The sequence below is a fragment of the Salmo salar genome, chromosome ssa12 (assembly GCF_905237065.1).
Source record: "Salmo salar chromosome ssa12, Ssal_v3.1, whole genome shotgun sequence".
NCBI classification, from domain to species: domain Eukaryota; kingdom Metazoa; phylum Chordata; class Actinopteri; order Salmoniformes; family Salmonidae; genus Salmo; species Salmo salar.
The window spans coordinates 61,486,157-61,630,335 of NC_059453.1; the positions used below are offsets into that span (position 1 = coordinate 61,486,157).

A 144,179-nucleotide genomic window follows, 5' to 3' on the forward strand; every position below is an offset into this window, starting at 1 on the left:
TACTGAAGAGATGAGTCTTCAGTAAAGACTTAAAGGTTGAGACCGAGTTGGCGTCTCTCACATGGATCGGCAGACCATTCCATAAATATGTTCCTCTATAGGAGAAAGCCCTGACTCCAGCTGTTTGCTTCGAAATTTTAGGGGCAGAATCAGAGGAGGCCACCCACGATGATCTGCTTCCCAAAGACGTGCGCTGGCTGAGTGAAGGAAAAGCGGTGGAGGGATTCTGTGAGCTGGATGATCACCTTCACATACTGGAAATTGAGGAATTTCTCTCCAATGTTGCTTTTCTGGCTGACATATTCTGTCACTTAAACAGGTTAAATCTGCAGTTACAAGGAAGAGGGAAAACAGTCGTGGACATTGTGGAAAAATGTGGAGGCCTTTACTTTTCGATTTGGACTTGTGATCTGGAAGGCTACTGCACTTCAGCGCGCTGAAGAAATGACAGGCAGAGGGACCAGGCTGCAGCATTGTCCCAGGAGTGATGGAAGATTTTATCAATCAGCTAAGGGACAACTTTTCCACCAGATTTGAAGACTACAGCAGGCCCAAGGATATCATTGCGTTTCTACGTGATCCTCTCAGTCGCCCAAGTGGAGAATTCTCCTCCCTTGCTAAGAAAACAATACCCTTGCTGGATGAGGCCACAATTCAAACTGAGCTGATTGAATTTTAGACATCGAGCCAAATCAGCTATGCGCTCAGGAGTGCCGAGTCCCTGTGTGCGTTTTGGGTGGCATGCTCAGTGGAATACAGCACAATAAAGAAACTAACAATGTTTGGATCGACTTACACCTGCGACTACACCTTTCTTAACACAATCAAGACTTACGACAGGAACTGGCTTTCACATAAGTCATCCATCTCATTTGACATCCACCAGAACGTGTCTGAGCAGAAATGCAACTTTTCCCATTGAAGTAACTTAGTAGCCTATATGACTTTATTTAATAAATACTAACAGTATTGTGAGTGCTTGTCCTATGGCTATTTAGGTCTCCTGCTGACAGTATTTTCTGTTTGTTCTGTTGTTACAGGAGCAGGCCGTCCCGAGACTCCCGGTACAGACGCAGACATTTACAGACGTTGATGTTTTTTCTTTCAATTATTGTTTTATGTAGAATGCTCCATTTTTGGCCAGTTGCCATTGTAGGTAAGCCTAATAATAATTAAAAAAAAACACTTCTATTAGGCCACATTTTCTTCCCTTGTGAAAGATACTGTTAAGCCACATAAAAACCGGCTGAGGTAGGCTGTTTTATATAGGCCTAGGCTCGGACGAAATAGGCTCCAATTATTACGTTTTGTTATTTGAAAATTAAAATGAAGATTGTTGCAAGCACTGTTCACCTATTGATTTCGCAGCGTTTGCAGCTTTACGTTTCAGCACCACAAAATGGTCCGCTGCCAGCTTTATTAGTTGACTGTCTCATGCATTCTCCCTCCTCATGAATTAAGTTAAAAAGTAACTTTTGCATTATTTAGGTGGGGTAACTTCCTTCTTGGGACATTGTGTTTGCGGCTTTTTGCATCATGTGTCGTCCGAGAATGTTAGTTACATTTTGTAAAAAATAATAATATTATTGCTGGCCAGATTTGGCCCGCGGGCCACCAGTTGGGGAACCCAATGCAGCCACACAACTGCTCTCCCACCCTCTTACACATATTCACCCTCCCTCACACATCCATTCACACACACAGAGAACAGTTGACATACATGCTATATTTCCCCCTTTGAATTGTCTTTTCAGTGTCCATGTAGCCCATTGTCATCGGCTACTTCTATCGATACTTCATAGAGAAGAACAGTTACTTGGGCAAAGTAGAGTATAGATTGCATTGGGAGAGGGGGAAATAATATTGTCTCAATTTACCATAAACGGGTCTTAGGCCTCACTATGTTCATCGCTTTTTCTCACTTCATCATCTTCCCGGTGCAGGGTACTCTCCTCTGCCCGTGAAGGTCTCCATTACACTCAGTGTTTGTAGGCCTTTGACTGGAAATGTTTCTTGCAGCTTGATTAGGGTTTCATCCGGCTCCTGTGAATTCCATGCTTTGCATTCCCTTCCATACCCTCAGCACTGCCGGGAAGTGGAGCTGATATTTAATCCCTTCTTTGTCCAGTGACTGTCTGATTGGAAGGTATTCCTTGTGTCTTTTTCTCAGCTTAGCAGATAGGGCCTGGACAAATGGAATGGTCTGTCCTTGGATTTTGATCTCCTTTCCCCTTTGTGCCTTCAGAACGTTGACTTTGGTCTGATAGTTCCATAGTTTGAAGATTACCATGCATGGCTGTTTAGCGTTCTTCTGCTTCACGCCGATCCTATGTCATCGTTCCAGATCTTCTGGTGATATACCCACGCCAAGTTCCTCTGATATCAGTTTGACCAAGTAGCTGGAAAGGTCTCTTTTTTTCCTAGTCTTCTGGTAACAACAACGTTCTCATGTTGTTACGTCTCAATCTTTTTTTTTGCTGGTCCGGTTCATCGCTATTTTTGTTGACTTGTTCGTTCATGCGCACTCCTTGATGGCACACCTTGATTGTGCATGTCTGACACGATAGCCTCTACATTCTTTTTGAGCGCATCTACTTTAACAGAATGTAGCAGTTCATTTGTTTTTGGTGTGCATTGAGAGTATTTTATCTATGTTTCCCTGGATAGCATTGAACTGTTTATTACTCTCGTTTGTGTCTCCAAGTTGCTCTTTACTTGTTGTAATTCGTGCCGCTGCGTAGTTTTACAAACTGATTGGTTTGCTTTTCCAGTTGCTTGGGGATATGTTGATTTATTAGGTATAGAGGCTTGATTTAACCTTTGCTGTCTGGTTTGTACATGTAACCACAGTTTTGTCGGTACAAAACGCAGCTACTTACACCCCTTGCCTTCGATTGGTACACGCATGCTCCTCTAAAAAGTTTCTATCAGCTGAATCAGCGACACCGGTTGAGCATGCCAACAGCATTTCTTTCTAGAAGCCATGAGAAAATTGTCCGGCTGTGGGGACTGTGTGGGGGTTAACACTACTACCTGTACTTACTGGTGGCACAGACTCTGTTTCATCCTTTCCTACAGTTAAATTGCCCTTGCCTAATGATTGCAACTCGGTTATCCTCACCATAAGGCAATAGTTCTCCTGCATGTTATGAGTACAACGAGAAGGCATAGTGTTACTTACCGGGGACAAAGCTAAGAAGTTGGTATACTTATTAAATAGAGTTTGATAAAAAAAACATCTTAAAAGTAAAATGTGAAAAGTTTGGCAGTTAGCCGCGTAGAAACAAACAGCATATTGACTGATCAAGAACCTCTACCTTGTTTGGGGAGCACGATGGCCGCTGCACACATTCGGCAGTGGGCCATCATCTTGTCAACGTATGACTACCGCATTGGTTATTGCAAATCGGAACACCATAGCAACACTGATTCATCGCTCTTTCCTTTACCTGAGACCAGTGACGCCGGAACCGAGGCAGTCAGCTCACATCCACACACTGCTAACAGAGCACTTCCAGGAAGCACCACTGAACACTACACAAGTAGCCAGAGCAACACGCACGGTCAGCAAGCACTCAAAAGTCTACAAATATATCATGAAGTTTGGCCTGAACAGGTTGAAGACAACTTGAAATCATTCTACATACAGAGGAATGAGCTGTTAGTGGAACAAAGGTGTGGGGCACAAGAGTTATAGTTCCAACTAAACTGAGAAGGGCAGTGCTAAAAGAAATTCACACAAGACCTCAGGACATCGTGAAAAGGAAAGCATTGGCTGAGCAAATCGTAACGGACATTAATTTCAAACGTATTCCAGACTTTCATGAGGCAGAACATGAACCTGCACTCAAACAGCGCACCTGGCCACCCAGCTTCAAACGGGCTGGCAGACGGGTATGTTCAGACATAACAAAATGGAACGAAAAGCTTGCCGATACCACTCTGGACATCGAGGGCAAGATCTCCTTGTTCTTACTGCAGTACCGCACCACACCGAACTGCACAACAGGACAAAACACCTGCTGACCTGTTCGTACCAGACAGAATTTCATCAAACCAGCACAGCCAAAACTGTCTGCAGGATACAGTACCAACAAAAGTTCTGCCATGACCAACGTGCAGTGGAACGTTCATTCGTGGATGATGCCGAGTACCTGCAAAATACAACGGGAGGAGGACCGAGATGGATACCTGGGTTTGTCACACAGACGGGTCCAGTATATTACATAGTGATATGCAGAAACGCAGACAGTCTACAGACGACACTGGGATCAGCTGAGAGCACGAGTTGCTACTGACAACGGACATAACTGATGATCAGGGGTAAATGTGTGAGAACGAACAGGGGCACGACACTGTACAGGTAAAAGTCCACGTCAGTCTCACAGGGTCATCAGACCACACCAACGTTACAGTCTGAAACACACACGGTTAAAGACTTTTACACACTGATAAGAGACTGAAAAAAATTACTTGTGATGAAAACAAATCTGTGAAAAAGACAGTTGTAAAAAAGAAACATGTTGTCAAACTGTTCATTTTTGATGACACATTGAAATGTTACAGGTTTAAAACAAATGCTATTTTAGTTGTTTACAGTACAGTAGAAGCATTTGCCGGGAATTATTTGTTATCAAGACTAAAATGGGGATGTAGTGTATTAGCCTATAATAACTACATGGTTTAATTATGGTATTACATTATAGGGTTAATAGTAATATTGGTATGAGCAGGATGCCGTACCTTAGTCAGGTCAAAGTACATTATGGGAATGCACGCAAATTCATTCTGTTATTAAACTTGACGCTAAACAGCATGGCTGTGTCTTGGCTTGTTAATATACCACAGTATCTTTGAAAAACACTGAGTGGGGTCCATTTGTTGTTGCTGGCTATGGTTGCGATTTCACTTCGCAAGAATGTGAGAGCCACAATAAACTCTGCTTCCACTGGTTTAGTTTTGTTTAGATCCAACAATGGCCTGACCTAGTTCACATCCAAAATGTCTGGGCTCTCGGGATCCATGGCACATAGAGCCTCCACCCGTTGACTATTTCCCTAGCTAAAATCATGATGACATTTCCCCCAGCACGGCATCCAAAGTGCTGAAAAACTGTCATTTACACTCAACTACATAATCATGCTGACCCACTGTGCTTTCAACTACATACTTTTGCAGAGTTCTACTGATGAGTCTCCGTTGTTTGCTTAGAGCTGGTGTGCTCATGCACTCCTGGCATTCACCCCTCGTGCCCGACTTTGCCCCCAACGAATATACACAATGAACAGATTGTCAAACAGACAATGGTTCCTTTTGAGTTTCGGGGGATTTTTTAAAACTCGGTATGTGTGTGTGTGTAAGAGAGATCCTGAGGTTTCAGACTGTATCCATCCCTGGTTTCCTGACTGTGGGGTTCCACTATCGAGGCGAGTGCTGTCCTGTTTCTAGCCAACACTGCCTGCAGCTGTAGAAAAGGGAACATTTCAAACCTGCACCATCCCGTTTCTGGATTTCTACAGACATGAATCAAACCATATGGTCCACATTGTGCTGAATGAACACATTTGATCACGATTCGGGAATAATATGCCAGTGTGGATTGAAAGGACCAAAGGTCAACTTAAGTTTAAATGGACCCACTAGTTGTGTCCCAGATGACACCCAATTTCCTATATAGTGCAATACTTTTGTCAAAAGTAGAGCACTATGTAGGAAATAAGGTGCCATTTGGAACAAAGCCACTATTCCAGGCAGATGCCTCCATTCTCCTCTCTCCCTGCTCAGGACAGAGCCAACCGATTTGTGTAGGTCTCAGACAGCAAGTGCAGTCCTAAGTACACACATTTACAGACAATACACATCATTCAATGTACTTCTTGCTGTCAGAGTGCAGTTGCAAAAACTTTGGACTACCATTAGCTGTATCATCCATTGTGATATGCAGATGCTTTCAGATTCTTGGGGTGGCAGGTAGCCTAGTGGTTAGAGAGTCATTGAAATAAGAATTTGTTCTTAACTGACTCGCCTAGTTAAATAAAAAGGTTCAAAAAAATCTTCAATAAGAAATGAAGAAGCCTTTAAGTTTTAGCTGAAGCCCTCCTAGTCAACCTCCTCAAACTGTACCATCTATGACCATTATTCTTCAATTGCTCTCCTCTTTTTTGGGGGTGGGGGGATTCTCCAACACTACGTCTCTAAGCCAAAACCAACACTTCCCCTATCAAGCTGGAACAAAGAAAGCCTTGGAGGCTCAACCAGAAACCAAAAGCAGCAGTTAAGGTTTGGCAGAGGGTTGGAACAGGTGATTGCATCCCACAACAAAGATCCAAATAAAAAATGCATGACAAAACAAATATTTATTAAGGCTTTCATGAAAGTATAATGAATCAATACAGCTTCATTGCAGATGTATCACCAACTCAGGACGCCGTAGAGAGCAGTCAAATTAGCTAACGGTGAATCATGATCATTCCAAATCAGGCACCTGTTCACAAAAGATCATGGTGGGATGCTTCAGTCTGGCCATTTAAACCCATGACCAATGAAGACCCATTCATATTCCTGTCCACCATTCAGGGAGAAACTACGTTTAAGACGGACAGGCCAAGCTCCACCCCTGGAGCAAACCTAGCAGTCATTTTGGTCGTCCATTTTGTTGTCCTTGCAAGGAGAGAGCTGGTGCTCCTATCAGCAAGGCAAAGAGAGTTCCAGTTCATCTCACATACAACTGATATTTGCAATACTGGGAGTTTAGTATGCCACCCTGTGGAAAACTACCAGGTAGTTCTTCCCTCCGTTCCTCTGCACCTTCTTCCCCTCCTCTGATGATGACATCATCAACCTGCAAAACAAAGGGAAACTTTTGAAGGATCTGAAGAGCGCTACCCTACTCCTGCTATTTGCTGACTGCCTCTTACCAGGTTTCCTACTCATCATATTTGGGTTACAAACTGTATGGATACTGGCAAGTATGTTAACAATGTTTTCCAAATTGGAAGGTAGGAAGATTTGTGAATCATATCCAGCAAAGCTCTGACATAAGTTTAACTTTTTTGTTACGATCAATTTCTCTATGGCTTACTTATATGGGGTTCAAGGTTGGTTGCTATATGACAAATATTATTACATACAGTATCACATCAGTCAAAACTGAATCTCTATGAATTGTGGAGAAGGACTGTTTAAAGTGTGCGTCATCATGCCAGTTCTGTGTCAGGGACCCACGTGAACAGTGGATGCTCACTGAAGTGTTTCACCATCCAATGATGCAGCTCCTCCATGTCTGTGTTGGTGTACACCAAACCCTGGTAGGATCCCATAAAACGAGTTAAACACAATGTCCTCATAAGTATAAACAGTAAACAGAAAGCCTTTGTCAAAACCTTTCAGATCCCAAAAGTAGACTAATGTTGAGATGAGTCCACGTCCCACATAATCTGTTGTAGATACAGATATATTACTCAATTCCACAGGAATGGGGAAAACAAGCACCATATGGTGCTCAGTCTGTGCCAAATGTTTTCCATTTTGGGGTTTTAGGTCCACTTTTAGACCTAAACATCTGACAAACTTTGATTTTAGAGTGAACGGTCACTTAACGCTCCTATATAGTGCAGCAGGTGACTGACACACACAAACATCATACCAACTGTGGTCTGTACTTTAAGTATCAATCTAGTTTGAGACAGGGGACAAATACTGGGGTCTACTTTAATAAACCTAATGCAAAAGGTAAATCTTAGCGCTGGCACTAAGTCCAGAGGTGGGTCGGAAATATTTTTTTGCTATTTTCACAGCAGGAATTATTGGGGCAATAGCTGGCGGAGGTGTGAAAGGGCTGGGTTTTGATTCATAAAAAAGTTGTAGGTGTGACAAGGGCTTGACCCTTCACTGGCCAATCAACGTGTTCCATGGCTTAATACTGGTGTGGCAGTTGTGTACGTTATTGTCTTTGTGTTGTCATCAACTCCAATTCGGCTGGAGGGCACGGAATATTCTCGCCCTAGTCCATTGTATATTGATACTGTTTATTACAGTGTTGTAACTTTGTCTATGAATGTTCAAGATAATTTACTGATTAATTAGTGGAATAATTAATGGCTTCAATGTGTAATTAATTTGGTAATCCTATCCAACTTAATTGAATTAATCATTATGGGTTTTGTTAAAGAGAGACCCCTTGAAGTAACTCTATCAGAAGTTATCATTAACCATCAACAATAGTCTTAATCAACACTCAATTTACTATATTCTAATTGGTCATCGAGATCTCAGACTTCAAGAATCCAATCGCTCACTAAGGCCTTCAATGCAACAACGGATTTACTTCAAAGTTTTATTACTAGACTAAGATTGAAAATGAGTTAGGTACAGTTAAGCATATGGCATGCCAATATTGGAATAAAACCTGAGATTGGCTTGTGAATGTACACAATAAGTCCCTACTATATAGAAAAACAGTTATTAGTTCCTGAAAGGTGATAAGGAGCCCATAGATTCTAAACATGACTGGAATAAGATACATACATTTTATGTTATAGTGAAATACACTTTTACACTTTTAATAATATAGGAACAACAGTGTGGTGAGTCATTCATTTTGAGACATTTTTTTGAAAACTGGTGAAATGGCCCACGTTGTGTTTGGTGCCATTTCCCTCCTTAGAACAAAAGAGGCATCAGGCTAAATATTCCTCTCTTCTCCCCCTTCCTTAAAATCTGCACATTTGGTGCCAGGATGTCTGGTTGACTAATTCTGTGTAACACATGCTAATCATAAAAAAGTGTCTAGTTTGACCCCCCTCGATCCCCGTTTGTTAATTAAGGGCCGAAAGAGGAGGGGATAGGACTATGGCCCTTGTGGTAGAACTGGTTTGTAAGATAACCAAGGACATTTGTTTTCCCTCGTAGGGTCAGAGAGGTACAACAACAGTTGTACCATGTACAACATATGCCAAGATTTAGGTGATGGGATTATCTAATTGTTGTGATTTTTTTGAATATTGAATATTTTTGAATACTACCTTTCTGTTTTGTCTGCTTGGACTCAAGTGATAAGTATGGTTGTGTTAATCTTTTTGCAGGCAGTCGTGTTCTTTAAATGAATGTATTTGCAATTTTGACGGTATAATATATTTTTCATTAATGTATTAATGTTTTGAGAAGGCAACTACACAAAAATGCATTTACTAATTTGCTAAAGGCCACCGAGTTACTGTGTGTCTTGTGAACTCTTGTAAATCGACAACATTGTTCCAAAAAAAATGCTTTTACGCGATTGAGGAAAAACTATAAAACAGCATAGGTTACAGTAACAAATAATAGCAACAGTAAAATACATCCCGTTTTGCTAAATATGTTTGGAGTGTTGGCAGTCAACATTGTTGTAATTGTTTCAACGAGTATAGGCCATACATGTCTTTACGCATACAAAAATAAGTCACATAAAAAATACTAGGCTCCCCTTAAAATGTAATGTATTGTGTATGTGTGAGGCACATTCGCAGTAAACAAGATATAGGCCTATCCACCGTTGATATGGCATTATAGGACTGAATAATTTGAATATGTTAGGAGGAGTGCATCCTTCGTAACTGGACAAGTCGCTCTTTAGAAATGGGAATGGATACAAGCAAAATGAAGTAGGTAGGTAGGCCTATGTGAATTGTCAATCACGCAAAAGCATGATGACAAAAGCCTCCAAAGTTGACCATTTAGAAATCTTCTATGGATAGGCTACTTGGCTAATTCATGGCCAGGTTTGTAATTGTGGTGGCAGGTAGCCTAGCGCATAAGCGCGTTGGGCCAGTAATTAAAAGGTTGCTGGTTCGAATACCCAAGGTGAATTTTATTTTTTTAATCGGTCGATATGCCCTTGAGCAAGGCACTTAACCCCAATTTGCTCCAGGAGCGGGGTACTACAATGGTTGACCCTGAAAAACAACACACCTATCCGGTGTATGTGACAATAAAATATATATTTTTATCCAATGAAACAATTGTTACAGAAAAATATCTGAAATATTTCAAAATACGAGTCACCAGCAACATCTCGTCTCTGGTTCAATGATGGGCATATGGACACGTAGCCTACATGGAGTGGGTTTTAAGCACATCCAAAATAGCCGGCTAAAATAATGTACAATATACAGATAAAAAAGGTGATGTCCGCTCACTGTTTTGCTGCTCCCAAACGTTATCTTTTAATAAAGCGTTGGTGATTAAGATGTATTTCAAAGCAGTCTCACAAGCCAAACCCTTTATTGATAGTCTTGGCGAATGCACTGGGAAGGACCAAAAACTGCCTTCAGTAACCCGGTTTCCATCAAACAGTTGTATGCGAGTAAAGTACGTCGGATAAAAAAAAAAGTCACTTACAGGCCTGATGGAAACAGCAAATTTGTCGGTAAACTTTCCAAATGTTGACTAAATAAAATACGCTAGACAAGGTGGGATCTTTGAGTCTGTAAAATGAATTATGCGAGAAATGGTGGAGGAAACACCTTTACGCACATATATGGATATAATAACCATCATATCAAAGTAAACTTCGAGTCACGCGATGATATGTTGTGTGGTCCTCCCACTACGACTTGGGAAAGTATGCAGTTTATTAGGCTACAGATTAAATAATTTATGATGAACTTCACAGGAAGATGAATGTGCACAGTGATGAGCTTGATGCTCCTTTCAAATAAATAATGAGGGTTTTATTTTGGTGACATGATGAGTGATGCTTGGCTGCCGTTTGACAAATGAAAAGAATCTCATCATGTACAGTACCAGTGTCACGTGTGTCGTATGAAAGAGACCAAGGCGCAGTGTGCATATCGTTCCACATCTTTATTTCTATGTGAAACTATGCAAGACAGACAATAAACTATAAACAAAACAACAAACCGTGACGAAGAAGTGCTACATGCATAAACTCAAAATAATCTCCCACAAACACTAGTGGGAAAAACAACAACTTAAATATGATCCCCAATTAGAGACAACGATGACCAGCTGCCTCTAATTGGGAATCATACGAAAACCCCAACCTAGAAAAAAGAACCTAGAACACAACATAGAAAATGTAAACTAGACAAAAAACCCAACATAGAAAAAAGAAACTAGAACCAAACATAGAAATAAATAAAGTAGACAAAGCCCCCCAGTCACGCCCTATCCTACTTTACCATAGAAAAATACGAGCACTCTATGGTCAGGATGTGATAACCAGTGAAAAGTTTGGACATGCCTACTCATTGACTTTTTCTTTATTTTTACTATTTTCTACATTGTAGAATAATAGTGAAGACATCAAAACTATGAAATCATGTAGTAACCAAAAAGGTATATTTTATATTTGAGACTCTTCAAAGTAGCCACCCTTTATCTTGATGACAGATTTGCCTACCCTTGGCATTCTCTCAACCAGCTTCATGAGGTAGTCACCTGGAATGCATTTCAATTAACAATTGCCTTGTTAAAAGTACATTTGTGGAATTTCTTTACTTCTTAATGCGTTTGAGCCAATCAGTCGTGTTGTGACAAGGTAGGGGTGCTATACAGAAGATAGCCCTATTTGGTAAAAGACCAAGTCCATATTATGGCAAGAGCAGCTCAAAAAGGCAAAGAGAAGCGATAGTCCATCATTACTTTAAGACATGAAGGTCAGTCAATCCAGAACATTTCAAGAACTTTGTGTAGTTGCAAAAACCATCAAGCGCTATGATGAAACTGGCTCTCATGAGGACCGCCACAGCAAAGGAAGACCCAGCGTTACCTCTGCTGCAGAGGATAAGTTAATTAGAGATAACTGCACCTCAGATTGCAGTCCACATAAATGCGTCAGAGTTCAAGAAAGAGACAACTCAACATCAACTGTTCAGAGGAGACTTTATGGTCAAATTGCTGCAAAGAAACCACTACTAAAGAACACCAATAAGAAGGAGAGACTTGCTTGGGCCAAGAAACACGAGCAATGGACATTAGACCGGTGGAAGCCTGTCCTTTTGTCTGGAGTCTAAATTTGAGATTTTTAGTTCCAACCACCATGTCTTTGTGAGACGCAGAGTAGGTGAACGGATGATCTCCGTATGTGTGGTTCCCATGAAGCATGGAGGAGGTGTGATGGTGTGTGTGCTTTGCTGGTGACATTTGGAATTCAAGGCACTCTTAACCAGCATGGCTACCACAGCATTCTGCAGCGATATGCCATCCCATCTGGTTTGCGCTTAATGGGACTATCATTTGTTTTTCAACAGGACAATGACCCAAAACACATCTCCAGGCAAGAAGAAGAGTGATGGAGTGCTGCATCAGATGACCTGGCCTCCACAATCACCCAACCTCAACCCAATTGAGATGGTTTGGGATGAGTTGTCCGCAGAGTGAAGGAAAAGCAGCCAACAAGTGCTCAGCATATGCGGGAACTCCTTCAAGACTGTTGGAAAAGCATTCCTCATGAAGCTGGATTCAGAGAATGCCAAGAGTGTGCAAAGCTGTCAAAGCAAAGGGTGGCTACCTTGAATAATGTAAAATATATTTTTGATTTGTTTAACACTTTCTTGGTTACTACATAATTCCATGTCTGTTATTTTATAGTATTGATGTCTTCATGATTATTCTATAATGTAGAAAATAGTAAAAATAAAGAAAAACCCTTGAATGAGTCGGTGTGTCCAAACCTTTGACTGGTACCGTATATAAATATATTATACATTTAATGATGTGTATGGACAGTATATGAATAGAAAAGTCTATTGTGCAGAGTAGAGTGCTGGGTGGTAACCAGCTAGAACAGTGACTAAGGCTAGTGGTGACTGTTTAACAGTCTGATGGCCTGGAGATAGAAGCTGTTTCTCAGTCTCTCGGTCCCAGCTTTGATGCACCTGTACTGTCTCCGCCTTGTAGATGGTAGCGGGGTGAACAGGCTGTGGCTCGGGTGGCTGAGGTCGTTGATCTTCTTGGACTTCCTGTGACACCGGGTGCTGTAGATGTCCTTGAGGGCAAGCAGTGTGCCCCCGGTGATGCTTTGGGCTGACCGCACCACCCTCTGGAGAGCCCTGTGGTTGCGGACGGTGCAATTGTCGTACCAGGCCGTGATACAGCCCAACAGGATGCTTTCAATGGTGCATCTGTAGAAGTTTAAGAGAGTCCAAATTTCTTCAGCCTCCTTAGGTTGAAGAGGCGCTGGTGCGCCGCCTTCACAATGCTGTTTGTGTGAAGGTACCATTTCAGGTTGTCAGTGATGTAGAAACGTGAAACTTTTGACCCTCTCCACTGCAGCCCCATAGATGTGGATGGGGGCGTTCTCTCTCTGCTGTCTCCTGTAGTCCACGGTCAGCTCCTTCATTTTGTGGAGGGAGAGGTTATTTTCCTGACACCAGACTGATATGTGTACTTGGTAATTAGTTGCTCTTCAGTAGCTAACTATAAATAAGTTTGAATGTACAATCAGGGCTTTACCTAGGAATTTCTGACAAGGTGGTAGTGATGTAGGCCTAAGGCTGGGTAAGGGGTAGCATTTTTATTTATTTTTTACCTGTAACTGGCATTTCCTGAAACCTAGAGTCTTACATTATATAAAACTATGTAGCCAGCACATTAGTCTATGTTTGATCCTAAATTAAATTGAGCTGGTCTAAATTCCACTTTCAGATTTTTATATGTTAAATTTAGGGGTAATTTCTCTGCCATGTTCATACCTGTGTACTTTGACCTCAAATTGTGTGTATGGCACGCAGAATGCATGCAGGTTGTGTGCAAAATGCATATAGATTTGGTCATGGCTGGATAGGCTAAGCTTCTGCTGTCAAAATCCATGCCATAACCAACCTCGTTACTGCTAAGACATACCTCAAATATTGCCACCCCTCCCACCTCAGCGCAAGTGAGCTGATGTTAGCCAGGTAAATTGCCAAACCTGGCACAAAGGATGCAAAATGCCATAGCACCAGTTTACATGCCGAGATAGTGAACCAAAACAGGGAGGGACTACCTGGACCTGTCCAATAAGAAGTTGCACTAATGAATCCGTGTGCACTAATACATTTGACCCTGATCTCCCATTTTCCTATGATCTTTCAACATTTTTCACAAAACATGCCTTGGTGTGGTGGCTTTAAATGCTTTGAAGAGCAAAGGTTTCTCTCCCCCCCAAATGGACAGATATAGCCCAAAACCAACATAGAGGTTTATCACCTGTGTCATTGTAGTTTACATTGGATTGCGGAGAGATAGTGTCATTTGAACAGGGCTTTCTTGGAAAACACAGCGATGGCACAGATTAGCATAGCAGCTGTGTGTTAGCTCAGTAATGTTGTGTTCACATTGAGGCCAGGAAATGGGGAGGTGTGGAGGCGGGGGGAGGGTGTGTGTGACGGAGGTGTGTGCATGTGTGTTCTGGGCAGATCGATTTTGCAGTCTAAACTGCCATAGTGGAAAATTCTCTAGACCGCTCTCCTCTCCTCCCCCCCAGAGGAGATCAGGGTCTGGCATGGGTCCTGTGTCAGTGCTGCTGAGTGTGCAGGTAGCGCCTACAGACACACCCACGCACATGTGAGCAGATTAAGATCCCACATGCACAAGCCTCCCATTGTTCTCTCAATCCGCAGTCTCTCCTTGTTTCTCTCCATGTACGCAATGTAGCCAGTACTGTTCTCTCATATGTATCATATGTCTTGCTGTCCCACAACTGCTGTCTTTGGGTTCCCTTGATGAACCCCCCCCCATACGCTGTGCTCCATCCTTACCTCTTCTCTCAGTGTGTAGGCGTACCCCGCCAACAGAGTGGGACTGACGATCCGCTACTGCCGCTTGGTCTTCTTGAAGTGCGGCTCAGGAAAAACATCTTCCTGAGCTGAGGAGAGAAATCAACAAAACAAATAGATCACAACGCAGACACGACTAGACAGACTGAGGCCACAGATCTATGAAACAAATTCCTCCTGCTGTTGCTTCCTCTGGTACTTCTTTTACTGTGAAAGCAAGAAAACTATGCCGCTAAATATTCTCTTGTATCAATGTGGTTATTATTCAAACCAGTCTATCAAGGATTATTATATTTGTGAAATGAGTTAGCGCTATGTAGTTCTCATAATATGTTGGTGTCAGTTGTCAGGCAGCCCGGGATGTAAAGGTGGAAATTCTCTAAGGGATTTTTATTAAAATAAAGTCCTTCTCGTTGACAAGGTGTACACAACTTACTACTATTAGTAAAACTGTTCCAGTTCACTCTTTTTTTATTAGTTGAAATAACTAAAGACAGAAAAACAGGGGGATAATCATGGGGGACTGCCGTTGCCCCAGGGGGGTTTCGACTGGGCCACACTTCACAAGGTGGAAAAAACTTCACACTTTAATTAGTGCTCTGGCACAGAGGAAAAAAAGAACGACGACATATTGGGGAGTATAGCGCCGTTTATACCCACACTTACATCATGCGTGTGGGTGCACAAATATCACTCAGGGGCTCCCGTTAATGTGTGTCCGTATGACTGAAAGTGTATTTAAGTGTGTTAGTCGGTCTGTGTGTTTTTCCAAAACACCTAATCCTCGGCACAAAATGGGCAGGTCTTAATGACATCATTGTCTGGATATTTGTGGTGCTCCGAAACTTTATTAACACTTGTAAGCGAGTCAAGTCGACAGACACTTTTTGCATCGCTTTCAGTTGTCAGCCCCAGGAGCCCACACTCAGAATGACTCCCTCTTAGGACAGCAATACACTATAGCATGTCATGAGTGAAATTTCCACTGCCTACTCTGTCTCTTTTCATATGTCATCATGTCAATGCATCTGTTCAAATTCAGCCTAGGAGCTTTGCTCCAATGCAAGAAGTTGAAAGAAAATGAGACGTTTTATAATTTCTTGTTTGCTTTTACTTTTTCCATTTGATTGGTTTTCCCTGTAAAGTGTGTTGCGATTTTAAATGCATAAAGTTTGATTCAATCTAATTTAGGTTACTCGCCCTATGTTGTTGATGTAAAAAATATTTGATTGTGTGTAAAGAGGAGCAAACAGACACTGCACCTGACACATTTATGAAATTGCTTATTCCAGTTACTAATAAGCATGCACCTATTAAGAAAATACTGTAAAAACAGTTCAATCCATGTGGATTGATGAGGAATTGAAAAATTGTATGGGTGAGAGGGATGAGGCAAAAGCAATGGCAAAAAAGTCTGGCTACACAACCGATTGGCTAACGTATTGCAAATTAGGAAATCATGTGACTAAACTGAATAAAAAGAAGAAGAAACTACACTATGAAACAAAGAATGACAAGAATTGTAATTTTGCATTCTGTAAAGTGAGTGTGGAAGAGGTGAGAAAGTTATTGGTGTCTATCAACAATGACAAGCCACTGTGTTCTGACAACTTGGATGGAAAATTACTGAGGATAATAGCGGACGATATTGCCACTCCTATTTGCCGTATTTTCAATTTAAGCCTACTAGAATGTGTGTGCACCCAGGCTTGGAAGGAAGCAAATGTCAATTCCGCTAAGCAAGAATAGTAAAGTCCTCTTTAGTGGCTCAAATAGCCGACCAAACAGCCTGTTACCAACCCTTAGTAAACTTTTGTGTGTTTGACCAGATACAATGCTATTTTATAGGAAACAAATTGACAAACTTTCAGCATGCTTATAGGGAAGGACATTCAACAAGCACACCACTTACACAAATGACTGACTAGAGAAATTGATGATAAAACGATTGTGGGGGCTGTTTTGTTAGACTTCAGTGTGGCTTTTGACATTATTGATCATAATTTGCTGCTGGAAAAACTTGTTATGGCATTACACCCCCTGCTATATTGTGGATAAAGAGTTACCTGTCTAACAGAACACAGAGAGTGTTCTTTAATGGAAGCCTTTCCAACATAATCCAGGTAGAATCACGAATTCCAGTGGGTGGAAAGGAATAAGTTAGTCCTAAATATTTCAAAAACTAAAAGCATTGTATTTGGGACAAATCATTCACAAAACCCTAAACCTCAACTAAATCTTGTAATAAATAATGTGGAAATTGAGCAAGTTGAGGTGACTAAACTGCTTGGAGTAACCCCTGGATTGTAAACTGTCATGGTCAAAACATATTGATACGACAGTAGCTAAGATGGGGGAGAAGTATATCAATAATAAAGAGCTGCTCTGCCTTCTTAACAACAATGTCAACAAGGCAGGTCCAACATGCCCTAGTTTTGTCGTACCTGGACTATTGTTCAGTCGTGTGGTCAGGTGCCACAAAAAAAGACTTAGAAAAATTGCAATTGGCTCAGAACAGGGCATCACAGCTGGCCCTTGGATGTACACAGAGAGCTAATATTAATAATATGCATGTCAATCTCTCCTGGCTCAAAGTGGAGGAGAGATTGACTTCATCACTACCAGTTTTTATGAGGTATTGACATGTTGAATGCACCGAGCTGTCTGTTTTAACTGCTGGCGCACAGCTCGGACACCCATGCATACCCCACAGGACATGCCACAAGAGGTCTCTTCACATTCCCCAAGTCCAGAACAGACTATGGGAGGTGCACAGTACTACATAGAGCAATGACTACATGGAACTCTATTCCACATCAAGTAACTCATGCCAGCAGTAAAATTGTATTTAAAGAAACTGATGAAAATACACCTTACGGAACAGCGGGGACTGTGAAGCAACACAAACATAGGCACAGACACATGCATACACACACACGATAACATGTGCACTATACACACACGTACACATGGATTTTGTACTGTGGATATGTGCTAGTGGTGGAGTAGGGGCCTGAGGGCACACAGTGTGTTGTGAAAGTGTGCCTTCATTTTGCTGGACCCCAGGAAGAGTAGCTGCTGCATTGGCAGCAGCTAGTGAGGATCCATAATAAATACAAATACAAAATTGAAAGGATAAACCCTCCACTAGTCGGCTGTAAAATACTGATTAGTGTATGGTCCTATACTCAGCTGATGTAACGCCTGATGTGGTCACTGGCACGGTGTCTCCTTTGTTGAAAAATCCTGGATTTACCCAAAATACAAATGATTCATTTGAGGCTAAAATCTCTGTGTTGTGACATAAGGGTTGGAAATCATTATCTATTGTTACTCTCCGGTTATAGAGATAAGAACCAAGCTGCTGTACTGGTCACGTTGGTCCCTGTTGGTGCTGATCAAACACTTCCTATTGTTGCCACTAGAGGGTTGTAAACTACCTGATATAGACAGGGTGATTTTACTCACTGTAAGGTTATGAACATATTTTATATCACAGATGTTCCATTATATTGACCAGATACGCCATTGGCCACTCTAACAATGAAAATAAATGTCTTCAAAATGGAAAGCAGTCCGGGGGAGGCAAGATCAGGTGGGACCATTCTAGTGAATGAGAGGGCAGCTAAGCGTGTGCTATCCGGCATCCTTTGGACGTCCGTACCCCATTGAAGTTGGAAATGGTTAAGGTACCGGTTGGAGTTACGGTTTAGGGTAGGGACATCCCAAGGATACCAGATAGCGCAACTCCGGAATTAAGTGTTTTTTTTCCGGGATATCATGTATCCTACTTGTATCAGTACAACCTAAGCATTACAAAACTTCTATCCGACCAAATAATAATCACGTAGCAAATAAGTCATTACATTTTTTTGGACCAAATTCAACACTCTCATTGACCTCCATGGTAAGCTTGGTAAACGAAAAAAAAGAAAGAACGCCACCTATTGGAGAAGACACATTTTGGGCCGAGTTATCCGTCTCAGTTCGCCTCTTTCACTCTGTTTGTATCCACTATCTTGTGATTTACAGAAATATTTATATTGTGGTTGATAGGAAGGAACGACACGTTATTTAATCATTACTAAGGTGGATAACTTCACATACCCTCAATGCCCAATGGTCAGAAAGCTGTACAAAATTGTAGCAAACACCATTTGAATTTGAGCCTCATCACCAGGAATCAAAACATTTAGAAAACTTGCTGAAGGGATCAAGTGCTGTATTATTTAGAGGTGAGATGTTTGACAGACGTGTCTACAAATAAATATAAACACAATAAATACAAAGCAGAACTGTTATGTGGGTGACAACCTTAGACTGTCTTTGGCTACCTCATCATCAACATTGAAGTGTATAAAAAAAACTATTTTGTTACAATACACTTCACACAAAAAAGAAAGAGGGGAAAAAGGAGACAAAAAAGTGGAACAGTGGAGGGGAAAACAGTTAAATACCTGTCCCTTGGAGAAGAAGTTGGGCAGGTACCTCATGGCGTTGCTCCGTAGGCAGGAAATGTTCCGGTAGCTGCAGCATGCAGGGAGCGGATACGTTCTTGGACCTAATCTGACACAGATCTCCAGGCCCAGGATCAGTTGGTTTGGGAAGAGCAGGGATAACTCCACTGAGAGATAGAGAGGAGTAAGGTTATTAATCACACCTGGGAACAGGTGGCTAATACAGAGTGGGAAGAACCACTAAAATAAAGTCTATTATGATTCTGATGGCTGTGGAAAAGGAGAGGATACTGAATGTTGAAAAGCCCTATTCTGATTCTGAATGCTTTTCCTGCATTAATCGCTATACAAGACTCATTCAATACAGCGAAAATACTGTACAAGATCATCCTTTTGGTTAATCCAGGAATATAGACAGAAACATATCACTTGTTGGCCTGTCCCTATGTACTGGTACAGATCTACTACTCACACCACGACTCTCAGGATCCCTCCCCCTTAACCCATCTTCCACTACTTTCTTCACTGCCTCAGCACATGACAACTTCTGCACTACTCTAACCCTGGAAACCTCAATCTGCCTCTCTCGCACGGGACATTTTTGATCCCCAGCTCCATGGGCACCCTTACAATTAACACATACAACTACTATCCCCAATGCTACACATTCCTTTGTCTCATGCCCTTCTGCACACTTCTCACACCTAGGAACCTCCCTCCTACACACTGCTGCCACATGCCCATAAGCTTGACACCTGTAGCGAGACAGAGGGCTAGGGTAGGGGGCAGTATTTTCACGGCCGGATGAAAAACGTACCCAAATTAAACGGCCTACTACTCGGGCCCAGGAACTAGAATATGCATATTATTAGTATATTTGGATAGAAAACACTCTGAAGTTTCTAAAACTGTTTGAATGGTGTCTGTGAGTATAACAGAACTCATATGGCAGGCAAAAACCTGAGAAAAATCTAACCAGGAAGTGGGAAGTCTTGTGCTTGTAGTCCTTTCAAGTCATTGCCTATCGAACACACAGTGACTTAGGGTTCATTTTGCACTTCCTAAGGCTTCCAATAGATGTCAACAGTCTTTAGAAAGTTGTTTGAGGCGTCTATGATGAACAGAGAGCAAACAGAGGAAGTTAGAAGTTGCTGACTCAGGAAAGCAAATGAGTTCATTGGCGCGCGTTCACGTGAGAGTTAGCTGTGTTCCAGAACGTTTTTCAAGACACTGGAATCGTCCGGTTGGAATATTATTGAAGTTCTAAGTTAAAGTTCTAAGTTAAAGGCCCTGAAGATTGATGCTATACAACGTTTGACATGCTTGAACTAACGTAAATAGAACTTCTTTTGACTTTTCGCCGTGAAATTTTCGGCGCGCTTCCTACAGTTGGAGTAGCTTACTGAACGTGGAAACAACAAGGAGTTATTTGGACATAAATCATGGACTTTATTATTGCAAAGTGTGCTTTCTCCGTGAAGCTTTTTTAAAATCTGTCACAGCGGTTGCATAAAGGAGATGTTCATCTATAATTCTTTGAATAACAGTTTATTATTTTATCAACGTTTATGATGAGTATTTTTGTAAATTGTTGTGCTGATTCCCCAGGCAGTATTGGAGGCAAAATATTTTCTGAACATCACGCGCCAATGTAAAAGGCTGTTTTTGGATATAAATATCAACTTGATCGAACAAAAAATGCATGTATTGTGTAACATGATGTCCTAGGAGTGTCATCTGATGAAGATCGTCAAAGGTTAGTGCATAATTTTAGCTGAATTTCTGGTATTTGTGACGCTTGTCTTTGCTAGGAAAATGGCTGTGTAGTTTTTCTTGTGTTGGAACTGTCCTAACATAATCTAACTTTATGCTTTCGCCGTAAAGCCTTTTTGAAATCGGACAACGTGGTTACATTAACGAGACGTGTATCTTTAAAATGGTGGAAAATAGTCATATGTTTGAGAACTTTGAATTATGACATTTTGTGGTTTTGAATTTGGCGCTCTGATTTTTCACTGGCTGTTGAATACTGTGAACCGTGGGTGGGACGCTAGCGTTCGCGTAATTCTTATTTTCAATGACAATGGGTTAACTGCCTTGTTCAGGGGCAGAACGGCATATTTTTACCTTGTCAGCTCGGGGATTCGATCTTGAAACCTTTCAGTTACTAGTCCAACACTCTAACCACTAGGCTACCTGCCACCCCATTTTCTTAAGTGTCATTCCACCCCAAAATCTTAAGTGTTATTACATACATCCGGGAAGAACTAATGGACATGAGAGCGGCGTCAACTTACCAGCACTACCATCAGGAATACGACTTTCCCGAAGCGTATCCTTTGTCCTCACCACCCAAGGCATTTGAACTGGTTCCAGACGCCAACCCAAAACAATGCCACCTGAGGGAGAGGGAGTTGGAGCGTTCTTCTAGTCAGACTTCGGAGGCACGCACACCACCCACCGCTTCAGAGTATATTACTCGCTAATGTCCAGTCCCTAGATAACAAAGTTGACGAAATCAGGGCAAGGGTTGCTTTCCGGAGAGACATCAGGGATTGTAACATACTCTGTTTTATGGAAACATGGCTCTCTCGGGATATGCTGTCGGGATATACCTGGATTCTCAGTGCATCGCGCCGGCAGGAATAAACATCTCTCCCAGAAGAAGGGCGGGGGTGTATGTTTCATGATTAACGACTCATGGTGTAATTGTAATAACATACAGGAACTCAAGTCCTTTTGTTGACCTGACCTAGAATTCCTCACAATCAAATGCCGTCCGTATTATCTCCCATGAGAATTCTCTTCGGTTACTGTCACAGCCGTGTATATCCCCCCTCAAGCTGAAACCATGACGGCCCTCAAGGAACTGGATGCAAACTGGAAACCATATATCCTGAGGGTGCGTTTATTGTAGCTGGGGATTTTATTAAAGCAAATTTCAGGAAAAGGCTACCTAAATTCTATCAGCATATCGACTAACACTCGCGCTGGAAAAACACTGGACCATTGTTACTCTAACTTCCACGATGCATACAAGGCCCTCCACCGTCCTCCTTTTGGCAAATCTGACCACGACACCATTTTGCTCCTCCCTTCCTATAGGCAGAAATTCAAACAGGAAGAGCCTGTGCTAAGGACTATTCAATGCTGGTCTGACCAATCGGAATCCACGCTTCAAGATTGTTTTGATCAGGTGGACTGGGATAATTTCCGGGTAGCCTCAGAGAATAATATTGACATATATGCTGATGGGGTGAGTGAGTTCATAAGGAAGTGTATAGGAGATGTTGTAACCACTGACAGATGGCAGCATTCGCGCAAAACTGAAAGGGCATACCCCCGCATTTAACCTTGGCAAGGCGACTAGGAATATGGCAGAATACAAACAGAGTAGTCATTCACTCCGCAAGGCAATCAAACAAGCAAAATGTCAGTATAGAGACAAAGTGGAGTCGCAATTCAACGGCTCAGACACGAGACGTATGTGGCAGGGTCTACAGACAATCACGGACTACAAAAAGAAAACCAGCCACGTCGCGGACACCGACATCTTGCTTCCAGACAAACTAAACACCTTTGCCTGCTTTGAGGATAATACAGTGCCACCAATGCGGCCCACTACCAAGGACTGTGGGCTCTCCTTCTCCGTGGCCGACGTGAGTAAGACATTTAAACATTTTAACCCTCGCAAGTCTGCAGGCATCCCTAGCCGCATCCTCAGAGCATGCGCAGACCAGCTGGCTGGTGTGTTTACGGACATATTCAATCTTTCCTCACATGCTTCAAGATGGCCACCATTGTTCCTGTACCCAGGAATGCAAAGGTAACTGAACTAAATGACTATCACCCTGTAGCACTCCCTTCTGTCATCATGAAGTGCTTTGAGAGACTAGTCAAGGATCATATCACCTCCACCTACCTGTCACCCAAGACCCACTTCAATTTGCTTACCGTCCCAATAGGTCCACAGGCGATGCAATCGCCTGCACACTGCCCTGTCCCGTCTGGACAAGAGGAATACCTACATAAGAATGCTGTTCATTGACTATAGCTCAGCATTCAACATCATAGTACCCTCCAAGCTCATCATTAAGCTTGAGGCCCTGGGTCTTAACCCAGCCCTGTGCAATTGGGTCCTGAAGGTAGGAAATAACATTTTCACATCGCTGATCCTCAACACTGGGGCCGCAAAGGGTGTGTGCTAGCCTCCTCCTGTACTCCCTGTTTACCCATGACTGCGTGGCCATGCACGCCTCTAACTCAATCATCAAGTTTACAGACGGCACAACAACAACGACGAGAGAGCCTACAGGGAGGAGGTGTTGGTGTCAGGAAAATAACCTCTCACTTAACGTCAACAAAACAAAGGAGATGATTGTGGACTTCAGGAAAAAGCAGAGGGAGCACCCCCCTATCCACATCGACGGGACAGCAGTGGAGAAGGTGGAAAGTTAAGTTCCTCGGTGTACATATCACTGACAAACTGAAATGGTCCACCCACACAGACAGTGTAGTGAAGAAGGTGCAACAGCGCCTCTTCAACCTCAGGAGGCTGAAGAAATTTGGCTTGTCACCTAAAACCCTCACAAAATATTACAGATGCATAACTGAGAGCATCCTGTTGGGCTGTATCACTGCCTGGTACGGCAACTGCACCGCCCACAACCGCAGGGCTCTCCAGAGGGTGGTGCGGTCTGCACAATGCATCACCGGGGGCAAACTACCTGCCCTCCAGGACACCTACAGCACCCGATGTTACAGGAAGGCCAAAAAGATAATCAAGGACAAGGACTACCTGTTCACCCCACTACCATCCAGAAGGCAAGGTCAGTACAGGTGCATCAAAGCTGGGACTGAGAGACTGAAAAACAGCTTCTATCTCAAGGCCATCAAACTGTTCAACAGCCATCACTAGCACAGAGAGGCTGCTGCCTACATAGAGACTTGAAATCATTAGCCACTTTAATAAATGGAACACTACTCACTTTAATAATATTTACATGTCTTGCTTTACTCATCTCATATGTATATACTGTATTCTACACATCTATTGCACCTTAGCCTATGCCGCTCTGACATTGCTCATCCATATATTTATATATTCTTATTCCATTCCTTTACTTAGATTTGTGTGTTTTAGGCATTTGTTATGGAATTGTTAGATATTACTTCTTAGATATTGCTGCAGTGTCAGAACTAGAAGCACAAGCATTTGCTACACTCGCAATAACATCTGCTAACTATGTGTTTGTAACCAATACAATTTGATTTGATTTGTAACTTAATGTATTCGGCACGAAAGTTCGTACAGGATAACTTATATATCCTAACATCACTTTGTCAGCCAAAGACTTAACATCAAAACTCAAAAGAACAAACAATGACTCTGTTTCACCACAATGACTCTGTTTCACACCTTCACCCTGTCTGCGTCGCACCAAACGACGAGCATCACAAACACCGGGAATCTTCCCCTTCAGTTGGTCAACTTTTACTGCTACCCCAGTAATCAGTCCTTTCAATGGAGCCCTTTTCTTGAGAGCAAAACAATTCACATTTCTTGCCCCCATTCGTTTAATGCGGAGAGCCTCTGACCAGCAGAAACACAAACAATTATCACAAGACCACTTCTGGTTACCCTCACCGATTCCACAGCACCCAACTCTGACTTCACCCACCCTGAAACCACAAATGGATCAGCCAAAAGGCAAGGGTCCACTTTTTCTAAAAACTTCCTTCCTACTGTCACAGACTCATCTTTATCCTGATCCCCGGTGCAAGCCTCGGGCTCCGAGAACTTCACCACACCTACCACCTATGATACTAAGAAATCATTTACTTCCATTTATCCTTCATTTCTCTTCCTCTCTCTCTCTCTCTCTCTTAGACCTCCTCTGCCTCTCTTTTTCCCTCCATTCCTCCGACATATTCCAAGTATACGTCTCCTTATGATAATACTGCATGTCTCCTGACGTACATCTTGTTCTTACCTTCTCAAGGGACGCCATTTAATCGGCTGTCACAATCTTCGTACAATCAGCAAGAACCCCTCCGGATGTCCCCCACGTTTGTTGTCAGTCGCTTCCCTTTCACGTCACCAAAATTTGGATAACAGATTCTGATTGGATGTGGTGTTGCAACGTATCAAATGTGTTGATTCTTCTTCTTCGTTGGGGTTTTAAGGCGGGCTACATCCCAAAAGTTATATTGCCACCCACTACTGGAAAGAAATGGGGGGAACTCCAATTTGGATAAAGGGTACAACTTTTAACTTAGATGGCGCCGGAGAAGAAGGCTGACGTTTTACGTGTTCCTATACAATTATGTTTTTTTGTTCGTTTTTTTGCGTTGTTTGTAACTTATTTTTTTACTTATTTTATACATAATGTTGCTGCTACCGACTCTTATGACCGAAAATATTTTCTGGACATCAGAACAGTGATTACTCACCACAAACTGGCAGAATCCTTTGTGTCCTTTAACGAGTCCGACGAGCCTGACGTGAATGACATACTGCTTTCCCGGGAACAGGCCCAGATCCCTGTCATTTGTGTGAAGAGAAGGTGGATAAAAAGGGGCTGGAGGGGGGGCTGCCTACTGAGAATTCGTAGGCGATTGAATAAACCCAGACTACCTTCCATTCTGCTAGCAAACGTGCAATCTTTGGAAAGTAGAATCGATGACCTACGCGGAAGATTAATCTATCAAAGGGACATTCAAAACTGTAATATCTTATGCTTCACAGAGTCGTGGCTGAACGAAAACATTATCAACATACAGCTGGCTGGTTATACACTGTATCGGCAGGATAGAACAGCGGCGTCTGGTACGACAAGGGGGGGCAGACTATGTATTTTGTAAGTAACAGCTGGTGCACGATATCTAAGGAAGTCTCAAGGTTTTGCTCACCTGAGGTAGAGTATCTCATGATAAGCTGTAGACAACACTATCTACCTAGAGAGTTTTCATCTGTATTTTTCGTAGCTGTCTACATACCACCACAGACTGATGCTGGCACTAAGACCGAACTAAATGAGCTGTATTCCGCCATAAGCAAACAGGAAAACGCTCACCCAGAGTCGGCGCTCCTAGTGGCCGGGGACTTTAATGCAGGGAAACTTAAATCAGTCTTAACATGCTGATAGAAATCTGGTAAATGTGGAAGCGGAGGGGAAAAAAAACTCTGGACCACCTTTACTCCACACACAGAGACGCATACAAAGCTCTCCCTCGCCCTCCATTTGGCAAATCTGACCATAATTCTATCCTCCTGATTCCTACTTACAAGCTAAAATTAAATCAGGAAGCACCAATGACTCGATCAATAAAAAAGTGGTCAGATGAAGCAGATGCTAAGCTACAGGACAGTTTTGTTAGCACAGACTGGAATATGTTCCGGGATTCCTCCGATGGCATTGAGGAGTACACCACATCAGTCATTGGCTTCATCAATAAGTGCATCGATGACGTCGTCCCCACAGTGACCATACGTCTATACCACAACCAGAAGCCATGGATTACAGGCAACATCTGCACTGAGCTAAAGGCTAGAGCTGCCACTTTCAAGGAGCGGGACCGGAAGCTTATAAGAAATCCTGCTATGCCCTCCGACGAACCATAAAACTGGCAAAGCGTCAATACAGAACTAAGATCAAATCGTACTACACCGGCTCTGATGCTCGTTGGATGTGGCAGGGCTTGTAAACCATTATAGACTAAAAAGGGAAGCACAGCCGAGAGCTGCCCAGTGACACAAGCCTACCAGACGAGCTAAACTACTTCTATGCTCGCGTCGAGGCAAATAACACTGAAACATGCATGAGAGCACCAGCTGCTCCGGAAGACTCTATGATCATGCTCTTCGCAGTCGATGTCAGTAAGACCTTTAAACAGGTAAACATTCACCTGGCCGCAGGTCCAGACGGATTTCCAGGACTTGTACTGCGAGCATGCGCTGACCAACTGGTAAGTGTCTTCACTAACATTTTCAACCTCTCCCTGTCTGAGTTTGTAATACCAACATGTTTTAAGCAGACCACCATAATCCCTGTGCCCATAAACACTAAAGTAACCTGCCTAAATGACTACCGACCCGTAGCACTCAGGTCTGTAGCCATGAAGTGCTTTGAAAGGCTGGTCATGGCTCTCATCAACACCATTATCCCAGAAACCCTAGACCCACTCAAATTTGCATACCAGCCTAACAGATCCACAGATGATGCAATCTCTGTTGCACTCCACACTGCCCTTTCCCACCTGGACAAAAGGAACACCTATGTGAGAATGCTATTCATTGACAACAGCTCAGCATTCAACACCATAGTGCCCTGGGACACAGGGCCCCTCAGGGGTGCGTGCTCAGTCCTCTCCTGTACTCCCTGTTCACTCATGACCGCACGGCCAGGCACGACTCCAACACTATCATTAAGTTTGCCGATGACACAACAGTGGTATGCCTGATCACAGACAATGACGAGACAGCATATAGGGAGGAGGTCAGAGACCTGGCCATGTGGTGCCAGGACAACAGCCTCTCCCTCAATGTGATCAAGACAAAGGAGATGATTGTGGACTACAGGAAAAGGAGGACCGAGCACATGCCCATTCTCATCGATGGGGCTGTAGTGGAGCAGGTTGAGAGCTTGAAGTTCCTTGGTGTCCACATCACCAACAAACTAACATGGTCCAAGCACACCAAGACAGTCATGAAGAGGGCACAACAAAACCTATTCCCTCTCAGGAGACTGAAAAGATTTGGCATGGGTCCTCAGATCCTCAAAAGGTTCTACAGCTGCACAATCAAGAGCATCCTGACTGGTTGCATCACTGCCTGTAATGGCAACTGCTCGGCCTCCAACTTCAGGGCACTACAGAGGGTAGTGCGTATGGCCCAGTACATCACTGGTGCAAAGCTTCTTGCCATCCAGGACCTCTACACCAGGCGGTGTCAGAGAAAGGCCCTAAAAATTGTCAAAGACATCTAATCAATCGGCTACCCAGGCTATTTGCATTGCCACCCCACCCCCCTCTTTTACACCGCTGCTACTCTGTTGTTATCATCTATGCATGGTCACTTTAATAACTACCTACATGTACATATTACTCAATTATCTCGACTAACTGGTGCCCCCGCACACTGACTCGGTACCGGTATCCCCCTGTATATAGTCTCGCTATTGTTATTTTACTGCTGCACTTTAATTACTTGTTACTTTTGTTTCTTATACTGCATTGTTGGTTAGGGGCTCGTAAGTAAGCATTTCACTGTAAGGTCTACACCTGTTGTATTCTGCGCATGTGACTAATAAAATATGATTTGATTTGAGTTTTGATTTGATTTAAAACCAAATTACAGAACAAAAGTAATCTTCATTCATTCACAATTCAATCAGAGCTACACAGGTCTGGGAAACTGAGAGGACGGAACTGCTCCAGCCATTACTTCATGTAGCTCCTTGCTTGTGACATCCCGCAATACGAAGAATATCTCAGCTGCAACAATCCTTCCTGAGTTCTTGTCCCTAATGCATTGATACAATCCCAAACCTTTATGGTACAATGTACCCTGTAGTGGAGCCAATCTACTACAGTTTAAGTCAGAAGTTTACATACACTTAGGTTGGAGTCATTAAAACTCGTTTTTCAACCACTCCATACATTTCTTGTTAACAAACTACAGTTTTGGCAAATTGGTTAGGACATCTACTTTATGTATGACACAAGACATTTTTCCAACAACTGTTTACAGACAGATTACTTCACTTATAATTCACTGTATCACAATTCCAGTGGGTCAGAAGTTTATATACACTAAGCTGATGTCATGGTTGTCGTAGGAAGGAGCGGACCAAAGTGCAGCGTGTGTGTCATTCCACATTTTATTTTCACTGTGAAACTAAAGAAAAAAAATGAAAAAAAACGTGACGCAGAGGTGAAACATACACTAACTCAGAAACAATCTCCCACAAACCCAGGTGGGAAAAACACCTACTTAGGTATGATCTCCAATTAGAGACAATGATGACCAGATGCCTCTAATTGGAGATCATCCCAAACAAAACCCAACATAGAAATACAAAACTAGAACATGACAACATAGAAAAACTAAACTAAACCTGTCACGCCCTGACCTACTCTACCATAGAAAATAACAGCTTTCTATGGTCAGGACGTGACAGCTGACTTTGCCTTTAAACAGCTTAGAAAATTCCAGAAAACAATATAATTTCTTTAGAAGCTTCTGATAGGCTAATTGACATAATTTGAGTCAACTGGAGGTGTACCAGTGGATGTATTTCAAGGCCTACCTTCAAACTCAGTGCCTCTTTGCTTGACATCATGGGAAAATCAAAAGAAATCAGCCAAGACCTCAGAAAAATATTGTAGACCTCCATAAGTCTGGTTTATCCTTGGGAGCAATTTCCAAACGCCTGAAGGTACCATGTTCATCTGTACAAACAATAGTACGCAAGTATAAACACCATGGGATCACGCAGCCGTCATACCGCTTAGGAAGGAGACGCGTTCTGTCTCCTAGAAATGAACGTACTTTGGTGTGAAAAGTGCAAATCAATTCCAGAACAACAGGAAAGGACCCTGTGAAGATGCCGGAGGAAACAGGTACAAAAGTATCCAAATCCACAGTAAAACGAGTCCTATATCGACATAACCTGAAAGGCCACTCAGCAAGGAAGAAGCCACTGCTCCAAAACCGCCATAAAAAAGCCAGACTACGGTTTGCAACTGCATAATGGGGACAAAGATCGTACTTTTTGGAGAAATGTCCTCTGGTCTGATGAAACAAAAATAGAACTGTTTGGCCATAATGACCATCATTATGTTTGGAGGAAAAAGGGGGACGCTTGCAAGCCGAAGAACACCAGCATCATGTTCTGGAGTGCTTTGCTGCAGGAGGGACTGGTGCACTTCACAAAATAGATGGCATCATGAGGGAGGACAATTATGTGGATATATTGAAGCAACATCTCAAGACATCAGTCAGGAAGTTACAGCTTGGTCGCAAATGGGTCTTCCAAATGGACGTTGACCCCAAGCATACTTCCAAAGTTGTGGCAAAATGGCTTAAGGACAACAAAGTCAAGGTATTGGAGTGGCCATCACAAAGCCCTGACCTCAATCCTATAGAACATTTGTGGGCTGAACTGAAAAAGTGTGTGGGAGCAAGGAGGCCTACAAACCTGACTCAGTTACACCAGCTCTGTCAGGAGGAATGGGCCAAAATTCACCCAACTTATTGTGGGAAGGTTGTGGAAGGCTCCCTGAAACGTTTGACCCAAGTTAAACAATTTAAAGGCAATGCTGCCAAATACTAATTGAGTGTATGTAAACTTCTGACCCACTGGGAATGTGATGAAGGAAATAACATCTGTAATAAATCATTCTCTACTATTATTCTGACATTTCACATTCTTAAAATAAAGTGGTGATTCTAACTGACCTAAGACAGGGAATTGTTACTAGGATTACATTTCAGGAATTGTGAAAAACTGAGTTTAAATGTATTTGGCTAAGGTGTATGTAAACTTCCGACTTCAACTGTATATATGGATTTACTGCTGTATTGTATCAAATCAAATGCAGTTGTGTAAAGTACTTAGGTAAAAATATGTTAAAGTACTACTTAAGTAGTTTTTGGGGGTATCTGTACTTTATTATTCATATTTTTGATGACTTAAAATTTTACTCCACTACAGTCCTGAAGAAAATATGTACTTTTTACTCCCATACATTTTCCCTGACACCAAAAAGTACTCGTTACATTTAGAATGCTCAGGCAGGACAGAATTATGGTGCAATTCATGCACCTATCAATATATCGCAGTGTCATCCCTACTGCCTCTGATCTGGCGGACTCACTAAACTCAAATACTGCATTTGTCAATGATGTCTGAGTGTCGGAGTGTTTAAAAAAACATGAAAATCGTGCTCTCTGGTTTAAGGAATTTGATGTATAGCATTTTCTATTACTCAAGTATGACAATTGAGTACTTTTTCCACCACTGTACTTAAATACATTTAAAATCAGATACTTTTAGACGTTTACTCAAGTAGTATTTTACTGGTTAACTTTTACTGTTACTTGAGTCATTTTCTATTAAGTTATCTTTACTTTTGTCGAGTATGACAATTTAGTACTTTTTTCACCACTGTGAAAATGTTTGCATGATGTGTCTCACTTCAATGAAAGACAAATTATGCCTACCAGTTTATTTGCAACGGGACACATCTATTTGGACATTATTCTATTTCACCTGTTCTATATTATGGATACGGTAGCCCTTTCCTGCAGTCAATGACCAAAAGCGCCCTTTTTGGCCTCATGTGTGGAATGTTATTAATATTTAATAAATAATCATATTTAATACATATTATTTCAGAAAACCTGACGAAAATCCGGTGTTTCTATGTTAAACAATTTTGTTATATTTCAGTCTTCTGTGATGTATATAATGTGTAATATTGGGATGCAAACAATTTTTTTATATATATTTCCACCCTATATCTGACATGGTACAGGTGTTTTCTTTTTTTAAGCCCAGAACCAAGTGTGAGGTGTTATAAAGTAGATTTGCTTAAGACTACCAATAATCACTCTGTGTGACCCTGATTCAGCCCACTGCAGTAAAAGGTTCAACTTAAAGAGCATGTTCTTTTTATTGTGGCTGTTTTAATCTGTTTTAAAGATATCAAAATGCTTATTGCTGCCCATAGACCATCAAAGACCATCAATCTTTAATATTGGTCATTTGTCGCCATCTGTTGGCCTACTCCGCATTTACTGAATTATAAATAATTACTTTTCACAAACAATGAGGGTATAAGTAGTCCACTCGAATGCATAAGCATTGTACTTTCCTGCATTCTGTAAACTACAGTCAGAATCCAGAAAATGGTAATAGTGGGTTCACAAAGCTTCACAATTTATTTTGTGAAAGGCCAAAATTATTATGCACACCGTTCTGCAATTGAATCCTTACCCTACCCATTGGCAGATGGGGCTGATTCCATGTCAATTTAATTCGATTGAGGTCAGCTTATATTATATTCAAACCATTAAAGAAAAAATGAAATCTGTTCCTGTTGATCAACTCTAATTATTGATGCTGACCTACCTTGTATTGTTAACTTTAACATATTCAAATATTCCAAGGTACAAATCTCAAAACTTCACACAGTAACTAAACAATACAACATACAATATTGATAAAACTATGACATCACACAGGGTTTCACCATGACATGTACAGGTTTCTTTATTGCAGAAGATGAATTGTAATGTTGGAATCTCATTCAGTTGTGTCAGTCATATCTCTTTAAATAGTTTTATTGCACCTTTTTGCTCGTATTCTTTAGAGGGTTCCATGTCTGCTTTGCGCCAAAGGGACAGTGTAGGTGTTACAGGTGGACAGAGAATGTCTTTCACAGACACCGTGAAGAAAAATAAAGAGAAAGAGCGGGGGGTTTATGGGTTATGGGGATACAGGGATGAGTTGAGTTGAGGAGGAGAAGGAGATGTGGGTCATAATTGGTGGCATGGGTTTGGGGGGCAGATGTAAGAAAATGTCCCTTGCCATTTTTCCTCAACATGTTCTCGATTATAAAATCTAAATCAGGAACAATACTTTGAGTTTTTCTTCAGAAAATAGAAGAACAGGAATAATGACAATACTTTGTGTATTTCACCTGGCGAAAGAAAGACCTCCATCTTTTTTTTTTTAATCGAAGCCATTTCCTTTTTGTCTTTTTTTATTAATGGTTTTGTCCTACAGTCTGTGTCTGTAACTTCAACAACACTCTAACTGTGCTGCTCTCCCTCCCCTCGTGTCTCATAGGAGGGTTATCAGAAGCAGGATCTCTGCGTCTATGCCGTTGTGTTTTTGTTCACTCTCACTGCGCCACACTTTGGGCTTAGGGAGATACTCAGTGCGGGGGGGGGGTTAAGGAGCTGGATCTGGGTGGTTGTTGGCTGTTGTCCAAATCCCTCCCACCTGCAGAGTCCGGTCTCATACGGTGGTGACCCTCATGACCACCTCACGGTTGGTCGTGGCGCTGATGCGTGCATCATTGGGCCTCAGCTGGCTGAGGATGTGCAGGATGGTGTAGCCGCAGTGGTGGTTGAGAATAGTCCTAACACGCTGGCCTGCCCGGCCTCCCCTGTCTGCCCCGGCTGAACTGTGGGGAGGGTTTCGACCCCCACGCCCCCCACCCTTGCCGCTGGAGCTGACGGGGTCGCCCAGGTCCTTGTCTTTCTCATAGTTCAGTACTTTCCACTGCTGGTTCACCGCCTGCCAGCGCTTAAAGATCCGGTATACAGACGATCCCTCATGAATTATAAGACCTGGACAGAGAAAACCAGACAAACATGGACAGACAGACATGGACAGACAGACATGGACAGACAGACATGGACAGACAGACATGGGCAAGTAAGAGAGAGAAAGGGAGAAAGAGAGAGGACAGGTATGAACGTGAGGGATGCAGGAGCGATACAAGAGGTAGGAGATAGAGAGACAGTGAATAGAAAATAGACGGAGGGAGGAGGAAGGCAAGTAGATGGAGAGAAGTGAAAGATTGCAGAGTGTGAATAGCCAGACAAAGAGGGAAACAGATGAAAGGACACAGAGAAAGAGAAGGACAGGAGAGAAAGTAAGAACGCACTCTGGGGGGAAAAAAACTTTAAAGCAGAAATGACTGTCGGCTACCTTTGCACAAGTATGCTGTAAATATTTAAACAGTCTGGATGCACAAGGCTCTTGAGAAGTGGCTGTACATTTTCAGCATTACATGTCACACAGACTACGACCTAAGTGAGATGAAAGCCCAAACAGAAACGAGCAAAACAAACAAATTGCTCTCACTAACTAAATTATACACACACACACAGCTGACAACTACAAGGAGAACTGACCATGAATGCTAAAATGATCAATAGTTAATACCGTTTTTTTATTGCTTTGGTACTATTTTCAGAAGAATGTGGTGAATTTTCAAAACTCTTACTACAAAACACCAAACTGGTAACACTTGTAATGCAGCCAGTCTTACATTCAAAACCTTTCGTTGTGCAAGATTGCTAGGCAATCAGATATGTCCTGTTTTTTATTTATTTTTCAGATGTTAAATTAATAACTAAAGTTAATTTTTAAGCCCACATTTGATAACATTTATTTATAAAAAGATCTGTCAGCAGTAGTTTGCGGAGGGGGCACACTGACTGGACCAGGAAAAGAGTACCCCCCCTATTCTCCATAATAAGTGGTTCCTTCCAAGGTGCACCAAGGAGCAGATACATTACTTCAGTGGAGGAGGAGAGAGAGTGTTGGGTGACACACACATCGTTTGATTTGATTTTAGCTGCCGGTGATGGGCAGGATTCGCAGGAAATATTTTGTTCCAACTAGATCCCACACTTGACAAACTGAGCTCATTAATCAGTTCAGTGATTGCCTAAATTCAACACACCTGGTCTTCCAGGTCAGTTAAATAAAAAAACATGCAGTGCCTGCAGCACTCCAGGACCACTGTTGACTACCCCTGGTATTGGCCGTAGGGATGCATTTCTTTCTTGTTTTGGACTTTCTGGATTATTTGCATATTGGTACTGTATTGAAATTGAGTTACAGCACTGTAGGAGCTAGAAACACAAGCATTTCGCTGCACCTGCTGTAACATCTAATCTGTTTATGCAACCAATAAAATTAGATTTGTTGCACATATCTGGTCTTGTCAATATCTGATTTTTTTAAAACTTACTGTGAAGTAAAATCATAACAGTGATCATAGTAGTAGTGCATTTGAGTATATATATCATACTTTTATGTTTCTACATTACAGACATACATTTTCATTATGTAGTTCTCAAAATCTGTAGTAGACAAACCAGTTTACATGTACAATCTTTAGGTTTACCAAACGTTTAAGCGATCAGATTATGTAACAGTACAATGTTGTTTAACAAAACATGTATTTCTACAGTAGATGAAACACTGATTAAGTCTGGGGAAAAAGTGACTGTATGATTTTGTGTGTTGTACTTAGTCAATTGAAAGTGTGCTTTGAGTTTTGAAACAACTGCCTTTATGATGAACTGTTCTTTAGTTTTGTGCTAAGAGTTATGAAAATGTACCACATACTTGTGAAAATTGCACCACTGAAATTTTTAAAACTGTAAGATGCTTCACTATGTCAAAGTATGGAAGCATGTAGGTATTCTCCTTTGTTGTTATATGCAACTCTACACATACCTGCAATTGCAATCACAAAAGCTTATGATTATCTTTGATAGTATATCAGTGAGGTCTACATTATAGAACCTTCTAGCTTACCTATGCACACAATGTCCATGAAGCCGTACATGCCATAGCAGATCTGGAAGAGCAGGTCCTGGCGCTGCCACTTGGCCGAAGGGCTGAGGGACGACCACACCAGCCAGGAGATGCTGGCGATAAGGAACAGAGAACCCAGGATGATGGCTGCTATCTGCACCTTCTCTATCACCGTCAGAGAGATGGCTTGCCACTGGAGAGAGAGGGGGATATACAGAGAGAGAGAGAGGGAAAGAGAGGGAGGGGGAGAGAGAGGGGGCGGTGGAGAGAGAAAGAGGGAGGTAGAAGGAGAGAGGGGAGGGAGAGGTGGATCAATGTGTGTGTCTTTTTGGTGGAGATAATTATCTGTGCACTGATGTTACGCAGTTGCAGGCAGGAAGACGTGAAAAGGTGTTTTGTTACATTTGTATGTATTTTTGGAGCATTGGAGTGCGATGCTTCAGCATTCACAGAATACCTTGGATTTGGTATGGAAACCCTGAGGTATAGGGCAGCACTTGTAGTCACTTACATCCACATGCACAAACAAACAGATCCTGTACCTGCAGTGGGTTCTTGGTGCTGATGGCCAGGACCTGGTACTTGAAGTAGCAGAGCTCACAACTCCAGGAGCCTCTCTCGCTGATCCAGCGGATGAGGCAGGGCTGGTGAGTACAGCGCACAGAGCCGTCACAGCGACACGGGCTCAGCAACTCCCCCTGCAGGACACAGAGAAGGAAACAGAGAGATATGCTTCAGTTACATCTCTCTAAATATCTACTGAAGGCATGGGCAACTACTCCGGTCTTTTGATCCTAGACCTTTGGTCCAGACCAGCACTAAAATACCTGATTCAGCTAAGCATGATGTGGATGATTCATAGATTTGTTGAATCAAGTGTATTAGTGATGGGTTGCTACAAAAGCCTGCAAACCCCTGAGACCAGGCACCAAGCACTGAATCATTGGTGAAGCTGACACGGATGTTCAAACCCTGAGACCAGGCACTAAGCACTGAATCGTCGGTGAAGCTGACACGGATGCTCAAACCCTGAGACCAGGCACTAAGCACTGAATCGTCGGTGAAGCTGACACGGATGCTCAAACCCTGAGACCAGGCACTAAGCACTGAATCGTCGGTGAAGCTGACACGGATGTTCAAAAACAAGTGTTCACCTGGATCTCTAGAGGCACTTCTGGGTACAGGGTTTTCTTAAGGGTGTTGTTTGAATAGTCATTTGAGACAAACATGAGTACACCTACACCTTGGTATCTAGCAATATCACTGGATTGCCATCTAAAATAGGACTTCCGACATATTTTTGATTCCCTTCAACATGAGATCAACATGAATATCAATGTCATTTCATATAGCCACTGGCTGAGGTTAGAGGTCAGGGTCAGGTGGCTTATCAGCATCATCTTGTGGTTTATTCCCTTCCATCAAGTCCTGCCATCTAGTCCAGGACATTACTCACTGTGGTAGAGTCTGGATGGAGGATGGAAGAGGACAAGCATTTCCATGGTAATAAGATGGTATACATTTTCCAGGATAGTCCAGTACAACACATTACAAAATGGATTTTAATATAACTATAACCAGGATTGTCCAGTACAACACATTACAAAATTGATTTTTATATAACTATAACCAGGATTGTCCAGTACAACACATTACAAAATTGATTTTTATATAACTATAACCAGGATTGTCCAGTACAACACATTACAAAATGGATTTTTATATAACTATAACCAGGATTGTCCAGTACAACACATTACAAAATGGATTTTTATATAACTATAACCAGGATTGTCCAGTACAACACATTACAAAATGGATTTTTATATAACTATAACCAGGATTGTCCAGTACAACACATTACAAAATGGATTTTTATATAACTATAACCAGGATTGTCCAGTACAACACATTACAATTTCTTTTTTATATAACTATAACCATTCCAGAAAACCTAAAAAAACACACACACACACACCAGAGGATATGTTTCCAAAATATGTAATCAGTATTTGTTCATAGCAGTGAAAGTCTAGAGTGGTTTGGAGTACAATTCTGGTGATTATGCTGTACACTATCGTTGTTGTTGTTGTCGTTGTCGTTGTTTGGCTGGATTTGAGAAAGAGGACTTAGGGCAGGTGAGGTACAAAGAAGAAGAGATATGGAGTGGAATGGTAAGGGCTGGCTGTGACGATTACAGGTAAATGTAACAGAGATAATGAGTGAAAAGACGGTCCCTCTTTAAATGACGTTCAGCTTATAAAGGCTTCATAAAGCCTTCATAATGCCTTCCTAAGCACTACATACATGTGTTACAAAGCATCTATAACCATATGTCATGCTTTATAAAGGGTTCATAAATGTGGCATAACTGTCTGACATAATCACCAATGTCAAATGTGACATAACCCACTATGTCGAATATGACAAACATGTGCTTTATAAAGGGTGACATGTTGTGCTGCAGGTTGACACACACTCTAAAGAGATATAATGTTACTCACATTACACCAGGCAACAACTACTTTCATGAAAGCCCCCAACATAATGAAATTGAAAGTGGCTTTCTTGTTCCTCAGTATGTTCCTCAGTACACAAACATGCATACAACAATATAACAAGGCATACCATGGGGTGCTGGGCCCAGTCAGGTCTTTGACAACAATACACTACATGACCAAAAGTATGTGGACACCTGCCTGTTGAACATCTCATTCCAGAATCATGAGCATTAATATAGAGTTGGTCCCCCCTTTGCTGCTCTAACAGCCTCCACTCTTCTGGGAAGGCTTTCCACTAGATGTTGGAACATTGCTGTGGGGCACTGATGTTGGGCGATTAGGCCTGGGTTGCAGTCAGCATTCCAATTCATCCCAAAGGTGTTCGATGGAGTTGAGGTCAGGGCTCTGTGCAGGCCAGTCAAATTCTTCCACACTGATCTCAACATACAATTCGCTTTGTGCACAGGCGGCATTGTCATGCTGAAACAGGAAAGGGCCTTCCCCCAAATTGTTACCACAAAGTTGGGAGCACAGAATTGTCTAGAATGTCATTGTATGCTGTAACTTTAAGATTTCCCTTCACTGGAACTAAGGGTCCTAGCCCGAACCATGAAAAACAGCCCCAGACCATTATTCCTCCTCCACCAAACTTTACGGTTGACACTATGCATTGGGGCAGGTAACGTTCTCCTGGCATCCGCCGAACCCAGATTCGTCCATAGGACTGCCAGATGGTGAAGAATGATTAATCACTCCAGAGAATGCATTTCCACTGCTCCAGAATCCAATGGCTGATGCTTGGCATTGCGCATGGTGATCTTAGGCTTGTGTGTGGCTGCTCGGTCATGGAAACCTATTTCATGAAGCTCCCCACGAACATTTCTTGTGCTGATATTGCTTCCAGAGGCAGTTTGGAACTCGGTAGTGAGTGTTGCAACTGAGGACAGACAATGTAAACTTGTGTGGGCTACCACGTCGCGGCTGAGCCGTTGTTGCTCCTAGACGTTTCCACTTCACAGTAACAGCACTTACAGTTGACTGGGGCAGCTCTAGCAGGGCATCCTATGACGGTGCCACGTTGAAAGTCACTGTGCTCTTCAGTAAGGCCATTCTACTGCCAATTTTTGTCTATGGAGATTGCATGGCTGTGTGCTCGATTGTATACACCTGTAAGCAATAGGTGTGGCTGAATCCACTAATTTGAAATGGTGTCCACATACTTTTGTATATACATGTATAGTGTATAACAAGCCATACCGTGCGGTGCTGGACCCAGTTAGGTCTTTGACACATTCAAATCAAATAAAAATCGAACTTTATTTGTCACATGTGCCGAATACAACAGGTGTAGACCTTACCATGAAATGTTTACTTACAAGCCCTTAACCAACAATGCAGTTCAAGAAAGAGTTAAGAAAATATTTACCAAATAAACTTAAGTAAAAAAAGAATAAAAAGTAACACAATAAAATAACAATAACGAGGCTATATACAGGGGGTATCCCAATACCGCGTCAATGTGTGAGGTTACAGGTTAGTCGAGGTAATTTGTTAATGTAGGCATGGGTAAAGTGACTATGCATAGATAATAAACAGCGTGTAGCAGTAGTGTAAAAACAATTGGGAGGGGGGTCAATGTAAATAGTCCAGGGGGGCCATTTGATTAATTATTCAGCAGCCTTATGGCTTGTGGGTAAAAGCTGTTAAGGAGCCTTTTGGTCCTAGACTTGGCGCTCCGGTACCGCTTGCTGTGCGGTAGCAGAGAGAACCGTCTATGACTTGGGTGACTGGAGTCTTTGACAATTTTTGGGATTTCCTCTGACACCGCCTAGTATATAGGTCCTGGATGGCAGGAAGCTTGGCCCCAGTGATGTACTGGGCCGTACGCACTACCCTCTGTAGCGTCTTACAGTCAGATGCCGAGCAGTTGCCATACCAAGCGGTGATGCAGCTGGTCAGGATGCTCTCGATGGTGCAGCTGTAGAACTTTTTGAGGATCTGTGGACCCATGCCAAATCTTTTCAGTCTCCTGAGGGGGAAAAGGTGTTGTTGTGCCCTCTTCACGACTGTCTTGGTGTGTTTGGACCATGATAGTTCGTTGGTGATGTGAAAGATCAGCCACAAAATGTTGGCACCATTGTTAACAGGTTGTAATCAACCCACTGGCTCCAGGTCATCTATAAGTCTTTGCTAGGTAAAGCTCCGCCTTATATCAGCTCACTGGTCACCATAGCAACACCCACCCATAGCACGCGCTCCAGCAGGTATATTTCACTGGTCATCCCCAAAGCCAACACCTCCTTTGGCCATCTTTCCTTCCAGTCCTCTGCTGCCAATGACTGGAACGAACTGCAAAAATCACTGAAGTTGGAGACTTATATCTCCCTCACTAACTTTAAGCGTCAGCTGTCAGAGCAGCTTACCGATCGCTGCAGCTGTACACAGCCCATCTGTAAATAGCCCATCCAACCAACTACCTACCTCATCCCCATATTTGTTTTTGTTTTTCTGCTCTTTTGCACACCAGTATTTCTACTTGCACATCCTCATCTGCACATATATCACTCCAGTGTTTAATTGCTAAATTGTAATTACTTTGCCACTATTGGCCTATTTATTGCCTTACCTCCTTACTTCATTTGCACACACTGTATACAGAGTTTTCTATTGTGTTATTGACTGTACGTTTGTTTATCCCATGTGGAACTGTAGTGAGGTGCGTACTGGCGGCAGAGAAGTCAGGCGCAGGAGAGCGAAAACTGATTTACAACGGTGTTGTTTAATATCCATAAACCACTGTAAACAGAACAATACAATAACTGGGTCAAACAAAACCTGGTAAACACCAGCATACCATGCATAAGCACTACAATAAACAATTACCGACAAGGACATGAAGGGGAACAGAGGGTTAAATACACAACATGTAATTGATGGAATTGGAACCAGGTGTGATGGAAGACAAGACAAAACCAATGGAAAATTAAAAGTGGATCAGCGATGGCTAGAAGGTCGGTGACTTCGACCGCCAAATGCCGCCCGAACAAGGAGAGGGACCAACTTCAGCGGAAGTCGTGACAGTAACTCTGTGTTGTTGTTTTTGTCACACTGCTCACACACAAACACAAGCTTTTCAGTTCCATCAAGCCATCTAAATACCTCTCACATCTTACAGTAACCTGTGGATCATGAGAACCTTAATAAATTGGCAGAATGTTTATAACCTATTTATTGACACTTCATGTAGTGCCGTATAATACTTTGTTTGAAGTGAGACACCTTCGGTCATTCATAAAACATCCATAAAGACTCTATATCACCTGACAATGTACTTACTTTAAAGTCAGACACCTTCAGTCATTCATAACACATGCATAAATGCCTTATATCACATGATGCTGTACCAGTGGAGGCTCCTCAGACGAGGAAGGGGAGGACCATCCTCCTCAGTAAATTTCATAAAAATTCAAATAGTGAAACACTTAAAAAGCTCTCATTTTTAGGTAAAACTACTTCACGTTACCAAATAATTGATTAAAACACACTGTTTTGCAATGAAGGTCTACAGTAGCCTCAACAACACTCTGTAGGGTAGCACCATGGTGTAGCCGGAAGACAGACAGTTTCCGTCCTCCTCTGGGTACATTGACTTCAATACCAAACCTAGGAGGCTCATGGATCTCACCCCCTTCCATAGACTTCCATAGACACAGTAATTATGACAACTTCCGGAGTACATCCTCCAACCTATCAGAGCTCTTGCAGCATGAACTGACAATTTGTCCACACTATCAAAGGATCAGAGAATGAATCTAGTACTGAAAGCATAAGCTACAGCTTGCTAGCACTGCAGTGCATAACATGTGGTGAGTAGTTGACTCAAAGAGAGAGAAATGTGCTTTTCTTTCAAAAACAAGGCCATTTCTAAGTGACCCCAAACTTTTGAACGGTTGTGTATATATTTCCTTTATATATTTTTTAAACAATACAAATACATTAAGTTTAAAAAAGTCCAGCAATGCAGTTATATTGAACATTACACAGGGCTGTGAGTAGTGTAGCTTGTCCATGATCTGGCTGACGAATGGTTCTTGCCTCTCTGCCAGCTGGAGATACATCATGTTGGTTCCAACCTTAAAAGTAACAACAAAGAAAGTTAGCAGGTCTGTTAGCTAACTAGCAATTGCAGTAAAGTCACTAAAATCATTTGAAATAATGATTGAGGTAGCTATATAATCTAACTCAACACTTATATAACTACTGCAAACTAATTTAAATGACAATAAATAAAGGTTCACTTACTCATTTTTCACTGTCCAGTGGCACCACAAGTGGGCATTTGATTTGCAAACTCCATCACATATGAGCTTACTGCGCTACAGAAACACTGCTAACCAGAAACACCACTCTTCCCGGACCCCAGCCCTGGCAGCAGCTAATGGGGATCCATAATAAATACACATACAAACAGCGCATGCACAATGAAATAAAGGTAACTACACAAAAAAAATCTAAGTTTCTTATATTTTTTCCAGACCTCAAAGGTGGTCCTCTGATGTGGTTTAAGCCTTATTGTGAACACTGAAAATCCCAAAAGATCCAAATGTGTTGTTTTTATATAAAAAAGTTAGAAAAAACTGTGGGAAAACCAGGAAAAAACTTTGGGAAATCTGAAACCTGGAAAAACCAAACCAAGAAAATTGAATATAAAAGAAGAAAAAAAAGAATTAGCCCAAAAATAAATACAGATTTTAAAAGAGCCCTACCAAAGTTTTTTGCTCTGCTTGACTGCACTGTAGAGTGTGTGTCATCCTGCTATATGATAGCAATATGATCACACTGGTAATACATAATTTGTTGTATGAAGCCTGCATCTGAGGGGAGGGAGCGGCTGGATCTCACCCGACTCACCGTCCCTCTGCTCACCCGACTCACCGTCCCTCCGCTCACCCTCCCTCCGCTGAGAAAAAGGGGACACAGTCTTCGCTGAGTCTCTCTCTAATCATGGCTTTAAAAGTTCTGAAATCTCACAGTATCAACATTGCTGTGGGTTCGAAGTTTCTTTTTACAGTCTATGGCTCGAGGAAACTGCACAGACACGGTGATCTGAGCTATCTAATTGGCCAGCGGTAGGCTTACAGGTGGATTTGATTTGCTCTCTGGGCCTGCCAGAGAGGGCGGAGTTCTACAGTAAGGGAAAAAGTATTTGATCCCCTGCTAATTTTGTACGTTTGCCCACTGACAAAGAAATGATCAGTCTATAATTTTAATAGTAGGTTTATTTGAACAGTGAGAGACAGAATAACAACAAAAAAATCCAGAAAAACGCATGCCAAAAATGTTATAAATTGATTTGCATTTTAATGAGGGAAATAAGTATTTGACCCCCTCTCAATCAGAAAGATTTCTGGCTCCCAGGTGTTTTTTATACAGGTAATGAGCTGAGATTAGGAGCACACTCTTAAAGGGAGTGCTCCTAATCTCAGCTTGTTACCTGTATAAAAGACACCTGTCCACAGAAGCAATCAATCAATCAGATTCCAAACTCTCCACCATGGCCAAGACCAAAGAGCTCTCCAAGGATGTCAGGGACAAGATTGTAGACCTACACAAGGCTGGAATGGGCTACAAGACCATCGCCAAGCAGCTTGGTGAGAAGGTGACAACAGTTGGCGCGATTATTCGCAAATGGAAGAAACACAAAATAACTGTCAATCTCCCTCGGCCTGGGGCTCCATGCAAGATCTCACCTCGTGGAGTTGCAATGATCATGAGAACGGTAAAGAATCAGCCCAGAACTACACGGGAGGATCTTGTCAATGATCTCAAGGCAGCTGGGACCATAGTCACCAAGAAAACAATTGGTAACACACTACGCCGTGAAGGACTGAAATCCTGCAGCGCCCGCAAGGTCCCCCTGCTCAAGAAAGCACATATACATGCCTGTCTGAAGTTTTCCAATGAACATCTGAATGATTCAGAGGACAACTGGGTGAAAGTGTTGTGGTCAGATGAGACCAAAATGGAGCTCTTTGGCGTCAACTCAACTCGCTGAGTTTGGAGGAGGAGGAATGCTGCCAATGACCCCAAGAACACCATCCCCACCATCAAACATGGAGGTGGAAACATTATGCTTTGGGGGTGTTTTTCTGCTAAGGGGACAGGACAACTTCACCGCATCAAAGGGACGATGGACGGGGCCTTGTACCGTCAAATCTTGGGTGAGAATCTCCTTCCCTCAGCCAGGGCATTGAAAATGGGTCGTGGATGGGTATTCCATCATGACAATGACCCAAAACACATGGCCAAGGCAACAAAGGAGTGGCTCAAGAAGAAGCACATTAAGGTCCTGGAGTGGCCTAGCCAGTCTCCAGACCTTAATCCCATAGAATATCTGTGGAGGGAGCTGAAAGTTCGAGTTGCCAAACGTCAGCCTCAAAACCTTAATGACTTGGAGAAGATCTGCAAAGAGGAGTGGGACAAAATCCCTCCTGAGATGTGTGCAAACCTGGTGGCCAACTACAAGAAACGTCTGACCTCTGTGATTTCCAACAAGGGTTTTGCCACCAAGTACTAAGTCATGTTTTGCAGAGGGGTCAAATACTTATTTCCCTCATTAAGATGCAAATCAATTTATAACATTTTTTACATGCGTTTTTCTGGATTTTTTGTTGTTATTCTGTCTCTCACTGTTCAAATAAATCTACCAATAAAATTATAGACTGATCATTTCTTTGTCAGTGGGCAAACATACAAAATCAGCAGGGGATCAAATACTTTTTTCCCTCACTGTACCTTCAGACACATGAAATGGTTCAAAATGGGAACGCTTTGCCTTCCCGGTCGATCGCGATCGACAGGTTGGTGACCACTGTTATAGATGATGTCCCACACTCCGTAGCGCGTGCTCAGTGTTGCATTTTTGTCTTCTACCAAACCAATCAGGTGGTTGCTTCGGACTTAACTGATCACATGCTTCTGATAAAGTGATGCAGGCATGGACACACTGCTTCGAAGTATACTGTTTAGCATGCCTCGGAACTCTGGTATCAAAGATAACATCACAAAAAATTGGCAGACAACAGGTAAAGTTAAAATTAAGTTATCATTTGAAACTTAACTTCATGTTGTAAGTTAATCTTGAAAAGGCCTCATTTATAACCGTTGCGTAAATTTTACACTAAATATCGGTGTACGCAAACATTTTTGAGATTTATCAACTTGGCGCATGCTATACATACCCATGTTTCCCAATATAAAATCAGACCTGTCATGAAACTGCGCACGCGAATGAGCATTATAACTCTGCCTCAATAACGCCCATCACCTTTTATGGTGACAATAATGCCATTATTTGCTGTATACTTTGGAAGTATTGGAATTAGGCCAAGACAGTATATCTAAATGTAACGCCCTGGCCATAGAGAGGGGTTTTTGTTCTTTATTTTGGTTAGGCCAGGGTGTTACATTGGGTGGGCGTTCTATGTTCCTTTTTCTATGTTTTTGTATTTCTTTGTTTTGGGCCGTGTGTGGCTCCCAATCAGGCACAGCTGAAGTTCGTTGTTGCTGATTGGGAGTCACACATAAGGAGCATGTTTTTCCTTTGGATTTTGTGAGTAATTGTTTCTGTCTAGTGTTTTCTGTCTTGTGTAGAGTTAATCCTGACAGGACTGTTTTGCTGTCGTCTTTTGTTTATTTTTGTAGTGTTCTCTTTTTCATTAAAACTAATGATGAACACATCCTCCGCTGCACCTTGGTCTAATTCTGACGACGGCTGTTACAGAATTACCAAGACCAAGCAGCGGAGGAAGGAGAGGCACCAGGAGAAGAATAATGTGGACTCATGGACTTTGGAGAGGATCGTTCAGGATTCCTGGAGATGGGAGGAATTACTGGATGAAGGTGGACCATGGGCTCAAACTGGGGATTATCGCCGCCCGCAGTGGGAGATCGAGGCAGCGATAGCTGAGAGGCGCTGGTATGAGGAAAGGGAGCACAGCAGACACGAGAGGCTGCCCCAAAACATTTTTTGGGGGGGCACACGGGGAGATTGGTGGAGTCAGGCGGTAGACCTGAGCCAACTCCCCGTGCTTACCGGAAGCAGCGTGGTACTGGTAAGGCACCGTGTTATGCTGTGGAGCGCACGGTGTCTCCAGTGCGCGTGCATAGCCCGGTGCGCTACATTCCAGCCCCCCGCAAGTGCCATGCAAGAGTGGGCATCGAGCCAGGGCGAATGGTGCCAGCTCAGCGCGTCTGGTCTCCAGTGCGCCTCCTCGGTCCAGGTTATCCTGCGCCGGCGCTGCACACTGTGTCTCCAGAGCGCTGGGAGGGCCCAGTTCGCCCAATGCCTGCGCTCCGCCCGTGCCGGGCCAAAGTGGGCATTCAGCCTGGAGTATGGGTAAAGAGTGTAAAGTCTAGAACTCCAGTGCTCCCCCACAGCCCAGTTTATCCTGTGCCTCCTCCTCGGACCAGGCCTCCAGTGGATCTCTCCAGCCTCGTCCGTCCTGTACCACCTCCCAGGACTAGGCCTCCAGTGGGTCTCCCCATCCTGGTCCGTCCTGTGCCGCCTCCACGGACCAGGCCTCCAGTGGGTCTCCCCATCCTGGTCTCTCCTGTGCCGCTTCCACGGACCAGGCCTCCAGTGGGTCTCCCCATCCTGGTCAGTCCTGTGCCTGCTCCACGGACCAGGCCTCCAGTGGGTCTCCCCATCCTGGGCTCTCCTGTGTCGCCTCCACGGACCAGGCCTCCAGTGGGTCTCCCCATCCTGGTTAAGCCTGTGCCTCCTCCTCGGACCAGGCCTTCAGTGGGTCTCCCCACTGTGCATTACATAGTGAGTGTGCCCACTCTGGTATTGGCACATGCGCTCTAGCTAACAGCTCGCAGATACAGGTGGGTATGGTCTACATGATGAGATTATTATGGACAAAAGAGTGAGATTCTTTTTATTTGTCAAACGGCAGCCAAGCATCGATGATCATGTCACCAGAATAAGACCCTCAATATTTATTAGAAAGGAGCATCAAGCTCATCACCTTGCACTTTTTCTTTTTTTTACCCTTTTTTCTCCCCAATTTCGTGGCATCCAGTCTTGTCTCATCGCTGCAACTCCTGTACGGACTCGGGAGAGGCGAAGGTCGAGAGCCGTGCGTCCTCCGAAACACAACCCAACCGTCGTGGCCGGCTGCAACAGAGCCTGGACTCGAAACCAGAATCTCTATTGGCACAGCTAGCACTTCGATGCAGTGACTTAGACCACCGCGCCATTCAGGAGGCCACCTTGCACTTTCACCACCCTGTGAAGTTCATCATCATTTATTTAATCTGACGCCTAATGAACGTTATGCTTTCCTGATGAGTTGACTCCAAGTTTACTTCGATATGATGGTTATTATATCAATATTTGCGCATAAAACTTCCCACCTACATTTCTTGCATAATTTATTTTACAGACACAAAAAAGATCCCACCTTGTCTAGCGTATTTAGTTTTGTCGACATTTGGAAAGTTTCCAGACAAATTTTCTGTTTCCATCAGACCTGTCAAAACATTTTTAATCCGACATGTACTTTACTAGCATAAAAAGGTTGGATGGAAACCTGGTTACTGAGAATTTGGTCAACAAAAAATATACTGGCTTATTAGATTGAATAAAAGTTTCGTACTGCTTAGGTTGCTACGAGTGTACTGATATAAGTATGACACAAGACATCCAGGCAACCGTGAAAAATAAAAACCGTTATATTTCAGTTGTGCCTGTTGTTCACACGCATATCTGCCCTCTCATTTAATTTTTTACATTTTATTTCACCTTTATTTAACCTAGTTGAGAACAAGTTCTCATTTGCAACTGCGACCTGGCCAAGATAAATCATAGCAGTTCGACACATACAACACAGAGTTACACATGGGATAAACAAACATACAGTCAATAATACAGTAGAAAAAAAGAAAACAAAAAGTCTATATACACTGAGTGCAAATGAGGTAAGATAAGGGAGTTAAGGCAATAAATAGGCCATGGTGGCTAAGTAATTACAATATAGCAATTAAACACTGGAATGGTAGATGTGCAGAAGATGAACGTGCAAGTAGAGATACTGGGGTGCAAAGGAGCAAGATAAATAAATAAATACAGTATGGGGATGAGGTAGTTGGATGGGCTGTTTACAGATTGGCTATGTACAGGTGCAGTGATCTCATTGGCTAGAATGGTCTCCTCCCAACTGACTTAAACAAATATATACATTTCTTTCCATTGTTAGAGCGGCCACTTGAGTATCTGGTCAATATAATGGATAATATGTGGTAGTGACGTGTCTCTAGGCCTTCGAGATGGCATCCGTTTCCAATTATTACATTTTTTTAGTCTCAACTATTGCAAGTCAAAATGTGATTGGTTGATTCCACTTTGACTTCCGAATTCTGCTCTAATACAGTTGAATTGCAGAGGCCTTCTGTCTAGCTTCTGAAGGCCTAGCCAACAGCTAAGCTAGATAGCTAGATTTATATCCCCAGAGACCACCAAATAAAAATCCTGACTGGATCTTTTTTTCTCTTCAATATGAACCCTTTTCTTTCCAAAACAAACTGAAGACATTAAATCAGAATTTTATTTAAATATTATTGAAAAGATAGGAATTAAATAAAAATTGGAACTAAATGTACTTTTAAAAAATACAACAATTATAACCCTAACCCTTCTCTGACGGCCCTTACGGTTCCCCACTGCCCATTTCCTTCTCCTCTTTGTTTCTCTCTCTTTCGCTTGCTGTGTTCCCCCCTCACATTGTTTACCTTTCTCACACTCTCTCTCTCTCCTCTATATCTCCTCTCCTCTCTGGCAAGCCTATGTTGTTGTGAGTTTAGTTAAAGCTCTGTCTTTGCAGTGTGTGTGTGTGTGTGTGTGTGTGTGTGTGTGTGTGTGTGTGTGTGTGTGTGTGTGTGTGTGTGTGTGTGTGTGTGTGTGTGTGTGTGTGTGTGTGTGTGTGTGAGAGAGAGAGAGAGTATACGTATGTGTTTTTGTGTGCTCAGATTCCAGATAGCCACAGGGCTGCTGTAGAGACGGAGAGGAAAGAGGAGTGGAGGGGAGGACGGTGATGGGAAGGAGGGGTGGACGGTGAGTCAGCGGATGTCTCACTGCCTGTTTGCCGGCATGGCATCGCCATCCAGAAAGCCAATGGCCTCCCACTGGGCACAAACTGGTTAAATCAACGTTGTTTCAATGTATTGTGATTTAGAATCTGCATGGAAAATGCATTGGATTTGAAAAAAGTAGTCAACTCTTGTTTTGAGGGTGAAATTTCAACGACAGGATTTGATCTGCACACATGGGCGGCAGGTAACCTGGCAATTAAGAGCGTTGGGCCAGTTACAGAAAGGTCACTGTTTGAATCTCTGAGCTGGTAGGGTGGAAAAATCTGCCATTCTGCCCTTGAGCAAGGCAGTTAACCCTCGAAGAACTGCTCCCTGGGCGCTGATGACGTCAATTAAGGCAGCCCCCTGCGCCTCTCTGATCCAGAGGGGTTGGGTTAAATGAGGAAGATACATTTTGGTTGAACGCATTCAGTTGTGCAACAGACTAGGTATCCCCTTTCCCTCATGGTAACCAAATTTCAACATAGACAGACCTTGTATAAAATATTTTGAATTTGTACCTTTAAAACAATGATAGTTTTTCAAGGTTATACCCACTATGTTCATTTAAAAAAACAATAGGCTGGGCAGCACCTCCTACTGGAGAATTTACCAAACTACAGCTACCCCATGTTCTCCCATCCAAGGTTTTAACCAAGCCCAGCTTAGGTATTTGTCACTGACTATTACCAATAAGCTATCGTTAGAATGATTGTTGAGAGATCTCCACTTAAAAACAAAATAGATTCTTTGTTGTTATCAAAGTAATTCCAAAGGGTAGGTTTAACAGATCAAATGAAATGTGACCAATGATCAATGATGCTATACAGTCCACAACACAATTCAATATCACTAAATATCATGACATTTTAAATCAACCAGAGCTTGAAACCCTAGGCATATTGTATAAGTCATCAACACCAATTGTTTGAATTCAACCCAGAATTCAACAAACAATATACCATACAGTAGGCCTAGGGTTTCAAGCTCCGGTTGATTTAAAATGTCATGATATTTATGGATAATGAATTGTGTTTGGTTGTCAACGCAACCAAATATCAACATTTGAAGGAGATGTACAGTTGAAGTTGGAAGTTTACATACACCTTAGACAAATACATTTAAACTCAGTTTTTCACAATTCCTGACATTTAATCCTGGTAAAAATTCCCTGTCTTAGGTCAGTAAGTATCACCACTTTATTTTAAGAATGTGAAATGTCAGAATAATAGTGGAGAGAATTATTTATTTCAGCTTTTATTTCTTTCATCACATTCCCAGTGGGTCAGAAGTTTACATATACTCAATTAGTATTTGGTAGCATTGCCTTAAAATTGTTTAACTTGGGTCAAACGTTTTGGGTAGCCTTCCACAAGCTTCCCACAATAAGTTGAGTGAATTCTGGCCCATTCCTCCTGGCAGAGCTGGTGTAACTGAGTCAGGTTTGTAGGCCTCCTTGCTCGCATTCACTTTTTCAGTTCAGCCCATAAATGTTCTATAGGATTGAGGTCTCCAATACCTTGACTTTGTTGTCCTTAAGCCATTTTGCCACAACTTTGGAAGTATGCTTGGGGTCATTGTCCATTTGGAAGACCCATTTGCAACCAAGCTTTAACTTCCTGACTGATGTCTTGAAATGTTGCTTCAATATATCCACATCATTTTCCATCCTCATGATGCCATCTATTTTGTGAAGTGCACCAGTCCCTCCTGCAGCAAAGCACCCCCACAACATGATGCTGCCACCCCCGTGCTTCACGGTTGGGATGGTGTTCTTCGGCTTGCAAGCGTCCCCCTTTTTCCTCCAAACATAATGATGTTCATTATGGCCAAACAGTTCTATTTTTGTTTCATCTCCAAAAAGTACGATCTGTGCAGTTGCAAACCGTAGTCTGTTTTTTTTATGGCGGTTTTGGAGCAGTGGCTTCTTCCTTGCTGAGCGGCCTTTCAGGTTATGTTGATATAGGACTCGTTTTACTGTGGATATAGATACTTTTGTACCAGTTTCTTCCAGCATCTTCACAAGGTCCTTTGCTGTTGTCCTGGGATTGATTTGCACTTTTCGCACCAAAGTGCGTTCATTTCTAGGAGACAGAACGCGTCTCCTTCCTGAGCGGTATGATGGTCCCATGGTGTTTATACTTGCTTTACTATTGTTTGTACAGATGAACGTGGTACCTTCAGGCGTTTGGAAATTGCTCCCAAGGATGAACCAGAGGTCTTGGCTGATTTATTTTGATTTTCCCATGATGTCAAATAAAGAGGTACTGAGATTGAAGGTAGGCCTTGAAATACATCCACAGGTACACCTCCAATTGACTCAAATGTTGTCAATTAGCCTATCAGAAGCTTCTAAAGCTATGACATCATTTTCTGGAATTTTCTAAGCTGTTTAAAGGCACAGTCAACTTAGTGCATGTAAACTTCTGACCCACTGGAATTGTGATACAGTGACTTAGAAGTGAAATAATCTGTCTGTAAACAATTGTTGGAAAAATTACTTGTGTCATGCACAAAGTAGTTGTCCTAACCGACTTGCCAAAACTATAGTTTGTTAAAAAGAAATTTGTGGAGTGGTTGAAAAACGAGTTTTAATGACTCGAACCTAAGTGTATGTAAACTTCCGACTTCAACTGTATCTTCTGCTTGGATAGTTCCATCTGTGCCACTGACTTAGTCTGGCTTTAATTCCAGTTTGTCTACAAATAAAACAGTTATATGTTGGATTCTCATCTCCATCTCAACCAAATATCTAAATTAAAGAATTGGAAGAAATCAAATCAAACTTGATTTAAAGTGTATTTAAAGTCTGATTTGATGTATTCCTATTCTATAACTTAAATGTTTGTTTGAGATGGAGACATGAATCCAACATATCAAAGTTAAAGAATAGGACTAAATCAAATCAAACTTTATTTGAAGTGATTTAAAGTTTGATTTGATTTAGGTTGAGATGGAGACGTGAATCCAACATGTCAATTATTAATTTGTTGACAAACTAGAATTAAAGCCAGACTAAGTTAGTGGCACAGACGGAACAATCCAAGCAGAAGATGCATCTCCTTCAAATGTTGTTATTTGCTGCATTGACAAGCAAGCACAATTCAATTTAAATTTTGTAATACAGTAAATAGCCTAAAGTTGTCACACCCTGATCTGTTTCACCTGTCCTTGTGCTTATCTCCACCCCCCTCCAGGTGTCGCTTATTATCAGCGGTGTATTTATCCCTGTGTTTCCTGTCTCTCTGTGCCAGTTTGTCTTGTTTTGCCAAGTCAACCAGTGTTTGTCCTAGCTCCTATTTTTCCCTAGTCCTCCTGGTTTTGACCCTTTCCTGTCCTGACGCCGAACCCGCCTGCCTGACCACTCTGCCTGTTCTGACCTCGAGCCTCCCTATCCCCTTGTACTGTTTGGACTCGGACCTGATCACTGAACACCTGCCTGTCCTGACCTCGAGCCTGCCTATCGCCTGGTACTGTTTGGACTCTGACCTGGTTTATGAACTCTCGCCTGTCCCCGACCTGCCTTTTGCCGACCCCTTTTGGTGTAATAAATATCGGAGCTCAACCGTCTGCCTCCTGTGTCTGCATTTGGGTCTCGCCTTGTGCCCTTATAAAAGTTAAGGCTATCTTGCAAACTAATGTAACATTTGACCTTAAAATGAGTAACACATCCATGGGCAAATTTTGAGGTTACTGTGACTATACATTTCTTCTTAAGTGATCATATAAAGCATGCATGTTCAAAATAGCATACATAGGTCATCGCAGGTCTGTGGAGATCTTCAAAATCGCTGTAATAATCTACGCAGAATCTTGAACGGCATTGATCACTTGCACCATGTACTTTTAATGTAATCTCAACTGCAATACAGGTTATTTGTTTTTCATATTAGTTGAAGCACAGTGATATCCCATTCCTCTTTTGTACCGTATAAATTAACAAAATATATGACATTTTGTTCCCATTTGAACTTTGCTGTGCTTTTAATTGGTTGAAAGTGAAGTGATAAGATGTTTGTGTGACAACTTAACCAAAAAATATCAGACATTGTTTTTCCATTGGAATTTGGTTGTGCTTTTAGGTGGTTATAAGCATTGGAAATTCAAATGTCTTTTTAAGTGGGTGAATATAGGTTGTAATCTCATTGATCAATGTCTCAACCAAATGTTACCCAATTTTCCATGTTGAAATTATGTAGTGCCAGTGTCCACTTAGGATAAAAACACTTTACAATTACGCACACTTACAAAACACTCTTGAGCTTTTATGCGGTCCATTTCATGGACATACTTTCAATTTTTACTCCTGAACTTATTAGGCTTGCCATAACAAAGGGGTTGAATACTTATTGACTCAAGACATTTCAGATTTTATTTGTTTTATTACATTTACATTTTAGTAATTTAGCAGACACTCTTATCCAGAGCGACTTAAAGTTAGTGAGTGCATTAATTTTCATACTTTTTACTACTGGTCCCCTCGTGGGAATCGAACCCACAACCCTGGCCTTGCAAGCACCATGCTCTACCAGCTGAGACCAAAAAAATTCTACAAACAAAATTCCACTTTGACATTATGGGGTATTGTGTACAGATCAGTGCCACAAAATCTCAATTTAATCAATTTTAAATTCCGGTTGTAACAGAACAAAATGTGGAAAAAGTAAAGGGGTGTGAATACTTTCTGATGGCACTGTATGTGGAGTAATCACAGTCAGTCAGTGCTGGTGCTCTGATTTGGTATTTTCCTTCATTCAATCACAGTGATTCTTTCCACTGTGATACATCCTAATTCATCCAAAATAGTAGGACTAATTTCTCTCACCCCTATTGCCTAGATTTTGTTCTATACATTGAGTAGTGTTATTGGTCTCTGTAGTTCATTCTATGAACATTATATTGTGTTTGAATCCTGCAACCAAGTGTATCTGTCACGTCCTGACCAGTAAAAGGGGTTATTTGTTATTGTAGTTTGGTCAGGGCGTGGCAGGGGGTGTTTGTCTGTGTGTTTTGGGGTTATGTTCTATGTTCTTCTATTTCTATGTTTATTATAGGGTATCTATTTCTATTTTGGAATTGTTTGGGGTTGGTCTCCAATTGGAGGCAGCTGAATCTCGTTGCCTCTGATTAGAGACCATATTTAAGTAGGTTTTTTATTTTCATTGTGTTTGTGGGTGGTTATTTTCTCTTTAGTTCATGTTAACCTGACAGAACTGCTGGCTGTCATTTTCTTGTTTTGTTTATAGTGTTTCAGTATAATAAATACAAGTATGAGCACTCAACACGCTGCGCCTTGGTCTACCTTTAACGATGGCCGTTACAGTATCTCAGTCTTGATGTTCAGTAAGAATAAAGTAAGACATCTGGATGCAATAACTGAGCAGCAGTGAATTCCTCGTCAAGCAATACTTATTCTCAGCTAACAGCTAATGATCACAGACATGGACAAAACATTTTCATATACAAATTGAATGTTGAAAGAATGTCTCCACAGAGTACTGAAAACGTTCCTGAACAATTCATGGAATGTGTCTGTCATGAACATTATTGGAATACCCTAGGAATATTCTGGGAGCCAACAATTGTTAGCTGGATTGTATCTTTGCCTCTCTGTCACTATGATGTTTTGGCGGATGAAGTATGGAGTATTGAGCATGGGTGGGACCAAACTTGATTCCCATCCCAAAACACGCACAGAGTGCCCATCACAACAACTTAATATAAATAAGATTTGTTTCGGGGCATATAAATATCCACACCAGTTGATGGTTCAATTGGCAAGGACCAAAGTAGCTGGGTCCGAAAAGAACCAACAACATTAAATGGGCTAATTCAAGGGTAAGTGAATCTACTCCTTGCACATAACACCTTATGAATCAAATAATGTAGACAGCTAAGTAACCAATGATTTATTTGTTAATGGGATGTTAAAGAGAGACAGGTGAACCAATGATGACATAGAGTACCACAGTATCAGTCATAATACTCATAAAACCTAGCAGTCAAACAGGGAAATGGTTCCAATCATTTTTCCACCATTAATTTTCCCATAGGAGATTTTAGAAACACTTAAAATAAGGGCTGTGTTTCATGTAGGCTTACCCTGGCGTGACGTTTTGATAACCGTGTAAATCTCTCTAGGACAAGGTGACCATATCAATATATTCGCAAGTATTTACCCCCCCAAAATGAAATGCTAATTAACTGCTAATGTGGCTATCATAAAGAACTACAAATGCCATGATGACCTACACAAGACTGCCAATAGAGGCAAAGGTCAGAATCTCTGGATTAACTATCTAATATTAGCTAAATTTAGTAATTAATAAATTGGCTACATTTCTTAAAATTGACAATTCTGCGATCTGTCTTGTGCAAGTTTTCAATTGACACAATACTTGTTAGCAAAGGTTTCAGTTAGTGATGACATGCAGGAGCTGGCCTTGCAGGGATTTGTAGTTTTGCATGATGTCTACTTTGACGCTAATGAACATTTTCGAATCTGAGAGTAAATAAACATGAATATATTGGTAATATTCAACTTGTTCGAGAGAGATTTACATGGTTATCAAAATGTCATGCCAGGGTAAGCCTACACGAAACACAGCCCTTATTTTAAGTGTTTCTAAAGTCCCCTATGGGAAAAATGAATGGCGGAAAAACGATTGGAAGGCAGGTAATTAAATCATCAAAAGAAAAACGTATTTATTATAGCCTACCCACTTGGCAAAAACTGCTTAAAACTTCTATGGGCTAGGTGGGACGCGGGACACAGCCAGTGAAATATCAGGGCGGAAAATTCAAAAACAACAAAATGTCATAATTCAACTTTCTCAAACATACAACTATTTTACATCATTTTAAAGATAAACTTATCGTTAATCTAACCACATTGTCCGATTTCAAAAAGGCTTTACAGCGAAAACAAAACATTAGATTATGTTAGGAGAGTACATAGACAAAAATAATCACACAGCCATTTTCCAAGCAAGGACATGTGTCAATAAAACCCAAAACACAGCTAAATGAAGCACTAACCTTTGACGATCTTCATCAGATGACACTCCAAGGACATTATGTTACACAATACATGTATGTTTTGTTCGATAAAGTTCATATTTATATCCAAAAACAGCATTTTACATTGGCGCGTGATGTTCAGAAAATGTATTCCCACCAAAACGTCCGGTGAATGTGCACATCAATTTACAAAAATACTCATCATAAACGTTGACAAAATATATAACAATTATTAAAATAATTATAGATAGACTACCCCTGGATGCAACCGCTGTGTCAGATTTTAAAATAGCTTTACGGAGAAAGCACATTTTTCAATATTCTGAGTACATAGCTCAGCCATCACAGTGAGCTATTCAGACACCCGCCAAGTTCGGGGCAACCTAAACTCAGAATTAGTATTAGAAATATTCTCTTACATTTGCTGATCTTCGTCAGAATGCACTCCCAGGTCTGCTACTTCAACAACAAATGTTGTTTTTGTTCGAAATAATCCATATTTATATACAAATACCTCCGTTTTGTTCGTGCGTACAGATCATTTATCCAAATGCATAACACGCGAGCGCGGAACGAGAGACGAAAAGTCAAAATGTTCCATTACCGTACTTAGAAGCATGTCAAACGCTGTTTAAAATCAATCTTTATGGTATTTTTAACGTAAAATTGCAATAATATTCCAACCAGACAATAGCATATTCATTCAAGAAGAAAAAGAAGGAACAGTGTGACTGCGCATATCCAATCCCTTTGTTGCCAGGCAGACCACTCAGTAACTGAGCTCCTATTATCTGCCCAGTGACAGGAAAATGCTCAAACCACTTTCTGAAGGCTTTAGACAGCCAATGGAAGCCTTAGGAAGTGCAACGTCCCCCACAGACACTGTAGCTTCGATAGAGAATCAAAAGAAGAACTACAATTCTCAGACTTTCACTTCCTGCTTGGATTTTTCTCAGGTTTTTGCCTGCCATATGAGATCTGTTATACTCACAGACACCATTCAAACAGTTTTAGAAACTTCAGAGTGTTTTCTATCCAAATCGACTAATAATATGCATATTCTAGTTTCTGGGCCAGAGTAGTAACCTGTTTAAATTGGGTACGTTTTTCATCCGGCCGTGAAAATACTGCCCCCTATCCCAGACAGGTTAAATCAACGTTGTTTCCATGTGATTGATTTCAACAAAACAATATATTGTTATGATGTTTAATCAACCAGGAAAACTGATTGAATTTGAAAAAAGTAATTAACGTAGGGTCATTTCATATTTTTTACCCAACGTTTAACCTAAATCCAATGACAAGGTGATGTTTTTATTCAATTCACATTAGTTGACAACTCCAAAACTAGATGTTGAACTGACTTCTGTGCCCAGTGGGTAGGGGTTATAGGTACATGTAGGCATATGATGTGAAATAGGCCTTGTGTGAAATCATTGTCAAAGCGAAAATGATACCATTGCATGTAGGTCTAGATTATTTATGGTTCTCATAGAAATATCAAAACATTATTTTAACAACTCCAATTCAATTGCATGTGGTGCAGGAATCACTGACTCGCTGCATGTTCCTAATCAAGACACCTGCTGGTAACTCTTAACTGGTTACGACAGCTCATGAGGTCTCCTAAATATATTTAGACTAGGTATGACTCTAATGACTAAAGAAGCTTCATGCATAGCTTTTATTTTTACCCATAACAGTAGGAGTAAAATGTCTCTATTCTCACCACTTACAACCAATTTTCTACTCTGAGACAGTTTGTGAATACAGGCCCAGGCCGGTTGACCCACAGTGACACAGCATGTTCATCTCTCCATCTCAGGTTGACAATGTCAACAGGGAGTCACCCCCATCACCGAGCCCCTGGAGGACGGCCTGCTAATGATCATGAATATTTGATACCTCCTGACGAGGTGGCTAATTGTGTTTGTCGAAGATAAATGGCAAGCGCCACGGAGGCCGGGCCATCACCTGTTGAGACACTTAACCTGAAGAATCGATGAGGAGACGGAAGAGAGAAACTGTGATAGACGTGTGATATAGGTGTAGTGCTATTGTACTGTATGTGATTAATGTTGTGCTCCTCAAAATCCTCAGCTTTTTCCTGAAGAGGTTTCAAGGCCAACAGTTACCTCTCACTACATTTGGGTAAACGGCTGACCATAACTATGGTTGGGATCAATTCCATTTCAATTGCCCCCATTAACTGAAATGTACACTACCGTTCAAAAGTTTTTGTCCATTAAAATAACATCAAATTGATCAGAAATACAGTGTAGACATTATTAATGTTGTAAATGACTATTGTAGCTGGAAACGGCAGACTTGTAATGGAATATCTACATAGGCATACAGAGGCACATTATCAGCAACCATCGCTCCTGTGTTCCAATGTCACGGTGTGTTAGCTAATCCAAGTTTATCATTTTAAAAGGCTAATTGATCATTACAAAATCCTTTTGAAATGATATTAGCACAGCTGAAAACTGTTGTCCTGATTAAAGAAGCAATAAAACTCACGTCAACAGTGAAGAGGCGACTGGGATGCTGGCCTTCTAGGCAGAGTTGCAAAGAAAAAGACATATGGCGGAGACTGGCCAATAAATAGAAAAGATTAAGATGGGCAAAAGAACACAGACACTGGACAGAGGAACTCTGCCTAGAAGGCCAGCATCCCGGAGTCGCCTCTTCACTGTTGACGTTGAGACTGGTGTTTTGCGGGTACTATTTAATGATGCTGCCAGTTGAGGACTTGTGAGGTGTCTGTTTCTCAAACTAGACACCCTAATGTACTTGTCCTCTTGCTCAGTTGTGCACCTGGGCCTCCCACTCCTCTTTCTATTCTGGTTAGAGCCAGTTTGCGCTGTTCTGTGAAGGGTGTAGTACACAGCGTTGTACGAGATCTTCAGTTTCTTGGCAATTTCTCACATGGAATAGCCTTCATTTCTCAGAACAAGAATAGACTGACGAGTTTCAGAAGATAATTCTTTGTTTCTGGCCATTTTAAGCCTGTAATCGAACCCACAAATGCTGATGCTCCAGATACTCAACTAGTCTGAAGAAGGCCAGTTTTATTGCTTCTTTAATCAGGACAACAGTTTTCAGCTGTGCTAATATCATTTCAAAAGGATTTTGTAATGATCAATTAGCCTTTTAAAATGATAAACTTGGATTAGCTAACACAACGTGCCATTGGAACACAGGAGTGATGATTGCTGATAATGGGCCTCTGTACGCCTATGTAGATATTCCATAAATAAAAAAATCTGCCGTTTCCAGCTACAATAGTCATTTACAACATTAACAATGTCTACACTGTATTTCTGATCAATTTGATGTTATTTTAATGGACAAAAAATGTGCTTTTCTTTCAAAAACAAGGACATTTATAAGTGACTCCAAACTTTTGAACGGTAGTGTATATTTTCCTCAATGGCATTCAATTAGAAACATTTGGATATGGATAATTGGAATTCCAGTTTACCTTCTGAATTGACTGAATTGAAAACACAACTGGCATTCAAGTGTTTATCAAGTTGAATATAATCTGGCTATAGAAAGGGCTGATGTATGAAAATTGAAAATGTCATACTGTACCAATATCAAAGCCAAAGAATAGCCTTTTTGTGAATAGCTTACATAGAATCATCATAATAAAACCTCAAAAGCTAGAAAGGTACATGTAAAAATGAACGTTCTCAATTAACCATGTGGTTTTAAGAGATAACAGAATCCCTCAAAGCTGCATTTTATTTTCATCACCTATTTCCCACTCTATTGTTCTTTTCCCACCATACTACACTTTACCTAACTGTCCATCTCAATTCCCCCTCTCTCTATCCCTCGCTCTCCTTTGTCTCTTTCCCCTCCCCCACTGTCTTTCTCCATCTCTTATCATCGCTCCTTTATGATCTTGCTCTCTGCTTGGTTTATATCATTTAGGATGTACTACATAATGAGACACACACACATACACGCACACGCACACACACGGACTCACGCATGCGTGCACAGACACAACCGCACATACACATATGTTGACATGTGCACAATTGCACAGTTAGTGCTCCAGAAACACCTGACGGTGACAGATAGGTTGTTATCGTCTCTGGTCTCAGACATGATTTACAACATTCCTCTCTGACTAGACCAGTGTGAAAAAACAGCGTATATGAATTCATGCACAAGGTGATCAGATTCTTTCACCCATATGGTAATGACCACTGTCTGTATAGTTTCTATTCAGAGAACAAATACACAGGTAGATGGAAGAATGCGATTCAACTGACTCAAGTTGTATCTTTAATGTAATGGAGTGGAATACAGTGTTCATGGTGTGTTTCAGCTAAAACCCTGGGATTGCATGTGGGAGTTGTCCATCTAGACAATCCACTGTGGGCACTCTTGGTTCCATGAGCATGTCTCTCCAGTGATGTTGGATGAATGTCAGAATCTGCCTGCAGTCCAATGCCTTACACATCAGCACTTTCCAACCAGCAGAGCCTGGGTCCATACACGTGCACCACCACCATTACCTCACTGCAAATAACATAGAGCTATAGCCTGCCGTTTCAAGGATATTCTTAGAACCATACTTGCTACACTTTGAAAATGAATTGTCATCTAGGATAAAAGACTCCTCGACCTCCCATTCGAAACCCATTTCCTAAGCTATTCTTTATCTGCAGTCTTTCGGCTAAATGAGAAAATGTGACCCGTTTAATATACATGTACAGTTACAGGTTTGGAAGGAATATCATTCCCCAGTGCAAAGGTGGAATAATACACTTGACTGTAGATGTGTGATAAGGTTAGGGCACTATACCCCTAGCTACATGGTTTTTGTCTTGCAGACTCCACAGTCCTCTCTTCATCTCTTATTTTCCTGCACAGTAAGTCCCCATCACGACACTCCTATAAATCAACTCCATGCAATGTTGTCATCTCCACTCTATTAATGGACCCACGTGCCTCCTTTCAAAGGATACCACCAAGCCTAATTAAAAGTGTTCAAGGGTCCTGTCTCATTTGATTCCCTCAGTGGATCCCTATATCACGGGACATGGTGCTGCAACAGAGACTGTTCCTATCTATAAAACTACAGCCCAAAGCTAGACTTAGCTTGGGCCTTTTTTTTTTTTTTGAGCTCTTTAACAAATAGCCCAATTCAAACAAAATATATTTTCATTTACTCAAGAATACAGGAAGTTGATTTGCTAGAGTAACAGACATTTTCTACCATCACTAATAGATTGAATTAGACTTGTTTTTATACGTACAGTATTTCTTAACAATGTTTAAAATATTTTGCGCAAACAATAATCCTTGTTGATTAATTGTGATTGGATGTCATTATAAAAGGGCAAAGGTCATTAAATGCATTACCCAGGATGCACTTTACAACTGTATTTCACTTTATCTACTGGTAGCTTAGTGGTTAAGAGTGTTGTGCCAGTAACCGAAAGGTCGCTGGTTTGAATCCCCGAGCTGGCAAGGTTGAAAAATTGTCTGTTCTGCCCTTGAGCAAGGCAGTTAACCCCCAAACAACAACTGATCCCTGGGCGCCTATGACGTTGAGTAAGGCAGCCCCCCATACCTCTCTGATCCAGAGGGGTTGGGTTAAATGCGGAAGCACATTTCGGTTGAATGCATTCAGTTGTGCAACGGACTAGGTATGTCCTACTGTGTTAAAACTACTGTATGTCATTGTTGCTCCCTAACATGTTGTACACCTCTTCACATTATTTGTGTTTTCCTTTTTGCCTGTGATGAAATCCTGAAAAGGTTTGCGATGGATGAAAAACCTTTGATGTCATACAGTAGTGTCAGGTTCAGACTGACATTGAATCAAATCACAACAATCAGATTAATATTGAAAGCACTTCTGTTAAAATCATGGTATGTACCTACAGTATTCATTTGTATCTGGTTCTTGGTGGTAAAACCACTGCCTGTTTTACCCTGAAATTGTGTATGGAACAATGTCTTGAACAAAATGTACGTATGGAAAAATTTATGGAACAACATGTACGTATGGAACAATGTATGGAACAACATGTGTATGGTCTAGTAAAAGACAAACTGACGCACACCCACCAAAAACGTTATAGAGGTGCTGACTAATGAGGAGTAAATTATAAAAATAAAGAACGTAAGTCGCATACCCTAATTATGCTCCCAAACATTTAATGTAACCAACGTTTCGGCATGCAGTGCATTCCTTCCTTTATTTTTACAACATGTGTATGGAAAAATGTATTGGAACAAGATGTATGTATGGAACAATGTATGGAACAATATGTGTATGGAACAATGTACACAACAAAACAACAATGTTTTACCCATTGGAGACATTTCCATATTCTATGTGTTGCTTTCTGAAATTAGACTTTTGGCACCCTAATAGCGTCACAATGGCAAAGTTTGAATTCAACCAAAATCCTGTTTAAACTCCTCAATAGAAGGAACCTGTTTCACTGTCTGATTTGGCTGCATGTGGAGCATGATGATGCAGAAACGTGTCAACAAAGTTAAGTTAAAAGGTTTGTATCCGCTTTAGTAATTGGGTTCCAGGAAAATGTAACAGTTATATTGTTATTATTATTATTTATTATTATTTAAAAATATACTTTACCCCCCAATTTCAATCTTGTCTAATCGCTGCAACTCCCCTACGGGTTCGGAAGAGGCAAAGGTGGAGTCATGTGTCCTCCGAAACATGACCCGACTAACTGCGCTCCTTAATACCCGGCAGCTTAACCCGGAAGTCAGCCGCACCGATGTGTCGAAGGAAACACCGCTCAACTGGCAACCGGGGTCAGCCTGCAGGCACCCGGCCCACCACTAGAAGTTGCTAGAGCGTGATGAGTCAAGTAAAGCCCCCCCCCGGCCAAACCCTCGCATAACATGGGCGACGCTAGGCCAATTGTGCGCTGTCCTATGGGACTCCTGGCCACGGCCAGTTGTGGCACAGCCCAGGAATGTCCCCAGATCTGTAGTAATGCCTCTAGCACTGAGAGGCAGTGCCTTAGACCGCTGCGCCACTCGGGAGGCCCTGCCAATATGGGGTCTTTGGAGACAAAGGTTGGCTTGATCCAAACAATTTGATCTTTGAACTGATAAAAGACATGCTTGTTTGCCATAGCCTAGTAGAGGGATACCTGAGCTTCCCTGCAGTGAGTGCTTATGTATAGACCTGAAATACAGTACATGCAAAGAACCAACTTATAAGCCTTGAAGAAACTTATAGAAATAACCCTGGAAACAATGGGTAAATCACAACGAGCAGGGGGAAGGGTAGCCTAGACTTGGATAGATAGATGAAGTGCAGGGCTACGGATCAGGACAGGGGAGCCTACCTGTTCGGGGCCCTGGAAACAGATCCGGCACTGCGGCGAGCGCATGCCACTGTCCAAGCTGCTTGTGAGCGACACAGCGTCCAGGCCTGCTTGGAGCTTCGGATCCTTCTCCTCGAATGCCAGGCTGCGCGGCCGGGGATCGGTGCCATAGTACTCCTCCTCATCGTCCCGCGTAGAGCAGTCGAAGCGTGGCCACCCGCAGCCTCCTACCCCGAGCCCTCGCATGCTGCTCGTCTGTCCGTCTGTGTCTGAATCGGTCCCCCGTCTTGAGTCAGACCGCATGAAAACCAGCACTTTCAGTTCATTGAAAAACATACGGATCCGGTACTTAAACATCATGAACTAGCCCACATAGGCACAATGCAGCTGTAGGGTTAAATAGAAGGTATCAATAAAGGGAGTTTGATGAATCAGGCATTTACTTTGCATGATTTGGGAGCCAAAAGTGGCTTTGTTAGTATTATTATTATTGTTGCCAAGTGCGAGCCTATTTGGTTCAAGTAGCCTTCTCTAGCTATTGGCTATGGTATCAAAACAAAATATCAGAGGTGTCTATAAAAAGTATGGCTGCCGGGCACAAATCTTGGTCAATAGAAATCCAAATATGACAATGTAAATAGATTGTATCTCGCCATGATACATTTTCTCTGTTACCAGGTGTAGCCTATGATAGCCAATGCGGAAGTTTTTTAATGGATGGGCAGAGACTGTTTCTTTCGGGAGTCAACGGATGCCAATATAAAATCATCACGATGGCTTTCAGTGTGAGCGATTACCATCTCCAAACAGCAATAAGATCAAACGAAATCCCCTCACGTTCATTTTCGACCCAGTCACTCATGGGACAATGCCAAAGCTTGAATTTAACGGGAGCTGTATTTAAGGGGAACCTTTAACATGGTTCTGAGCGAAAATGTGATATTCTATTGCAGGAGGAGCTTTGGAGTCTCAGGTATAATATAACATTTTATTAATGCTATGGCATGAGTAATTCCACCGAGTCATTTTTGGGTGTTGCTTTCAGCTGTTTAGTCCATACAAAAAAAGGCCAGTTGAAATTAAAACGAGATGGCAATCATCTCTCTTGTTTGTCCCTCAATGGCATGCTAGCCATCAGATCACCGTGTTTTTCTCTTCCCCAGTTTCCTTACCGTGTTTATTCTGGCTGATAGATAGAGAATAGGTTACGTCCACACTGTTCCCCCTCCACACAAGTCCGAGAGACACTACTATCCAACGTGTTTACATTTTAAACAGGATCGGACGAGACACCAAAAATGTGTAGAAAAACGCACATCACTTTGCCATTGAATTTCCATGCTGCTTTTTTATTCTTTCTGCAATCATTCCTGCACAACACAAACCAGGAAGAACGAAGATGCCAGGGAAGAACCCCCCAGAATAGGCGAACGAAGCAAAACGATTACTTCGCTATGCCAGTTAAACTTTGACATCAAATAACGGGTTCGTTTACTACCAATAACTAATTACACCAGTTCAATTAATAACAATAAGACGCTAATTTACATGGTTGCGCTGAAATACTTGCTTCTGACAGCAGACGTGCCTCCATCGAAATCTGAGAACTGGAGGATCCTGCCATGGAAATGCATGCTAGCCGAATTGAAACACAGATGTGTTCATCTATATTGTTGTTGTCCACTCATTTTCTTATGATTATTCCTTCCTCCTATCGGTAAAGGAAAAAAGCTTCACCGTTTTGCTGCGCGTTGGCAGAAGCCGCTGTCCGAGGTGCTGATTTCCATGTGACGTTGCGGCCACGTGTTAGTCAGAGTATCCCGGGAAATCTAAACGGTGTATGGACAAGGACGGACATTAGTAGTCTGCCACTGCAATGGTGTGTGTCTTCTATCAAATATCTCTCTCTTGTAACATGTGTCTATGCATCGTTTATTCAAAGCTTTCTCAAACAAGTCTAGGCCTATCACCTAAACGGATACCAGGGTCTTGGCTTACATGGATGTTGTAATGATGCGCATTGCTTCACTGGCCACCCCACCACTGGCGTGTTCTTTCATGAAGTTCAGCCAGGTGGTACTTGATGCCACAAATAAAATGTTTAACAAATTTCAAAGAACTCGGCCAAGCAGCATCAGACGACTGAATAGATTAATCATGCCATAACTAGATTAGAGTTTAATCACAGCCAGATGAAAACATTAGTCATAGAGATATGGAAGCGAGGGTAAAGCCTTGTGTGTATTATGAACGCTGTCTGGCCCGGCCGGACCCCCGCGGAGAGTCACCCTGGGTCGAACTCTCTAGGGGCCGGATGCGCTCTATCGGCTTCACGTGCAGCAGCCAGAAGATTTTCACTCAATAATAAATGAGCCGAAAAATAATTATTCTTCAGGATCGGTGTTCCTTCCACGGGACGGTTAAGCTAACGTAGGCTAATGCGATTAGCATGAGGTTGTAAGTAACAAGAACATTTCCCAGGACATAGACATATCTGATATTGGCAGAAAGCTTAAATTCTTGTTAATCTAACTGCACTGTCCAATTTACAGTAGCTATTAGAGTGAAAGAATACCATGCTATTGTTTGAGGAGAGGGCACAATTTTGAACATGAAAAGTTATTAATAAACAAATTAGGCACATTTGGGCAGTCTTGATACAAAAGTTTGAACAGAAATGCATTGGTTCATTGGATCAGTCTAAAACTTTGCACATACACTGCTGCCATCTAGTAGCCAACATCTACATTTCACCTGGGCTGGAATAATACATTATGGCCTTTCTCTTACATTTTAAAGATCATGGTACAAAAAAAAGAACGGTTAGTTTTTTCTTTGTATTATCTTTTACCAGATTTATTGTGTTATATTTTCCTACATTCCTTTCACATTTCCACAAACGTCAAAGTGTTTCCTTTCAATTGGTACCAAGAATATGCAGATCCTTCCTTCAGGGCCTGAGCTACAGGCAATTAGATTTGCGTATGTCATTTTAGGCGAAAATTGAAAAAAGGGGCGGATACTTAAACTAGCCTACGGAGATAGGAAAGAAACAAACAAGTATAAGCTCGTTTAAAATAAACAATAATAATGCATTGAAAATATGGTCACATGACACATGATTTCCATAATCACATGACAAGAAAACTGTTTATCTCAGCAGCAGATTTGTTTAGGGAATCAAACAATTATCCATGAGAGATTTATGTTAGGCCTTTTGGTGTATTTCCTCTTCCATTCATACTGAACAAAGGTATAAACACAACATGTAAAGTGTTGGTCCCATGTTTCATTAACTGAAATAAAAGATCTCAGAAATGTTCCATACGTACAAAACGCTTATTTCTCTCGAATTTTGTGCACAAATTTGTTTACATCCCTGTTAGTGAGCATTTCTCCTTTGCCAAGATAATCCATCCACCTGACAAGTGTGGTGTATCAAGAAGCTGATTAAACAGCACGATCATTACATACGTGCACCTGGTGCTAGGGACAATAAAAGGTGACTCTAAAATGTGCAGTTTTTTTCACACAATGCTACAATTGGAATGCTGACTGCAGGAATGTCCACCAGAGACCATGTGTAACCATGACACCCCAGGACCTCCACATCCAGCTTCTTCAGCTGCGGGATGGTCTGAGATGAGCCACCCGGACAGCTGATGAAACTGTGGGTTTGCATAACCAAAGAATTTCTGCACAAACTGTCAGAAACCGTGTCAGGGAAACTCATCTGCGTGTTCATCGTCCTCACCAGGGTCTTGACCTGCCTGCAGTTTGGCATTGTAACCGACTATTGTGGGCAAATGCTCACCTTCGATGGCCACTGGCCCGTTTCAAAGTAGCCGCTCTTTGCCTTGATGACAGCTTTGCACACTCTTGGCATTCTCTCAACCAGCTTCATGAGGTAGTCACCTGGAATGCGTTTCAATTAACAGGTGTGCCTTGTTAAAAGTACATTTGTGGAATTTCTTTCCTTTTTAATGCGTTTGAGCCAATCAGTTGTGTTGTGACAAGGTGGGGGTGGTATACAGAAGATAGCCCTATTTGTTAAAATACCAAGTCCATATTATAGCAAGAGCAGCTCAAATAAAAAAAGAGAAATGACAGTCCATCATTACTTTAAGACATGAAGATCAGTCAATCCAGAACATTTCAAGAACTTTGAAAGTTTCTACACGTGCAGTTGCAAAAACCATCAAGCCCTGTGATGAAACTTGCTCTCATGAAGACTGCCACAGGAAAGGAAGACCCAGAGTTACCTCTGCTGCAGAGGATAAGTTCATTAGAGTTAACTGCACCTCAGATTGCAGTCCAAATAAATGCTTCACAGAGTTCAAGTAACAGACACATCTCAACATCAACTGGTCAGAGGAGACTGCGTGAATCAGGCCTTCATGGTCGAATTGCTGCAAATAAACCACTACTAAACCACTACTAAAGGCCCAATAAGAAGAAGAGACTTGCTTGGGCCAAGAAACACGAGTAATGGACATTAGACCAGTGGAAATCTGTCCTTTGGTCTGATGAGTCCAAATTTGAGATTTTTGGTTCCAACCGCCGTGTCTTTGTAAGACGCAGAGTAGTTGAATGGATGATCTCGGCATGGAGGAGGAGGAGGTGTGATGGTGTGGGGGTGCTTTGCTGGTGACACTGTCAGTGATTTATTTAGAATTCAAGGCACACTTAACCAGTATGGCTACCACATCATTCTGCATCGATACGCCATCCCATCTGGTTTGCACTTAGTCCCACTATCATTTGTTTTTCAACAGGACAATGACCCAAAACACAGCTCTAGGCTGTGTAAGGGCTATTTGACCAAAGAGAGTGATGGAGTGCTGCATCAGATGACCTGGCCTCCACAATCACCCAACCTCAACCCAATTGAAATGGTTTGGGATGAGTTGGACCACAGAGTAAAGGAAAAGCAGCCAACAAGTGCTCAGCACATGTGGGAACTCCTTCAAGACTGTTGGAAAAATATTCCTCATGAAGCTGTTTGAGAGAATGCCAAGAGTGTGCAAAGCTATCATCAAGGCAAAGGGTGGCTACTTTGAAGAATCTAAAATATAATATGTATTTGGTTTGTTTAAAACTTCTTTTGGTTACTACATGATTCCATTTGTGTTATTTCATAGTTTTGATGTCTTCTCTATTATTCTACAATATAGAAAATAGACAAAATAAAGAATAACCCCTGAATGGGTAGGTGTCCACATTTTTGACTGGAACTGTATAGGCAAAAATGAGCAGTCAGATTGTGCAGCACTGTGAATAGAATTGTAACCAGTACAATTATCTGCTGACATATTAGTACTGAAATTAGATCATTTGTGTGGAGGACAAGAGCCACAAAAGGACAGTGAGGCCCAGATGTATGAAAGAAAAAGAGATTTAGGTAATGTAAATTGACAACCACTGCTCTATCTGTCTGTACGAGTGTAAAAAAAAAGAAAAAAGAAGAAGAAACAACTGCTAGGCAGGACTGTGTCACTAGTCGCTATGGATAAGAGCGTCTGCTAAATTACTAAAATGTAAATGTAAAACGTAATGTTCTGTGAAACGTCCAGCAGGTTGTCCAGGCATGCTAACTCTGAGACACTACTACAGCACACAATGTTAGCTAACTAAGAGGGAGATAACTACTGTAGGAGAAAGCAGAAGCAACTTAAGAGAGAAAGACGAGGGAAAGATGGTGTAGCATTCAAAGGTAGAGGGACAAAGAGAGAGGGTGGAAGGGGGCCATGGTTGTGTCACTGAGACATTAGCAATATGTGTCATTGGTTATCTACAGAGGGCTGAGCAGCTTTGGTGACCATCAGTCTGAATAATACATCTACAAAAACCCACAAAGACAAAATACATACACACACCAACACACTAAAATTCTCATAAAGATGCACACACACACACACTGACACAGTACAAACACAGGTACACAAAAACAGACACTTAGACACTCAAACAAACACGCACACATACACAATGACCACCCCCGCTGGCTGAGCACAGTCTGTCTATGCACTCAGCCACGTCACCCACACCAAATGCACACAGATTGTGCTGGCAAGGCATCTGGTTTAAACTAAGAGAACTCTCTCAGTTCAGCTGTCTAGCTTGTTTACCAGAAATATTACATTCACCAAGACTTGTTTTCCCCTGGTCATTAAGTTCACATCCAATAATAATTTCCCCATTACACTGGGTCCTTACCAAGGTTATTATAGTAAAAGAAAACTGAAACGAAAACGAATCATGAAAAAACTATTTAGTAAACTGAAATAAAATAATGAACAAACCCGTTTGAAAAACTAAAACTATACTGAAAGTATTATCTTTGGCTTCAAAATAAAATAAGAACCATAATAACATTTGTTCAGTTACAGTTATTTTTCACATAAAAAATAATGGTTTTCAAGCTTTTGGGGTGGGGGTGTTCAAACTACTGAATCGTGTGGGTAAATGCTGCCAGGAGATGGCGCTTTTTCAAATAGGCCTAGTTTGTGCGTCGCAATCACAAGCTATCACTAATAACAGGGTGGGAAATCGTCTCGGTAGCGAACTTGATTCTTCTTATGTGTACAGATATAATATCTTAATTTTATCACTCTGTTGTGGCAGGGAATTTTCTTGCTCAGCAGGAAATGCAAACTTCTATGTAATCAAGTTTTAAAAAGGCTTCTAAAGTTTGTAATTTCGACTTTAACATTTCAGACTTGATTTGCACTAACGAAAAATGCATCAACCCTTACAAAAATGTACATCAAATATAATACACATAATAATTCCCATTTTCTGTTGCAGCAGGATTATTTTCCTGCTGTGAGAAACTGGTCAATTTAAGATAGAACATCTGTACTATTACAATTAAATAGCATTGGATTGATGTAAACATGAGCAAAATAGTTTTCTTCCACCATATTTTTTTTTGCACCAGTCTCTGTGCTATTCATTTTAAATCCAAGTCACATTAAGATTGAATTTCAAAATAAAATCAAAAAACGAATAAAAATAAAAACTATAATAACCTTAGTCCTTACAAATCAATAATTAGCCCAATCACTTTGTCATTGGCTTCTGTTTTGAGATATTGCCATCGGAAACAGACACATAGAGTGGTGGAATAATCGACTATAATAGTGACCGTGACACAAAATAGGATACAAGAGGTCGAGGTTGTTCTTAATAAGGGTGTTTTCCCCACAACCCTGACCTATAAGTCTCCTTAAAAGTAGCCATTGCAAGGAAATCTTGCCCCCTCAAACATCGTGGAGATCTTTCTGATCGCTGCTCTAGTGGCCGACAGGCTGCAGGCTGTCTAGGCTCTGATAGCTCTCTGGTGGACAGATGGTCATCCCAACTCAGTGGCTCTACTGCTACCGTTAGTGCACCCAGCCATTCTGAGTGAAATATACCCGGCATATGCGCCCGCATCGTGGGGAAGGTCCTGGCAGAGAGCCCTCTGGACGCACCAGACAGGATGGAGTCCTGCATTCGTTTGCCTGAGAGCGTCCAACTTTACCATGGTGCTAAAAACTTACTGAGACAAGAGCTCGCCACCTTTAGAATGTAACCGTTATAGGTGTTCGTACCCAACTGGGTGATAATGAACTATATAATGGGACCATTCAGAAGCCCAGTTAAGTACAAATAGAATAGCACTGAAGGTGCAGGATCCCCATTAGCCGACACCAATGGCGAAAGCTCGTCTTCCTGGAGTCCGACACATAACGAAAAAAGACATTACAGACAAAAGTACCTTACAATTGACATACAATTAAAACACTAACGTAGACATTACAGACATTATATATTATACACAAAAGTCAAAAGTTTGGACACACCTACCCATTCAAGGGTTTTTCTATCTTTTTCCTATTTTCTACATTGTAGATTAATAGTGAAGACATCAAAACTATGAAATAACACATATGGAATCAAGTAGTAACCAAAAAAGTGTTAAACAAATCAAAACACGTTATATTTTAGATTCTTCAAAGTACATTTACATTTAAGTCATTTACCAGAAGCTCTTATCCAGAGCGACTTACAAATTGGTGCATTCACCTTATAATATCCAGTGGAACAACCACTTTACAATAGTGCATCTAAATCTTTTAGGGGGGGGGGTTAGAAGGATTACTTTATCCTATCCCAGGTATTCCTTAAAGAGGTGGGGTTTCAGGTGTCTCCGGAAGGTGGTGATTGACTCCGCTGTCCTGGCGTCGTGAGGGAGCTTGTTCCACCATTGGGGTGCCAGAGCAGCGAACAGTTTTGACTGGGCTGAGCGGGAACTGTGCTTCCTCAGAGGTAGGGAGGCGAGGAGGCCAGAGGTGGATGAACGCAGTGCCCTTGTTTGGGTGTAGGGCCTGATCAGAGCCTGAAGGTACGGAGGTGCCGTTCCCCTCACAGCTCCGTAGGCAAGCACCATGGTCTTGTAGCGGATGCGAGCTTCAACTGGAAGCCAGTGGAGAGAGCGGAGGAGCGGGGTGACGTGAGAGAACTTGGGAAGGTTGAACACCAGACGGGCTGCGGCGTTCTGGATGAGTTGTAGGGGTTTAATGGCACAGGCAGGGAGCCCAACCAACAGCGAGTTGCAGTAATCCAGACGGGAGATGACAAGTGCCTGGATTAGGACCTGCGCCGCTTCCTGTGTGAGGCAGGGTCGTAGCCACCCTTTGCCTTGATGACAGCTTTGCACGCTCTTGGCATTCTCTCAACCAGCTTCATGAGGTAGTCACATGGAATGCTTTTCCAATAGTTTTAAAGGAGTTCCCAAATATGCTGAGCTGCTTTTGGCTGCTTTTCCTTCACTCTGCGGTCCAACTCATCCCAAACCATCTCAATTGGTTTGAGGTCGGGTGATTGTGGAGGCCAGATCATCTGATGCAACACTCCATCACTCTCCTTCTTGGTCAAATAGCCCTTACAGAGCCTGGAGGTGTGTTTTGGGTCATTGTCCTGTTGAAAAACTAATTATAGTTTCACTAAGCACAAACCAGATGGGATGGCATATTGCTGTGGTAGCCATGCTGGTTAAGTGTGCCTTGATGTGTCTGTTACTCAAACTCTGTGAAGCATTTATTTGGGATGCAATCTGATATGCAGTGAACTCTTTTTTTTAACCTTTATTTAACTAGGCAGTCACTTAAGAACAAATTCTTATTTACAATGATGGCCTAGGAACAGTGGGTTAACTGCCTTGTTCTGGGGCAGAACGACAGATTTTTACCTTGTCAGCTTAGGGATTAGATCTAGCAACCTTTCGGTTACTGGCCCAACACTCTAACCACTAGGCTACCTGCTGCCCCAAACTCAACTCTAATGAACTTATCCTATGCAGCAGAGGTAACGCTGGGTCTTCCTTTCCTGTGGCGGTCCTCTTGAGAGCCAGTTTCATCATAGCGCTTGATGGTTTTTGCGACTGCACTTGAAGAAACTTTCAAAGTTCTTGAAATGTTCCAGATTGACTGACCTTCATGTCTTAAAGTAATGATGAACTGTCGTTTCTCTTTACTTATTTGAGCTGTTCTTGCCATACTATGGACTTGGTCTTTTACCAAATAGGGCTATCTTCTGTATACCACCCTACCTTGTCACAACACAACTGATTAGCTCAAACGCATTAAGAAGGAAAGAAATTCCACAAAATAACTTTTAACAAGGCACACATGTTAATTGAAATGCATTCCAGGTGACTACCTCATGACGCAGTTGAGAGTGCCAAGAGTGTGCAAAGCTGTCATCAAGGCAAAGGGTGGCTACTTTGAAGAATCTCAAAATATAAAATATATTTTGATTTGTTTAACACTTTTTTGGTTACTACATGATTCCATAAGTGTTATTTCACAGTTTTGATGTCTTCTCTATTATTCTACAATGTAGAAAATAGTAAAATAAAGAAAAACCCTTGAATGGGTTGGTATGTCCAAACTTTTGACTGGTACTGTACTTAAAGCGTAATGTTGGGATGCAAACTCAAAATGTAATACATGTTAACTCTATACTATATCTGACATGGAACAGGTGTCTTCTTTTTTTGAAGCCCATAACCATGTGTATGAGGTGTATACTTTTGTTTCAAAGTAGATTTGCTTAAGAATACCAAGAAACACTCTGTGTGACCCTGATTTAGCTCACTGCAGTTAAAGGTTAATGGAGAAGCATACTGTACCTCCCTGCATCTTTGTCTACAGTATCACCAAAACTTCCAGTGCTGAATGAATGGCTTTAGGGGGGAACTATTACAATTGATCAACTTCCCTGATGATTTACTATTGGATAATCTGAGAAAGGAAGTCCTTTTTATGAGTAAACAGGAGGTGGATGAGAAGAGTATGAATAACATGGACGTGGTCCTTTCAGATGTCAATGTTATCAAAATAAAGAGAATCACTTAATGCTTACTGTCAATCAGGCCTATTGATGAAATCAACTACCTATAATAACCTATAAACTGTTAGGGAAAGGGAATACCTAGTAAGTTGCACAACTGAATGCATTCAACCGATCAGTTGTTGTGGGAGTTCATTGCCTTGCTCAAGGGCAGAACGGCAGATTTTTCAACCTTGCTGCCTTGGGGATTCCAACAAGCAACTTTCCGGTTACTGTCCAAACACTCTAACCGCTGTAACTAATTAATGGAAGATGGAATAAAAATTACGGAATTAAAAGTTAAAGGAGAAGGACAGGCAACAACGACCAAGAGTCAACAGGTAGGCTGCTACTTAATATTCTGAATGGAGTTGTTGTTATGTGTAACTGTAGGATGAGAAAGTGCATGTACTGTAGCCTCAATTAGCCTAGCTAGCTAACGTTAGCTAGTTCAACGATCTTCTCTCGGTTTGATGCAGTCAAGACAGGTACTACATAATCATATTTGATGATAAATAACCTAGCTATTAGTCTACTATTGCGCGAGTTGGCTTAGTTGGTTGGTGTCTCTCGTCTCTCCCTCCCTGCTCACCCTGTCACTACCTCACAGTACGGCCCCTCCTGGCTGCTAGAGTGGCACCTCTATCCCTCCTCTCACACTTTATCAGTTCCCGGTTAATAAAGTAGGCATAAAAATTAATTTTCTTTTGCTTCCCTCACTCTGATCGGATCGGGTCTGGATCTGACCGGGTCTAGTTGTCTTCGGGTCCGTTCAGAACAGGTCTCTATACGTAAAAATGTATACATGCATATCGGGTCCGGGTTGGACCCTGGAATACCTTTAGTTTGAAGTAGTCATCTCAATCGAACAAAAAAAGTAATCTGGGACTCTGACATTGGTTGTTTTCCTGTCCAACTACATTGCAGATGCCTGCCAGATATCACAACGCTTGGATACGTGTATCTATCAGCTAAACCCATCATATGATATTGCAATCTGATGCCGACTGCACAGTCGATGATGTGGCACAACAATTGGTTGATGCAATATAACTTCTAGTGGTGCTTTCATAACAACTCGGAAACTCAAAGCCTCCCGATTTCAATTTTTTGTGACTCTTTTGCGTAGAGCTTCCTATTGGTTGATTCTGATACTTTCCAAGTGGGAAACTCAGAGCTCATCTTTCTATAAAAAGTTTCCATGTTGGAAATGTCAGAGTTTCCGAGTTGTCTTGAACGCAGCATAGTGGGGCAGGAACATGACCATTGACTTCAGTGGCAGATGGGTAAAGAATGTGATTATTTGTATGGACTGGAGAATTATGCATTGAAAGATTTTCACTAAAAACATCTTGCAGTATGCATTATAGCCTAGCCTAGTATATAAAAATATCCCCAAGCCTGGTAATTTCAGGTTTCTTTTTTTATATGATGATTAACTTTATTGCTAAAGGCCTAGGGCATGATTTATATCCCTTTACTATGAATTGTGTTTCTGTTAATACGGTATAGTATTAATTTTATTTAACTAAAAGTCAAATTACTCATTCTGAATACTTCATTTGGAATGCATGGCTGGTGGATGAGCCTAGCAACAGCAGTTCCCCGCCAATCGCAGCGTGAGAAAGAGCTGGGAGGGGTTTGGTGCACGGTCCTCATTCACCAAGCCATGGAGCTCTGCGCGCGCCCGGGGCGAAGGAGTCACACCCTCTTCTTCAATGTATATAATATACATTGTCTTTGGAGGAAATAAACCAAATTATTAGTCTTACATGAGGAAAAATACTAAGAATTAGCACATAATAGAATCCAATACTTTAAAATATCCACTTATTGCCTCTCTCTGCACTGTGCACTCATTCATTCATAATGTTTATGAACACTTTAACATGTAATTGGCAGATGTATCATTCAACAGAGTGTAATGTACTAGTGGATGGCCACCTAAATAAAAAACATGCTGCAAAGTTGTCATGATTTTTTAAGAGGGTATATGGATATTTGGCCCCGCCTTGCATGGCTACAGGAAGCGCCTCCACTTTACCTAGTGATTTGCCAGAGTGTTTAGAAAAAAGAAGTAAGGCCGAAGTTAAATCGAATGATTTGATCGAAGACATCCGCAACAGTTTCTGCCAGTTTGGTGTAAAGTCTGTGTGACCTACCTCGAATGTGGTTTGGTAAGAAGAACCAAGTGAAAAACATGATTTCGTTCATGCACTAAATGTAGCAGTATAGCCTGCTAACGTTAAATAAAACGTAAAGACACGTGGTAAGTAGCCTATTACATACAATTTAGTTAAAATTATGTTCACATCATCTTGTAAAATACTTCTTAAAGAAATGTCGCTTGTTGCAATGTATTCCTGCTAGTTTGGGGCACTGTTTACATATCAAGTCATAATCACACAAGTTCTACACAACTTGTTGCATGAATTTGCTATTGCCGCTAAAACCATGTTTTGCTATGCCAAAAATAAACATAGAACCATGTTTTAACATATACGACTTTTTGCCACGTCAGATGTTAAACTGCGTTTGAAAAGTGTTGTGGCCTGTTCTCTGTGTTGTCTGAGAATAGAACTATGGAGGAACACCACGTGTCGAGGGGGTGCTTTCGTTTTCATGCTTTATGCCACGAGCTCTGTCCAATATTTTGATAGCATTAGCTAATTTTGCTTGCTTAGAAGTTTATTTGATGAGAAAATACTAGGACAACTACATATAATTAAATTGTTTATTGGAGGTATGTAGATTTAACAATGAAAGTTGTCCTACCTTTTTTTTCTTGGGTAGAATATAGGACCACACCAGTAAATAATTCAGAACAAATTTCAGATGGTCTTTGATGTAGCGTTGCATATAGAACAATATACATTTGTCATATGCCCCATCATGGCCTATTGATAATATACACCTGTGAACCATGTGACTGACCACCTTTAAACAAAATCAAATTTTATTGGTCACATACACATGGTTAGCAGATGTTATTGAGAGTGTAGCGAAATGCTTGTGCTTCTAGTGCAACAATATCCACAAGTAATCTAACAAGTCAACAACAAATACATAATACACCCAAATCTAAGGAAAGGAATGTAATAATAATAAATATATGGATGAGCAATGTCAGAGCAGCATAGGCGATGATGCAATAGATAGTATAGAATACAGTATATACATATGAGATAAGTAGTGGAAGATATGTAAACATTATTAAAGTGACTAGTGTTCCATTTTTTTTAAAGTGGCCAATGATTTCAAGTCTGTATGTTGGCAGCAGCCTCTGTTCTAGTGATGTCTGTTTAACAGTCTGATGGCCTTGAGATAGCTGTTTTCAGTCTCTCGGTCCCAGCTTTGATGCACCTGTACTGACCTCACCTTCTGGATGGTAGTGGGGTGAACAGGTAGTCCTTGTCCTTGATGATCTTTTTGGCCTTCCTGTGACATCGGGTGCTGTAGGTTTCCAGGAGGACAGGTAGTTTGCCCCTGGTGATGCGTTATGCAGAGCGCACCACCATCTGGAGAGCCCTGCGGTTGTGGGTGGTGCAGTTGCCGTACCAGTCGGTGATACAGCCCGACAGGATGCTCTCAATTGTGCATCTGTAAAGGTTTGAGGGTTTTAGGTGACAAGCCAAATTTCTTCAGCCTCCTGGGGTTGAAGAGGCACTGTTACGCCTTCTTCACCACACTGTCTGTGTGGGTGGAACATTTCAGTTTGTCAGTGATATGTACGCTGAGGAACTTAACTTTCCACCTTCTCCACTGCTGTCCCGTCAATGAGGATAGGGGGGTGCTCCCTCTGCTGTTTCCTGAAGTCCACGATCATCTCCTTTGTTTTGTTGATGTTGAGTGTGAGGTTATTTTCCTTTCACCACACTCCGAGGGCCCTCACCTCCTCCCTGTAGGCTGTCTCGTCGTTGTTGGTAATCAAGCCTACTACTGTTGTTGTCTGCGAACTTGATGATTGAGTTGGAGGCGTGCATGTCCACACAGTCATATGTGAACAGTGAGTACAGCAGGGGGCTGAGCATGCACCTATTGTGTACTTGCTGGCTCTGGGAGGAGCTAAGGATGGCAATTTGGTAAAAGCATTTATGGCTGGTTTCCCGGACCCAGATTAAGACTAATCCTGGATTCAAGCCTAGTCTTCCTAACTCATTCTCAGTGGAGAATCTGCCTTTTAGTCCAGGATTGGTCTTAATCTCTGTCTGAGAAACCAACCTCCATTTTGCTCCATTCAGTGGAACTACCTCTGTTTGCACCCCTATTTAACATAATTTAGATGGCATACACCCTGTCAATATAACATTGGCCACATTATTACCCATATATTATTAGTTATAAGGTGACTTAGGCAACTCTTCCTGCATTTAGCCTACTTCCTTCCTTGTTTACATACTTTGTACAGTATGCAGACTGATCACAACTTACTTCATTTCTGTATGGAATACAAAGCGCCATGGTGCTGGCATCATTCTGTCTCCTGTCTAATGTCTCTGAGTCATTCTCTCTCCCCCTCTCGAACTTATGTCTGCAGGGAGCCTGTGCTGTGTGGTTGACCACTGGAATGTCTTGTTGACTGAAGTCTTGTCTCATTGAATATCAGGTCAGATTCCAACCCCATTCAGTCACATACACACACGCACTTTCCGACAGCCTCTTCCGCTCTGGAATGCAGAGGTGACCCCAGCTAATGAGGTCTAGTGCACAAGAAGGTGAAAGATCGTAGGAGGGGCCTGGATCTAAGACAGGTGGACCTCCATTTTGAAGAGCACGGTGACAGAGGGGATTGGAGGGGACAGTGTCTTACTGTAGAAGGAAAATGTAGTCATACGTACCTATTTTTCTGTCTGCCTGCCTGTCTGTCAACCAGAACATGGCCCAGGGCAGTGGGGTCCAGTACGAGCCAGTGGCAGAGATTGGAGGGGGTGCGTACGGAACGGTGTACAAGGCTCGGGACCTGGAGAGCGGCCAGTTTGTTGCTCTGAAGAGTGTTCGCGTCCAGACGGACCAAGATGGCCTCCCTATCTCCACGGTCCGAGAAGTGGCCCTGCTGAAGAGACTGGAGCAGTTTGATCATCCCAACGTGGTCAAGTATGAACACATTTATTCAATTTTTTTGTACTATTTTTTTATAAACAATACAAACGACAACATCATACAAACATCAACTACATCACGCCTACACAGACCCACTAGCACACACCCCCATCTCCAGCGCCCGCATAACTTTCCGCCACATGGCCTGAAACTGCACCATTTTGTTTCTCTCCGTAGCCCACACATTTTCAGTATTTAAATAAATCATTCCATTTTTCCATTGTGTTAATGATGGCAGATTGATTGATTTCCAAGTTTTTAGTATATGTTTTTTCAAGATGAGTGATGAGAAGAGAATCGTCCAACCCATCGGGTATCTCACTACACCCCCATATGCCATGTCTTGAAATATGCAGACAGACGGATTAAAAGTAAGTTTACATTGTAATACTGCTGACAACAAACTTTCTAGCTCTGCCCACAACTTCCGGACTTTATAGCATTCCCAGAAAGCATGGATTATTGAGTTATTATTAGTTTTACACTTAAGACATGACTCTGCCGTTGTTGTAGAATTTGTTCATTTTGTCTCTTGTATAATACATCCTATAGATTAGTTTATACTGGATTAGGCGTACATTTTCGTTAACTGTGATTGTTAGTTATGCTCCAACTTTCCCTCCATCTTGTGCCAACATCAGTTCTTTAGTCTTGGTTCCAATAATTCATTTTTTTTCCTAAGAGATTGTCAGTTGGATATACTCTCTGCAAGGGAAGATATACAAAACCTATCATATGAACATCCTTTTTCTGACTCAAATAAGATTCCCTCAAGGTTGCTCTAATGTCCAAAAGGGAAAAAAATAGTGATATGTAACTTTTTAAGTTGCATGTATTTGAAATGATCTACATTGGTCAGTCCAAAATTACTTTTGAATTCTGTTATGGAAATAAATGTATTTCCTGTTACCAAGTCATTTACAGTTTCTATGACTTTAGTTTTCCATGTGGACCATTTTTATCTGTGAATTCTGAAAAGATATCCAAGGATTGTTCCATAAGGTTGTGGTTTTAGAAAGTGATATTGGTTTGTGTAGAATATGTTTATTTTCTTCCATATTGTTATAGTAATGTTCTTAACTATGAAGTTGTTAATGTTCTTAGCTTTATCCTTTGGAAATAGACACGTGAAAAGATTCTGGGGATGAGCGTGCACGTCTTTAATATGTTCCCATTGTTCCTCTTTAGTGCATTTAACTATATGTCGCAAGTAAACGGGTTGGGTTGTGTGTTCATTCTATGAATTTTATTTGCCCATATAAAGTCTTATGACCAAGTGTACTTTTTTATTTATTTTTTATCTTTTAAAGAATGTCTTCAGTGGGTAGTTGGTATTGCTGAAAATGCATACAAAAACTTTGGCAATCATGCCATTCTAAAGAGGTTTGAAGAACACATTTAATCATTGAACCTTTATTTATAGTGATAGTTCGTAGATTGTCAGATGTTCTCCAGCCAGGAAAGAGGTCTAGTTTTGAGATTAGTTCACGTCCCACGCCAACTTTTGTGTAGATCTAGGATTAACTGACAAAACCGCACAGTCTCACTTTCAACCATACAATTGTAATGGTAAAAAGGGAACGAATGGAATACACGCATGCACGTTCATTGTTTCTACTTCACACATAATAGCACCTTTTGAAATGCGTAAACATGCACAAACATGAACAAACACAGTCAAACGCTTTCATTGACACATTGTGTTGTTTTTGTTGTGACTTGTAGCCTGTGACATTAGTTTTGACCTGATCACCTGTATCTTGTGAAACCCTACATAAGAACTCTGCAATGCCTAAAAACTGACTGGTATGTCTGTGATAAGCAGGTTCTATAAAGGTTATTAGCTAGTGACTGGCTCACCATGGCATGCCTCACCTCTCATTCAAATTATGGTGATTGACCATGAGCTTGTCTGTTTGACTGATTATTAAGAGATCCCACACATCAGTATTTCCCCTATATTAATTTAGCGGTGTTGTTGTGGACGAGCACTAATTTAAAAGTTGGGGATGTGCAAGATCCATCAACTCAAACTGGCTTCCTGGGAGCGGAGCACCTTCACTGGATTGTGTGGAACGAGCACGTCTGTCAGATAAGAGGGGGCAAGGCCATGCAGTGCTTTAAATGTTAAGAGTAAGATCTTAAAATCAAACCAATACTTTACAAGCAGCCAGTGTAGTGCTGATAAAACTGGAGTGATGTGGTTGTGCCTTCTAGTGTTGGTTAAAATGCGAGCTGCAGTGTTCTGTACAAGTTGTAGGCTTTTAATAGTGCAGTCTGAGCAACTGGAGATTAAACAAATTCATGGACCAATTTTTTTGCATCTGTTTGAGAGATAGTGTCATTCTGGAAATGTTCCTGAGATGGAAGGATGCTGTTTTGGATATGCTTTTTATGTAGTTGTCAAAAGTGAGGCCGGGGTCAAAGGTGACACTAAGATTTTTAACAACCATGTTTGGTGTAATGAGGTAACCATCAATGTTGAGGGTGAGGTCTGACACTGAGTTTCTTGTGGCCAAGTGCCATCATTTCAGTCTTGCGAGAATTTAAAAGCAAGAAGTAGAATGTTTTCTAATTAGAAACTTTATTGTCAACGTAACGTGGAAATTTGTGTTTGGCTTCATCACATAAAAACAGACATTAAATGCCATCATGAGCACATCCATTCTCGAGATCATTAAATAAAATGTACAAGTACAAAAACGCTACAGTGCCAGTGCACTATAACTGTATTTGACGTCTGTGATGCACACCTCAAGGCGGGCTGACTTTAAAGTTTCGTCTGGTTTAAAAGATAAAAACAATTGGGTGTCATCAGCATAGCAATGAAAGTGCATGTCATTACCAAGGGGTAGCATGTATAAAGAATTAAAAAAAGGGGTCCAAGCACAGAACCTTGAGGAATTCTAAATTCAACCATGGAACGTTCAGACGAATTATCACACACACTCTGTGTACACTGGGCTCATGGACGTGTCTGTGTGTGATGTTTGACTGTATGTGTACGCTAGGCTCATTCTGTGTGTGTGTGTGTTTGTACATCAGGCTCATGGACGTGTGTGCCACCCTGAGGACAGATCAGGAGACTAAAGTCACCCTGGTATTTGAACACGTGGACCAGGACCTGAAGACCTACCTAGAGAAGGCCCCCGCACCAGGACTGCCCCCCAGCCACATCAGAGTAAGAAGCCCCCTCAGGTCCCTGTAAACCACATTAAATAAACATAGTAGGTCCCTGTAAACCATGTTAAAGGGAAGGTACATCCAAAACAAACCTTTAAATGATCTTACCTTGGCTGTTGTCACTTGACTGGCCCCTGCCCTTCAGTGTTTGGCAGGTCTACAGGTCGCCCTCTATCTGGCTGGATATGTTGGACCGTTGTGTGGAGCGAGCCTGGTACCCATGTTAAATGTGTCCCCCTGTGTGTTAGGACCTGATGCGTCAATTGCTGTGCGGCCTGTCATTCCTACACTCGAACCGTGTGGTGCACCGGGACCTGAAGCCAGAGAACATCCTGGTCACCAGCCGTGGTCAGGTGAAGCTGGCCGACTTTGGACTGGCCAGGATCTACAGTTGCCACATGGCCCTTACCCCTGTGGTAGGAACACAGACACACACACACACACACACACACTGGTTGAGAATGGAAAGGGTCTCTGTGCATTCACCATAATGCTTACTTATGCTTTGCAGTTGGCATAGATATTCATACCTCTCTCAACTGCCCCTCCATTGACGTCTGTCTCCTCCATGTCTGCCCTAGGTGGTGACTCTGTGGTACAGGCCTCCTGAGGTCCTGCTCCAGTCCACCTACGCCACGCCGGTGGACATCTGGAGCACGGGCTGCATCTTTGCTGAGATGTTCCGACGCAAGTGAGTGGTCAGGGCTAGAGAAGGCTTATTTGACATACTGGGACATTCATTTTTAAATAGTTTTCTCTGTGCAATATAAATTATATATGTGTATGTGTTATATATATATATATATGTGTGTGTGTGTGAGTCTGATATTCTAAAAGATGCCCACTGGATTAATAGATTATATCCCACCCAGCAAGTTACCGCATTGGAAACGGAGCAAGAAAAACCTAATTTGTTTCTGACTGTAGTGTGACCGAGCTCTCATTTCTGTGATTATGCTCCCACCAGGTGGTCAAATCGAAGTATAGCAGTCTACTGCTGTGGCACTCCAATTAACTAGGACTCAGGGATTCTTCTCTTATCATTATGGCTCCACGCTAACGGCCAGGCCACACCAGTGTACACAGGGGAGGGTCAGCCCTGGCCCCTGTAATCTCCCACAGACATGGCTGTAGGTCAGCACAATAAAATAAGACTATATGGGGGCAGAGAGACAGACGGTACTGCTTGTCACAGCAGGGGAAGTTGGCCAACATCACATTAATCAAAATCCAAACTTTCTCATGTAGACCGTTGTTCTCTGGAGACTCTGAAATGGACCAACTGGGAAAGATATTCAAGTGAGTATGGGCAGAAATGTCCACTCCTGTATCCCAAATGGCACCCTATTCCCTATATAGTGTACTACTTTTGACCAGGGCATTTCGGGACTCAGTCCTTGCCACTTTGGATCAGTCTAACTTCTGTTCATTCTTTCTGAAACACTTGTCTGACTGGTTGGCTTGTTCCTTCCTGTCTGCCATTCCACAGTGTGATTGGCCTGCCACCCATGGAGGAGTGGCCTGCTGATGTCACCCTCTCACGACACAACTTCAGTCCTATCAGCCCCCGCCCAATCACAGACTACGTTCCTGAGATCAATGAGCAGGGGGCAGAGCTGCTTTTGGTGAAACTTTTGGTTTTCTAACCAGCTGTGGGGTGTATTCTGTTTGGTCAAAAAATAACTTTTTGGGAGTGTTTAAATGGTAAAATTGTATATGTGAATCCTGGCTAAAAGTGTATTTATTTACCCAGACCAACACCTGTAAAAGCTATGATAAAGATAGGACAAACCCTACTTTTAATTTCTACTTGAGTCACATTTGTAAACCTAGCCGTTCTGTTTGTTCCCACAGAAAATGCTAACCTTTGACCCTCTAAGAAGAATCTCTGCCCTAAACGCTCAAGAACATCCTTACTTCCAGGAGGATGAGGAGGAAGTGACAAATGGTTGAAATGCAGTGAATGACATTGAAGGATGGGACCGTGAGGAATGGTAACCCTGACTCCATTTTGGTGTATATTGTCATTCAGTGCATTTCAGGCCAGATCCCTGTTGTGGTTCCTTTTTTAAAAATGTTACTACAGAAGCCAGTTGCACCCCTTGAGAATGTATAGGAGTAGAGAAGTGGAGTTCAAGGACCAATATGGATATGAACCTGAAGAAGGCTTGACTCCCCTCGCATTCCTCAAATGAATTCCCCAGCCTGGTCTCATAGACTAGACATAACATAATAAACTTAAAAACGAGACACTCAAATTAGTATAATATATTACGTTTGGTATGGTTACATAAGACCGATAGTTATTTAAAATCTCGTTACCGACAACTTTTGAGCTAATTAGCACCTTTTCAACTCCTTGCTACTTTGCATGTTAGCTAACCTTTCCACCTACCCTTCTCCAACTCCTAAACTTAACCCTAACCCCTAGCCGAGCTAACATTAGCCACCTAGATAGAATTCCTAACATATCATACATTTTTCCAATTCGTAACATTTCATTTGAAGTCCACAAATTAATTCATACCATACGAAACGTGACTCATCATATTAAATGGAGTGTCTCGGTTTTATGTACAGAATAATAAGAAATGCTCTGAGACCAGGTTGCGCACACACACACACACACACACAACATGGAATAACTGTCCTCCTGTGTGGTTATTTTAATATAGTTTAAAGATCCAATGCATACATTTTTATTACAATATCAAGTCTTTTCTGTTTAACAATTGAAGTACCTTGCTGTGATATTTTTCTACCAAAATAGCTTCTTAGTGATGTCACCAGGTAGGCCAAAATTCCATTCCACCAAAAAAGGCTGACATTTCAGGCTCTTACTTTCACAGCTCTTACACTAAAAGGGCATTATTATTTTCACACGTTCACAGTATTATTCCAACCTCTGTGTGGAAATATATTTTTACACACACACAGTGGCAAGAAAAAGTATGTCGAACCCTTTGGAAATACCTGGATTTCTGCATAAATTGGTCTTAAAATTTGATCTGATCTTCATCTAGGTCACAACAATAGACAAACACAGGCTGCTTAAACTAATAACACACAATTATACGTTTTCATGTCTTTATTGAACATACCGTGTAAACATTCACAGTGCAGGGTGGGAAAAGTATGTGAACCCTTGGATTTAATAACTGGTTGACCCTCCTTTGGCAGCAATAACCTCAACCAAACGTTTTCTATAGTTGCTGATCAGACATGCACAACGGTCAGGAAGAATTTTGGACCATTCCTCTTTACAAAACTGTTTCAGTTCAGCAATATTCTTGGGATGTCTCAATCAGGTTGCGGTCAGGACTCTGAGCTGCTCCAAAAGGTGTATTTTCTTCTGTTGAAGCCATTCTGTTGTTGATTTACTTCTGTTTTGGGTCATTATCCTGTTGCATCACCCAACTTCTGTTGAGCTTCAATTGGTGGACAGATAGCCTAACGTTATTCCTGCAAAATGTCTTGATAAACTTGGGAATTCATTTTTCCATCGACGATAGCAAGCTGTCCAGGCCCTGAGGCAGCAAAGCAGCCCCAAACCATGACGCTCCCTGCACCATACTTTACAGTTGGGATAAAGTTTTGATGTTGGTGTGCTGTGCCTTTTTCTCCACACAGTGTTGTGTGTTCCTTCCAAACAACTCAACTGTAGTTTAATCTGTCCACAGAATATTTTGCCAGTAGCACTGTGGAACATCCAGGTGCACATTGCTGCACCTCTGTGGTTTGCAGAGTATTTTTGGGGGGGGACAGCAGTGGCTTCTTCCGTGGTGTCCTCCCATGAACACCATTCTTGTTTAGTATTTTATGTATCGTAGACTAGTCAGATGTTAACATGTTCCAGAGATTTCTGTAAGTCTTTAGCTGACACTAAGATTCTTCTTAACCTCATTGAGCATTATGCACTGTGCTCTTGCAGTCATCTTTGCAGGATGTCCACTCTTAGGGAGAGTAGCAACAGCGCTGAACTTTCTCCATTTATAGACAATTTGTCTTACCGTGGACTGATGAACATCAAGGCTTTTAGAGATACTTTTGTAACCCTTTCCAGCTTTATCGAAGTCAACCATTCTTAATCTTAGGTCTTCTGAGATCTCTTTTGTTTGAGGCATGGTTCACATTAGGCAATGCTTCTTGTGAATAGCAAACTCAAATTTTGTGAGGTTTTTATAGGGCAAGGCAGCCCTAACCAACATCTCCAATCTCGTCTCATTGATTTGACTCCAGGTTAGTGGCCTCCAATTAGCTTTGAGAAGTCATTAGCCTAAGGGGTTCACATACTTTTTCCAACCTACACTGTGAATGTTTAAATTATGTATTCAATATAGACAAGAAAAATACAATTTGTGTTAATTTAAGCGCACTATTTTTCTCTGTTGTGACTTGGATGAAGATCAGATCAAATTTGATGACCAATTTTTATATAGAACGCCAGGTAATTCCAAAGGGTTCACACACTTTCGTGTGTGTGTGTACACGCACACAACACTGGAAAATCACTGACTGTACTGGGCCTTAAATAAAAAGTGCACATGGAAGGACACAGCAGCTAAGTGGCATTTGTTACGTGTTTACGGGCCAAATAATGTGTTGTTCTGTACTAAGTATCCCTCCCTTTCATTCCAAGAACACCTTGCAATGTTTAAGTGCTGCAAAGACTAATAAAGCTGCTCCAATCATCAACTAAAACAGCCGTTTCTAATCGTACCTTTTGTATACCAGAAATGCCCTAGGTGTAATTGGGAAACACATTTTCTATCCCTTGTTTTCAGTTTCTTGGATCATTCAAAGTGTGTTTTAAGAAATCTCGTTCTTGTACGCTAATTTGTTTTTGTTTCTTTTATCTGAAATGACTACAGGTTCACATCAACTTGGAGAAGTGAAGAATGAAAGGACTGTATAGTATAAGCCAAGCTCTTGAATCATGACATTTTAATAGGAAAGTTGTTGTAGCGGAGAAGGAAGCATTAAGGTTCAACAAGTAATCAATTCCACAGTGAGTTGAAAGGCAGGTACAACAGCAGAAGGAACAAGTGTGAGAGATAAGGTCAGACAGTCCCAAATGACATCCTATTCTGTGTACAGTGCACTACTTTTGACCAAGGTCCATAGAGCTCTGGGCCCGGTTTCACAATAGCAACGGAACTGATCCACTGTTTACATCCTGACATATTACACGGTATGTCATCTTCCGATTTTGCCCCGCTACTGAACGGACACGTTTGGTGTTTGTAACGCAAGATGGAGGAGAGATAGCAAAATATTACCTTTTCATTCAATATATTGTTTTGGGTGGTAACGTTACATTTTTTTCCTCAACTTCTTTCTTTACCTTTTATAGCAAGTCAAGCTAGCTTGCACTGCAGAGCAGCCAGCTAGCTAGATAGGCTAAGTTTTAGATGCCACTGTAGCTAGCGACCTCCACCTAATGATTATCATAAAAAAATAAACGTCATTACCATCAAACTTAAACGAGAGGCAACAGTCATAAACTCAGCAAAAAAAGAAACGCCTTTTTCAGGACCCTGTCTTTCAAAGATAATTTGTAAAAATCCAAATAGCTTCACAGATCTTCATTGTAAAGGATTTAAACACTGTTTCCATGCTTGTTCAATGAACTATAAACAATTAATGAACATACACCTGTGGAACAGTCATTAAGACACTAACAGCTTACAGACGGTAGGCAAATAAGGTCATAGTTATGAAAACTTAGGACACTAAAGAGGCCTTTCTACTGACTGAAAAACATCAAAAGAACGATGCCCAGGATCCCTGCTCATCTGCGTGAATGTGACTTAGGCATGAGCACTGCAGATGTGGCCAGGGCAATAAATTGCAATGTCCGTACTGTGAGACGCCTAAGACAGCGCTACAGGACGGACAGCTGATCATCCTCGCAGTGGCAGACCATGTGTAACAACACCTGCACAGGATCGGTACATCCGAACATCACACCTGCGGGACAGGTACAGATTGGCAACAACAACAGCCCGAGTTACACCAGGAAAGCACAATCCATCTATCAGTGCTCAGACTGTCCGCAATAAGCTGAGAGGTTGGACTGAGGGCTTGTAGGCCTGTTGTAAGGCAGGTCCCACCAGACATCACCGGCAACAACGTTGCCTATGGCCCCAAACCCACCGTCGCTGGACCAGACAGGACTGACAAAAAGTGCTCTTCACTGACGAATCGCAGTTTTGTCTCACCAGGTGTAATGGTCAAATTCGCATTTATCGTCGAAGGAATGAGCATTACACCAAGGCCTCTACTCTGGAGCGGGATCGATTTGGAGGTGCAGGGTCCATCATGGTCTGGGGCGGTGTGTGTCACGAGAATTTTCAATCCCAATGATAATAACTAACAATCAATAAGCTTTGACCAATCCCCGAGGTTTGTAAGACCCTGGGTTTAATAATAATTAGGCAAAGACTCAGCTTCTGCAAAAGGTCTGTACAGTTAATTCAGAGAATGTTCTGAAGTCCATAATACAAAGACATCCATTTTATAACTCACTCCCTATTTACGCACATACATACGAACAGTAGATATCCTAATCACATGTCCTACACACATACATACACACAAACAGTAGGTGAGTTGTATCCACTGTTTATCACTACCAAGCCGACAGTTCCATTCCCCCGAGATTAGAGGAACCTTGAAAGGACTCCCTGCCCTATCATAAGTTTCTCAGAGTTCTAGCCAGGTCGGGTCAAACACAGTTGAATTGTGCTCTGTATTTTCTTAGAACACACACACACACACACACACACACACACACACACACACACACACTTCTATCCCTCACCTGTCTCTACCAAACCTTATTGGACTTATGTTTAGTACTTTAATCATTCATTATACATGCTACATAAACTAATAATCACTAATAGTTACGTTTCAGGGTGGAATCCTTTAATCATTACCTTTAAGCATATAATTCCCTTATCAGTGTGTCACAGCATCATCGGACTGAGCTTGTTGTCATTGCAGGCAATCTCAACGCTGTGTGTTACAGGGAAGACATCCTCCTCCCTCATGTGGTACCCTTCCTGAAGGCTCATCCTGACATGACCCTCCAGCATGACAATGCCACCAGCCATACTGCTCGTTCTGTGCGTGATTTCAGGAATGTCAGTGTTCTGCCATGGCCATTGAAGAGCCGGGATCTCAATCCCATTGAGCATGTCTGGGACCTGTTGGATCGGAGGGTGAAGGCTAGGGCCATTCCCCCCAGAAATGTCCAGGAACTTGCAGGTGCCTTGGTGGAATAGTGGGGTAACATCTCACAGCAAGACCTGGCAAATCTGGTGCAGTCCATGAGGAGGAGATGCACTGCAGTACTTAATGCAGCTGGTGGCCACACCAGATACTGACTGTTACTTTTGATTTTGACCCCCCCTTTGTTCAGGGACACATTATTCAACTTCTGTTAGTCACATGTCTGTGGAACCTATTCAGTTTATGTCTCAGTTGTTGAATCTTATGTTCATACAAATATTTGCACATGTTAAGTTTGCTGAAAATAAACGCAGTTGAGAGTGAGAGGACGTTTCTTTTTTTGCTGAGTTTGTAATTGGCTTAACAGCCAATGTTTATTTAACATGATTAAAATAGTACTCACTTATAGGAATGGGTAATTGTTTACAAGTTACTAGCTATCCCATTAAGCCATGACCGAAAACCGCATTTTCATCTTCTGTGTTTGATAACTTCCTGTTCTTTGACTGACTCTGGCTGGAGTAAAGACGACGTAACGGAACCTTCAACCGCAAGGGGGCGCTGCGATTCCAAAGCCTCTTCACATTACCAATAAGCACTCCGACTACGTTGCGCCAGATGTCATGCATTTCAGTGGGGATGTCCACAACGGAGTGGAAACGCAACGCCCGCTTGTTAAATAATACACATTGGCTGTTAAACCAATTATATTATGACTGTTGCCTACCGTTTAAGTTTGATGCTAATGATGTTTGTTTAATCATTATTTAATGGAGGTCGCTAGCTACAATGCTATCTTCAACCTTGCCTAGCTAGCTTGACTTGCTATAAAATTAGAGAAACAAGTTGAGGAAAAAGTAACTAAACAAAAACATGTTTATTGTCACCTGAAACAACATATTTATTCTGTCTTGAATGAAAAGGTCATATTTAGCAATCTCCCAAAATAAATGCAATATATGAAGAGACAGGCTCTCCTCCATCTTGTGTTACAAACACTACACTTGTCCGTTCAGTAGCAGGGAAAGACTACTTGAAGATGGCGTAATGAAATGTGTCACGATGTAAACGGGGCATTAGGCTTTTAGTGTTTTAACAATGCATCTTTCCTACAACGGCCGAAGATGTAACATGCGTTTCCCAAAATACCACACAGAATGTCGTTGGAGCATGTATCGATGCTGATAGGATCAAAAGAAAGGGAGCGCTGTGCTCAGATCAGCTTTTTCCATTCAAATCTTTCCTTAACATTTAAATGATTTCACAATACTGATGAAGGATCAGCTCCTACAGAGATATTACTGCCTACGGCTGCAAATATTAATTTGGAACAACATTGCTCATGTTAGGCTACACATTAAATATATTGAGACAAATTATAGACAGACTAGAATTATCAAAATAGAACTCGATTGAACATTAAATGTATTTCAATAGGATTGCAATAGGCCTATAGCCTACTGTTTATTTGAATGCAGTCACCTCGGTTTTCATTTGAAGCATTGTTTTATACGTCGCTTGTTTGTATCAATTGCAAAGACATTGGCGACTATAGTCAACTTTGTTCTGAAGTTAACAGCGGTCACAGATACGGATAAACCATGTGATTCTATGTTTAGCATAGATCTTCTGTGTATAAAGTGACGCAGGAGGGAAAAAAAAGCATCTAACGACGCACTTAGCTGTTCTACGAGTGGTCTGAGGCAGGCGTTAGATTACAAGCGTTTAAGTGCAATGTTAATAACGATGGTTTTGGGGAAATGGCAAGGAGATATAACGATGCGCCTATGAAGGTTCTAACGATGAATTTAGCCTTAAGATGCATTTGGGAAACCGGGCCTTTGTCAAAAGTAGTACACTATATAGGGAATAGGGTGCCATTTGGGTCAGAGAAAGGCAGCAGGAAGCTGAGACATTGCCACAATCTAGAACAGGAAGTCAATACCAGGGCTGAGCCCACCCTCATCAAGACAGATGTGAGTCATTCTGTCAATCATGTTTAAACTTCAGGGGAAGTAACACCTTTCAAATGTTTAAGGTCAAAACAAGTGAAGTGAGAGCGTTGAGTCAGAGGATGTGAAGTGGCAGCAGTCTTGGAGCCTTTGGAAGCTTAGGGTCACTGATTCTTAGACTGCGTTTAGACAGGCAGCCCAATTCTGATCTTCTTTTTAACTCGTTAGTCTTTTGACCAATCAGATCAGCTCTGAAAAAGATATGTGATTGGTCAAAAGACCAATTAGTGGAGAAAGAAAACATCAGAATTGGGCTGCCTGTGTAAACGCAGCCTAAGTGACAGCTAGGGGACTGTCTGAACATACTAACTCCAACCCACTGCTGTGCATAGGTACTGTCCAACCAAGGGCTTTTAGCAGGGTTACCATCAAGTGCAGTACTTAATACTGAATGGAACTCGTTCCTTAACTCTTTGCTCTAAAATGTGTGTCCTATTGGCTGTTTTGTGAAAGTGACAAATCAACAGTATGCTAAGTATTTAGACAGGTGGTTAAAAGCCATATCCTTAGTTTGAAACTTCCTCCAAGATAGGATCAATGAGACCAGGGGTTCTTAAACTTTTTCAGCCTGGGACCCAAATGAGAAACTCAGTGTTTTACTGGAACTCAAGCTCATGACAATATGCCTCATTTGGGGGCCCTATGTGAGATTTGGTGAGGAGGCCCTCTTCACCTTGCGGGCAAAACATTTTAGTGGCACTGCTCTTGACAGTGGAGATACATTTAAGTGTTAATTTCCTGCAACTCTACACATGCCATTGGGTGGAGAGAACATTTAGCAATTTTATCACATTTCATGCAATTCTACTCATTTTGCCATCCCGCAGAGATATTTATTTCTTCAGTTTTACAGCAAATTTCCTACAATTCTACCCATTTTGCCATGACTTAAGCCATGTTAATATGATATCTTAATGAGTGCCCTATATTTATTTCAAAATGTTTACACGTCCTGACCCATATCTTTAAGAAAGGCTGACTTAGACAGTGGTGGAGGAAAGTACCCAATTGTCATACTTAAGTAAAAGTAAAGATATCTTAATAGAAAATTACTCAAGTTAAAGAGAAAGTCATCCATTAAAATACTACTTAAGTATATTTAAAACCAAATACCTTTACTAAAGTATCAAAAGTAAAAGTATAAATCATTTCAAAATCCTTATATTAAGCAAACCAGACAGCACCATTCTTGTTTTTTTAATTTGCGGATAGCCAGGGTCACCCTCCAACACTCTTGACATAATTTACAAATTAAGCATGTGTGTTTAGCCAGATCAGAGGCAGTAGGGATGACCAGTGATGTTCTCTTGATAAGTGTGTGATTTGGAACATTTTCCTGTCCTGCTAAGCATTCAAAATGTTAGGAGTACTTTTGGGTGTCAGGGAAAATGTTAGAAGTACAAAGTACATTATTTTCTTTAGGAATGTTTAAAAAATATAAATAGTAAAGTACTGACATCCCAAAAAACTACTTTTGTATTTTAACATTTATTTAACTTGTACTTTAAGTAGTATTTAAAAATATTTTTACTTAAATACTTTACACCATTGGTATTAGCAAATCATTTCCTCCAATGACAGACAAATAAATAAGGTAATCAAAAAAAAAGTCACTAGGAAAACACTTTTTCAAGTTATTTACAAAACAATTACACACAACAATAAAGGAAACAAAATAGTTAGAACAAAGATAAATACAGAATTCACCTCAGGTTTTTTGCACAGATTGATTTATAACATTTTTGACATGCGTTTTTCTGGATTTTTTTGTTGTTATTCTGTCTCTCACTGTTCAAATAAACCTACCATTCAAATTATAGACTGATCCTTTGTAAGTGGGCAAACGTACAAAATCAGCAGGGGATCAAATACTTTCCCCCCACTGTATGTGCTTTCTTGAGCAGGGGGACCTTGCGGGCACTGCAGGATTTCAGCCCTTCACGGCGTATTGTGTTACCAATTGTTTTCTTGGTGACTATGGTCCCAGCTGCCTTGAGATCATTGTCAAGATCCTCCCGTGTAGTTCTGGGCTGATTCCTCACCGTTCTCATGATCATTGCAACTCCACGAGGTGAGATCTTGCATGGAGCACCAGGCCGAGGGAGATTGACAGTTCTTTTGTGTTTCTTCCATTTGCGAATAATCGCACCAACTGTTATCACCTTCTCACCAAGCTGCTTGGCGATGGTCTTGTAGCCCATTCCAGCCTTGTGTAGGTCTACAATCTTTTCTCAGACATCCTTGGAGAGCTCTTTGGTCTTGGCCATGGTGGAGAGTTTGGAATCTGATTGATTGATTGCTTCTGTGGACATGGGTCTTTTATACAGGTAACAAGCTGAGATTAGGAGCACTCCCTTTAAGAGTGTGCTCCTAATCTCAGCTCATTACCTGTATAAAAAACACCTGGAAGCCAGAAACCTTTCTGATTGAGAGGGGGTCAAATACTTATTTCCCTCATTAAAATGCAAATCAATTTATAACATTTTTGACATGCGGTTTCAGGATTTTTTTGTTGTTATTCTGTCTCTCACTTTTCAAATAAACCTACCATTAAAATTATAGACTGATCATTTCTTTGTCAGTGGGCAAACGTACAAAATCAACAGGGGATCAAATACTTTTTTCCCCTCGCTGTAAAATCAGCACAACTGCAACACTTTCTGTGGCATAGACAAAACCTCTTAAATTATAAAAGATTGTTCTTTGTAAAAATAAATATTCTCTGTATGTCACCACACACAGTGCAATGCTGGTAGTTGGTGCTCAGGGTTCTGTTTCTGATCTACCCTCATCAGACAGACAGAACCACTGGGGTGGTTCTCAACCAGTTTGGTCCCAGGGACAAACAAGTACAGGGTCATATTCATTAGTACCCATAGCAGAAAAATGTTTTGCAACAGATAATGAAAACAACTGTTTCTTATTGGAAAGGTTCAGGTAGTCCCTCCCTGCTTCAGTCTGTTTTCTTCCATTTGGTGCCTGGTGAATATAAACCCAGATATACCTCTTTGGAGAACTGTGTTGATTAAAAAAATCCAATGAGAACAGATTGAATTCATATAGCGTCTGAAGGAGCGGTCAGCATTATCCCAGGAAGCAATGCAGGTGCTGCACAGACCATAAGTTGAGACACACTGACATACAGTAGAGTTATATGGAGTTAGACAGCTGTGGAACCATCCTATCATACATGAGACAAGAAACTGTACAGACCAACATTGCCTTCTCTTTCCCAGGGCTTTCTAGTGTGTGTGTGCAGCACGATGTGAGTTTGTATGACTTCACATGTAATAACCAGAAGGTACCAGAAGCATCAGGCTGGAGTGTGTTTTTCTTTTCATACTGGCACATTGTGTGTATGTGTACATGTATCTTCAATGTTGTATTTTGTTTGTATGTTTGGTGCCCTGGTGTATGTCTATATAATGCTTGCGTTACATTGTGGGACTCTTCACTCTCAGCTTCTATAGGAATGGGGAAGGGAAAAGGTGATGCCTAGTCAGTTGTACAACTGAATGCATTCAACTGAAATGTGTCTTCTTCATTTAACCCAACCCCTCTGAATCAGAGAGGTGCGGGGGGCTGCCTTAATCAACATCCACATCATTGGCACCTGGGGAACAGTGGGTTAACTGCTTTGCTCAGGCAGATTGACAGATTTTTACCTTGTCAGCTCTGGGATTTGATCCAGCAACCTTTCGGTTACTGACTCTTCTTCTAGGTTCCTGTAACAGGCCACCAACCACACACCCAAGATCTGAAACAGAACAATAGTCATGAGAAATGTGTGTGTGTGCGCGTGTGTGTACGTGAATGCTGATATGAGGTGGTAGTGTTGACCTATATGAGCATTTATGGATGAGTGAGTGTTGTGTGTATTTGCTTGTAGGGAGTCTGGGTATTTCCTGACCTCTGTGAAGCTGAAGAGTCCACCTCCACCCAGGATCTTCAGGACCTCAGCAACATGCTGTAGCATCATGCCCCCACAGTTGAAAAAGGGACCGGTCAACTTACAGGACAACACCAACGCACACGGAGAAAGAAAGCCTTCAATAACATAAAGCCAGGAAGACCACGCATACAACTACAATTGCATAATGAGCAAAAGGCCAACAATAAGATTACAGTCTACATTACATACATATGGGGCGGCAGGTAGCTTAGTGGTTAGAGCCTTGGACTAGTAACCGAAAGGTTGCAAGATCGAATCCCCGAGCTGACAAGGTAAAAATCTGTCATTCTGCCCCTGAACAAGGCAGTTAGCCTAGGAACAGTGGGTTGTCATTGAAAATAAGAATTTGTTAACTGACTTGCCTAGTTAAATAAAGGTAAAAAAACATACAAATGGATATTAAAATCTACTTTCTTTTTACCCATGACAGGCAGTGCAGTGGTGGTTTTGCTCTTTGCCCCATAATGGTTAAGACGGGTGGGGAGAGTTGTTGAGGGCAGAGAGTAACCAGATTGTCTAAAACCACATGCAGAGAGAAAGGACTTTAAAAAGGCTAAGAACAGAGAGAGCAGGGACATTTTAGGGTCAGAAACCACACATGCTTTCTTAATGGACTTTGAAAATGAACAAAGTATTTAGTTTGATACAGGAAATCTGCTGGTATATACACACTGCCTAGAAAAGATGGAACTCTTCCCTGGACCAAGACCATTAAACACGAGGTGAGTGACATACTGGTATGTATGTGTGTGTGTGTGTGTGTGTGTGTGTGTGTATCCCTCACTGCTTGATAGAGCTTCACGTTCTCATTGAACTGCTCCTGGCTCTGGGTGGTGTTCAGTAGGTCACCACCTCCTGGATGGTGTTCAGCATGGTCACCACCTCCCGCGTGTCATTGCACATCAACCCCCAGGTAGCGTTCAAAAGCGTCACCAGGGTTGGAGACTAAACATACACAGTTGAGGACAGCGACAGGAATGCTGCAGAATGGCAGAGACAGCAAAACACAAGGCAAGGGAAAACCACACAGCCATACACTCAGTGAGCAGTTTATTCATTTGGGATTCTGTAATTGATAGACGATGGTAGTTCCCAATCAGACAATTTCTATAAAACAAATCTGTTTTCCTCAGTACAATGTTTGGTGAATGCATGGTGTTGTTTTGTCCTCAGTCCTCCTTTGAATGCTATGTGTACTGATACAGTTCTAAACGACCATCATCAAGTCCATCCTCACTGCAACGGATTGTCGGGTCTGCTGAGAAGGTCATTGGCTGCCACCTGCTCTCCACCGAAGTCCTGCATGACTTCAGGGCAAGGAAGCGTGCAGGAAAGATAATCGCCGACCCCTTCAGCCCCAAAACCTCCTGCCACCTGAACCATTTCTTCCCCTGTGGCATGGCCTCACCAAACCTTCCACCTGGTCCTCTCATCCATGGACTTTCCACTATTCATGCTGCACTATCATCCCAGAACTGCACATTGCACTCTCTGATATGCATAATTTAGCTATTTGTTTACATTTTAGTAGATAACTTACAGGAGCAATTAGGGAAAAGTGCCTCGCTCAAGGGCACAAAACAATTTCTCACAGTCGGCTTGGGATTTGAACCAGTGACCTTTCGGTTACTGGCCCAACACTCTTAACCACTAGGCTACCTCCCACTTATTGTGTTCATAGTGTACAATGCATTCGGAAAGTATTCAGACCACTTGACTTTTTCCAATTTTGTTACGTTACAGCCTTACTCTAACATGGATTAAATTACCTTTTTTCCTAATCAATATACAAACAGGTTTTTAGAAATGTTTGCACATTTATTACAAATGAAAAACAGAAATACCTTGTTTACATAAGTATCCAGACCCTTTGCTATGAGACTCGAAATTGAGCTCAGGTGCATCCTGCTTTCATTGATCATCCTTGAGATGTTTCAACAACCACATGTGGTAAATTCAATTGATTGGACATGATTTGGAAAGGCACACACCTGTCTATATAAAAGGTCCCACAGTTGACAGTGCATGTCAGAACAAAAACCTAGCCATGAGGTCGAATGAATTGTCTGTAGAGCTCCGAGACAGGATTGTGTTGAGGCACAGATCTGGGGAAGGGTACCAAAACATTTCTGCAGCATTGAAGGACCCCAAGAACACAGTGGCCTCCATCATTCTTAAATGGAAGAAGTTTGGAACCACCAAGACTTTTCCTAGAGCTGAGCAATCGGGGGAACTCTGGAGCTCTGTCAGAGTGACCATCGGGTTCTTGGTCACCTCCCTGACCAAGAACCCGATGGTCACTCTGACAGAGCTCCAGAGTTCCTTTGTGGAGATGGGAGAACCTTCCAAAAGGACAACCATCTCTGCCGCACTCCACCAATCAGGCCTTTATGGTAGAGTGGCCAGACGGAAGCCATTTCTCAGTAAGGCACATGACAGCCCGCTTGGAGTTTGACGAAAAGCACCTAAAGTACTCTCAGACCATGAAAAACAAGATTCTCTGATCTGATGAAATCCTGGGAGAGTGGTGCCAGGAAAATAACATCTCACTCAACGTCAACAAAACAAAGGAGCTGATCTGGTACTTCAGGAAACAGCAGAGAGAGCACGCCCCTAACATCGTCGACGGGACAGCAGTGGAGAAGGTGGAAAGCGTCAAGTTCCTCAGCGTACACATCAATGACGATCTGGAATGGCCCACCAACACAGACAGTGTGGTGAAGAAGGCATAACAGTGCCTCTTCAACCTCAGCAGGCTGAAGAAATTTGGCTTGGCCTCTAAAACCCTCAAACTTTCACAGATGCACAATTGAGAGTATCAACGCCTGGTACGACAACTGCATCGCCCACAACCGTAGGGCTCTCCAGAGGTTGGTGCGGTCTGCCCAACGCATCACCGGGGGCAAACTACCTCCCCTCCAGGACACCTACAGCACCCGATGTCACAGGAAGGCCAAAAAGATCATCAACCACCAGAGCCACAGCCTGTTCACCTCGCTATCATCCAGAAGGCGAGTTCAGTACAGGTGCATCAAAGCTGGGACTGAGAGATTGAAAAACAGCTTCTATCTCAAGGCCATCAGTCTGTTAAATAGCCATCACTAGCCGGCTTCCACCTGGTTACGCAAACCTGCACCTTAGAGGCTGTTGCCGTATATACATAGACTTGGAATCACTGGCCACTTTAATAAGTGAACACTAGTCACCTCTTAAACCTGTTAGGGACAGACGTTCCGCTAGCGGAACGCCTCACCAATATCCAATGGTATAGAGTGGCGCGAATTACAAATACCTAAAAAATGCAAAAACTTCAATTTTTCAAACATATGACTATTTTACACCATTTTAAAGACAAGACTCTCCTTTATCTAACCACATTGTCCGATTTCAAAAAGGCTTTACAACAAAAGCAAAACATTAGATTATGTCAGGAGAGTACCCAGCCAGAAATAATCCCACACCCATTTTTCAAGCTAGCATATACGTCACAAAAACCAAAACCACAGCTAAATGCAGCACTAACCTTTGATGATCTTCATCAGATGACAATCCTAGGACTTTATGTTATACAATACATTGATGTTTTGTTCAATCAAGTTCATATTTATATCAAAAACCAGCTTTTTACATTAGCATGTTTTGTTCAGAACTAGCATACCCACCGAAAACTTCCGGTGAATTTACTAAATTACTCACGATAAACGTTGACAAAAAACATAATTATTTTAAGAATTATAGATACAGAACTCCTTTATGCTATCGCGGTGTCCGATTTTAAAATAGCTTTTCGGTGAAAGCACATTTTGCAATATTCTGAGTAGATAGCCCAGCCATCACGGGCTAGCTATTTAGACACCCACCAAGTTTAGCCCTCACCAAAGTCAGATTTACTATAAGAAAAATTGGATTACCTTTGCTGTTCTTCGTCAGAATGCACTCCCAGGACTTCTACTTCAACACCCAATGTTGTTTTGGTTCCAAATAATCCATAGTTATATCCAAATAGCTCCGTTTTGTTCGTGCGTTCAAGTCACTATCCGAAGGGTGAAGCGCCGGCGCGTTTCGTGACAAAAAAAATCAAAATATTCCATTACCGTACTTCGAAGCATGTCAAACGCTGTTTAAAATCAATTTTTATGCGATTTTTCTCGTAAAATAGCGATAATATTCCAACCGGGTGACGTTGTATCCATTCAAACACTGAAAGAAGAAAATGGAGTCATCACATGCACGCGCGCACCAGTGCCATTGTTCTCAGAAGTACCACTCTCCAAAACCCCTGCTGTTTTTCGCCCAGAGACTGCAGAGATCTCATTCAACGTTCTGGCGCCTTCTGAGAGCCATTGAAAGCCTTAGAAAATGTCACGTTACAGCAGAGATCCTGTATTTTCGATAAAGAGGCTACAGAAGGCCAAGAAATGGTCAGACAGGGCACTTCCCATATAGAATCTTCTCAGGTTTTGGCCTGCTATATGAGTTCTGTTATACTCACAGACACCATTCAAACAGTTTTAGAAACTTTAGGGTGTTTTCTATCCAAATCTACTAATTATATGCATATTCTAGTTTCTGGGCAGGAGTAATAACCAGATTAAAATCGGTTACGTTTTTTATCCGGCCGTGAAAATACTGCCCCCTATCCCAAACAGGTTAAGGATCCACCCCTTTTTTTCAATTTTCGCCTAAAATGACATACCCAAATCTAACTGCCTGTAGCTCAGGTCCTGAAGCAAGGATCTGCATATTATTGGTACCATTTGAAAGGAAACACTTTGATGTTTGTGGAAATGTGAAAGGAATGTAGGAAAATATAACACAATAGAGCTGGTAAAAGATAATACAAAGAATAAAAACTGTTCTTTTGTATTTTTTTGTACCGTCATCTTTGAAATGCAAGAGAAAGGCCAAAATGTATTATTCCAGCCCAGGTGCAATTTAGATGTTGGCTACGAGATGGCAGCAGTGTATGTACAAAGTTTTAGACTGATCCAATGAACCATTGCGTTTCATTTCAAAATCTTGTATCAAGACTGCCCAAATGTGCCTAATGTTTATTAATATCTTTTTATGTTCAAAATGTACACTCTCCTCAAACAATAACATGGTATTCTTTCTCTCTAATAGCTACTCTAAATTGGACAGTGCAGTTAGATTGACAAGAATTTAAGCTTTCTGCCAATATCAGATATGTCTAAGTCCTGAGAAATGTTCTTGTTACTTACAACCAAATGCTAATCGCATTAGCCTACATTAGCCCAACCGTCCCGTGGAAGGGACACTGATCCGAAAGAATGTTTACGTACTGCTTTACTCATCTCATATGTATATACTGTATTCTATTCTACTGTATTTTAGTCAATGCCACTCCGACATTGCTCTATCTAATGTTTATATATTTTTTAATTCCATTCTTTCACTTTTAGATGTGTGTATTGTTGTGAATTGTTTTTAGATACTACTGCACTGTTAGATACTACTGCACTGTTGGAGCTAGGAACACAAGCATTTCGCTACACCTCGCAATAACATCTGCTAAATATGTGTATGTGACCAATACAATTTGATTGAACTCCTCTTTGGCCTAAATGCCAAGCGTCACATCTGGAGGAAACTTGGCACCATCCCTATGGTGATGGTAGCATTATGCCGTTTTTCAGAGGCAGGGACTGGGTGACTAATCATGATTGATGGAAAGATGAACGGAGCAAAGTACAGAGATATCCTTGATGAAACATGCTCCAGAGCGCTCAGGACCTCAGAATGGGGTGGTTCACCTTCCAACAGGACAACAACCCTAAGCACACAGCCAAGACACGGCAGGAGTGGCTTCGGGACAAGTCTCTGAATGTCCTTGAGTGGCCCAGCCAGACCCTAGACTTGAACCCAATCTCTGGAGAGACCTGAAAATAGTTGTGCAGAGGATCTGCAGAGAAGAATGGGGAGAAACTCCCCAAATACAGGTATGCCAAGCTTGTAGCGCCATACCCAAGAAGACACAAGGCTGTATCTACTGCCAAAGGTGCTTCAACAAAGTACTGAGTAAAGGGTCTGAAAGCAGGAAGGAAGGAAGGTTGGGATATGGGAAATCTTTCTATTTACATTGATGTACATTTTGTAAAACTTGAATAAAATATATATATACACACATATATACACACACACACAGTTGAAGTCGAAAGTTTACATACACTTAGGTTGGAGTAATTAAAACTTGTTTTTCAACCACTCCACAAATTTCTTGTTAACAAACTATAGTTTGGCAAGTCGGTTAGGACATCTACTTTGTGCATGACACAAGTCATTTTTCCAACAATTGTTTACAGACAGTATATTTCACTTATAATTCACTGTATCACAATTCCAGTGGGTCAGAAGTTTACATACACTAAGTTGACTGTGCCTTTAAACAGCTTGGAAAATTCCAGAAAATGATGTCACGGCTTTTGAAGCTTCTGATAGGCTAATTGACATAATTTGAGTCAATTGGAGGTGTACCTGTGGATGTATTTCAAGGCCTACTGTCAAACTCACTGCCTCTTTGCTTGACATCATGGGAAAATCAAAAGAAATCAGCCAAGACCTCAGAAAAAAATTGTAGACCTCCACAAGTCTGGTTCATTCTTGGGAGCAATTTCCAAAAGCCTGAAGGTATAACGTTCAGCTGTACAAACAATGGTGCGCAAGTATAAACACCATGGGACCACGCAGCCGTCATACTGCTCAGAAAGGAGACGCGTTCTGTCTCCTAGAGATGAACGTACTTTGGTGCGAAAAGTGCAAATCAATCCCAGAACAACAGCAAAGGACCTTGTGAAGATGCTGGAGGAAACAGGTACAAAAGTATCTATATCCACAGTAAAACGAGTACTATATCGACATAACCCGAAAGGCCGCTCAGCAAGGAAGAAGCCACTGCTCCAAAACCGCCATAAAAAGCCAGACTACGGTTTGCAACTGCACATGGGGACAAAGATCGTACTTTTAGGAGAAATGTCATTTGGTCTGATGAAACAAAAATAGAAATGTTTGGAAGAAAAAGGGGGAGGCTTGCAAGCCGAAGAACACCATCCCAGCCGTGAAGCACGGGGGTGGCAGCATCATGTTGTGTGGTGCTTTGCTACCGGAGGGACTGGTGCACTTCACAAAATAGATGACATCATGAGGGAGGACAATTATGTGGATATATTGAAGCAACATCTCAAGACATCAGTCAGGGAGTTAAAGCTTGGTCGCAAATGGGTCTACCAAATGGACAATGACCCCAAGCATACTTCCAAAGTTGTGGCAAAATGAATTTAGGACAACAAAGTCAAGGTATTGGAGTGGCCATCACAAAGCCCTGACCTCAATCCTATAGAAAATGTTTGGGCAGAACTGAAAAAGCGTGTGCGAGCAAGGAGGTCTACAAACCTGATTCAGTTACACCAGCTCTGTCAGGAGGAATGGGCCAAAATTCACCCAACTTATTGTGGGAAGCTTGTGGAAGGCTACCCGAAAAGTTTGATCCAAGTTAAACCATTTAAAGGCAATGCTACCAAATACTAACTGAGCGTATGTAAACTTCTGACCCAGTGGGAATGTGATGAAATAAAAGCTGAAATAAATCACTGTACTATTATTCTGACATTTCACATTCTTAAAATAAAGCTGTGATCCTAACTGACCTAAGACAGTGAATTTTTACTAGGATTAAATGTCAGGAATTGTGAAACTGAGTTTAAATGTATTTGGCTAAGGTGTATGTAAACTTCTGACTTCAACTGTACATGTCTAAAAACCTGTTTTTGCTTTGTCATTATGGAGTATTGTGTGTAGATTGATGAGGAAAAATAACAATTTAATACATTTTAGAATATGGCTGTAATGTATCAAAATGTGGAAAAAGTTAAGGGGTCGGAATACTCTCCGAATGCACTGTAGACTGACCGGGGTGAATCCAGGTGAAAGCGATGTTCTCTTATTGATGTCACTTGTTAAAACTACTTCAAATCAGTGTTGATGAAGTGGAGGATTTTTAAGCCTTGCGACATGGATTGTGTATGTGTGCCATTCAGAGGGTGAATGGGCAAGATTAAATATTTAAGTGCCTTTGAACGGGGTATGGTAGTATAGTAGGTGCCAGGGTTTGTGTCAAGAACTGCAACGCTGCTAGGTTTTTCACACGCAACAGTTTCCTGTGTGTATCAACAATGGTCCACCACCCAAAGGACATCCTGCCAATGTGACACAACTGTGGGAAGCATTGGAGTCAACATGGGCCAGCATGGAACTTTTTGACACCTTGTAGAGTCCACGCACCGATAAATTGAGGCTGTTATGATAATGCAATTTTAGTGTAGGAGCTGTTTGATATCACCGCCTGAAATTTCACCTGTTTTGGTGGGAGGGATTTTTGGCCTGCCTTGTGACAACACCAGGCGGTAAATTAGTTAATAGACCAATACAAAAGAGAGTTCCAAACATCTCTGCTTATTGAGCCCCACAGTGGAGGTGTCATAATACCCAGAAAACCTAGCGGTCAAACAGGGAAAGGGTTCCAATAGTTTTTTTAAAAACATTATTGAAGTAAGGGCTGTGTTTCGTGTAGGCTTACTCTCCCTTGACATTTTGATAACCATGTAAATCTCTCTTGGACAAGGTGACTTTTATCAATATATTCGGCTCTATTTACTCTCAGATTTGAAAATGCAAAGTAGACATCATGCAAGACTACAAATCCCTGCAAGCCCCTGCACATCATCTCAAGCTGACACCTTTGCTAACAGGTATTGTGTCAATTAAAAATGTGCACAAGACAGTTCACCGAATGGTCAATTTAAAGACATTTTGACAATTTACTAATTACTAAATTTAGATAGCTAATCCAGAGATTCTTACCTTCACCTCGGTTCGTCAGTCTTGGCCAGTCATCATGGCATTTGTAGTTCTTTTATGATAGCCACATTAGTTGCTAATTTGCATTTCATTTGGGGTGGTAAATACAAGCAAATATATTGAGAAAAGTCACCTTGTCCAAGAGAGATTTACACGGTTATCAAAATGTCACACCAGGGTAAGCCTACACGAAACACAGCCCTTATTTTAAATCCCCTATGAGAAAAATGAATGGTTGGATTGGAACCATTTCCTTGTTTGACTGTTAAGTTTAATAGTTATTATGACTCATACTGTGGTACTCTATAACGGCTAGTTTTCCCCTCCACACTCAAACCACTCCCAGACAGTCCTAGCTAAATTCTTGCTTGAGAAATTTCTCTTTGCTAAAAAAGTATTTTTGTTTCTTTAAAACAATCACAGTAATGTACTTCATTGTCACCTGGAAATTATTAGATATTGAGATAGAAATGGCTGCATTGGAATTTTTAACTGACTCACATATCATTAGGCCCTGCTTTTTGGTGTGGAAATGGAGGCACTGTGCATTTACCGTTTTCCAGCATTACCCACCAGTGTTGCTGCAGGTAGAAAATCCTCGGAAATGTTCTGTAATTGACACAAGCTGTCTCCAATCAATTAATCTGTCACGTTCTGACCAGTAAAGGGGTTATTTGTTATTGTAGTTTGGTCAGGACGTGGCAGGGGGTGTTTGTTTTATGTGGTTCGGGATTTGTTGGGATATGTGTTTACGTAGATGGGTGTTTGTTTAGAGTGTTCCGGGGTTTTGGTTAGTGTTCTGTTAGTATATTTCTATGTTCTAGTCTAGTCTTTCTATTTCTATGTTTAGTTGATGGGATTTGTGAGAAGTTCTTTTTGCACTGCTGTGTGTAGCCTGCATTACTGTTCGTTCGTTTTCTTTACTAGGTGTTCAATAAAAGTTTAAAATGAGCACTCAACCCGCTGCGCCTTGGTCCACTTCATACGACGGCCGTTACAGAATCAATGTCTGGTTGTGTGTGTGTGCATGGCTGGGGGATTGCCTGAGACAGGGGAGCCGTAGCTCTGCGAATCTTAAATCGCACAAAACCTATTATTTGTCAGGGAATATGATTTGTAGATCAATGATTGCACACCTCACTTTGCTCTATCTGATCCTTTCCAACGGACTCTGAAGTTGTAGCTAATGCTGCATTCATAACCAAGTAGGAAGATGGTAATTACCAGTTGGAAAGTCGTAAAATTAGTTGAATGCAGTCACGTGCTTTGAACTTGTTGAGAAACGCTGATTGGCTAATGTCAAACAAACTGTGTCAACCATATGCTGGCTTCACTTCCTCATGGGAAACTGGGAAATTGTAAGCTAGCTTACATTGCTATTAATACAGTTAGCTAGCTTGCTTAACATTGACAATATGGTCAAACTAGCTACATTGAGTTAGTATTCATAATGACAAGCTTTAGACTAGGGGTATTTAACTCTTACACTACGAGGTCGGGAGCCTGCCGGTTTTCTGGTTTACCTGATAATTAATTGCACACAACTGGTGTCCCAGGTATAAATCAGTCCCTGATTAGATGGGAACAATTAAAAAATGCTGTGGCACTGAATTCGAGATCCAGAGTTGAGTTTGAGGGCTGTAGACCATACAATTTACCACTATTTATTTTTCGTAGCTGTCTATTTACCACCACAAACCGATGTTGGCACTAAGACCGCACTCAACAAGCTGTATAGTGCTCATCCAGAGGCTGACGCTCCTAGTGGCCAGTGATTTTAATGCAGGAAAACTGAAATTCGTCTTACCTAATTTTTGCTACCTTATCTCCTGTGCAACTAAAAGCGAAAAAACTCAAAATCACCTTTACTACAGACACATACAAAGCTCTCCCTTCATTTGAAAAATCTGACCACAGCTCTATCCTCCTGATTCCAGCTTACAAGCAAAAACTCAAACAGCAAGTATTAGTGACACACTCAAAACGGAAGCGGTCCAATAAGGCAGATACTAAGTTACAAGACTGTTTTGCTAGCACAGGCTGGAATATGCTCCGGGATTCATCCGATGGCATTGAGGAGTTTACCACATCAGTCACTAGCTTCATTAATAAGTGCGTCGATGAACCATCAAACAGGCAAAGCATCAATACAGGACTAAGCTCGAATCCTACTACACCAGCTCTGACTGTCGTTGGATATGGCATGGGCTTACAAACTATCACAGATTGCAATGGGAAACCAAACCGAGAGCTGCCCAGTGATACTAAATGCCTTGCCTCGAAGCACACTGAGCCATGCGTGAGAGCATCAGCTGTTCCAGACGACTGTGTAATCACGCTCTCTGTAGCCGATGTGATTAAGACCTTTAAACAGGTTAACATTCACAAGGCCGCAGGGCCAGAGGCATCACCAGTACGCGTACTTGGAGCATGCGCTGACCAGCTGGCAAGTGTCTTCACTGACCTTTTCAACCTCTCCCTGACCCAGTCTGTAATACCTTCATGTTCATGTTTAAAGCAGACCACCATAGTCCCTATGCCCAAGAACGCCGATGTAACGTGTCTAAATGACTATAGCACTCACATCTATAGCCATGAAATGCTTTGAAAGGCTGGTCATGGATCACATCAACACCATCATCCCAGACAGCCTGGAGCCACTCCAACTCGCATACCGCCCCAACAGATCCACAGATGACGCAATCACTATTGCACTCCACACTGCCCTTTCCCACTTGGACAAAAGAAACACCTACATGAGAATGCTGTTCATTGACCACAGCTCAGCGTTAAATACCATGGTGCCCTCAAAACTCATCACCTAGCTAAGGACCCTGAGACTGAACACCTCCTTCTGCAACTGGATCCTGGACTTCCTGAAAGGATGCCTCCAGGTGGTGAAGATAGGCAACAACAAATCCGCCACGCTGACCCTCAACATGGGGGCCCCTCAAGGGTGCGTGCTTAGTCCCCTCCTGTGCTCCCTGTTCACCCACGACTGCATGGCCGCGCACGACTCCAACACCATCATTTGCAGTTTGCAGACGACATGACGGTGGTAGGCCTGATCCCAGATGACAATGAGACTGTCTATAGGGAAGAGGACAGAGACCTGGCAGTGTGGTACCAGGACAACAACCTCTCTCTCAACATCAGCAGACAAAGGAGCTGATTGTGGACTACAGGAAATGGAGGGCAGAGCGCAACCCCATTCATATCGACACGGCTGTAGTGGAGCGGGTCGAGACCAGTAAAGGGGTTATTCGTTATTGTCCGGAATCGGCGCAGCCAGAGTCGCCCTCCAGTCCGGAATCGGCGCAGCCAGAGTCGCCCTCCAGTCCGGAATCGGCGCAGCCAGAGTCGCCCTCCAGTCCGGAATCGGCGCAGCCAGAGTCGCCCTCCAGTTCGGAATCGGCGCAGCCAGAGTCGCCCTCCAGTCCGGAATCGGCGCAGCCAGAGTCGCCCTCCAGTCCGGAGCTCCCAGAGTCGCACATCAGCCCGAGGTCTCCAGCGACGCATCTTAGCCCGGAGCCTTCAACGGGGGTGGACAGGTTAGGTTGGGGACCTAGGCCGGAGCCTGATCCACCTCCATAGTAGGTGGGTTGGGGAGGGGGGGTGTAGCTCAAGAACCGTCGGTGACGGTGGCCACCCTCCCTTGCCTCCCTTTAGTTGGGGATAATTTTTTGTTTGTGTTTAGAGTTATTGGATTATGTTTTGTTGTTTTAGGTGCATCCGGGGTCTGCACCTTTTGGGGGGGGGGGGGTACTGTCACGTCCTGACCAGTAAAAGGGTTATTTGTTATTGTAGTTTGGTCAGGATGTGGCAGGGGGTGTTTGTTTAGAGTGTTTCGGGGTTTGTTGGGCTATGTTATTATGTAAGAGGGGTGTTTGTTTAGAGTATTCCGGGGTTTTTGGTCTATATTCTAGATTAGTGTTTTTCTATGTTCCGTCTGGTTTTTCTAGTTCTATGTTTAGGGTTTGTTGATTGACCTTCAATTGGAGGCAGCTGTTCCTCATTGCCTCTGATTGAAGGTCCTATGTATAGGGGTATTGTGCTATGGGGGTTTGTGGGTAGTTGTCTCCTGTTTTGTGTCTGTGCACCTGACAGGACTGTTTAGTGTCATTCATTGTTTTGTATATGTGTTTCTTTTGTTTTTTCCTTCTTTTCAATAAATAAAGAAGATGAGTATACACGTTCCCGCTGCACCTTGGTCCAATCCTTACAACGCCCATGACAGTAAAAACATATGCACGTTTTTACTCAAAGATTCAGAGTTTCTGAGTTGTCTTGAACGGGACATCAGGGATGATAAACAAGTTTCCCACTAGTAATTACGTTGGAGGGCTGGATTTTCCCCAGTCATTTGTGGTAAGACCACCTTCCCATGTTATGAACACAGCATAAAAATGTGTAAATTAGCAGCAGTTAAAGCTAGAATACTTAACTGAAACAATAACAAAGTGCCACCCCGTCTCTGCTTTGTTAATACGCTGAAAAATGGGCCTGGAGAAATGTAACCACTCAAATTCATAGATACAGTGCATTCGGAAAGTATTCAGACCCCTTGACTTTTTCCACATTTTGTTACGTTACAGCCTTATTCTAAAATGGATAATACATTTTAAAAAATCTCATCTACACACAATACCTCATAATGACAGCAAAAACAGGTTTTTAGAAATGTTTGCAAATGTATTAAAAATGAAATATTAAATGTACATAAAGTAAAAAGTACATCATTTTCTTTAGGAATGTAGTGAAGTAAAGTTGCCAAAAATATAAATAGTAAAGTACAGATACCCCCAAAAAACTACTTAACTAGTACTTTCAAGTATTTTTACACCACTGCTGCTTTACCGTGTATAAATGAAAGCACTTTATGTATCTGGTCCCCCGTTTCAAGGTATTATAAGTACAGCGGCAAGAAAAAGTATGTGAACCCTTTGGAATTACCTGGATTTCTGCATAAATTGGTCATAGATGAAGATCAGATCAAATTCTAAGTCACAACAATAGACAAAGTCTGCTTAAACTAATAGCACACAAACAATTATATGTTCTCATGTCTTTATTGAACACAACATATAAACATTCACAGTATAGGGTGGAAAGAATATGTGAACCCTTGGATTTAATAACTGGTTGACCCTCCTTTGGCAGCAATAACTCAACCAAACGTTTTCTGTAGTTGCGGATCAGACCTGCACAACCGTCAGGACGAATTTTGGACCATTCATCTTTACAAAACTGTTTCAGTTCAGCAATATTCTTAGGATGTCTGGTGTGAACCGCTCTTGAGGTCACGCCACAGCATTTTAAATCGGGTTGAAGTCAGGACTCAGACTTGGCCACTCCAGAAGGTGTATTTTCTTCTGCTGTTGATTTACTTCTATGTTTTTGGTTGTTGTCCTGTTGCATCACCCAACTTATGTTGAGCTTCAATTGGCGGACAGATAGCCTTACATTCTCAAGCAAAATGTCTTGATAAAACTTGGTAATTCATTTTTCCATTGATGATCGCAAGCTGTCCAGGCCCTGAGGCAACAAAGTAGCCCCAAACTATGATGCTCGCTCCATCCATATTTTACCATTGGGATGAGGTTTTGATGTTTCTGTGCTGTGACTTTTTTCTCCACACATAGTGTTCCTTCCAAACAACGCAACCTTAGTTTAATCTATCCACAGAATATTTAGCTAGAAGCGAAATCCAGGTAATTCCAAAGGGTTCACTGTATTTGGACAAATTCACTTACTGTGTATTCAATTTAGTCAAAAGTTACATTTGTGGGCCCATATTCCTAGCACGCAATGACTACATCAAGCTTGTGACTCTACAAACTTGCTGGATGGATTTGCAGTTTGTTTTGGTTGTCAGTCGGGTTATGTTGCGCCCGATAGAAATTTATGATAAATAATGTATTGGGTCATTTTGGAGCCACTTTTATTGTAAATAAGAATAGAATATGTTTTTGAACACTTCTAGATTAATGTGGACGCTACCATGATTACGGGTAATCATGAATGAATCGGGAAAAATTATGATTGAGAAAGTTACAGAGGCATTAATATCATACATCGGGGTCCCCTCATTCCCAGCGCACCCTGGAGAGGCGCGCTGGGAATGGACAAGCAAAATATTTTACGCCTCTGCCTTGACAAAGTGGGCACTGTATATCAAAGGGTGGCATCAGCACTCACCTAAAAAGCCCATATGCCACTGGTTGAGAAAAATGTTCATTGTTTTTGGGCAGAATTAAGTGAGGTTTTATGTGTTGTTGTTTGAGGTGCGTCTTGGCCAGTTTAGTTCAGAAAATGCCACCCTCGTCAATCTGCCGCCATAAGAACCCGTCTAATCCTGCCTAATGAGTTGGCCGGCCATGACTGTTCATGACAAAAACTGTTTACACACCTCTTAAAGCTTATTTCCTGCAACTCTATACATTTTGTCATGGGGTGTAAAATGTAAGTGTTCAGAAACATATCCTATTCTTATTTACAGTAAAAGTTATTTAAGATTCATTTATATTGGGCCCAACATAATTCTAAACACAACCAAAACAAACTGCAAATGCATCCAACAAGTTTGTAGTCACATGCTTGATGTAATCATTGCGCGCTAGGAATAGTGAATTTGTATAATTACCTATAACACCTTCAAATTGGTGGACTAGATACAGTATATAAAGCGCATTAGTTTCTAAACAGTGAATCAGATATGTATGAAAATACCCTCAAATAAAAGGTGACATTCTGTACTTTCGCCTAATATAAAACATTTGATCTCAAATCCATCATTCTGGAGTATTGAGACAAATGAAACTTTTCGCTTCAATGTCCAAATAAATGTAGGGTGTACTTCACTTGTATTGCTACAAAAACACACACAACCCACTGTGAAAAGACTGGTAGAATCAAAGTTGTTTCCACGTAATTTAAAACCCCCAAAATAAGTGATGATGTTGAATCAACGTGGAAAACAGATTGGATTGGCAAAAAGTCAACAACAAAGACATTTTGTTGATATAGTGATTAGTAGTGTTTTTGGGGGGAGATTTCACAACTCAACCAAATGTACATCAAAATTAGACGTTGAACTGACGTCTGTGGCCAGTGGGAAACACTGTCTCCATGAGGTGTCATATTTTTTTCAGAGGACAAAACGAGACCGACTCATCAGCATTCTTCTTGCAGCTCTTTAAAACAAGGAAGTAGACGTTGTCAGGCACAAACGGAACAAGAAATTTGCTCAAATGAATAAAGTATTTTTTGATTGATGATGTAGGCTACTTTGCAGACAGAAGCTCTTAAACTGTATACATAGGTTCGATTAGCTTTGGTTTAACTGTTTGGAGAAGTGCGCGCAGATGGATAACGAATGTCAATCTCGCGCATGTATTCACCAGAGACAGGTGTCAATATGAACAGCAGCAACAAGTTAGCGCTTTCCAATGCAATTCGGACCGAGGTACGGCGCCATGAAACTGTAAAGAACAACTTTGCCAAACTTTTTAAGCAGTTGGAGAGAGTAGACGACCTACAGCTTCGCTCTGGTTTAAACGTTCACCTTCACAGCATCCAAGGTAAGCAATTCAATAGGCCTAGCCCCATGGCCTGCCATTGGCTCCCAACCCAGTTTATCATGCAAGGAGTTGTCCTGACAACCTACAAATAGTGGGCGCATTTTCATTCAAATCAAACTATAGCCAACCTATAATTAAAATACACCACTTTAAAACGTCATTTCAAAGTGCTGGCAACTTGATAGGCTATATATGTCCCTTTAGCCTAGTCCAAGGGTTCCCAAACCTTTTCACTCGGGTCCCCCTTCAAGCACTGGAGAACGTCCTGCGCCCCCAGCAAAACTAGAATAGTCCCAGTAAGCAAAATTACTTGAAATGACTTCTAAAACGTGTCGTTTTCAGACGTTTAAGTTAAGATCAATTTACGTTCTGAATGAAAGGTGAAAATCTATTTTCCGTATGTTTAAAATACTTATTTTTCAGGATGTTGAAAAGGCATATTTTCAGGACGTTGAAAGTACATATTTTCCAGATGTTGAAATTGGGTTCATTTTCGGTTCTGAATAAAAGTAGAAAATAAGTCATTTGTAGACGTCTATGTTTGGGCCGAATCAAGGCTGGTCAGACCTGACAAAATCTGAACCAAAAATAGACGTCTATGATTGGTTCAGATTTGGTCTGGACGGAACAAAAACCAATGTCGGTGGAAATCAACGCCGGTACGGAACTGCAACAAAAAAAGACGTCCAAAAGGTGTAGGCATCGGTACATGCTTACTGAGGTGTAGCCTACAGTGTTGTCTGAAATTGAATTTTATGAATGCCCATCAATGTTTTGTTGTCTACCGTTTATAAAACACCAAGAAACGATATCCGGACAGGACCAAAAATAGACGTTGGCTTGTGCATACTTGGGTATAGCCTACCATGTCTGCCACAATGGAATTTTATCAATGCTAATCCATGTTATAGGCCCACCATTTGTAAAACAGGCCATTGCATTGGCTTTATTAGTCTTAATTCCTGTGACTAATCCATTTGGTAATTTAATATAATTTACCCAACTTTATCAGGAGTTATCGTGAGCCTATTTGCAATGTGTTTACACAGCGGGAAATGCAGAAGTATTTTATTTTTCGCTATGATCAACTTTAAACAACTGATCATGACAATGGGGTGAAACTCCTACACAACAGTTGTGATTGTCCATTCCGTATTGTCTATTTTACTTTGACCTGTCCTGCTTTTAGGATATGGTGTTCTGTTATAACATGACAGCATTTTTATAAAATTTGATTTAGTGCCATTTAGGTTAGGCTATTTGATCGGAGAAACCTGGTCTAGTTGATCTGGACATTTCTGACAAGTATAAATAGGTATCAAATCTAATTTCACATACACATTTTACATACACTTTTACATACATGGTACTTTTATATAAAGCAGTCACATAATAATACATTACCAAACATAAGCTCTTTAATCCCAACCCTCAGCCACTCTCAGCCCATCCCACCTATCACCATAAACCATAGGTTTCCACGTTCCATGTATTTTTCAATTTAGCTGTGATGTTTCCATAATTTTTTAACCATTCTAATCATATAGTATCCACAGATTGTGAGCTATAGATGAAAACCTTTCCTACGAGTATTATTATATTATTTATTGACTGACTATTCTTTCCAAATCGCCCAATACCGTTATTTGTAAGGTTAATTTTACGTGCATGTTGTGACTTCTTTTTTTTTTTTTTTACCATTCCTGAACCTGTGACCAGAAACAAGCTACATAGGGGCAATACCAGAATACATTTTCTATTGATTCTGTCTCTTCTCAGCAAAATCTACAGAGCTGAGATTGTTGTATGCCCCATATATAGAATTCTGTTGGTGGCAAGAATTTTTATATAATAATTTATATTGAAACACTTGAAGTGTTGAATCAAGTGTTTTTTGTACCAGTTCATAAACCATGTGTCATGGAATTGGTACATCGAATATCTCTTCCCATTTATTTTGCTACCTGTATGTATCACGACTTCCTCCGAAGTCAGTCCCTCTTCTTGTTCGGGCGACATTCGGCGGTCGACGTCACCGGTCTTCTAGCCATCGCCGATCCACCTCTAATTTTCCATTTGTTTTGTCTTGTCTTCCCACACACCTGGTTTCAATTCCATCAATTACATGTTGTGTATTTAACCCTCTGTTCCGCCCCATGTCCTTGTCCGGTATTGTTTATTGTAAGTGCTTGTGCACGTTATGTCTGGTGTGCGTCGGGTTTTGTACCCATTTATTGATTGTTCTGTTTTCCGGTGGGTTTTTATTATTAAACTGCGCCGTTGGAAACACAGTTTTTGCTCTCCTGCGTCTGACTTCTCTGCCGCCAGTATGCACACCTTACAGTATGGCACAGCTGTTTAACATTTTTGTCCTCAAATGAAACTGGTATGTTTTTCTATTTATGCCAGTTCCTTTCAGACAATTTGTGTCTTTTAATATATGGCAGGCAAACAAGTTCCCTACCTTCTCCCTTTTCCACTTGCCTCCTCCAGTTTTGTGGTAATGCTGCAATCAGTTGGTTGTAAATTTGGATTGAGCAGATATTCCCATATATTTTTGATAGTTGCATATGTGACAACTCCTCCGTTTCTATTCATAATATTATTAATAAATATAATACAATAAAAATGTTAAAAATCCATAAAGATTTTTTTTTTTATTAATCAGTATATTTGAGTTTAACCATAACATATGTTGTAATATTTGTTCTATCTTTTCTGGAGGATAAAACTGAAATTGTAACCAGCTTTGAATGACTTTTTTAAGAAAAGGCAATACTTTAAACAAAATTTCATTTTCAATTAGTCGGAAATGAGAAGTTGTAATCTGTATAAAGGCAATTTTTTTAACAAAGGATGAGCCTTTCTTGATAATTACTGGAGAACCATTTTGGGTTTAAGTATAACTTATGTATGCGTGAAGCTTTTAGTGAGAGGTTTTAAAGCTATAATATTTAATAATTTTTGCCCCCCAAACTCACATTCATTATATAAATAGGAACGTTTAATTTTGTCTGGCTTAGCATTCCAAATAAAATTAAATATTTTTTGCTCATATGAATTAAAAAAACGAGTCGTCTGGAGTAGGCAGTGCCATTAGTAAGTAAGTAAACTGTGATAGGACCAAAGAGTTAATCAATGTGATTTTTCCATAAATAGACTAGTATTTACCTCTCCGTGGTTGTAGAATCTTATCTATTTTTGTTAACTTTCTATTGAAATTGATTGTGGTAAGTTTATTTATATTTTTTGAGATGTGACTACCAAGTATTCACATACTTACCCATTTTATTGGTAAACTACAAGGTAGTGTAAACACTCTTTTTTTAAACAATCCAATACGTAATATGGTACACTTGTAATAATTCGATTTTAATCCAGAGAGGCTAGAAAAGTGATCAAGATTTTCAATGAGACTGTGCAGGGATCCTGATTGCAGACTAGAGTCATCAGCATACATTGACACTTGTGTTTTTATCCCCTGGATTTCTAAACCATTGATTATCTTGTTGGATACATTTTAAATAGCTAGCATTTCAATGGCCATTGTTTTACTCCTCTTAAAAGCTCAATACTTTCTGAGAAGTAACCATTATTTACTAATTTAGCCCCCCCCCCTTGATGATATTTTTAGCCTTCCTGTGACATCGGGTGCTGTAGGTGTCCTGGATGGCAGGCAGTGTGTCCCCGGTGATCCGTTGGGCAGACTGTACCACCCTCTGGAGAGGCCTACGGTTGGGGGTGATGCAGTTGCTGTACCAGGCAGTGATACAGCCCGACAGGATGCTCTCAATTGTGCATCTTTAAAAGTTTGTGAGGGTCTTAGGGGCCAAGACAAATTTCTTCAGCCTCCTGAGGTTGAAGAGGCGCTGTTGTACCTTCTTCACCACGCTGTCTGTGTGTGTGTAGACCATTTCAGATTGTCAGTGATGTGTACGCCGAGGAACTTGAAGCTTTTCACCTTCTCCACTGCGGTCCTGTGGATGTGGGCGTGCTCCCTCTGCTGTCTCCCGAAGTCCACAAACATCTCTTTCGTTTTGTTGAGGGAGAGGTTATTTTCCTGGCAGCACTGGCAGCACTCCACGAGGGCCCTCACCTACTCCCTCTAGGCTGTCTCGTCATTGTTGGTAATCAGGCATACTACCTATTATGTCGTCTGCAAACTTGATGATTGAGTTGGAGGCGTGCGTGGCCACGCAGTCATGGGTGAACAGGGAGTACAGGAGGAGGCTGAGCACGCACCCTTGTAGGGCCCCTGTGTTGAGGATCAGCGTAGGGAGGTGTTGTTTCCTACCTTCACCACCTGGTGGCGGCCTGTCAGGAAGTGCAGGAACCAGTTGCACAGTGGGGTTCAGACCCAGGGCCCCGTGGGTCTGAATGATGAGCTTGGAGGGTGCTATTCTGTTGAATGCTGAGCTATAGTCAATGAACAGCATTCTTACATACAGTTGAAGTCGGAAGTTTACATACACCTTAGCAAAATACATTTAAACTCAGTTTTTCACAATTCCTGACATTTAATCCTAGTAAAAATTCCCTGTCTTAGGTCAGTTAGGATCACCATTTTATTTTAAGAATGTGAAATGTTAGAATAATAGTAGAGAGAATTATTTATTTCAACATTCATTTCTTTCATCACATTCCCAGTCTGTCAGAAGTTTACATACACTCAATTAGTATTTGGTAGCATTGCCTTTAAATTGTTTAACTTGGGTCAAACATTTTGGGTAGCCTTCCACAAGCTTCCCACAGTAAGTTGGGTGAATTTTGGCCCATACCTCCTGACAGAGCTGTTGTAACTGAATCAGGTTTGTAGACCTCCTTGCTTGCACACACTTTTTAACTTCTGCCCACATATTTTCTACAGGATTGAGGTCAGGGCTTTGTGATGGCCACTCCAATACCTTGACTTTGTTGTCCTTAAGCCATTTTCCCACAACTTTGGAAGTATGCTTGGGGTCATTGTCCATTTGGAAGACCCATTTGTGACCAAGCTTTAACTCCCTGACTGATGTCTTGAGATGTTGCTTCAATATGTCCACATAATTGTCCTCCCTCATGATGCCATCTATTTTGTGAAGTGCACCAGTCCCTCCTGCAGCAAATCACCCCCACAACATGATGCTGCCGCCCCCGTCCTTCACAGTTGGGGTGGTGTTCTTCGGTTTGCAAGCGTCACCCTTTTTCCTCCAAACATAACGATGGTCATTATGGCCAAACAGTTATATTTTTGTTTCATCAGACCAGAGGACATTTCTCCAAAAAGTACGATCTTTGTCCCCATGTGCAGTTGCAAACTGTAGTCTGGCTTTTTATGGCGGTTTTGGAGCAGTGGCTTCTTCCTTGCTGAGCAGCCTTTCAGGTTATGGTGATATAGGACTCGTTTTACTGTGGATATAGATACTTTTGTACCTGTTTCCTCCAGCATCTTCACAAGGTCCTTTGCTGTTGTTCTGGGGTTGATTTGCACTTTTCGCACCAAAGTACGTTCATCTCTAGGAGACAGAACGCGTCGCCTTCCTGAGCGGTATGACGGCTGCGTGGTCCCATGGTGTTTATACTTGCGTACTATTGTTTGTACAGATGAATGTGGTACCTTCAGGCATTTGGAAATTGCTCCCAAGGATGAACCAGACTTGTGGAGGTCTACAATGTTTTTTCTGAGGTCTTGGCTGATTTTCTTTTGATTTTCCCATGATGTCAAATAAAGAGGCACTGAGTTCGAAGGTAGGCCTTGAAATACGTCCACAGGTACACTTCCAATTGACTCAAATTATGTCAATTAGCCTATCAGAAGCTTCTAAAGCCATGTCATAATTTTCTGGAATTTCCAAGCTGTTTAAAGGCACAGTCAACTTAGTGTATGTAAACATCTGACCCACTGGAATTGTGATACAGTGAATTATAAGTGAAATAATCTGTCTGTAAACAATTGTTGGAAAAATGACTTGTGTCATGCACAAAGTAGATGTCCTCACCGACTTGCCAAAACTATAGTTTGTTAACAAGAAATTTGTGGAGTGGTCGAAAAACAAGTTTTATAATGACTCCAACTTAAGTGTATGTAAACTTCCGACTTCAACTGTAGGTATTTCTCTTGTCCAGGTGGGATAGGGCAGTGTGGCAATTGCATGGCAATTGCATCGTCTGTGGATCTATTGAGGCGGTATGCAAATTGAAGTGGGTCTATGTTTTGAGGTGGAGGTGATGTGATCCTTAACTAGCCTCTCAAAGCACTTCATGATGACAGAAGTGAGTGCTCCCGGGCGATAGTTATTTAGTTCAGTTACCTTGGCTTTATTGGGTACAGGAACAATGGTGGACATTTTAAAGCAAGTGGGGACATCCGACTGGGATCGGGAGAGATTGAATATGTCCGTAAACACTCCAGAGTGTTAACACGTTTAAATGTATTACTCATGTCGGCCATGGAGAACGAGAGCCCACAGTCCTTGGGAGCGAGCTGCGTCGGTAGCACTGTGTTATCCTCAAAGCACGCAAAAAAGGTGTTTAGGTTTTCCGGGAGCAAGACCTTGGTGTCTGCGACGTGGCTGGTTTTCCCTTCGTAGTCCGTAATTGTCTGTAGACCCTGCTACATATGTCTCGTGTCTGAGCCTTTGAATTGCGACTCCACTTCGTCTCTACTGACATTTTGCCTGTTTGATTACCTTACGGGGGGAATAACTACACTTTGTATTCAACCATATTCCCAGTAATCTTGCAGTGGTTAAATGCGGTGGTTTGCGCTTTCAGTTTTGCGCGAATGCTGCCATCTGTCCACGGCTTTATGGTTTGGGTAGGTTTTCATAGTCACAGTGGGAGCAACATCACCTAAACACTTCCTGATGAACTCAGTCACTGTGTCCGTGTATACGTCAATGTTATTTTCAGAGGCACCCCGGAGCATATCTCAGTCCGCGTGGTCAAAACAATCTTGAAGCATGAATTCCGATTGGTCAGACCAGCTTTGAATAGACCTTAGCACGGGTACTTCCTGTTTGAGTTTCTGCCTATAGGAAGGGAGGAGCAGAATGGAGTCATGATCTGATTTTCCTAATAGAGGGCGGTGGAAGGCCTTTGCGCCATCCCGGAAGGGAGAGTAACAATGGTAGAGTTTTAGAAGTGCGAGTACTACAGGCAATGTGTTGATAGAAATTCGGTAGCATTTTCCACAAATTTGCTTTAAATTAAAATCCCCAGCTACAATAAATGCGGTTTCCAGTTTGCACAAAGTCCAGTGTAGTTCCTTGAGGGCCGTAGTGGTATTGGCTTGAGGGGGAATATACACGGCTGTGACTATAACCGGAGAGAATTCTCTTGGGACGACCCCCGCACCCCCCCTGCCTACGCCTCGCCTCACAGTTTAGGAACCACTGGCCTAACCGACTAAACTCAAATCCAAGGATAGCCCAACCTGACGCTATTATTCCTTTTATGTCGTTGATCGTCTTACATCTGACTTTAAAGCTGCAATATGTAACTTTATGGTCAATCAACAAAATTCACATAGAAATGTGAGTTATAGACAGTGCTTGACTTGGACAGGAGCTCACCGGAGCTGAGTACTGGGACCTCACATTTTCTACTGCTATAGCTCCTGTTCCTCTTATAGAATATTACCTAAAAATTATTGTTGAGCTCCTGCACCTAAATATAAACAGTGCCAGCACCCAAATAATGAGTACCGGAACCAATTTCAGTCCAAGTCAAGCACTGGTTATAGTTTTGTCATTCTCATTGAAAGCAATTCTAAGAAGCGGTATATCTGTTCTATTTGCGCTATTGCTATGCTTCCCGTTTTTAAGTTTTGTTTTTGCGTCTTTTACTTTCGGCTTTGTACACCAGCTTCAAACAGCTGAAAATACAATAATTTTGGTTATGGAAAAGGTATTTAACTGTGGTTTAGATGGTATAATGATTCTCTAAACTAGCTTGTTTTGTCACAAACTGAAATAAGGCTAACTATAAAATGGCAGAGCGATTTCTGCATAGTGCATCTTTAATGTCTGATGGTACTTTCAAGACAACTGGGAACTCCAAGGTCAAATCATGAGGTCAGTGATCTTCAGGTCAGAAAGTAGGCCCTCTAGAAAGATGCTTGAGTTTCCAATTTGGAATTCCGAGTTTGTTGAATGACCGTTCAAAACAATTTTTCCCACTCAAAGCAAAAAAGTTCCCAGTTGTCTTGAACGCACTGAAGTTGGAAGTCTGAGATTTCCGAGTTCCCAGTTGTTTTGAATGCGGCATGACTTCAAGTTATTCAGCCGGCAATATGATTGTGTTCCCCATGGACCGGCTCATACATAAAATATCCTCCATTCAGGCTGCAAAAGCGTCAGTTTCCTCCTTAACTCGATTTAATGGCTCGTCGGTGGAAAAGAACACAGAAAATATGCGTACTGTCTTAATAAAACAACATTTTCCATCACCATTTTCTGACATCTTCTAGATGTTGCACATCGTGTGATGTTGTTTACCACGGCTGAACTCGCACCGCAACATCAGGAAGCATGGTGGTGGAAAATGGTGTTTTAGACATTTTCAAAAAAATTATTCACAGACGAGCCATTAAATCGACTTAAGGAAGAAACTGACCGAAAGGGAAGGAAGGAAGTATGGACTTATATTATACAGTCAAATGCATATGCAATATGCACGCCCAATATTCATACCCTCATATGGATGCTCATATATCATAAATATGAAGCATTGAGACGTGTAGTTGTTACGCTCTATCAATATCTGTTAGGAACTCGAAGCGCAGCTTCAAAGAATCAACTGATACGCTCTATTTATAGTTCATCCTTGAGGGATGCTATTTTGACTAAGAGAAATCGAAGGACCCAGGCTTGTCTGAACACTAATTCTCTCTTTATCTCATTGTCTCCTCACTTCTGCTGAGAAAGTGTAATTCCTATATCCCAGCTCACTGCTTAGCTTACCTTCACCCAAAATGCTTCACTCCTGTGCACACCCAGTAGTCATAGAGCAATACATACTAGCCTTCCTTTTTTCAGACTAACATGAGAGCAAACGGATTGAGAGAGAGAGAGATGTAACGCTATTTGCAGAGGTGTTGACAGACATTCATGTTCCTTCAAAGTAATGCAGACAACACCTCATATCTAGCATCATCTACAGTATGTCTTTGCAACTTTTATTGCTACCTTCTGTGTGCAGGGTTCTAAATTAACATGCTTCATTGGTAGCACTGGTGCTCCTTACTTAGAAAAGTTAGGAGCTCCACATAAAATGTAGGACCACAAGAAAAATACATTTTTTAATTGATTGAGATGTAGCCTACATTGTGCCTATATGAATTCAACTTACTTTTGAAACACATCTAGTGAATAATATATACATTTTCCTTTCTTTCTGTGCCACCAAATGTTAGGATATAGTGGTAAAGTTTTCAGGTTAGTAGGGCTGCACAATGTGGGCAAGAAAATGTAATTACGTTTTCAAACCAAATATTGCAATTTGACTTGCAATATAGATCAACACTTGAGTGAATTGTTGGAAGCATACACATATAATGATTATTCTAATTCTATGGTATTGTTGTTTGGCATGGCAGAAAATGAAAAAGCCAGGTAGGAGTTATGACAGGGTAGGAACCAAAGTGTTGGTCAGTGTTTCCCAGGGGACCCTATTTACATTTCAATATGTTGCATTCAGACAAAGATTTTAGAATAGGACTGCAACCAGGGGTTCCAGATGTGGATTCTCAATCCTCAAAATCCGTGGTGATTTCATTGCAATATTACTGTGTAACTTAGACCAAGATTGCAAAACAATTCTATGTTGATGTAGTGCCTGTCGGTTATGAATGTTTCAACCTTTGTGTTGAGAAATCGAGCACCAAAACCAAAGCTAACCATGAGCCTCGCGGTCTGTATTGTCCAATCACAGAGCAGATACAAGTCACGTGATCTGTTAGCGGATCACATGACTTGTATCACAGATCACATGACTTGTATCTGCTCTGTGATTGGACGATAAGGCAGCTATCGATTGACATCGTGTGTTCGTTAACTTCTTTGGGATAGGGGGCAGTATTTTCACGGCCGGATGAAAAAACGTTCCCGATTTAAAGTGGTTACTACTCTTGCACAGAAACGAGAATATGCATATTATTAGTAGATTTGGATAGAAAACACTCGGAAGTTTCTAAAACTGTTTGAATGGTGTCTGTGAGTATAACAGAACTCATATGGCAGGCAAAAACCTGAGAAAATTCCAAGCAGGAAGTGGCCGGTCTGAGAATTTGTAGTTCTTCTTTTGATTCTCTATCGAAACTACAGTATCTGTGGGGTTACGTAGCACTTTCTAAGGCTTCCATTGGCTCTCTAAAGCCTTCAGAAAGCGGATTGAGGCGTCTCCTGTCTCTGGGCAGAGTATAGTAGCTCAATTTCTCAGTGGTCTGCCTGGTGACAAAGAGATTGGATATGCGCATTCACGCGACCACGCTGTTTTTTTCTTTTCCTCTTTGAATGAATACACTATTGTCCGGTTGGAGTATTATCTCTATTTTACGAGAAAAATACCATAAAAAATGATTTTAAACAGCGTTTGACATGCTTCTAAGTACGGTAATGGAACATTTTGAATTTTTTATCTCGAATTGCGCTTTGGATAGTGACCTGAACGCACGAACAAAACGGAGGTATTTGGACATAACTATGGATTATTTGGAACAAAAACAACATTTCTTGTGGAAGTAGTAGTCCTGGGAGTGCATTCTGACGAAGATCAGCAAAGGTAATACAATTTTTCTAATAGTAATTCTGAGTTTAGTGAGCCCCGAACTTGGCGGGTGTCTGAATAGCTCACCGTGATGGCTGAGCTATGTACTCAGAATATTGCAGAATGTGCTTACGCCGAAAAGCTATTTTAAAATCTGACATAGCGATTGCACAAAGGAGTTCTGTATCTATAATTTTTTTCAATAATTGTTATGTATTTTGTCAACGTTTATGATGAGTAATTTAGTAAATTCACCGGAAGTTTTCGGTGGGAATACATTTTCTGAGCATCACACGCCAATGTAAAACGCTGTTTTTTTATATAAATATGAACTTGATTGAACAAAACATGCATGTATTATATAACATAATGTCCTAGGAGTGTCATCTGATGAAGATCGTCAAAGGTTAGTGCTTCATTTAGCTGTGTTTTGGGTTTTTGTGACATATATGCTTGCTTGGAAAATGGCTGTTTATGATGAGTATTTTTGTAAATTGTTATGGTCATTCACCAGACGTTTTGGTGGGAATACATTTTCTGAACATCACTCACCAATGTAAAATGCTGTTTTTGGATATAAATATGAACTTTATCGAATAAAACATACATGTATTGTGTAACATGATGTCCTAGGAGTGTCATCTGATGAATATCGTCAAAGGTTAGTGCTTCATTTAGCTGTGTTTTGGGTTTTTGTGACATATCTCCTTGCTTGGAAAATGGCTGTGTGGTTATTTTTGTCTATGTACTCTCCTAACATAATCTAATGTTTTGCTTTCGCTGTAAAGCCTTTTTGAAATCGGACAATGTGGTTAGATTAACGAGAGTCTTATCTTTAAAATGGTGTAAAATAGTCGTATGTTTGAAAAATTGAAATTATTGCATTTTTGAGGTTTTTGTATTTCGCGCAACGCTCTTCCGTTCTAGCGGAACGTCTAGATGCAACATTATCAGACCACGTGATTTGTATCCGCTCTGTGATTGGACGATACATACCGCAATGCTGTATGTTATGAAAGATGGCGCTGTTTTACGGGCTCCTGACTAATTCTGTTTATATATATATACATATATACATATACATACATACACATTTAACAGAATTAGTAAAACAGCACACACTACCGGTCAAAAGTTTTAGAACACCAACTCATTCAAGGATTTTTCTTTATTTTTACTATTTTCTACATTGTAGAGTAATATTGAAGACATCAACACTATGAAATAACACATATGGAATCATGTAGTAACCAAACAAGTGTTAAACAAATCAAAATATATTTGAGATTCTTCAAATAACCACCCTTTGCAAATAGCCACCGCCATGCAACTGCACATGGTGACAAAGATTGTACTTTTTGGAGAAATGTCATCTGGTCTGATGAAACAAAAATAGAACTGTTTCACAAAATAGATGGCATCATGAGGGAGGACAATTATGTAGATATATTGAAGCAACATCTCAAGACATCAGTCGGGAAGTTAAAGCTTGGTCACAAATGGGTCTTCCAAATGAACAATGACCCCATGCATACTTCCAAAGTTGTGGCAAAATGGCTTAAGGACAACAAAGTCAAGGTATTGGAGTGGCCATCACAAAGCCCTGACCTCACTCCTATAGAAAATTTGTGGGCAGAACTGAAAAAGGCGTGTACGAGCAAGGAGGCCTACAAACCTGACTCCGTTACACCAGCTCTGTCAGGAGGAATGGGCCAAAATTCACCCAACTTATTGTGGGAAGCTTGTGGAAGGCTACCCAAAACGTTTGACCCAAGTTAAACAATTTTATGGCAATGCTACCAAATACTAATTGAGTGTATGCAAACTTCTGACAGACTGGGAATGTGATGAAAGAAATTAATGCTGAAATAAATTATTCTCTCTACTATTATTCTGACATTTCACATTCTTAAAATAAAGTGCCACCTAAGATGCCACCTAAGACAGGGAATTTTTACTAGGATTAAATGTCAGGAATTGTGAAAAACTGAGTTTAAATGTATTTGGCTAAGGTGAATGCAAATTTCCAACTTCAACTGTACCAGTCCCGTGTTTACTTTAATTCTACTAACTGTAAAACTGTAAATGTGGTAGAGGATGTTGTTGGATTTACTATTCAAGTATTGTATCTGAATCTAACGTCAAACAAACCTCTATGCCCTGAACTAACAATCGTGACAATATAATGAGCAATCAGGTTGATTGTGCATTTATGCACGTTGTGGTTACCAATAGCGTGCCCCTTGAGACGTTTTCATGGCAGCGAGTCTCGTCATCGTTGGCCCTATTTCCTCTGTCTCTCTGCAAAGCCACTTCCTTCCTCAAGGAGACAGACATAGCATGTATTGGTACAGCTTTCTCCCTCCCCTGTACTCTACTTAATTTACAATTCAAAATTCGCCTTACTCCCACAATGTTTATTTTATCACACACTTTTACAGTGTCTCCTCAAGTACCACTCCCTGGACTTAACCTAAATCAAGCACCTCAAAAATGCTCTCCCGCCCCTCTGTCTTACGTCTATCCTATCTCATCTTTTCTGTCCCTCCACCTTGTGTTGTCAGTTAGCCTTTCCTCACAGCAGGTATCACTCCTCATTAGGGACACTATTCACCTTCAACACCATCTCTATGAGACACAGAGGAAGAGACCGAGATCACAGCTCACTGCAACACACCACCTGGTTTCTCTCCACTGGTGTGGCAGTTAGATGATATCCTTATCTCCAGTCCTAATCATTCAGATGCAGACTTGTCAGTCTCATCTAGTTGCTTTCTTTGTGTTATTGCAGATCTCATATTTTGCAGTTACTAGGCAATTAGGACAATTTGAAACACCCCGGATCTTCTCTCAAGAGCTCTGATTCGATTTCTGAACCCACTCACCCTCTCTCTCTCTGTGTGTGTGTGTGTGTGTGTGTGTGTGTGTGTGTGTGTGTGTGTGTGTGTGTGTGTGTGTGTGTGTGTGTGTGTGTGTGTGTGTGTGTGTGTGTGTGTGTGTGTGTGTGTGTGTGTGTGTGTGTGTGTGTGTGTGTGTGTGTGTGTGTGTGTGTGTGTGTTTGTGTTTCATTCTGCAGTGTCTGTGTGTAAGGCGTGTATGCACATAATTTCTACACACTCATTTATGTGTTTTCCATTATTCCATTTGCATTGCGGACGAGTCAAGTGTTATTAGTTCTGTATGTGCATGTGCCCAATTTCTGATTGCCTGCATAGGGGTCTCCTAAGTCCCACCCAACCCCTGTCTACTTAACATTGCATACACACACACACACACACACCGCCCACACCCTTTATGGCAGGAGGATGTTAATCGTCATTATGATGTGGCCGGGGAGGCTAAATGTTGATTTAATTCCTCTATGGAAGGATCACATAATGCCCTTGTCACACAGCCGGGCCTAGCCTCCCTTCCAGAACTGGAGAAATATAAATGTGTCCCTTTAAGAAAGAGGTCACACCTCAGGCCAAAATGAATGTACTCTGATGCCGGCGATTACACCAGAAAGCAGAACATGTCAACTATCAGATTAGCAAAACTAGAGTGGTGGTGTGGCTCTCAAGAGCAGCATTTTAGTTATGCAGATGGTGTGTTGGAACGCACAGGGCCGTGGTCCCCAGTGGAAAGGGAATGCAGTCTTTCTTGGTGGTTGCCTTGATAAATGTCACAACAGCATAAAAGAAGAATGACGACAATGGCTTCGTCACCCCTCAGTGGAATGTTTGGATTGTTTGTCTCATGAGTTCTTTGAACTTTGATGTGCAGTTTGCACTTGATTGTTGTGTTCAATGGATTTTTGATCTATTTTGTTAACAAATCGTTTTTTGCATGCTTTACCATTCAAGTACTGTACCTTACACTCAACAGAACCACGTGTGTGTGTGTGTGTGTGTGTGTGTGTGTGTGTGTGTGTGTGTGTGTGTGTGTGTGTGTGTGTGTGTGTGTGTGTGTGTGTGTGTGTGTGTGTGTGTGTGTGTGTCAAATTTTACATTTTCAAACGCACAGTATACAGCAGGTATAAAATGTGCAGCGAAATTATTATGTGCTAGCTCCCGCAACAATGCAGTACATCAGTCAATAATAACAATATAAATAATTAACTTTTTTAATTGGTAGCACTGGTGCTCCTAACTTCAAAAAGTAAGGATCACCAGACATTTGATTTATTTATATTCTTTTTACTGCAAATGACATATTTACATAGGTAATTCGTTTTGGACAAATAACATACTAAACAGAACATTGATTGTTTTGAAAAGTGTAACAGCAAACATACAGTACCAGTCAAAAGTTTGGACACACCTACTCATTCCAGGGTTTTTCTTTATTTTTACTATTTTCTACATTGTAGAATAATAGTGAAGACATCAAAACTATGAAATAACACATGGAATCATGTAGTAACCAAAAAAGTGTTAAACAAATCTAAATATATTTGAGATTCTTCAAAGTAGCCACCCTTTGCCTTGATGACAGCTTTGCACACTCTTGGCATTCTCTCAACCAGCTTCATGAAGTAGTCACCTGGAATGCATTTCAATTAACATGAGTGCCTTGTTAAGCAATTTGTGGAATTTATTTTATTCCTAATGTGTTTGAGCCAATCACTTGTCTTGTAACGCGCGTGTGTGATGGTATACAGAAGATAGCCCTATTTGGTAAAATACCAAGTCCATATTATGGCAAGAAAAGCTCAAATAAGCAAAGAGAAACGACAGTCCATCATTACTTCAAGACATGAAGCTCAGTCAATCCGGAAAATTTCAAGAACTTTGAAAGTTTCTTCAAGTGCAGTTGCAAAAACCATCAAGCGCTATGATGACACTGGCTCTCATGAGGTCCGCCACAGGAAAGGATGACCCAGAGTTTTATCTCCTGCTGCAGAGGATAAGTTCATTAGAGTTTCCAGCCTCAGAAATTGCAGCCCAGATAAATGCTACACAGATTTCAAGTAACAGACACATCTCAACATCAACTGTTCAGAGGAGACTACGTGAAACAGGCCTTCATGGTCGAATTGCTGCAAAGAAACCACTACTAAAGGACACCAATAAGATGAGACCTGCTTGGGCCAAGAAACATGAGCAATGGACATTAGACCGGTGGAAATCTGTCTGAGTCCAAATTTTAGATTTTTGGTTCCAACCGCCGTGTCTTTGTGAGACGCAGAGTTGGTGAACGGATGATCTCTGCATGTGTGGTTCCCACCGTGAAGCATGGAGGAGGAGGTGCTTGCTAGTGACACTGTCTATTATTTATTTAGAATTAAAGCAACACTTAACCAGCATGGCTACCACAGCATTCTGCAGCGATATGCCATCACATCTGGTTTGGTCTTAGTGGCAGTGTCATTTGTTTTTCAACAGGACAATGACCCAACACACCTCCAGGCTGTGTAAGGGCTATTTGACCAAGGAGAGTGATGGAGTGCTGCATCAGATGACCTGGCCTCCACAATCACCCGACCTCAACTCAATTGAGATGGTTTGGGATGAGTTGGACCGCTGAGTGAAGGAAAAGCAGCAAACAAGTGCTCAGCATATGTGGGAACTCCAAGACTGTCGGAAAAGCATTCCAGGTAAATCTGGTTGAGAGAATGCCAAGAGTGCTAAGCTGTCATCAAGGCAAAGGGTGGCTACTTTGAAGAATATAAAATATATTTTGATTTAACACTTTTTGGTTACTACATGATTCCATTTGTATTATTTCATAGTTGTTATGTCTTCACTATTATTCTACAATATATAAAAATAAAGAAAAATCCTTGAATGAATAGATGTGTCCAAACTTTTGACTAGTACTGTATGTATATAATCCCTTCAAAGTATTCACACCCCTTGACTTTTTCCACATTTTGTTGTGTTGCATCCTAAATTTGTGTCACTGGCCTATACCCAGTAATGTCAAAGTGGAATTATGTTTTTAGACATTTTTACAAATTATTTAAAAATGAAAAGCTGAAATGTCTTGAGTCAATAAGTATTCAACCCCTTTGTTATGGCAAGTCTAAATACGTTCAGGAGTAAACATTTGCTTAACAAGTCACAAAAGACTCCCTCTGTGTGCAATAATAGTGTCTAACATTATTTTTGAATGACTACCTCTGTACCCCAAACATACAATTATCTGTATGGTCCCTCAGCTACAGGATGACGCCGGCCAGGTGGACTTCCTACGGAGCGGGCCGGTCCAGACGGCGAAAGTAGAAATCTCTGATGCTATTGGGATCTAGAATGTCGTCCACCGAAACCCAACACCGCTCCTCTGGACCGTACCCCTCCCAGTCCACCAGGTACTGGATGGCATCAGCCAGGGGACCAGGAACCACTGGCCTAAGGAGAGAAACATGAAGAGGGGGAGATCCGTTAGTTACTGGGGTGTTGTAATCGGTAAGTTACCTCATTGACCCTCTGGAGGACTTTGAATGGCCCCACATACCAGGGGCTCAGATGTAGCAGGTCAGGCAGAGCGGGAGGTTACAGGTGGAGAACCAGAAGCGATCATCAGGATGGAATATTGTTTCCTCACTGCGGTGGCGGTCCGCCTGCTCCTTCTAGTGGCAGATGGTGCATTGAAGCCTCACATGGGTAGCGTCCAAAGCCACCTCTGTGCGCCGGAACCACTAGTCCACCGCAGGGGCTAGGGTCTGGATCGGGGTCCAGGGGGCCAGGGCCGGCTGGTACCCCAGGACGCCCAAGGATGGAACCAGGCCCACTCCCCTTGCTGGTCCTGACAGTGACTCCTCAGGAATATCCCCAGCTCCTGGTTGGTCCTCTCCACCTGCCCGTCTCCATACCCGCGACATGAAATTGGGACCACGGTCAGAGACAATGTCCTCCAGAAGGCCATAGTGCCAGAAGACCTGCTGGAACAGTTCCTCAGCGACCTGGAGAGCAGTAGGGAGATCAGAGAGGGATACAATGGCAGGATTTGGAGAATATGTCCACAACAACCATAACAGTGGTGAAACCATAAGACGGGGGAATATAAGTAACAAAATCTATGGACAGATGGGACCAAGGCCGCTGAGGAGAGGGGAAAGGAGTTTCCCTGCTGGAGTGTGCCGGGGAGATTTAGTTTGGGCACATATGGAGCAGGAGTTGACGTAGCGGGCGACGTCCTGCACCAAGGTGGGCCACCAGTACTTAACGGAGATGGATTGAGTGGTGCTGGAGATCCCTTGCCGCTAGACAGGTCAATAGCCGATCCCTTACCTCCATGAGAACGTAGGTGTGCACCGGAGGACAGGTAGCAGGCGCGGGTTCCCTCTCCAGAGCCTGGCGGATATCCACGTCTATGTCCCAAAGCACAGGGGCAGCGATTCGGGAGGGCAGTATGATGGGCGCACTCAGGACAGGAACCTCTCCCGAATCGTGGAGACAGGACAGGGCATCAGCTTTGATGCGCAGAGTCTGTAAGCAAGTCGATGGCACAGTCCCAGAGGGCAATGAGGGAGACCGGTGGAGTGGGTCTTGGCGAAAACCTCCGGGAGATCCTGGTAAACCTCTGAGATGTTGGCCTGGAGGGCAACCACAATAATCTTAATCGACGTGGAACCACAGGGTAAGAGAAAGCAGGTCTTCCAACATCAAATCAAATTTTATTAGTCACATGCGCCGAATACAACAGGTGTAGACCTTACAGTGAAATGCTTACTTACGAGCCCCAAACCAACAATGCAGTTAAAAAAATATGGATAAAAATAAGAAATAAAAGTAACAAGTAATTTAAGAGCAGCAGTAAAATAACAATAGCCAGACTATATGCGGGGGGGTACTGGTACAGAGTCAATGTGCGGGGGCACCGGTTAGTTAGAGGTAATATGTACATGTAGGTAGAGTTATTAAAATTAATATGCATAGATGATAACAACAGAGAGTAGCAGTGTTGTAAAGGGGGGGGGGGGGGCAATGCAAATAGTCTGGGTAGCCATTTGGAGTTCAGGAGTCTTATGGCTTGGGGGTAGAAGCTGTTTAGAAGCGTCTTGGACCTAGACTTGGCGCTCCGGTACCGCTTGCTGTGCAGTAGCAGAGAGAACAGTCTGACTAGAGTTGCTTGAGTCTTTGACAACTTTTAGGGCCTTCCTCTGACACCGCCTGATATAGAGGTCCTGGATGGCAGAAAGCTTGGCCCCAGTGATGTACTGGGCCGTTCGCACTACCCTCTGTAGTGCCTTGCGGTCGGAAGCCGAGTAGTTGCCATACCAGGCAGTGATGCAACCAGTCAGGATGCTCTTGATGGTGCAACTGTAGAACCTTTTGAGGATCTGAGGACCCATGTTAAATCTTTTCAGTCTCCTGAGGGGCAATAAGTTTTGTTGTGCCCTCTTCACGACTGTCTTCGGGTGTGCTTGGACCATGTTAATTTGTTGGTGATGTGGACACCAAGGAACTTGAAGCTCTCAACCTGCTCCACTGCAGCCCCGTCGATGAGAATGGGGGCGTACTCGGTCCTCTTTTTCCTGTAGTCCACGATCATCTCCTTAGTCTTGATCACGTTGAGGGAGAGGTTGTTGTCCTGGCACCACATGGCCAGGTCTCTGACGTCCTCCGTTGTTGGTGATCAGGCCTACCACTGTTGTGTCATCGGCAAACTTAATGATGGTGTTGGAGTTGTGCCTGCCCGTGCAGTCATGAGTGAATAGGGAGTACAGGAGGGGACTGAGCACGCACCCCTGAGAGGCGCCTGTGTTGTGGATTAGCGTGGCGGATGCGTTGTTACCTACCCTTACCACCTGGGGGCGGCCCGTCAAGAAGTCCAGGATACATTTGCAGAGGGAGGTGTTTAGTTCCAGGGTCCTTAGCATATTGATGAGCTTTGAGGGCACTATGGCATTGAACGCTGAGCTGTAGTCAATGAATAGCACTCTCACATAGTTGTTCCTTTTGTCCAGGTGGAAAAGGGCAGTGTGGAGTGCAATAGAGATTGCATCATCTGTTGGGGCCGTATGCAAATTGGAGTGGGTCTAGAATTTCTGGGATAATGGTGTTGATGTGAGCCATGACCAGCCATTCAAAGCACTTCATGGCTACAGACGTGAATGCTTCGGGTCGGTAGTCGTTTAGACAGGTTACCTTTAGTGTTCTTGGGCACAGGCACTATGGTGGGCTGCTTAAAACATGTTGGTATTACAGACTTGGACAGGGAGAGGTTGAAAATGTCAGTGAAGACACTTGCCAGTTGGTCAGAGCCGGTGTAGTATGATTCGATCTTAGTCCTGTATTGACACTTTGCCTGTTTGATGGTTCGTCGGAGGGCATAGCAGGATTTCTTCGGGTTAGAGTCCCGCTCCTTGAAAGCGGCAGCTCTAGCCTTTAGCTAGTGCGGATGTTGCCTGTAATCCATGGCTTCTGGTTGAGGTATATACGTACGGTCACTGTGGGGACGATGTCATCGATGCACTTATTGATGAAGCCATTGACTATTGTGGTGTACTCAACTCCATCGGAGGAATCCCGGAACATATTGCAGTCTGTGCTAGCAAAACAGTCCTGTAGCTTAGCATCTGCTTCATCTGACCACTTTTTTTAATTGATCTAGTCACTGGTGCTTCCTGCTTTAATTTCTGCTTGTAAGCAGGAATCAGGATAGAATTATGGTCAGATTTGCAAGATGGAGAGCTTTGAATCAGTCTCTGTGTGTGGAGTAAAGGTGGTCCAGAGTTTATTTTTTCATTTTTTATATATTTTTTTCCCTTCTTGTTGCGCATTTAACATGCTGATAAAGACCGATTTAAGTTTCCCTGCATTAAAGTCCCCGGCTACTAGCAGCGCCGCCTCCGGGTGAGCGTTTTCTTGTTTGCTTATGGCGGAATACAGCTCATTCAATGCTGTCTTAGTGCCAGCCTCTGACTGTGGTGGTATGTATAAAGAGCTATGAGAAATACAGATAAACTCTCTAGGTAGGTAGTGTAGTCTACAGTTGATCATGAGATACTCTACCTCAGGCGAGTAATACCTCGAGACTTCCTTAGATATCGTGCACCAGTTGTTATTTACAAAAATGCATACCAGACAAGGGGCGGCGTGCCCAGCCAGTCAGTGATCTCCATCCTCGACCAGGAGGTGGTGGGGTCGTGGTGTTGGAGCCACACGAGGCCAAGTATGACTTTGTGTACGGGTGCGGGTTTAAACAGCTTTTTTGCTCGCTTTGAGGACAATACAGCGCCACTGACACGGCCCGTTACCAAAACCTGTGGGCTCTCCTTCACTGTAGCCAACGTGAGTAAAACATTTAAACGTGTCAACCCTCGCAAGGCTGCAGGCCCAGACGGCATTCCCGGCCGAGTCCTCAGAGCATGCGCAGACCAGCTGGCTGATGTGTTTACAGACATATTCAATCAATCCTTATCCCAGTCTGCTGTCCCCACATGCTTCAAGAGGGCCACCATTGTTCCTGTTCCCAAGAAAGCTAAGGTAACTGAGCTAAATGACTACCGCCCTGTAGCACTCACTTCCATCATCATGAAGTGCTTTGAGAGACTAGTCAAGGACCATATCACCTCCACCCTACCTGACACCCTAGACCCACTCCAATTTGCTTACCGACCCAATAGGTCCACAGACGACGCAGTCGCCATCACACTGAACACTGCCCTAACCCATCTGGATAAGAGGAATACCTATGTAAGAATGCTGTTCATCGATTACAGCTCAGCATTTAACACTATAGTACCATCCAAACTCGTCATTAAGCTCGAGACCCTGGGTCTCCACCCCGCCCTGTGCAACTGGGTCCTGGACTTCCTGACGGGCCGCCCCCAGGTGGTGAAGGTAGGTAACAACATCTCCACCCCGCTGATCCTCAACACTGGGTCCCCACAAGGGTGCGTTCTCAGCCCTCTCCTGTACTCTCTGTTCACCCACGACTGTGTGGCCATGCACGCATCCAACTCAATCATCAAGTTTGCAGACGACACTACAGTCGTAGGCTTGATTACCAACAACGACGAGACAGCCTACAGGGAGGAGGTGAGGGCCCTCGGAGTGTGGTGTCAGGAAAATAACCTCACACTCAACATCAACAAAACAAAGGAGATGATTGTGGACTTCAGGAAACAGCAGAGGGAGCAGCCCCTATCTACATTGACAGGAAAGTAGTGGAGAGGGTGGAGAGTTTTAAGTTCCTCGGCGTTCACATCATGGACAAACTGAAATGGTCCACCCACACAGACAGCGTGGTGAAGAAGGCACAGCACCGCCTCTTCAACCTCAGGAGGCTGAAGAAATTCGGCTTGTCACCAAAAACACTCAATAACTTGTACGGATGCACAATCGAGAGCATCCTGTCGGGCTGTATCACCGCCTGGTACGGCAGCTGCTCCGCCCATAACCGGAAGGCTCTCCAGAGGGTAGTGAGGTCTGCACAACGCATCACCGGGAGCTAACTACCTGCCCTCCAGGACACCTACACCACCCAATATCACAGGAAGGCCAAAAAGATTATCATGGACAACAACCACCCGAGCCACTGCCTGTTCACCCCGCTATCATCCAGAAGGCGAGGTCAGTACAGGTGCATTAAAGCTGGAACCGAGAGACTGAAAAACAACTTCTATCTCAAGGCCATCAGACTGTTAAACAGCCATCACTAACATTGAGTGGCTGTTACGCTCTGACTCAGAACTGTCAACGAAGGAGGGAGAGTTGATGGGGGTGCCGACCATCCTGAAGGAGGTTATCCAGACGGATGGCCATCGCGGTGTGTGTCCAATGAGAGGGTGTCGTCTAGGCATGCCAAGTCAGTCTGGACCTCTTCGTGCAATCCTCTTCTGAATAAGGTGCAGAGTGCCAGCTCATTTCATCCTCTGGATGATGACACTGTACAGAAGGTGAGGGTGTACTCCGTAGTGGTCTGGCCCTCGTGCCGTAGTTGGAGTAGACGCTCACCCCCTCTCTGCCCTCCAGTGGATTATCGAATAGTCCTCTGAATAGAGCAAAGAACCTATCATAGGAACCCAGTTCCTCCTCGCCTCCTCAGACGGCCGTAGCCCACTCCAACGCCCGCCTGGTCAGCAGGGAAATAACCGTGGAAACCTTGAACCTCTTGGTTGTGGGGGCACTGGGTCGACTCATGATAGAGGATCCTCTGCCCCTTGAGGAAGATCTAGACGTTGAAGAACGTGTGGTGTTGGCGAAGTAGGTCTCCCTGTTCGCCGACCATCTGGGAGATGTCTTGGTTGGCTGCTGCTTCCATTTTGTGAGGCAGTATTTTGTAACGAAGACGCAGGGAGTCAGGAAGCAGGTGCAGTTGGTGAGTTTAATAAGAACGAACGTAGAGTGAATAAACAAACAAGCGTAGTGTCTGAACATGAACACAGAAACAATACTGCCTGATGGGTGATACAACAGAGTGCAAGATAAAGGGAGAGGAATCAGGGAAGTAATGAAGTCCAGATGTGCCTAATGATGAGGCGCAGGTGTGCGTAATGATGGGTTACTAGACCAGCGACGTTGTGTGCCGCGGAGCGGGAGTAGACGTGACCGTAACGTTAGGCTCCTTAAGAGTATTTGTATTAATTATGGATCCCCATTAGTTCTGCCAAAGCAGCAACTACTCTTCCTGGGGTCCAGCAAAATTATGGCAGTTTATACAATTTTAAAACATTACAATACATTCACAGATTTCACAACACACTGTGTGCCCTCAGGCCCCTACTCCACCACTACCACATATTTATAGTACTAAATCAGTGTGGGTGTATGCATGTTCTGTGCCAATGTTTGTGTTGCTTCACAGTCCCCGCTGTTCCATAAGGTGTTTTTTTTATCTTTAAAAAAAAATATGTAATTCTACTGCTTGCGTCAGTTACTTGATGTGGAATAGAGTTCCATGTAGTCATGGCTCTATGTAGTACTGTGTGCCTCCCATAGTCTATTCTGGACTTGTGGCTTGTGAAGAGTCCTCTTGTGGCATGTCTTGTGGGGTATGCATGGGTGTCCGAGCTGTGTGCCAGTAGTTTAGACGGACAGCTCGGTGCATTCAACATGTCAATACCTCTCATAAATAAAATTAAAATCTAATAGTACATAATTGGGCTAGTCCCTCTCCAAACGTGTAGCTCTTTTTATTCTGAGGAAGTGGATTGGTAACAGCGTCTTTAACATTGTCCTCATCATCTCCTGGTCGTGGTTGATCATTTAATAAACAATTTTTGTTAAAGAAAGCTTAAATTCCGCCGAATTTCATTGTTGCTGTTCTTGCTAGCTAATGCCATTACTTAGCTGACAGAAAACATCAGAACAGTTCTGAGGGAAAGTTGGTTAATAATTTGTAAACAATTTATCAGCCTGTGCTTCCAAAATAAAAGTACAGGTCGAACAGCAAAACATTTTGTCGCATGTGGGCTCTTTAGAGCCCTGAAAAAGTCAAAGTCAAGTAAAAGAAGTAATAAGAGAGATAGTATGCATCGTAAAAATGGACTGTATTACAATGTATTTACAAATACAAAGTGGGTAGTTACATGGTCATGCAGTGGCATAAATAGTATATAATAGAACAGCAGCGTTTGTGTGTGTGTGAGAGTTTGTGTGTAAAAGTTGGATGTGTGGGTAGTCAGTGTAAATAATCTCTAAGGAGCAGATAGTGTGTATCTATAAGCAACTGTCTGTGTATGTGTCACAGTGAGTGACACATTATAATTTCAGTTTAGAGGGGACATGATTCATCATACTCTGGGTGTTCTTCCTTCACAGATTTCAGCCAATTAAACAAGAGACACAGGTGGGTAACACATACCTATACACACAATGAAGCAAGAGTATATTATGGGCTAAATTTGTTTTTTTAAATGTATTTAACTAGGCAAGTCAATTAAGAACAAATTCTTATTTACAATGATGGCCTACCAAAAGGCCTCCTGCGGGGACAGGTGCTGGAATTACAACAACAACAAAAATTGGACAAAACACATCACGACAAGAGCGACACCACGACACTACATAAAGAGAGACAACATAGCATGGCAGCAACATGACAACAACATGGTAGCAACAGAAAACATGGTACAAACATTATTGGGATAATTATGATAACGTGTTCGTTTCTAATATTAGACTCATGGTTTCTCTTTATTGTGTGAGTCAATAATGAACTAATGATGAAGAAAGAGGGAGCATAACCTCTCCTCATTCAATGCCTATGACACACAAATACACATGTTTGTTTTACTATCATTGTGGGGACCAAACAATTGACTCCCATTCAAAATCCTATTTTCCCTTACCCTAATTCTAACCCTAATTGTAAACCTAACCCCTAAGCCTAAAATTTTATTTTTCCATATGGGGAGTAGCAAAATGTCCCAGCTTGTCAGATTTGTCTTTGTTTTACTCTCCTTGTGAGGACTTATGGTCCCCACAAGGATAGTAAAACCAAAAAACACACACACACACACAGGGACAGACACAGTATCAGCAGCTTAGAGAGAGAGCGGGAGAGATGAGAGATGAGGGCGGTGGAAGGAGGGAGGTGGTGAATAAGCTGTTGCTACCCCAATCCTTGCTGATTTTCAAAGGGGGGTGAAGGGAGCCGTTCTGGAGGGAGATGGAGCTATTGTGACTCCCAAGGAGAGAGAAAGGGGAGAGGATAGATAGAGCCTTCTCCCCTCTCGTCGTCCACCTTTTTCCAGCTCCTTTTTTTCCTTCCCTTCTCTCCTGCATTCCTCTCCTCTCTTCCACCTTTAGCTACCCTCCTTTCTGTTCGGATCCCCACTCTCATCCTCACATCCCCTCCCTTTTCTGTGCCCCAAGATGTATCATCACCCATTCAGTTTGTTTTCAAACCACCTTATTTAATTTGACGGTTATACCCTCCCCCTCACACTCTCCTGTTCATTTTTATCCTTTTCTCCTCTCTCTCTCTCCCTTCCCTCCCTCGCTCTCTCCTTTCATTCATCAGTATGACGTCTGTGGATTTTTTCATCACTTTTCTTCCACCATTGCATCATCGCTCGCTCCCTCTTTCCTGAAGGGGAGGGGGAGAGAAGAAGAGCGAGAGAGAGGGAGAGCGGGAACTGCCAGGCGATTGCCTTAAGAAGAACAGAGCGAGAGAGAGAGAGAGAGAGAGAGAGCAAGTGATGGGTAGGAGGAGGCAGAGGATTTTGTCTTGGTTTTGTCTGATCCGACACGAGCCACAGAACGTGAGTGCTTGACCGAGGACAGGCATCTCTCACTGGACGCATCATCCTCACCCTTCCACTCAGACCGTCTGTCTGCCTGCCTGGAGCTGGGGCTGGAGCTGTGGTAGCGACGGGCTATCGGAGAGGCTAGCAGGCACAGTGTCTCTGATGAGAGGAGGGGCTAAGCTGAGCCGGTGGGCTTGCTCTCTGCCTCACAGACACATTTTATTGACTTGCTAATTGCCTAAGACACTCAGAGGAGAGGATGCAGTGACTGAAGGGCGGGAAGGAACCAACTGTACAGAAGAGGGTTACAGGCAGAGGAACAGTGACTGCGTTCTGCCTATCTGGCCACCATCTCTGCTTCTCTTTACTGTGGGAATTACAACAGATGTTTGCAGCCTGCCTTTCATTGATCCGCACAACGTGCATACGTGATTCATGCATGACATTAGTGTGTCTTTGCCTCACATGCAGTCGGAAGGAGACTCTCGCCACCACATGCTTTGCAACACGTGAATGATTTCCATATGGATTTTTGTTCTCGTATTTACATTCAAACCTGTTTTTCTGTGCTGGGTCTGCTTAAGCTGTTGTTTACTGTGTTGTCTGGTTTGTCTTTACCACGATACATACCCTTTGGTGTCTGTGACGGTGCGACATTTATTTTTTTAATTTTTTTGTCAACCAATCAAATGTAATGGGAATATGAAGATTCTGAAGCATACAATGCATATCCTTCACTGGGAGTGAAGAAATTATCTGAAGAGAAGCTTACAGGCTGAAGACTGACTTGAGGCATTTCATCTTGTGTGATTTTGTGGAGTGGGGAACTACGTAGTTCAGTCTTGTTGGAAAAATGGACCAGGCTCATTTGTTGACTCTTGCATAATTCCAGACTACCCAGTCTCAAACATCAAGATCGAGGAAAGCAATCTCAGATCCCTGGCTTCGGGCTGTAGAATTAATCTTTCATATGGAGAGAGAAAGGGGAAAAGAAAGAGAGGATTGTGAATGAACCCGTGGAGGAGACCAGTGATCAGCAAAGAGAAGGTGACAAGGGGATTACAGGAAGGATTAAAATAAAAAGTACACTCTAGACTTAAGTAACTCAGCCTTGTTAAGTATGCTCCGCTAATTCCAGGTAGCTTAAACTGATTCACTCTGTCTCACTTGTGCTGACTCTTGAGTTTTCATATCATGGGTTCAGAATCCTGAAGAAGCAAGCCAGCAAGACTCCTACCACCTCTTGACAAAGTTACCATTCACCCACATCAGACGTATCCCTACGCCAGTTAGTTTGACAGTACCGTCTGACTGTTTTCTGGTCTGGCTGTTGTCTCTCTGGTGAAGCCTCCAGCTGTGGGTTGCCATGCCTGTTCCCTCCGGGTCTGTCTGGGTCAGAGTGAGGGCTCTGCCGCTGCTCTGAGGTCGGTCTGCCTCCCTGTCTGCCAGCCTGCCGCCCCTATGAGCCAAACAGGCACCCTACCGAGGCGCACCACCTACCTCATCTCCCTCACCCTGGTCAAGGTCGAGGCAGTAGGGGGTGATGGAGGGGCCACTGGGCCCCAGCCACAGCTGGCCCTTGCCCTGGGGAGAGGAGGTGTGGGGGGCCCTGGGTATGAGGAGGATGAGGAGCTGAGCAGGACCACTGAGGATGAGGGAGGACACTCGTGTGCCGTGGGGGAGAGAGAGGGGGACACAGAAATGGAGGAAGATGAGCAGGAGGACATCAGCTTTGGGGGGCCTGTTCAGGAGAGGGGGAAGCCTGAGATGAGGGAGAAAGAGAGTCGTGGGCCAGGCTCCTCGAAAGATATCACATTGGGGATTCAGAGCAAGGAGTCTCCCCTCTTACCGAAGAACGTGAAAGACCAAGTGAAGGGGCTTGCAGGGGTGTCAGGTGTCCCCGCAGAGGCAGGGCTGAGGAGAGAGGGAATCCGTCCTAAAACAGAACTCTACAGGGAGCCACCCATGCTGTTTCCAAGGGGCGAGGAGGGGATGGGCGACCCAAGCAGCACCCTCTGCCGGGGCAGCGTGCCCATCACTGTCCCGCCCAGGTTTACCCATCGACCCGAGGTCCTGATGAGGTCACATGCCGGGGGCGGGGCTGTAAGCCGGCGGGAGTTGAGGGAAGCCGATCAGAGTATGCCTCCATCTGCCAAGAGTCTGGACCGCAAAGACAACCGTATAGGGGATCGGTCACCTATGACAGGTGCTGCGGCCGCCCTAGGGCCTTACCGAGCATCCTGGGCAGACAGTGACGGCAGGACCACCCTCCTTCACCAGGGGGTCCCAGTGGGGGGAGGGTTTACAGGCGTGGTGACCAGGGAAAGCCCCCAAGGGGACAGGCTGAAGACAGGCTCCACCTCCCTGCCAGCTCAACCCACCACCCAGGTGTCCAAGCCGGCAAGGAAGGGCAAGAGCCGTACCCTGGACAACAGTGACCTGCACTCTCTCTCTGAGGACCTGAAGAAGGGGAAGGATGGCAAGGGCCAGGGTCAGGGGGGAACCACCCAGCGCACCCGCGACCGCAAGATGCTCAAGTTCATCAGTGGGATCTTCACAAAGAGTACGCCTGCGCCTCCCAGCTCCAACACAACGCCCCCTATTTACACACCCGTACAGAGGGGTTCTAGTGAGGAGGAAGGTAAGATATCGCCCACATCCACCTCCCCATAGTTCACCCCAACCAGGTCTAGCTGCATTTCCCATTTCATTTCAGATTTTTCACTAGTGGATGCAGCAGGCTACCATCTTACTCCGATGGTTTATGCAATTTTTTGCCTGTAACATTGGTTAATATAAGATTTAAACCCCATACCCTTCTCCCAACAAGAGTGATGTCGATTGCATTGCTATTCCACAGTACAGTATATAGCCTTGGGCTACCCTGCTGAAAAAAACAGCATAGTCCTGCATAGGCTGGTGACCAACCTTCTTTGTGTTTTGCTGGTGACCAACCTTCTTTGTGTTTTGCTGGTGACCAACCTTGGTTGTGTTTTTGCTGGTGACCAACCTTTGTTGTGTTTTTAGAAAAGTTTAGAAAAATTTGTTTTTTGTGTAGAAAAATCTAAATTAATTAATCAATGTAATGCAAAAACATAGATATTGAAACAAACAATTGAAAAAAATCTAACCGCAATAGAGCATGATGGGCGTGGTTTTGCAGACCAGTTTGACCAACTAGACCATGCTGGACCAGCATACACTCTAAAAAACTGGTTCTTGAGGTGTTCTTTGTCAGGGGTGAGAGTGATATTGTACATCTTTATTACCAAGAACATACAGTAATTAACATGTCCATCTTGTTGCTGTAACGTAGACACGGAGTCAGGAAGCAGGTGCAGTTAGTGAGTTTAATGGACATGGAACGATACAAAACAAGAGAAGCGTCTCACATGGAAACACAAACAATACTACCTCATGACTGACAAAACAGTGTGCTAGATAAATGGAAAGTAATGAAGTCCAGGTGTGACAGATGATAGGGCGCAGGTGTGCGTAAAGATGGGTTGCCAGGACCGGTGATTAGTAGACCGGTGACGTCGAGCGCCAGAGCAGGAAAGCGGCAGTAGACGTAACAGAACCCCCGCAGGACGACACTGGCCAGGGGGACGGCCCCGAGGGTGAGGAGCCGGCCGGTCCGGACGGCGAAGGTGGAAATCTTGGATGATGTTGGGATCTAGAATGTCATCCAACGGAACCCGACACTGCTCCTTTGGAACGTACCCCTCTGTCCACCAGGTACTGGAGCCGACCCCCACGACATCGGGACTCCAGGAGGGATCTGACTGCATAGGCGGGGCTCCCCTCGATGTCCAAGGGAGGCGGAGGGGTGTCGTGGGGGACTGCATCAGCCAGAGGACCAGGAACCACAGGCCTGAGGAGGGAAACATGAAAAGATGGTGAGATTCAGTAGTGAGTGGGGAGTTGTCATCTGTAAATTACCTCATTGACCATCCAGAGGACCTTGAACGGCCCCACAAACCAAGGACTCAGCTTCTTACAGGGCAGGCGGAGCGGAAGGTTCCTGTTGGAGAGCCCGACGCGATCACCAGGGAGACGCCTCTCTGCGGTGGCAATCCGCCTGCTCTTTCTGACAGTGGAAGGTGTGCTGGAGTCTCATATGGGAATCGTTCCATACCCCTTCTGCGCGCCTGAACCACTCATCCACCGCAGGAGCTTCGGTCTGGCTCGGAGTCCACGGAGCCAGGGCTGGCTGGTAACCCAGAACACACTGGAAAGGAGGTCAGCCTGGTGGAGGAGTGTCGCAATGAATTCTGGGCGTATTCAGCCCAGGGAAGGAATCAGGGCCACTCCCCCTACCGGTCCTGATAATGGCTCCTCAGGAATCTCCCCAGCTTCTGGTTCATCCTCTCCACCTGCCCGTTAGATGAGGCCGGTAACCGGAAGTGAGGCTAACCGTGAGCCCCAGCATCTCGATGAAGGCCTTCCATACACGTGATGTGAATAGGGGGCCACAATCGGAGATGATATCCTCTGGAAGGCCACAGTGCTGGAAGACCTGCTGGAACACTGCCTCAGCGACCTGGATAGTGGTAGGGAGACCAGAGAGAGGGATGAAATGGCATGATTTAGATAATCTGTCCACTATCACAAAAATGGTGGTAAAACCATCAGAAGAGGGGAGATCAGTGACAAAATCAATGGACAGATAAGACCAGAGATGCTGAGGCACGGGACAGGGAATTAGTTTCCCTGCTGGAGAGTTCCGAAGGGGATTTGGATTGGGCACATACGGAACAGGAGTTGACATAACAAGTGACGTCCTGCGCCAAGGTGGGCCATCAGTACTTTCCAGAGATGGACTGAATGGTGCAGGTGATACCTGGATGTCCAGTGATGACCGCTGTGTGTGCCCAGGTCAACAGCCAATCCCTTTTCCCCGTGGGAACGTAGGTGTGCTCAGGAAGACAGGTAGCAGGTGTGGGTTCCCTCTCCAAGGACTTGCGAATGTCTACGTCCCAGAGCACGGGGGCTACAACTCGAGAGGGCAGAGTTATGGGTGCACTCAAGACAGGAACATCTCCCAAATCGTAGAGACAGGACAGGGCATCGGCTTTGATGTTTTTTTTTACCTGGGTGATATGTCAGCATGAAATCGAATCTGGTGAAGAAAAGGCCCACCTGTCTTGGCTCGGGTTCCAAGTCGCCTCACTGTCCGTATGTACTCCAGGTTCCGATGGTTGGTGAGGATGAGAAATGGGTCCTGGGCTCCCTCCAACCACTGTCTCCACACCTCTAATGCAAACTTCACTGCCAGGAACTCCCAATCGCCAACATCATAGTTCCTCTCTGCAGGAGACAGCTTTTTAGAGTAATATGCACATGGATACTATTTATGTGGATTGCTTTGACGTTGGGACTGGACAGCCCCCAAACCTATAGTACCAGTCAAAAGTTTGGGGACACCTACTCATTCAAGGGTTTTTCTTTATTTTTTACTATTTTCTACATTGTTGAATAATAGTGAAGACATTACAACTATGAAATAACCCATATGGAATCATGTAGTAAGCAAAAAAGTGTTAAACAAATCCAAATATAAATGTTTTGATTCTTCAAAGTAGCCACCCTTTGCCTTGATGACAGCTTTGCACAATCTTGGCATTCTCAACCAGCTTCATGAGGAATGCTTTTCCAACAGTCTTGAAAGAGTTTCCACATATGCTGAGCATATGCTGATTTTCCTTCATTCTGCGGTCCAACTCATCCTAAATCATCTTAATTGGGTTGAGGTCAGGTGATTGTGGAGGCCAGGTCATCTGAGGCAGCACCATCACTCTCCTTCTTGGTCAAATAGCCCTTACACAGCCTGGAGGTGTGTTAGGTCATTGTCCTGTTGAAAAACAAATGATAGTCCCACTAAGCGCAAACCAGATGTGATGGCATATCGCTGCAGAATGCTGTGGTAGCCATGCTGGTTAACCTCCCTTGGCGAGGTGGGACGCTTGCGTCCCACCTAGTCAACAGCCAGTGGAATTGCGTGGCGCGAAATACAAATACCTAAAAAATGCTATAACTTCAATCTCTCAAACATATGACTATTTTACACCATTTTAAAGACAAGACTCTCGTCAATCTAACCACATTGTCCGATTTCAAAAAGGCTTTACAGCGAAAGCAAAACATTAGATTATGTCAGGAGAGTACCCTGCCAAAAATAATCACACAGCCATTTTCAAAGCAAGCATATGTCACAAAAACCAAAACCACAGATAAATGCAGCACTAACCTTTGATGATCTTCATCAGATGACACTCCTAGGACATTATGTTATACAATACATGCATGATTGAACAAAACATGCATGTATTGTATAACATAAAGTTCATATTTATATCAAAAACCAGCTTTTTACATTAGCATGTGATGTTCAGAACTAGCATACCCACCGCAAACTTCCGGTGAATTTACTAAA

At 42.3% G+C, this 144,179-nt stretch overlaps 3 protein-coding genes and 1 pseudogene across 7 annotated transcripts in view; 2 read left to right on the forward strand and 2 right to left on the reverse strand.

The window, feature by feature from the left end:
- Window positions 1-6,622: 6,622 nt before the first annotated feature.
- On the reverse strand, window positions 6,623-27,170 carry LOC106565497 (tRNA (guanine-N(7)-)-methyltransferase B-like; annotated as a pseudogene).
- Window positions 27,171-33,174: 6,004 nt separating this feature from the next.
- On the reverse strand, window positions 33,175-65,367 carry LOC106565447 (E3 ubiquitin-protein ligase MARCHF9-like). Its single transcript, XM_014132593.2, has 4 exons — window positions 63,581-65,367; window positions 36,108-36,263; window positions 35,566-35,758; window positions 33,175-33,578 (listed from the first exon to the last, which is right to left on the reverse strand). The coding sequence occupies exons 1-4, from the start codon at window positions 63,917-63,919 to the stop codon at window positions 33,244-33,246; spliced, it is 1,023 nt and encodes a 340-aa protein (XP_013988068.2). The 5' UTR covers window positions 63,920-65,367; the 3' UTR covers window positions 33,175-33,243.
- Window positions 65,368-75,924: 10,557 nt separating this feature from the next.
- On the forward strand, window positions 75,925-86,920 carry LOC106565448 (cyclin-dependent kinase 4). 2 transcript variants are annotated; one of them, XM_014132594.2, is made up of 9 exons: window positions 75,925-76,205; window positions 78,474-78,542; window positions 78,810-79,030; window positions 82,082-82,217; window positions 82,468-82,635; window positions 82,801-82,910; window positions 83,468-83,518; window positions 83,709-83,844; window positions 84,074-86,920. In XM_014132594.2, exons 3-9 carry the CDS (start codon window positions 78,813-78,815, stop codon window positions 84,170-84,172), a joined length of 918 nt encoding a protein of 305 aa, XP_013988069.1. In that variant the 5' UTR covers window positions 75,925-76,205; window positions 78,474-78,542; window positions 78,810-78,812; the 3' UTR covers window positions 84,173-86,920. The 2 variants fall into 2 exon arrangements, with proteins under 2 accessions (XP_013988069.1, XP_013988070.1); XM_014132595.2 differs by lacking the exon at window positions 78,474-78,542 and having other exon boundaries at window positions 75,947-76,205.
- A 24,546-nt stretch (window positions 86,921-111,466) lies between these two features.
- Window positions 111,467-144,179, forward strand: part of LOC106565449 (arf-GAP with GTPase, ANK repeat and PH domain-containing protein 1) — a 75,051-nt gene continuing 42,338 nt past the window's right edge. For 2 of the 4 annotated variants that reach the window (XM_014132597.2, XM_014132598.2), the window contains exon 1: window positions 137,065-140,384. In XM_014132597.2, the coding sequence (XP_013988072.1) occupies window positions 139,205-140,384 (1,180 nt within the window). In that variant the 5' untranslated portion in view covers window positions 137,065-139,204. Of the gene's footprint in view, window positions 111,874-137,064; window positions 140,385-144,179 lie in introns of those variants that run through there. The other 2 variants (XM_014132599.2, XM_014132600.2) reach the window with 2 other exon arrangements.

Bases quoted from the DNA above. Each gene is read 5' to 3' on its own strand.
- LOC106565447 (XM_014132593.2), bottom strand. From the start codon at position 63,919: ATGATGTTTAAGTACCGGATCCGTATGTTTTTCAATGAACTGAAAGTG. The intron at 35,759-36,107 runs GTACAGGATCTG...CTCTCTCTCCAG, and splicing joins GCACCAAGAACCCACTGCAG to TGGCAAGCCATCTCTCTGAC. The intron at 33,579-35,565 runs GTAAGCTAGAAG...TTCTCTGTCCAG, and splicing joins CATGGACATTGTGTGCATAG to GTCTTATAATTCATGAGGGA.
- LOC106565448 (XM_014132594.2), top strand. From the start codon at position 78,813: ATGGCCCAGGGCAGTGGGGTCCAGTACGAGCCAGTGGCAGAGATTGGA. The intron at 79,031-82,081 runs GTATGAACACAT...TTTGTACATCAG, and splicing joins GATCATCCCAACGTGGTCAA to GCTCATGGACGTGTGTGCCA. The intron at 83,845-84,073 runs GTGAAACTTTTG...TTGTTCCCACAG, and splicing joins AGGGGGCAGAGCTGCTTTTG to AAAATGCTAACCTTTGACCC.